Source organism: Hyaena hyaena, unplaced genomic scaffold (genome assembly GCF_003009895.1).
Source record: "Hyaena hyaena isolate Hyena2069 unplaced genomic scaffold, ASM300989v1 scaffold_808, whole genome shotgun sequence".
NCBI lineage: Eukaryota > Metazoa > Chordata > Mammalia > Carnivora > Hyaenidae > Hyaena > Hyaena hyaena.
Genome location: NW_024081437.1, coordinates 162,903 through 301,475, shown reverse-complemented (window position 1 = coordinate 301,475; position 138,573 = coordinate 162,903). Strand labels below are relative to the sequence as shown.

General features: G+C 56.7%; 3 protein-coding genes and 1 long non-coding RNA gene across 10 annotated transcripts; 1 reads left to right on the top strand and 3 right to left on the bottom strand.

Annotated features, from left to right (window-relative positions):
* Positions 1–19,823: 19,823 nt before the first annotated feature.
* CCNQ (cyclin Q) lies at positions 19,824–36,593 on the top strand. 3 transcript variants are annotated; one of them, XM_039219236.1, is made up of 5 exons: positions 19,824–19,975; positions 28,055–28,238; positions 29,915–30,047; positions 32,387–32,614; positions 36,045–36,593. In XM_039219236.1, the coding sequence occupies exons 2-5, from the start codon at positions 28,069–28,071 to the stop codon at positions 36,132–36,134; spliced, it is 621 nt and encodes a 206-aa protein (XP_039075167.1). In that variant the 5' UTR covers positions 19,824–19,975; positions 28,055–28,068; the 3' UTR covers positions 36,135–36,593. The 3 variants fall into 3 exon arrangements, with proteins under 3 accessions (XP_039075167.1, XP_039075166.1, XP_039075165.1); XM_039219235.1 differs by lacking the exon at positions 19,824–19,975 and adding an exon at positions 25,201–25,445 and having other exon boundaries at positions 36,105–36,593; XM_039219234.1 differs by lacking the exon at positions 19,824–19,975 and adding an exon at positions 25,201–25,445.
* LOC120221704 lies at positions 22,881–24,973 on the bottom strand. The gene is made up of 2 exons (XR_005525877.1): positions 24,725–24,973; positions 22,881–24,041 (listed from the first exon to the last, which is right to left on the bottom strand). It is a non-coding gene; the product is annotated as an uncharacterized LOC120221704 (long non-coding RNA).
* A 6,629-nt stretch (positions 36,594–43,222) lies between the features above and the next one.
* Positions 43,223–88,196, bottom strand: ATP2B3 (ATPase plasma membrane Ca2+ transporting 3). Of its 5 annotated transcripts, none has more exons than XM_039219251.1 (21): positions 87,989–88,196; positions 82,839–83,036; positions 82,476–82,733; positions 82,018–82,143; positions 81,242–81,388; positions 78,094–78,135; positions 76,412–76,576; positions 75,835–76,049; positions 74,941–75,183; positions 74,301–74,542; positions 71,308–71,542; positions 68,964–69,143; positions 68,747–68,834; positions 67,980–68,086; positions 66,682–66,873; positions 64,995–65,208; positions 63,592–63,803; positions 62,174–62,281; positions 60,547–60,729; positions 55,405–55,491; positions 43,223–44,177 (listed from the first exon to the last, which is right to left on the bottom strand). In XM_039219251.1, exons 1-21 carry the CDS (start codon positions 88,194–88,196, stop codon positions 43,857–43,859), a joined length of 3,771 nt encoding a protein of 1,256 aa, XP_039075182.1. In that variant the 3' UTR covers positions 43,223–43,856. The 5 variants fall into 5 exon arrangements, with proteins under 5 accessions (XP_039075182.1, XP_039075187.1, XP_039075183.1 ...); XM_039219256.1 differs by lacking the exons at positions 55,405–55,491; positions 78,094–78,135 and adding exons at positions 80,624–80,633; positions 81,030–81,044 and having other exon boundaries at positions 81,252–81,388; XM_039219252.1 differs by lacking the exon at positions 55,405–55,491.
* Positions 88,197–115,410: 27,214 nt separating this feature from the next.
* On the bottom strand, positions 115,411–129,544 carry BGN (biglycan). Its single transcript, XM_039219293.1, has 8 exons — positions 129,405–129,544; positions 119,621–119,872; positions 119,192–119,304; positions 118,623–118,836; positions 117,982–118,092; positions 117,672–117,765; positions 117,448–117,586; positions 115,411–116,105 (listed from the first exon to the last, which is right to left on the bottom strand). Exons 2-8 carry the CDS (start codon positions 119,868–119,870, stop codon positions 115,908–115,910), a joined length of 1,119 nt encoding a protein of 372 aa, XP_039075224.1. The 5' UTR covers positions 119,871–119,872; positions 129,405–129,544; the 3' UTR covers positions 115,411–115,907.
* Between the last annotated feature and the right edge of the window lie 9,029 nt (positions 129,545–138,573).

Below are 138,573 nucleotides of genomic sequence, written 5' to 3'. Positions count from 1 at the left end.
GTCTATTCTTTCAAAATGTTTATTTAGTTTTGAAAGAGAGAGAGACAGAATGTGAGCAGACGAGGGTCAGAGACAGAGGGAGACACAGAATCCGAAGCAAGCTCCAGGCTCTGAGCTGGCTGTCAGCACAGAGCCCAACGCGGGGCTCGAACCCACGAACTGTGAGATCATGACCTGAGCCCGAGTCGGGCACTTAACCCACTGAGCCACCCAGGTGCCCCAGATGTGTGTGTGTGTATGTGTGTGTGTGTTTTTAAAGAAACTGCCAAACTATTTCTTAGAGTGGCTGCCCCATTTTACATGCCCACCAGCAAGGCGTGAGGGATCCATTCTCCACATCCTCACCAGGATTTGCTATTGCTACTATTTTTATTTTAACCGTTCTGATAGATGTGTGGTGATAGTGCATCGAGCTTGTGGTTTGCATTTCCCTGAGGGCTAGTGATATAGAGCACATTTTCATGCCCCTATTTGCCACTCTCATGGCCTCTTTGGTGAAATGGTTTTTGTTTGTTTCTAAGTAGATTGTTTGCCTTTTTGCTGTTGAATTCTGCCCATCCTTTTCATTTATACCTCCCCCCACCCTTTTCCATGGAATATTTTTTAAAAAATGAACTTTACTTTTACAGAAATATTACTAAGATAGTACAGAGAGTTTCTGGGTACTCCTCACCTTTGCTTAATTCAAGTCCAGCCTTTACTCAAATCTCCCCAGTTTTTCTACAAATGTCTTTTTGTTTTTGTTTTTCAAGAAAACAGGACCCCGCATTTCCTTTAGTCTGGAGCATTAAAAAAAAAATTTTTTTTTAATGTTTACTTATTTTTGAGAGAGAGAGAGAGAGAGACAGAGTATGAGCTGGGGAGGAGCAGAGAGAGAGATTGAGACACACAGAATCTGAAGCAGGGTCCAGGCTCTGAGCTGTCAGCACAGAGCCTGACGTGGGGCTCAAACTCACGAACAGCAAGGTCCTGACCTGAGCCAAACTCAGATGCTGAACCGACTGAGCCACCCAGGCGCCTCTGGAACATTTTATTATTTTTTATTTTATTTTATTATTTTCTTAAATTTTTAATGTTTTATTTATTTCTGAGAGAGAGAGACAGCATGAGCAGGGGAGGGTCAGAGAGAGAGAGAGAGAGAGAGAGAGAGACACAGAATCTGAAGCAGTCTCCAGGCTCTGACCTAGCTGTCAGCACAGAGCCCGACATGTGGCCCGAACCCACAAACCGTGAGATCATGACCCAGGCCAAAGTCCGACGCTTAACCGACTGAGCCACCCAGGTGCCCTGAAACATTTTAAAATAAATGCTAAAGGTCATGTCATTTCACACATAAACACTTACCTATGGATTTCTAGCAGACAAGGGCTTCTAAAAACAACTCCACAATGTCATTATCACACCTGACAATTGATATTAAAAATAAGTCCTTAATGTCACCTAATACATGCTTTTCTTGATTGTCTCAAAGATGCCTTTTCATAGTGGTTTGTTCAGATATGAATGTCACCAAGTTCTATACTTACAATGGGGCTGGGGTGCCTGGGTGGTTCAGTCAGTTAAGCTTTCGTCTTCTGCTCAGGTCATGGTTTCACGGTTCGTGGGTTCGACCCCCGCCTCGGGCTCTGCGCTGACAGCATGGACCCTGCTTTGGATCCTCTGTCTCTCTCTCTGCCCCTTCCCTGACCACTCGTGCCTTCTTTCTATTTATTACCCTTTGAGTAATGCTTGGTCCCCTAGCAGCTTCTGGAATGAGCAGTCATTAAGAACGCCTGGACTTCCACATATTGAATATGTGTCTCCTGTTGCCATTACTCTCCCTTTTGATGCTCAGATGGTGCTGCCCGTGGCCTGTGGGAGCTCCTTCAGGGTGGCTTCCAGGTCCCCCTGATGTAGCCTCACTAGTCTGAGGCCTTCCTCACTTCCTGCCACAACAGAGCGTCCCAGGCTCATTCTTGTACGCTTGCTGCCCCACACCTGGGCCACAGCCCTTTTGCACATGGTCCTAGTTCCTGTCAAGGATATTCAGAAAGAGCACACTTGGGCCCTGCTGAGTACAGGCAAGATTCCCTTGGGTTCCTTTTCCCCTTAAGATGTATCCCACTAGGCATGTACAGTTAACATTCCATGTTTTTGAGACACTCAACATACTCTTTTTTTGCACAGCTAATGCCAAAACTGTTACATGGTTATGTTCACGTGTTTCTGTTTGTTTTCGACTCTTAAGGATTGTTGGTTTCCTTTTTGATTTTCTTAATTATAGAAATGTTTTTCATGAACCAATATTTGTATATTTATATCCCCTGATTTCTTACACAAATATGACTACATATTGCACTGTGCCTCGCTTTGGGATGCATCATTACACCCTGGACATGCAGGGACGTTCCAGGGGGTATACAGAGCTCTTCTGTGTCCCTTTACCAGAGCTGAGTCAACTAGGCCTGAGTGATGGACATGACTGGTTTCCAGTCGTTTGTCATTCCTGAGAAGTCCCTACTCCTGACAGGTCTGCAAGAGTCCCTCCCTCCCTCTCTCCTTCATTAGTTCAACACATGCAGAGCGCTGGCCATGTGCCAAACACGGGCCAGGCTCCCGGGATGCGGTGACCATGGTGCCGGCTGCTGGTTGCTTCCATAGCATCTGTTCACCTTTTCTTCTGTGGGCGACGGGTTCTTAGCCAGGCCCATGGCAGCCTGAAGAAATGTCATGCCTCTGAGCCTCCTTTACAGCTACTTGCAGTCGCATGGCTGGCCAGCCGAGGCCAGTGAAATTTAACTGGAAGTCTTGTATAGCCCCGCCTGGGAAACTCCTCTCAGGGATGCTGGTATTCTCTTGTTCACTCTTCCCTCTGTTCTCTGCCTCCTCTTTGTTCTGGTGAGATGGTGGGAGCTCTAGCTGCCATCTTGGATCAAGGCAGGGGAGGCCACACCCAATTAGTGAATTGGAATGATCTGGAAGAACCTTTGAACCCTAATGATTTTGTGGAATCTCTATACTAGACTTGAGCATTTTACCTCTGGATGTCATTAATACACAAGACAAATAAATGTCTTCTTTGACTTTTTTGGCTTTTAAAATTTTTTTAAGTTGATTTACTTATTTTGAGAGAGAGAGAGAGCAAGCGCGAGAGCGAGCGTGGGACCGGGGCATGAAGAGAGGGAGAGAGAGAATCCCAAGTAGGCTCTGCCCTGTCAGCACAGAGCTCAACATGGGGCTTGAACTCACAAACCGTGAGCTGGAGTTGAACACCCAGGTGTCCCTAAACGTCTTCTTTTAAAAAATTATTTATTTATTTATTTATTTTTAAGGAATCTCTACACCAACATGTGGCTTGAACTCCCAACCTTGAGATCAAGAGTCACATGCTTTACCGACTGAGCCAGCCAGTTGCCCTCAAATAAATTTCTTTGCCTAAACCACCATTATAATGAGTTTTTCCTCATGTGTGTACCTAAACCTAATCCTAACAGACAGAGGAAAAAACAAAACAGATGTGGCCTCTGATACTATCTAGCAGGGGACAACCATCTGCTGACACATCGAATAGGTAAGTGTGTAATTATTATTGCAAAGTATCTATGAAAGAATGCTGTCACAAGGCCACCCCTCAACAAAAAGCTAAGACTGAGAGAAAGATTCGTCTTAGGTGAACATATCCAGAATTTTGCAATCAGGGAAAAGAAGGAAGCTGTTCTTATGTCAGCGTGGATGTAAATTTTGTGACATTTCAAAAGGTATGAGTTAATTTGTTTCCTTGAGTATTATAAACTAGATGCTCTGTATGACGATTCTGATGAAAATAACCAAAATTGCTGAATAAAAGATTTAAAAACCATCCTCTTAAATGCACCAATGAGATGGTGAAAAAGTTAGGAATCCCAGAGTCCAAAAATTAAGTCAAGACAGGCACCTAGAGAGGTAAATAGAACACGGAGGCCAACTTTCATCCTGAGGGCATGTGTGGACCCCGGTGACCTTAAGCTTCAGTTTTCATGGCCTCATGGGTTGTGGGGACAGACCACAAAGCCCAAGCCTTGCAAAATAGGAAGCCTTCATCTACCTTCCCCCACTGCGTGAAGGGGGGACATAAAAGGTTATGTCATTGCTGGAAGGGTGAACTCGAGATACTGACCACCACTCCTTTATCCACTAGACCTCAGGCAGAGTGGCTTATTTCCAGACCTGGCGGGAGAGGGAGGAGACTAGATCTGCTTGGCACAGTTGTATTCATAAGCAAGCACCGTGTGGATTTGCAGCTAGAATTAGCATCTCTGGGTAGTCTGTAAACTCCCCAAACAGAGACTTCAGTTTAAAATGGTTCTGGGTTGGGGCGCCTGGGTGGCTTAGTCGGTTGAGCGTCCGACTTTCGCTTAGGTCATGATCTCGCAGTTCGTGGGTTCGAGCCCCGCGTCGGGCTCTGTGCTGACTGCCAGCTCAGAGCCTGGAGCCTGTTTCAATCTGTGACTCCCTCTCTCTCTGACCCTCCCCAGCTCGCGCTGTCTCTCTCTCTCTCCTAGAAATAAATAAAACATTTAAAAAATAAAAATAAAAAAAAATAAAATGGTTCTGGGTTGAAGTGACTCCAAAAAATCACCAGAAGCCCATGCAAATGCTCTTTGAAGGAATCCCCCTTCTATCTAGGTTTCAAGGCATTCCCACTATGAAGTTCTAAGAAATAAAAAATATCCAGTCGGAACCTAAACACACGAGTGAAAAAGGAAACAGAGCCCCCTGAGGGAGTGACAAAGGAATAAAACCCCTAAGACTTCAAATGGTGGGCTTATCAGACACAGAGCATAAAATAAATATGTTTAATATGTTCAGAGAAATACAAGAGGAGATTGAAAACCTAATAAAGGGCAAAACTCTATAAAAATAACGAAAGATATGTGAAAAAAGCATGTAATACTGCTAAAAGTGAAAAATAAAATAACTGAGTGTAAAAATTCAGCGAAGGACTTCCATTCTTGGTCATGAGAAATTAGTTAATTCATGCCTCCCTCCTGATGAAGACAGTTAGAAAATCTGGAAAAACATAAAAATCACCTCCTTGAAGGCATCGCAGAAAAGAAAGAGGATGCAGAATTTCCGGTCCAGGATACAGAGAACGGGAACTGAGGAAGGTGAGGCCAGTGCTTAGAGCTAATTCTCCTCTGGAGCATGTCTGCGGAGTCTAGGACAGGGGGTTGGAGACTACGGGGGACTATCGACGGCTACACGGGGCTAGAAGGACAGGCCTTGGGATCTAGGACATGCCAAGGAAGAACCCTGGCGAATCTTCCTCATTTTCACTGGGACTCTGAAGCTGCTCCCTAGGAGTAAGGTGATCCAGAAATAGAAAGTCTCCTAGGATTGTAGCTAGCTTTTTATCCTCTCGATCCCTGAAACTGGATTAGGATGATCCTAGATTGCTCACAGAAGCCACTTTGTGTTCAGAAGCTTACAAAGCCGAGTGGAATCTTCTCTGGAGGAAGAGAACATCATCCTCACCCTCAAGTTATTGCTGCAAACATATTTTCAATTACAATGCTCAGCAAACAATAAAAATAAGTAGACATATGAAGAGAGAAGGCAATATGAGTGAAAAACAACAGAAATAACAGACAGTAGAAAAAGACCCACAATGGCTCCAGACATTCAAATGATCAAATATAAACTTGAAAATAAGTACTCCCTCTCTCTCTGACCCTCCCTTGCTCACTCTGTCTCTTTCTCTCCTAGAAATAAATAAAAATATATAAAAAAAATAAAATAAGTAAGTACACATTGTGCAAAGATATAAATGACTATATTGATAATTATGGCCAAGGGCTAAAACTATAAGAAAGAGCCATCTGAAAATCTAGAACTAAAAGTGGCTGTAACCAAAATTGAGAAATGACTGCATAGGCATAATAGCAGTGCATGTGCAGCTGAAGACAGTGTCAGTGGACTGGAGGGTAAATCAGAAAAAACTATCCAGAATGAAGCAGGGAGAGATAAAGGGGTGGGAATTTTTTTTTAAAAAGGGAAAGAAACAGAGAGAATACAGTAAAATCTAGCATATGTGTAATTAGAGTCCCAGAAGACAAGGAAAGAAAAAATGGGGCCTAAGCAATATTAAAAGACATAACAGTTGAGAATTTTTAAAATCTCAGATGAATCTCAGATTAAAGAGGGCTTAGAAACTCCATGCAGAATACATGAAGAGAAATGACCAGCTAGGGACATGAGGGTAAAATAACTAAAAACCAAATTATTTAATTGTGAAATATTGAAAGCTTTACACTTGAGATCAGGCACAAGATACGGTTACTGGCTAACACCGGTTCTATTTGGTATTGTACTTGAGTGCCTGGCCAGTGCAGTAAGGCAAGGCAAAAAAAAAAGTCTCAGAAAGAATTTGCAGATGGTATAATAGTTTATGTTAAAAAAAAAACAACCCAAATCTAAAGATAAATTGTTCAAATTATTGAGATAACTTAGCACAGCTTCTGGATACAAAATCAATATATAAAATTAACAGACATAATTTATAAATGAAAAAGATAACATTTATAATACCATAAAATATATGACTGTCTAGGAATAAATATAATAAAAACAGGCATGACCATTATGTAGAAATTTACAATGGTTTGAAAGACAGTGAAGGAAAAATAAAAAAACAATAAAAATGCATGCTATGTCTATGGATTGCAACACATAATTTTCTTTCCTTTTAACTTTCTTAAACATAATTTAAAATTTATAAAAAGCTTACAAGAATAGTAGAAATAAATAGAAAGGAACATCCGCAACCTGGTAAAGGGCATGTATGAAAGACTGATAGATAACATTATACTTAATAGTGAAAGACTGAAAACTTTCTCCCTAAGAACAGGAACAAGACAAAGATGTCTGCTCTTGTCACTTCCAGTTAACATTGTACTAGACATTGTAGCCAGGGAAATTGTGCAAGAAAAAGAAATAAAAGCTATCCAGATTGGAAGGGAAGAAGCAAAACTCTATATATTAAAAGTATGACATGATCTCACATATAGAGAATCCTAAGGGATCCACTAAAAAATGATTAGAACTAATAAATGTTCAACAAATTTGCAGGATATAAGGTCAATGTACAGAATGGCAGGGCTGGTGCAACAGTATATTGTTGGAGGACATTAAAGAGGATCTAAATAAGCAGAGAGACATCCCCTGTTCATGGATCAGATTATTAATATTAAGATAGCAATACTCTCCAAATTGATCTAGATTCAATGCAATGCCGATCAAAATTCTAGCTGGTACTTTTGCAGAAATTGGTAAGTATATCCTAAAATTCACATGGAAATGCAAAGGATGCAGAATAGCCAAAACAATCTTGAAAAATTAGTGTAATAGAATTGAGAGTCCAGAAATAAACCTTGACATTTATGGTCAATTAATTTCTCAACAAGGGCGCCAAGACAATTCAATGGGAGAAAGAATGGTCTTTTCAACAAATGGTGCTGGGACAACTGGATACCCACATGTAAAAGGATGGGGTTGGACCCCTGCCAAACACCACACGTAAAAAGTAACTCTAAATGGATCAGAAACCTAAATGTAAGAGCTTAGATGATAAAACTCTTAGAAGAAAAATAAGTGTAAGTCTTCATGAGCTTGGATCAGGCAATGGTTTCTTAGATATGACACCAAATGCATAAGTGATAAAAGATAAACTAGATAAATCACTGCAAATGATACTATCCACAAAGTGAAAGGACAATCTGCAGAAAGAGGGAGAAGATTTGGGAATCATATATCAGCTATAGGACTTGTATTTGGAATATATAAGGAGCACTTAGAAGTGCACAATAAAGAGATAAATGACCCAATTCTAAAAATGGGCAAAGACTTTGAACAGATATTTCTCCGAAGAAGATATTCAAGTGGCTAATGAGCACATGAAAAGATGCTCAACATCATTAGTCATTAGGGAAATGCAAACCGAAATCATCATGAGATACCACTCCACACCCACTAGAATGGTTGGAGTAAAAAAGACAGACAAAACATAATAGTGAAGATGTAGAGAAATTGAGATTCTCATATGTTGCTGATGGTGCAGCTGCTTTGGAAAAGCTTGGCAGTTTCTCAGCATGTTAAACATAGAGTTTCCACATGACCCATTAATTTCACCCATAGGAATAGTCCCAATAGTAAATTGTATGGCATGTGAATTATATCCCAATACAGCTGCGAAAAAAAGAATATTAGATAGATTTCTTCTATACCCTTCATGCAGATTTCCCAAATGTTGACATTTTAATGTGTTTGTTTTATTCCTGTCTCTGTATATCTACACCCTCATCCCCAATGCTCCCCTACGTCAACATACTTATTTTATGAATCTTTCAAATCAATCGAGACATTATGCTCCTTTACCTCTAAAAACTTCAGTGTGTATTTCTTAAACACAAGAAATATTCTCCTATTGAACCACAGTACAGTAACCAAAGTCAGGAAATTAACATTGTTACAATACTATCGTGTACAGACCTTATTCAGAGTTTGCGAATTGTCCCAGTAATGCCTTTTTTAGAAAAGGAGCACCTCTTTTTAAACATTTATTTTTATTTTTAAATGTACCTCCAAGTTAGCATATAGCGCAATCGTAATTTCAGGAGTAGGATCCAGTGATTCGTCCTCTATGTGTAACACACAATGCTCGCACCAACAAGTGTCCTCCTCCTTGCCCATTTAGCCCATCCCCCCCCCCACAGCCCTTCCAGCAACCCTCAGTTTGTTCTCTGTATTTAAGAGTCTCTTGTGTTTTGTCCCCTTCCCTGTTTTTATATTATTGTTGCTTCCCTTCCCTTATGTTCACCTGTTTTGTATCTTAAATGCCTCATATGCGTGAAGTCACGTGATATTTGTCTTTCTCTGACTGACTAATTTCACTTAGCGTAATACCCTCTAGTTCCATGGCGAGATATCATTCTTTTTGATCACTGAGTAATACTCCATTGTATGTATATATATATATATATATATATATACCACATCTTCTTTATCCGTTCGTCAGTCGATGGACACTTGGATTCTTGCCATACTTTGGCTATTGTTGATAGTGCCGCTACAAAGATTGGAGAGTGCATGTGTCTTTTCGAGCCAGCGCTCCTGTGTCCCTTGGATAAACACCTAGTAGTGCAATTGCTGGGTTATAGGGTAGTTCTATTTTTCATTGTTTGAGGAACCTCCATACTGTTTTCCAGAGCAGCTGCACCAGTTTGCATTTCCGCCAGCTGTGCAAAAGGATTCCCCTTTTTGCACATCCAGAAAAGGAGCACCTCTGATTGTGCATTACATTCAGTTGTCAAATCTCTTTAGTATCTATCTTTAATCTGGAGCGGCTCTTTGGTCTTTGTGTTTTATGACATTGACATTTTTCAAGGGCACAGGGCAGTTATTTTGGAGCGTGACGCTCTGGGTTTGTCTGATGTTTTCTTACCATGAGATTCAGGTTTTGCACTTTCGGTAGGAATGTCAGAGAAGTGATGTATCCTCTGTGCATCAGATCTGGAGGCACACAGTGGGGGTTTGCTCCATTACTGGTGATGGTATCGTTGATCGCTTGGTTAAAGTGATCTCTGCCAGGTTTCTCCATTATCAAGTTGCTATTATTTTCCTTTTGTGGAGAGACTTTTGGAGACTCCTTAAATATCCTTTTCCTCACCAAACTTTCACCTACTACTTTTTAAATCCTTTGATCATTTTTGCTTGAATCAATCATTACTATCATGGTTGCCAAATGGAGATTTTCCAGTTCCATCATTCCTTCTACATTTATTATTTGACTTTCTACTGTGAGGAAGAGCCTCTTTTCTCCCCGTTGAGTTACTTATTTATATCAACGGAGACTCAGATTTCTTACCTTCTGGAAGAACAAGATGTTCTAAGCTCCTCTAGACTTTTCCTATCCCCCATTCCTAGAACTAGTCATTTATCCTAGTTCAGTCTGAATGAGTAATTGTACCTAGAGACATATTGGAAAATCATACACACACACACACACACACACACACACACACACACACACCATAATGTATACATACATACATTTCTTAATGTAGAGGTACATATACATATATGTATGTACACTTCCACACATTTCTATTTATCATCTATCATCATCCATCCATCCATCCATCCATCCATCCATCCATCCATCTTCACGAGTTCATACTGACACCTCCAATTCCAGGTTCTTTCTAGCCTCCTTCCCACTTGGTTACTTGTAACTTCTTTCTCTGTCACTAAGAAAGCTGGCTCCCATCATCCACACTATACGTATGTATTTGTTCAACTTTAGAAGGCTCAGAAAGCAGTCTCAGAATTGTCATCTCATGTCCCTGCATTCTCCAGAGTTCAATATTTGTTTCTTTTTCTTTTTGTCCTTAGCTTGAGGACATACTGTCCAAGGACACCATTGAAAACTTACCTGGGTTAGTTCTTTTCTTCCCCTTCAGGGTGGTCACGATATTGTTTGATGTATGGTTTTTTCCATTTATTTCCATTTGTATTTCACTTTTGGAAAATTCCCTGCAAACTTGTGATTGTATTTATTATAGGTAATTTGACGTTCAGATGCTGTCTGTCTTCTAGTGATGCTGAGGCCATGGGTTTTGTGTAGTTTTATTTGTTCTTTTTTTTTTTTCCCATTGATTTTTGTTTGGAAGCTACGTTGAGAGTTTTGCCATTATCTTGGTTACCCGGAATTCTCGAAAACAATCAATGTTTTGAATATGCCAATTCTCTTCCATTTGATTTATAGATTGAATGCAATTGTAGTCTAAATGCCATTTTTAAATGGAGCTTGACAAAGTGGTTCTTGAACTTATAGGGAAGAGCCAATGGCCAAGAATCGTTAAAACACTCCTAAAGAAGGGGGTGCAGGGACTTGCCTTAGCAGATGCTAAGAATTATTCTAAAGCTACTGCATTTAAGATGATGTCGTGTTGGCAAAACAATGGGCAAATAGACCAAAGGGACAGAACAGAGAATGTGGAAGCGGACAAAGCACGTGTAGAACTCTGTTTGTGACAAAGCTGGGGCAACTGGTTATCCATATGGCACTGATGGATATCCATAGAGTCTGACGACATCGGGTGTCGGCAAGCCTGGGGAGCCACAAGAAAGCTCGGATACTGCAGGTGGGCCTGGGCACCGGTGCGGTCACCTGTCATTCCTCGGCAAAGGGGGAGCGCACGTTTCCTGTGGCACAGGGACTTCCCCCCAGCCCCCTCCCCAGATGTAATTACAAGAGAAACTTGTGCTGGGCATCAGGACGCCTGTTTGTGACATCACAGGAGGCGGAAACAAACCCGCGGTCCATCAGGCTCATGCCAGCTAGCTCATGAAGCTGACGATGGGGCTGAACTGCTAGAGGTTAGGAGTTAGCCCTCCAAGGGAGCAGAATGCTCAGAGGACAAACGGATTCCGGGTCTCGTGGAGCAGCATGGATGAGTGTTGGGAATCTCAAGTTCGGTGGGAAAGCAGGTTGCAGAACAATATAATGAGCATGATTCCATCTACGTCAAGTTCAAGTCAGGTAAAACGAAGCAGTATGTTGCTTGGGATTTTGCCCACAAACGGTGAAACCGGAAAGAAAAGCATGGGGGGGCTGGTAAATGCACAGTTCAGGAAAGAGGTCACCTCTGAAATGGGGGAGTGAAGTGGGGGGACGAGGAGGGACACTCAAGGTCCTTCACAGGTCATGTCACCTGTCTTTTTCCAAGCTGGGTGCTGCCTACACAGACATGCCTGGTATTGTTCTTCATACTCACGCATGTTCTGTACATACGCTTTTGTGTCTTCTCGGTACCTAATAGAAACAATTTTAAACACCGAGAGTTCTGCTGAATGACGTGTGGAGAGGCGCTGTGATCCAGTTGTGGCTGGGAACCTCAGACGTAGCCCTCAGGCTCTGGTGCCTCGGTCGGAACAGGTGCTCTGACCCCAAGTTCTCCGTCAGGCAGCCAGCGCCCGAGGCACTGGTAGGGTGGTGCCCGAGCTTAAAGTGCTGAAGTACTTCCTGCCTCAAATGGTCCTCACCTGCTGACCGCCCCAGCCTCCCCCTCCTGGGGGCCTCCTGCCCCCATCCTGCTTCCGTAAAGAGCACTCCGCCTCTGGACCCCTCAAGCAGCCTCCCCGCCTGGGCCATGGGGTCAAGCGCAAGGAACATTTCTGCTGCCCCCGCTCTGCAGCAAGGCCCAGCACCCCCACTCTTGGAGGAGAGAGGACTCAAGGTTACCTCCGCCCACCGGATCCATTAGCCACCCAGTCCACCCACAGCCAGTTTGCCTAATGACTGGTTGGTCTCATTACCGGGTCACCTCCAAGCCCGAATTTGGAATTCAAATGAAGGAGTTTATTTTCACCTTTAATTCTAACAGTGACTCCAGCGTAATCAGTTCTCTAATGATCAATTTGCCAAATTAAACAAATTAAGCATTTTGAAACCAATTCACTGAAGGCCCTTCTGTCTGCGTGCTGTGTTTCCAAGGACTGCTTCCCAGCCGGGTTAGGGTGTCCCCTCTCCTGGATGCCCTTTTTCTCCTTCTTTCAAAAGCAGCCGTGTCTAGCTGCCCCGGTCAGTCCTTGCACTGGGCATTGCGTCGCCCTGGCTGCGCCCTGGGGCGCCGGGCACACAGCTCTGTCCCAGGAAGGGGCAAGTGGGACAGCCAGTTACTGCCCTGGGCTGCATGCTATGTCGCAGTACATCAAATTCACGAAGAAAATGGGACTGGGAAACACAAAGTGTAAAAAATATATTAATAAAACATGCTTGTGCTGAGAACAAAACAACCGTAGAAAAAGACCTTTATACCAAAAGGCAAAAAAGTCCTTGAAGTATTTCCAGAAACGGACAAACATGCCGGGTGTCGTCCTGGCTTCTCATGGCCTCTGGACCCCACGACTCTGCTGTCACTGGCCCTTGACCCCGGACAGGTCACACCAGCCTCCTCCTCTGTAAAATGGGGCAAGAACAGTGTGTCCTTCGGAGGAGTAGGCGAGTTAATCCATTCAGTGTTTGCTGTGGCGCGGCCTGCAGATCCATGTTAACTACTGGAGAAACAGATTAGAGCAAGCTGCCCTCAGAGGAATCCTTTGTGTTCCTCCTTTGTTGTTTTTTTTAATCCTTAAAATGCCGAAAAGTTGGGAGAAAATTAAGGCGCAGATGTACGAGCAGGCCCAGTTGGATGCTGCTGCGGCCGGGGGGCAGGGTAGAGGCCCTCTACCCCCCCGCCCCCCCCCCCCCTTAGCTTCCCGTGCAGCCTGCTTCCTCCCTGTTCTGGTCCCTCCCTCAGCCTGGAGAACTCCATCCAGACTTCTAGATCTTTCTCCTCTACCCTCCCCTGAAAGCCTTCCTTGAGCCCTCACTCCCCGTGAGCCTCCACCAACTTTGGGGAGGCAAAGTCTCCTTTCCTGTCCTTCCCACAGAAGCTATTAATGGTTTAATCTGGGGAGCGGTGGCCCCCAGCCTAATGAGGAGGTGACTCAAAGAGGTGTCACTTGGGGACAAGGACCCCTTGCTCTCTTGGAACACCTGCTCTGGGCTGCCTTCCGAGGGGGGAGGGAAGTACCGGCAGCACGTTCTAGGCTGGGCTTGTGGACTTGGGACTCGTGAGTGGGTACCTGCGTCTGCCCGCTGGGCTTTCTGGAGGCAGGAGGCTTGCCCGAGGAGCTGCCCGGTGGGGCCAGGAGGGACTGGGGTTGTGTGCTGGGAAGGCAAGGCTGAGACGCCCATACCCCAGCTCCCCTCTACCTTGGGGGCAGGCAGCCTGGGGCCACAGGGCTGAGATCGGGGCGCTGCCCAGGCCGCTGTCCTTGCAGAGGGCCCTCACCTGGGGGGTGGGCTGTGCACATAGCTGGGGCCCAAAGAGGGAAGGGCTCGCTGGCCCTAAAGTGTCCTTAGCAAAGAGGGGGCTGAGCCCACCCTGGGAAAAGGGTGACGCCCTTGGCAGAAGCCACAGACAAAGATGGGGCACCCTCCCCCCTTCGACCTTGGGCTGGTGGCACAAGACAAGGCCTGCCTGCCTCAGCTGGGGGGGGGGGAGGGGGGTGTTGGGAAGGGAGGGGAAGTGAGAGCACCCTTTCTCTATTCCAGTCCATTCCAGTCCTGGCGCTGGGGAGGGGGAGTTTCGAATGGGATGTGAATCTGGGCTGAATTTTAATCACGCAAAAGAGTCAGAAAAGTTAATGGTCGGGGTGAGGGAGTTGGGGTCGGGAGGCGCCAGAACACACCTGACTAGCATAAACAAACCGTATCCTGAGTTATGCCAGCAGGAAAGGTCTGGAATGGTAGGTGGGGCCCCGGGAAGGGCCAGAGGGGCTGCAGGCCCAGGTGTGATCCCTGTTTCCGGGCTCCTCACCCTGCCCCCTCCAGACGGGGCCAGCCGTGGGCTGCTGGCGGAGCAGCACTGGAGCGCGCAGGGCAAGGGGCCTCTCCCGGAAGGCAGCCAGGAGGGGGGTCTGGGGGTGGTAGGGCAGCACCCCAAAGAGCTTTCTCCTTTCCGAAGGCCAAGCCAGGTTGACTTGCAGCCCCAGAGACATTTGTCATGGGGGGGGACACTCGCTGTGGACACAAAATCACTGGGCTGTGGCGTCAAGACAAAGAGTAGGGCAGAGGTGAGAGGGTCCCTGTAGGTTTGGGGATCAGAGGGGCTCACCCCCCGGGGGGTGCAGGCCTACAGGGCATCCCTGGGCCCCTGGAGAATAGACCCGGTTCACCAGGGGAGCTGCAGCCCATAGGGCCCCCTGACTCTGACCTACTAGCAGTTTCCTAAGGCTCAGTTGTGCTGTGCAGCCTGGGGACCCCTCAAGACCTTCCTCTGTGGGTGGCATGGCCCTCTTGCTATGTTTCTCTGGCCAGAGAGAAGATGGGTTCCCCTGTCCCGAGAACCCATGCTGTGCCCAAGCCAGCTGCACATTCTGCCCCAGCATTGTGTTAGCTTTAACATTTGTGTGTGTGTGTGTGCGCGTGTGTGTGTGTTTCCTGTGTAGTCTCTCTTCGAGGCCTCCTGATCTGTGTGCTCAAGGCGTCTGTAATGCCCTGACATTTACTCTCCGACCGGAGGATCTCTGGGACCAGGTTTTTTTTTCCCCACCCGTCTCTCTTTTGGCCACTGTCAGCTGCACACCCAGGCGGCACCGCATCCCATTGCAGGAAATGGCTTCCACCAAGCTGGCTGCCTGGTAGCTGAGTGGAAACCATGGCAACAGGAAGCTGGGAGGATCTTCCCCTCACCCCGAAGAAAGGGCAGCCTATTTCTGGGACCTGAGCCCAGTTATTCACTAGTTCTGTATTTTGCCGTGAATTTCAATTCTGGAGAGCTGGCATTGAGCGTGCTGGGCCCGAGTCTGACGGGGCAGGAGAAGTGACACGCTCCCCTTCTTTCTCCGAAGGAAACTCAACTGGTGGCCCCAACCTTCTAGGCCATTTGTGCTGCCACAACACTCAATCTCTACCCCGGATTAGATCCCTTCTTCAAGCGGAACAGCGCAAGATTGGTGCTTTGTGGGTGACTCGGGTGGGACGGAAACCCACCGGGCTCCCGCTCACTGACTTCTCTCTATTCTAAGAGCCTGCTTTCTGGTTTTCAGCAAAGAGGACCCTCTGAGCCACCTGGCAGTGGGGAGGAGGCTCTGACTGGTAGGGGGAGTGAGTAGAATTCCTTCAACCCAGAGACGAGCGCGCCTTCCACGAGTGTGCACAAGTGCGCGCGCGTGCGCTCACACGCACACACGCCAGCTGTGCGGCTTTTGGTGTAGGCTACTCTGCCCCCTAGTGGTAGGCTGTAGCCGGCACACTAGGCTCAGACAGGCAGGCTGCCACCTGGACCCCCTGGGATTCCTTCCAGCCTTGACTTAGGGGAGGGGTCTTTGGAGATGAAGATTCTCCAAAGCTGGGTCCACGGAGAAAATCGCAGGCTAGGCTTGGGGCGGGAGAGGGTGAGGAGAGCATGCCGGGAGGGAATCACAGCTGGACCCTGCCCAGCCATTCTCCCCTCGGCCCACTCTTCTTGGGTGACTTCAGTCCCTCTCACGTCTGCCCAGGCCTTTCCCCTTGGGGTGCCCCAAACTGGGAACAACTCCTTGATGCTCCCCTACCTCCTCCCCAACACCCAACTCTTCACCCATTCTGGGGGGTTTATATCCCAAATAGCATTCATTTATTCATTCATTTTTAACCTTTTAAAATTTATTTATTTTTCATTTCAATATAGTTGTCACACAATGTGACATTGGTTTCAGGTGTACAGTATAGTGAGCGATTCAACATCTCCATGTGTTATGCCATGCTCACCACAAGTGTAGCTACCATCGGTCACCATACAACTAAACAGCTTTTAAATAATCCACTCCTGGTAAGCATCACTGCGGACCTCGTGACCTTTGCCCTCTGATGTCATGCCCGTGAATATGTTACATTGCTTGGGCAAGGGGGCTTTGCAGATGTAATTAAGGCTACTAACCAGCTGACCCGGATATAGGAATGTTAGGCTAGATTATAGGCTGGGTCCAACATTGTCACAGGAGCCCTGACAAGCGGAATGTTTCCAGCTGAGACCAGATCTAAGAAAGATTCAGAGATAATGAGAAGAATTCCAGTGCAGCCATGTGTCAAGGAAATGGTGACCTCAGTCCTATGGCCTCAAGGAACTAGATTCTGCCAAAGATCTGAAGTACTTAGAAGCAGAATTTTCAAGAGCCTGCAGATAAGAGCCCAGCCCATCTGACATCTTTGTTTCGTTTTTGTTTTGAAATTACAGGAAATTCCAAAGACAGTAGAGGGACGTGTTCCCCTCCATGCTGACATCTTACAGAATGATAGTGCAATAGCAAGCCTGCTAGCTTCACACAGTGAACCATGAGATCAAGCGCTGTCTTGGAGCCTGCTTGGGATTCTCTCTCTCCCTCTCTCTCTCTGCCCCTTCCCTGCCCACAAACAATTCTCTCTCTCTCTCTCTCAAAATAAATAAACATTTAAAAAAGCATACAATTCAATGCTTTTTAGAATATTCATCACTATCACCAGATTGGTCCGCAACCATCACCACTATCTCATTCCAAAACATTTTCATGCCCCAAAAAGAAAGCCCATACCCACTAATTACTCACTCCTTTCCCTAGCACCTGGCAACCATGAATCTCTCTGTCTCTATGGATTGGTCTGTTATGACCTTTCATATAAATGGAATCATACAGATACGATCTTTTGAGTTTGGCTTCTTTGACTTTGTATAACGTTTCCAAAGCTCATCCGCATTGTAACATCTATTAATATTTCGTTCCTTTTTATGACCAAATAATATTCCATTGTATGGAGAGACCACACTTTCTTTATCCATTCATCTGTTGGGTTGTTTTCGCTTTTTAGCGATCATGAATAAATCTGCTATAAGCATTCATGTATAAGATTTTGTGTGGCCATATGCTTTCATTTCTCTTGGGTATATACTTAGGAGTGAAATTGCTGTGCCATATGATAACTCTATATTTAACTTTTTGAGGAAATGCCAAACTTTTCCATGGTGGCTGCACCACTTTACATTCCCACCGGCAATGTGTGAGGGTTCCAATTTCTCCACATCCTTGACTTTTGTTATTATGTCTTTTTAGTGCTAGCTACCTCTGCGGGCAGGAAGTAGTATTTCGTGGTTTAGATTTGCATCTTTTCATAAACTCATGGCACGTTGTATATGGTCTTCAGAGAAATATCCATTCAGATCTGCTGCCCCCTTTTAATTGCGTTATTTGTGTTTTTATTATTGAGTTGTAATGGTTCTTTATATATTCTAGATACAAGTCACTTATCAGCTATATGATTTGCAGATAACTTCTTCCATTTTGTGGATTGTCTTTTCACTTTCTCGGCAGTGTCCTTTGTATCACAGAAGTGTTTGATTTTTTTTCTCCTGTCCCCCTCCAACCCAGTCTCAGAACAGAACTGTTTAATTTGGATGAAGCCCAATTTATCTTTTTTTTTTTTTTTTGTTGTTGCTTGTATTATTGGTATCACAGCTAAGAAACCATTGCCTCATCCAAGGTCACAAAGATTTATGCTTATGTTTTTTATAGTTTTTAAACTATAAAAGAGTTTTATAGTTTTATACTTTTGACTCTTACATTTAGGTTTATGATGCATTTTCAGTTAATTTTTGTATATGGTGTGAGATAGGGGGGATCCAACATCATTCTTTGGCATGCAGCTGTCTAGTTGCCCCAGCACCATTTGTTGAAGAGATTATTCTTTCTCCACTGAATGGCTTGTCACTCTTGTCAAAAATCAGTTGACTCTAGTTGTATGGGTTTCTTTCTGGGCTCTCAATTAGATTCCATTGATCTATATGCCTGTCTTTTGTGCCAGTATTACACAGTCTTGATTCCTGTAGTTTATTTATTTATTTATTTATTTATTTATTTATTTATTTATTTTTTAAGTAGACTTCATGCTCAACATGGAACCCAACGAGGGGCTTGAACTCATGACCCTGAGATCATGACCTGAGCCAAAATCAAGAGCCAGACGCTTAACTGACTGAGTTACCCAGGTACCCCAACACACTTACTGATTTTAAAACTTACCATAAAGCTATAGGTATCAAGGGGCACACCTCGGTGGCTCAGTCAGTTAAGTGTCTGACTCGATCTTGGCTCAGGCTTTGATTTCAGGGTTTGTGAGATTGAGCCCCATGTCAGGGTCTGTGCTGATGGTGCAGGGCCTGCTTGGGATTCTCTCTCTCCCTCTCTCTCTGCCCCCACCGTCATCAAAAATAAATAAATAAATAAATAAATATTTAAAATCAGTAAGTGTGAATCCTCCAAATTTGTTCCTTTTAAAGACTGTTTTAGCTATTCTGGGTCCTTTGGGTTCCCATATAAATTTTAGGACCGGCTTGTCAATTCTGCAAAAAAAAAAAAAAGCAGCTGGAATTTTGATACGGATAGTATTGAATTTGTAGATCAATTTGGAAAGTACTGCCATTTTAACAATAGGTCTTTTGACCCATGGACATGAGGTATCTTTTTTATTTATTTGATGCCATTGTAAATAGAACTGTTAATTTCATTCCAGATTGGTTGTTGATAATGTACAGAAATACAGTTGGTTGGTATATATTGATTTAGAATTTTGCAATTTTGCTGAACTTGTTTATTCACTCTAATAGGTTGGTTTTTGTTTGTTTGTTTGGTTTTTGTGGATTCCTTCAGATTTCCTCTATACAAGATTGTATCATTTGTGAATAGAGAGTTTTACCTTTCCCTTTTCAGTCCAGATGCACTATTACCATTTCCTTCGCTTGACTTCTCCCTAACATTGTAACTCTTCTGAAAGTTGCCTCCATATCAGTAGACAGATGATTTCCGCAGCTATTTTTTCATTTAGCGATTTAGACCTTCTCTATTGACTGCCTGCCATGAGGGTTTGACTTCCTTTCCCATTAAACAAATAGCAGAGACACAAAGTGTGGACCCAAGGCAACGGACTCAGGCGTGCTCGGAGCGGCCCTGCCCAATGGATGGGCCTGGGCTCCCAAACCGACTTGGCTGGTCATCGGCTCCCTTCACACATTCCCTTCCACAGGAACCAGAACAAACACTGGACCGCCTCTAGCCGACCAAAGGTGGCTTCCTGTTTCAGAGTGGCATGTTCATTAACTAGGCTCATCCAATCAGATTCTCCCTCTGGACTTTGAGCCTGGAGACAGGGTTCGTCAAATGATGGTGTACACGTGAGTGAAAATCTGGGTTGTTCTGGTCCCATGGCCAAAGATATGGGAGTGAGGAAGCCAGAGGGAGAGTGAGGAGGGCAGTGGTTCTGGCCCCCAGCACAGGAAAGGCTTGCTGGGCAGTGACCCTGAGAGGGTCTGGCGGCTACACTGAGAGGGCTACAGTAAGGGGCACGGGCATAATGACACAGTCAGTACACGGGACAGAGGCGCTGGCCAGGATGGCAAAACTGGTAAGGACTTCACTTTCCAACCTCAATGGGGGACATTTGGCATAACAAGGAAAGTGCTGCGCCAGGAGCTCAAAGCCCTACCTCTGGAATGGCATCCGTGTGCTGGGTGACCTTGAGAAACCACCTGACCTTGGACCTGATTTCTTCATTTGCACTCTTTTCATCTGTTCTGCTTCTAAAGGACCTGGGATGAATTATGCCTCCTCATACTTCTGGAGGCCAGACATGCGAAATAAAGGTGTCTGCCAGGGCTGTGCTCTCTCTGGAGGCACTAGGAGGGGATCCTTCCGTGTCTCCCGGCTTCTGGTGGTTCCAGGCATCCCTTGACTTGTGGCCACATTGCTCTGGTCCCTGTCTCTGTTTTCAAGTGGCCTATGGGTTGAGGAGATCACCCATGAGATGGACTTGGGTCAAGATGTCCTGTCAACTTTCACTCTGGCTGGTGGGCCTCGGGTATGCAGCATTAGAGGCAGGAGTGTACCACTAGCACCCCGAGACCTGGGTGATCCCCCACCTCCAACAATCCGCTCCAGCTTTCCTCACTAAGGGGCCTCGCGTATCAGAGTCTTGTGTGTCAGAATAGATACCGTTAGCCCCATTTCTGGGCTTTGAGGGTATGTGTTCCACCTCTGGGTCCCCCCTGCACTTCCCTGAACTCCCTGTCCTCTCCAGGGTCCCCGGGCCTTCCTGTAGCCCAGTGTCACACCCTCACCGCAGCTGCCATAGTGCTTGTCCCCGTGGCTTCTCAGCTTCTGCTTGCAGGGGTCTGTGAGTTCACTTGTCCACACAGAGCCTTAGCTCTTTGAAGAATTCCCTGGCTACCTGAACCCCTTGCGGTCCGTCGATCAGCACTGCTTTGCCCTCTGATTCTCTTTGCTGGCCAGTCTTCTGGCTCTTCTTTCTGAAACCCCTTCTCCCCGTGGGAGGATTTCGTCCTTGATGGCAGTTATCCACGGTAATGTTTTTACACAACAGCTTTATTGAGATATAATTCACATATCATAAAATTCACCCATTTAAACTGTACGATTGCAATGGTTTTTAGTATATCCACAGAGCTGTGCCATCATCACCACAATCTAATTCCGGAACGTGTTGATCACTTCCCCGAAGAAGCCCTGCCCCTATTGACAGTTACTTCAGGTGCCCCCACCCCCCACCCCCAGCCCCTGGCACCCACTGATGTACTTTTTGTCTCTGGATTTGTAGCAGCTATTTGTACGTATCTACTGCTGGAGTGGGTTTTCTAACCCTCACGCCAGGTCTCCCCACTTCTGGGGGCCAACCTGGTAGTAGATTAACCAAGAGCTGTAATCCTCCCAGTTTCCCCACTTGTAAGGAAACTTCCACCTTCTTTGGTAAAACTGAACCCTGACCTGCCAGGTAAATAGAGCTGTGTCCAGGCAGCCAGTATGGCTTTGCAGGCTCAGAGGAGGGAGGGTCCTGACCAGGCTTTGGTTTTACAAAGGTTGCTTTGTGTGGAGCACGTGAGCTGGGGGAGGAGGGCAAGGCTACTGAAGGGAGACCCTGTCTGCTTCGTCCCAGCACCAGGCGTGAGCCTGGCTCATGCAGGCGCTCAGTCAATGGGGGAGGGAGGCAGGGAGCCAGGAGAGTGGGGGCAGGAAGGAGTGCGTCATGGTCACTCTTGAGAAACAGGATTGACCGCCCCCCCCCCATTTGGTTTGGACATGGAGACGATGGCCCCACACCCACCAAGAGGTTATGAAAAGATTCCTTACTGACACATGAGGCTTTCTGGGAGAGCAGGGCAGGTCCCCAAGCTGGTCCGAAGATGACCTGAGAGGGCACGGGAAGGAGACCGTGGGCTTCTCTGTCGTGGTTGGAGCTAGAGCAGGGGCGGGGGGTCCTGGGTGTGCTTCCCACCCCCCTGTGATGCCAAGGAAGGGAGCACTCGGGCTTTGACATCCACTTGCCCCCATGTGTTGCTGGGAGGAGGCAGCCAGGAAGTGGCGCATGACCTCGGTGGGCCTAGGGTCTGAATGTGTCCCTCCTGCCAAACTCACACAGTGAACCCCGATGGTATCAGGAGCAGGGGCCGCCTCATTAGGTCACGAGGGCAGAGCCTCATGAATGGAATCAGTACCCTTATAAAAGAAACCCCAGGGAGGTGGTTTGCCCCTTCCACCACGTGAGGACACGGTGAGAGCTTGGCTTTCTGCAACCCGGAAGAGGCTCCTCGCCAGAACCCGACTGTCCTGGCACACACTGGTCTTGGACTTCCAGCCTCCAGAAATTTGAGAAAGAGACCAGCCACCTCGTCTGTGGCATTTTGCTATAGTAGCCCAAACGGGCTAAGAGAAAGATGGTGTGGGAGGGGGACAGTCTCACGCAGCAGGGCTGGATGCAGGGGGCCACGGGCAGAGCAGGCCGGAGGCCGTGGAGTCCAGGGACACTCATGGCTTCAGAGTTGCAGGGCTGAGAAGGGCAGTAGGGAAGAGGGCCGTGGATGCCCGAGGTGGACCCGGAGGAAGGCGGCTGGACTCGCTGACCGTGAGAGATTGGAGGCCCAGGGGGTGTCGGTGGAGAGGGGCGGACGTGGGGAAGAAGGGGTGACAGCGGAGTGAGGTTCTCAGGTTGCAAGAAGGTTCCAAGGACAAGTGACAGGACTGGACTTGGATGGGGCTGCTCTCCAGCCGACCACTCCCAGGGTGAAGACCACTGGGGAGGAGGTGGGCAGGGTCAGCACTTTGGAAATCATCCCTTGTGTTTGATGAAGACCACCCAGGCTTTCCAGCAGCCTTGCCTGGGCACGGCCTCTCCTCTGTACCCCGGATGCCTCCCTCCCTTCTCTGCCTCGTTCTTTGAGCTTCAGCCTGAGCCCTCCCTCCCTCATTAGGAGATAGCGCCATTGTGAGGAGGCTGCTGTGGCTGACTCAGCCTCTGATACGATTGTACACCTTACCTTTATTGGCCACCTTCTCTGTACAGGGTCTGCAGATAATCCCCGGGGCAAGGTCAGGGGATGGGTGGGTGGTGAGGGGGTGGGAAGCCACGTTTGGGAGTGGTGACAGGTGACATGGAAGGGAGGGCCGGCAAAGTGGGTGTGGCTTGATGGTGGGAGAGGAATCGCCGCCTGGAGGTTTGCTGGCTCCAACTGGTGGCTAGTGAATTATTCATTTGTCAACCACTGTGTCCAGGCTGCCTGCCAGGAGGGTGCCCCGTGACCCAGGGTTTTAAAAATTAATGTGTTCATTGAGTCATTCCCTTGACTCACATTCACAGGCACCTATTACTTGCTGAGCGGAGACTCTTCACGCCACAAAAGGCCCAGGGGAAAGGAGGAGTTCAAGCCGTGCTGTTTAACTGACAAACACGGGGGTGGGGGTGGGGATGAGGAGGTGACCGGCAGGCATTGGGCCTGGGGCCAGAGGGCAGAGTGATATGATTTGGGTGTGTGCGGGTGTATGCACAGTGCAGCCTTGCGCATAAGGGGGCTGCCCGGGAGGTGCCTGATTCGTGGGCATGATTGTATGTGAGTGTGGGGGGGGCGTGCGTGGTATGCCCTTTTAGGCTGGTGTTCTGTGTGCTCTGGGCTTCAGCCTTGGGTGGGGGACAGTCAGCTGTGACACAGTGCTCAAGGCATGACAGGGGCTAGCTGCACAGGGGGCTTGGGGCCCCGAGTCCCCCACCCACATGCACACGGGCCCACGCACACAAACACACCGCACACACAGGTACGCAGTCCGGAGGGCCTGCGCAGTGCCTCTGATGGAGCTGGGGAGCAGCGTGTGCAGCAGGAGTGCCTTCCCTTGGAGAGCATTTTTGAAGACCCTTAGGTGGGAGACGATGGCAAAAATGGTGAGAGCCAAGACTGGTAGCGTGTCAGGCGAAAACCTTGGGTGTCTCCTGAGTTGAAGGCGTCCTGGGAGATGTTAGGGAGGGCAGAGTCTGTTCAGGCTTACATTCTAGGAAGGTCACTCTGGCTGGTGGCTGGTGCTGTGGACTGAGTAGTAGCCCTCTAAGACGTGCATGTGTTTGATCCCTGGAACCTGCGATGAAGTGAAGGTTGTCAAGCGGAGAGCATCCTGGATTTCCTCAGTGGGCCCTAAATGCAAAGACACGTGTCATTATAAGAAACAGGAGAGACACAGAGACACACGGAGGAGTAGAAGGCCATGTGAGAACAGAGGCAGAGACTGAAGTGATGTGGCCACGAGCCAAGGGACACCTCGGGACACCAGCAGCTGGAAGAGGCAAGGAAAGATTTGTCACCTAGAGCCTGCTGACACCTTGATGTCACACTTGATGTCACACCAGAGCTGCTGGAGGATGAGTTCCTGTTTTTTTAAGTCCCTTACTTTGGGGTCATTTGTGAAACAACCCCAGCTGGTGTGGAGAGAAGACTGGGGGGAACTGAGGAAGGAGACAGGGCTGTCCCGGGTGCGTGAGGACGCGGGACATCAGAACTGTTGGAAGGGTCCAGTCACCCTGGCAGAAGAGCTTGGGAGCAGTGGCTTTTTCCTCTCAAAGTTCTCAAGTCTCTCAAATCATAGCAACTACCAGGCTGTGCCAGAATGACCCGGGGGGACTGAGTTGTTAGCTAGGGAGTCCCTTTGGTGCTCTATATGCCCGATGCATGATTTCCTGCCTGTGGAAGGCACATTCATTCATTTGGTAAGCTCCTAATGTGTGCCAGGCTGGGAAGGTAAGCCCAAGCCAGGTCTCTAAGCCTGTCGGGGGACATTGGTAAAGCTGATTTCAGCTTTTACCACACGGACACCGACTCACACGCTTTCTTCCGGTCGGAGCCGCCGACGTCCCAGCGAAAGCTAGCGGTAAGCACCCTTCGCCCAGGGGTTGGCAGACGCCATCAGCTTGCCCTGTCCTAAGCCACGCTAGGCCAGCAACCTGGAAGGAGACCTTAGAGGGACCGTAGGGACCGGCAGCAAGGATGCCTCTGGGTGCTCGTGACCTCGCCAAGTAGCCCAGCGGGTCCCGGCTGCACGGGTACTAGGCGTGCGGCTCCCAGGGGCGGGACACTCACCTCCCAGGGGCGGGGCGTCAGCTCTCTAGGGCGAGTCACGTAGTGTTCGGGTGACAGGGCGGGCACAAGCCAGCCTCCGGGCCGACTCGGCCTGTGCGCAGGCGCCCGCGCCTGCGCGCGTCCCGGCGGTCATTTCCCCCCCAACCGTCCCCGCCTCCGGGAGGGGGGACTGCTGGGGGACGGGCGGGTGCGGACCGGGGCGGAGCGGGCGGGGCGGGCGAGGGCCCGGGCGGGGCGGACGGGACGGGGTGGCCGCGCGGGCCGCGAGGACCCCCGGACCCGGCCGCCACGCGCGTGGGCCCCTTCTCCTTCTGGCTGGGGGGTCTGGGGCCGTGGGGCGGGGCCTCATGGAGGCCGTTGGCCCCGACAGTTGCGGAGCAGGAGACAAGGCGCGGGGTGCCGAAGGGCGGCCGGCACCCGAGGCCAGGGTGCACTTCCGAGTGACGCGGTTCATCATGGAGGCAGGTAACCGCGGCTGGGAAGCGGGCTGGCGTTCCGGGAACCCGCCTCTCGGAGAAGGGGACGCGCAGGACGCGGGGCTGGCGCGGCCGGCCTGGGGGGAAGAGGCCCGGCACAGGGGTATAGGCCCCGGCTTGCATCCGCGCCCTGCGTGCCAGGCTTTGAGCTGCAAGGCGGCCACGGTCACGGCCGTCTGCCGGACGGACGCGCAGGCGCAAAGAGAGGACGTGGAGAGGGGCTGGCCCCGGCTAGGAGGTGGCCGAGTCGGGGTGCCCGCGGCTGGGTGGCCTACCGTGTCTTCAGCCCTGTCTGCCCGCGCTTGGAGGCTTTCCGCGCGGCTGCTGGTGAGGCTCCTGACGAGCCTTGTTGGCGACGTCCCGTCACACCGGCGACCCAGGGTGCCGCTCGCGTGTTGAGCCCCGCCAGAGTGTCCACACGGCTCTTGGGCGCCGTTGCTCCTAAGCCGAGACAATGAAGTGAATGAGGCTCCTGTAGAAACATTGTTTCTCGGTCGGGCAACTTGCTCGGCTGGCAAACACTTGATTTCCGATCTTTGTTACTTGGTGTGCGCTCTGGGGGAAACAGGTTTGGGCGAGTCTGCTATCAAGTCAAGGTCAGCAGAGCCTGGGAAATGATGCAGGACAGCTAAGCCCAATGATTTTTACATTTAATTTCGAGGAAGAGTCGCACAATGTATAAAGAAGGATGGCAGTGACTGCTCATATGCTGCTGTGCCTCTGCTGGGAGGGTCCACGTGAACCGGGGAAGCCAAGCTCCCCTTTGAGGATTTGCTACATAAAACAAGATTTGGAGGGGGGAGCTTGGGTGGCTCAGTCGGTTAAGACCCCGACTGCAGCTCTGGTCATGATCACACAGTCCATGAGTTCGAGCCCCGTGTCTGGCTCTGTGCCGACAGCTCAGAGCCTGGAGCCTGCTTCGGATTCTGTGTCTCCCTCTCTCTCTGCCTCCCCCCCTCCCCACTCTCAAAAATAAATATTAAAAAATTTAAAAAATACAAGACTTGGAGGTTCATGTGCGGCTCTACCACCTTATCCGACGTCTCTCGGAGCAAGGGCTCCCATGCAAGAACTGTCTATGTAACAGGAAATTCAAATTTTGAAATGTTAAGAGCTCTTATAGGTACCACTCTCCAAGGACTTCTATATACAATGTATACAAGCCCTAGCCCTCTGTGTGAGGCTAACTACTGGTCCTCCATAGATGTCCCCAGCCTAATCCCCAGAACCTGTGACTCATATCTCATGGAGCAAAGGAGATTTGGAGGTGGAATTAAGCATCTTGATATGGGGGAACTATCCTAGATTATTCACTAGGCCCAAGATAATCACATCCATCACATCCTTAAAGTCACAGGTAAAAGTGACAGGCCGAGTCGGCCATGTAATGATGGGAGCGTAGTTAGAAGATGCTGCAGCTGGCTTTGAACATGGAAGGGGCCGCAAGCAAAGATTGCAGACACCTCTAGAAGCTGGAAAGGGCAAGGAAACATTCTCCCCTGGAGGCTCTAGAAGGAACCCACCCTGCGGACACCTTGAATTTAGTCCCCTTAAGACTCATTACAGACTTCTGACCACAAGAATTGTGAGAGAAACAATGTGTGCTGTTTGAAGCCACTTTGCAGTAATTTGCTACGGTAGCCCCGGAAACTCCTACACCTTAGATGATATTGAACGTGGTCTTAAGGATTGTTGGTTGTACTCCCCTTCTTTCATAAGTCTATTGGATGTCACTTCACCTTCTCTTGTTAACCGTGGTCATTGTGAATTTATATGGGTTCTGGGCCCCAGTGCAGTGATTTCCTTAGGAGCCCTCCAGAGGTGGGGTGGGGGATGGACTTTAACACCCAGATCAAACCAGCACGTGTTCCGGATTTTGAGTTCTCTTCCCTTTTCAGTGTGTCAGTGTTCTTCCCCAGTGCCTGTCTGTAGTCATAGGTGCTGCTATTTTTCCCTGTTCTGCCTGCAGTTGCCTTTGACTGTCACCCTGCTGGCTTTTCGCCTTTTTAAGCTTTCAGAGAAGGAAACCAGGGCTGAGTATAATCTTTAGTTGCAATATTGGGACTTTGTGGTATCTGTTTGATGCTCAGAGGCCTTTTTCACCTGCTGTCATCTTGGCCGGAGTTTGTTGTTGTTGTTGTTAGGTGAGCGGTGGGGGTGGGGGTGGGGGGGACCTCTAGTTAAATGCTTGCTAAGGTAGAAACAGACACACGGCAGGGCGTGATCCCGTCCGTGACCTTGTGCAGAAGCTGATAGGCCCAGTGCTAAGTGAGGGCTAGTCTGAGCCGTAGCGTGGGTGTCCTTGGGGTGTGCTGGTGGTAGGGGTGGAGGTGTGTAATCAGTGGGGCCACTGAGGGGATACTGCATGACAGCACCACCCCTTATTAGCCCATTGGAATCTGAGAAGCATGGCTCAGAACCCCTCAGGCCAAGGACCCAGTGAAAGACCCAGCAGCCACAGCCAGCTAGGCTCACGGGCCTTGGCTTGTCTGAGCAGGGGGTGTACAGCCTCCGGGCCCAACCCCGCGCCTCCACACACACTTCAGCAGAGGGTGGGCACTGGATTCAGGTCCTCTCCTGCGTGCTTTCTCTTGGTAGGTGTCAAGCTAGGGATGCAGTCCATTGCCATTGCCACTGCTTGTACCATTTACCATAAGTTCTTCTGCGAGATCAACCTGGACGCCTACGACCCCTACTTGGTTGCCATGTCTTCCCTTTACTTGGCCGGCAAAGTGGAGGAACAGCACCTGCGCACTCGTGACATCATCAACGTGTCCAACAGGTAATGGCTTCCAGGCCCACGCATTCGAGAGGACTCACTGGTGTCTACCCAGATGGCCCTCCAGGTGTCAGCTGTCGAGCTCAACACGAAGCACCACGGCGGTCTCGAACCGGGGCAAGAAGCACTAGCTGCAGAAGCAGGAATGAGCCTGGTGTTGGGAAGCCATGGGGGTCAGTAGGAGAGAAAGTGAGGCCAGATTAAGGGACGTCTCAAAGACCACAAAGAGTGCAGAGGACTTGGGGAAGGGGGCGGTGTCTCGGTGTCATGGACCGAGGGACATGGCTAGAGCACAGAGATCTTGGAGAGCTGTGTCAGAGAAGGTTCCTCTGGAATTGGGACAGGACGGATCAAACCAGTTGTGTCCTGTGGGACGTGCAGGGGAGGGCGTGGACTGAGTTCGGCCATTATTTTACTTAGGTGGTGTGAGAAACTGAGTCAGAGTTGCTAGTCCTATTGAGGAAGGACATGGGGATCCAGCCAGCTAGGCCGCACTGAGACCCAGGGGGCCCGGGGGGGAAGCAATTTATGGAGAGTTACTCACTAGCAGTATGGCATAACCTTTCTAGAAACTAATGATTAGGAAAGAAAACTGTTTTGTGCTGCTTCTCTTTTAATAAGCAGGGGACAGAAAAAGCGCTCCTTACCCCCTAAGCATGACAGGCTCACAGCGTGCTGCTCAAGACTAACAGGACAACAGGAGAGGGAACCAAGGGAGGGCCGCTCGAGTCTACCTGTAATTGCCAGGCCCCCAGCAGGGGGTCTGGCAGAGGGGAAATTGTGTGGATCGCTAATTAGACATGGCACCCGGGCGGGGGGGGGGGGTTCTGTGGGGAGGTTGGACAATGAATGAGGAGCTAGGAAGGCTGAGTCATTGGCACAGAGTTTTGATCACTTGGGCTTGAATCCTACGTCTTGGTGATTATGAGTGGGTGGGAGTATCGTGGATGTATATGGTGTAAATAAAGGACAGTAGGTTCTGGAAGAAAGGAAAGACAATCTGGGAAACATACAGCTGAAATACATTTGTTCTTCTGCATAAAACACCCCCATGATATATTTAAACACCTTCCCTGGGCCCAGAGTAAGAGCCCTGGGCCTTGCCACTCCAGGTGGTAAAGGCCGTTCCTGATGCCAGGCTGACTGTAACGGGAAGTGGTCGGTCCAGTGCTCTAGAGCTTCTGGTTCCTCTGAAGCAGCTGTAAAGAGCCCCTCTTTACACTGGACGTCTTCCCGAGTGGTATGGTACAGCTGGTCAGGGCTAAAGCCAGAAGCTGGCCGCTTTTGTCTGCTGGTTACTGTTTTCATACTATACCCTAGACACGCGAATGAAGGATGACTTATAAAAATATAAGTAGGAGGGGCACCCGGGTGGCTCAGTCAGTTAAGTGTCCGACTTCGGCTCAGGTCATAATCTCACAGTCCATGAGTTCAAGCCCCGCATCGGGCTCTGCTGACAGCTAGCTCAGAGCCGGGAGCCTGCTTCGGATTCTGTGTCTCCCTCTCTCTCTGTCCCTCCTCTGCTCGAGTTCAGTGATTCTCTTGAAACAAAGACGCAAGGAAACATAAGTAGGATGGGCCGAAGAACACTGCCGTTTGGATCCGGATGTCACGTGACTCGAGGGGCTCCTCATGGAAAGTTCCCTGGCTGCCGTAAACATTGCTGTCTCTCCGTGCAGGTACTTTCACCCTGGCAGTGAACCCTTGGAGCTGGACTCCCGCTTCTGGGCGCTGCGGGACAGTATAGTGCAGTGTGAGCTCCTCATGCTGAGAGTCCTGCGCTTCCACGTCTCCTTCCAGCACCCGCACAAGGTACATGCTGGGGGACTGGCAACTGTGTCTGGAGGCACGAGTGGATTTTCCTTTTTTATCCTGGAAGCGCACCCACCGAACCCTCCGGAACATGTCGGGTGTGTGAGGCAGAGCAGAACTACAGCTGAGCCCCGGGGCCCCCGGCTGCACGTGGTGACCGGCTTGGTGGCCTCTCTCGTTCTGCTTTCTGAGTTTTCTCAGGCAGTTCTCATTTCAGCGACTGCCTTTCTGCCTGCTCGGCCAAGGCCACGACCCGGGATCCGTGTGATTCTCTGACGCCCTTACAGATCCCGTGACCCACATAGATGGTGTGCTCAGTGAGCCACGGGGAAATGGGGCTGCTTTTGTGATCTCCCTGAGTCCCTGGCCCCGAGACGTGCTGCTGCACCGCTCAGCTCACATCCTGCTCAGCTGTGCTTAGAAAGCCACAAGACAAGCTGAGTCACAAAGCTAAGTAGCACGCTTTTAACTGCCGGAACACCAAGGCCCACCAGGACTGTGTGAAACCGCTGGTACTTTGGGGCCCAGGCGCCCATGTGGGCAGCTTGGAAGGGCGGCCTTCAGGGACACATGTGGGGTAGTGGGGGGTTGGGACAAGGGTGTCGTGACATGGGTCACGAATGGGATTTTGCTTTTTTTCTAATTGACATCTTTATTGGGGCACCTGGGTGGCTCGGTCGGTTAAGCCCCCGCCTCCGGCTCAGGTCATGATCTCACAGTTTGTGAGTTGGGCTCCGTGCTGACAGCTCAGAGCCTGGAGCCTGCTTTGGATTCTGTGTCTCCCTCTCTCTGTCTCTCCCCTGCTCACGCTCTGTCTCTCTCTCAAAAATAAATATATATTAAAAAAAATTTAAAAAACTAACTGAAATTTTTATTGAGGTAATTGTAGATTTGCAAGCAGTCGGAGGAAGTAACACAGAGATCCTATTTCAGATGGAGACTCAAGTGTCTCAGATGCCCACTGTCCCCACAAGGACACATTGTAATGCTCCAGCTCACTTGTCACTCGTCCTGCATGGTGCTGCACACTTCCTTCCCGTGCCCGCCTTCATCTGTCCACCACCGCAGTTACAATACCAACAACCCCATCGCCCCCAGGGGTTCTAATAATCCCCCCCCCGCCCCCCTTCCAGCCCGCCTTTCCAATCCCGGCGAGCCCTGGTGGACGTTTTGAAACAGTCGTGCTTTCAGTTGGTGGCATGATGCAGAGGAAAGGCAGGAGCCGCTTGGGCTCTGCGGGGGGCCAGTCGTGGCACCACATCTGAGTATGAACGGCACCGGCCAAGGGGGTTGTCGGGGAGGGGAGCGGCCTTCACCTTCCGTTGGGCCGGGCCGGGCTGTAAGGCAGCAGAGGAGCCCCCCGTCCCATGGCGTGCGGGAGCCCCACGCCTGTGTGTTCACGCCTGTGGAGCAGGCTCCTCGGCGTGTTTGCAGATCTGGGCGGTTCAAGCAGAGCAGCTGTCTTCCCAGAGCAAGAGCTGACAGGCCGCTGAGCTGACGAGTCATTGAGAGTTTACAGCCAAGGGCAGCGCTGCTGGCAAACGCCGTCGCCAGCTTTAGTCCTGTCTGCGGGCAGCCCCCGGCCTCGGGCTGGGCACCCAGGCGGGTGCGATGTTCTGACCAGAAGACAAGGATGCTATTTCTGGCGCTTCCATTGAGTTGGGCAGGGAGATATGCCGAATGGCCTCTGACGCTGACTGCAGCGGGGCCCTGTGATGGAGACGGACTTTGGGAGGGGTGGTCATCAAGAGTGGCCCAGGCGGCTTCCAGGAGCTGGGCCGGGAGTTGACAGTGAGTGGGCACACGGGGACTGGGTCAGTGGGGAGAGATGATTGCAGGCAGAGGGAGCAGTAAATGCCAAGGCCGCAAGGGAAGCCTGCTTGGCCTGTTCAGACATGGTAGGGGGTGGGGCAGGGCAGGGCGGGCAGGGCTTGGGGCCAGTGGAAGATACTGGGGCTTTTTCCTTTTTTCTTTTCTTTTCTTTTATTTTTCTTTTTTTATTTTTAAGTAGGCTTCACGCCCGGCGTGGAGCCCAACAGGGCGCTTGAACTCACAACCCTGAGGTCAAGACCCAAGCTGAGATCAAGAGTCGGATGCTCAACTGACTGAGCCACCCAGGCGCCCCCAATGGGGCTTTTTCCTACGTGACACAGGGAGCTGTTGGAGGGCTTGAGCAGAGAGATGACTGGATCCAATTTGTGTTTTATGTACATCGAGACGCCTTAGGGGGAGAGTGGCTGGCTGGCGGGCGGAGGGGCCACGGCGCCTCCCAGCGAGGAGCCACGTATCTAGGGACCAGAGCCCCAAAGGCCAATCGGCTGACTGGTGTGTCTTTGCAGTACCTGCTCCACTACCTGGTTTCCCTCAAGAACTGGCTGAATCGTTACAGCTGGCAGCGGACCCCCATTTCCGTCACTGCCTGGGCCCTGCTGCGGGACAGCTACCACGGGGGGCTGTGCCTCCGCTTCCGGGCTCAGCACATAGCCGTGGCAGTGCTCCACCTGGCCCTGCAGGCCTATGGGGTCGAGGTGCCCGCCGAGGCCGAGGCCGAGAAGCCGTGGTGGCAGGTGAGGTGACTGCTGACAATGCCGGCGTGCTCCCCTTTCCTTTGCCTGAGGGCTTTCCGGAGTCCTGGTACCTGGGTGTCTGTGTTTCTCTGTAGTAATGACCCGCGGAGCACACACGGGCTGCTGAGGAATATTGAAGCTTGAACGTAGCCTGTCACGACAGCCTAAGGCAGGTGCTCTCCCCGCTCCCCCCCCAACCCCCCCCACTGTGGACACTTGGGCCTGGATCACTCTCTGTGGCGGCGCCGTCGTGTGCCACCTGAAGGTACCATGAGCATCCCCTGCCTCAGTCATGGTGACCAGAAATGTGTCCGGATAGTACCGGGTGTCCCGGGGTGGGGTAGCCCCCACTTGAGAGCCACTTTGTTCAACCAAGCACTTTTATTGGATTGAGTGGGAGCCTGCCATGGATCAGGGCTTACTATACTTGGATTCATGTCAGAAGGAGTTACGGGGGTCCCCTAAAGAGATGAGTTGATGATATGTAGGTAGATAGATGACAGATGGGCAGAGGGGCGGGTGGCTGGCCAGAGGGTGGATAAGAAGCCTGATGGCGGGAAGATCCGCTGGCCTCCCCGAGACTTTCCCCAGGTCATCCCAACCGTTTCCCGCAGCGGGATGAGGAGACCATTTGCGGTTTTTCCTTTCCCATACTTGAGCTTTGCTGCTCCTTTGCCGTAACACCTCAGTGCCTGGCCCTGTCCCCTGTGAGTCCTCAGTGCCTGGCCCTGTCCCTGTGAGTCCTCAGTGCCTGGTCCCATCCCCTGTGAGTTCTCTGCAAGCAGTGTTTTCGGGGACTGAAGCTTTTGTCCCCTGCAAAACCCCCAGTGGCCAGAAATCTTCTAAAATGTGTCATCTGTTTCCTGAACAGAGGGTGCCGCCAGGTGCCTTCCCGCGTGCCCCTGGTGCCCCTCCCTTCTACCACTCCTGCCTCAGATGGTGCCTGTCCTTTCCTGACGCTCCTCCCCAGCCTGCGGGCCCTCCCCAGAGACCCAGCTTTCCCTGCTTTTTGTTCTATTGTCCTTTATTGTCTGTGGAACCACCCCCCCACCCCACAAGCCGATCGCACTGTAAGTGGCCGAAGGGCAGGGATCTTGTCTGCTTTCTCCGCCGCCCTATGTCCGGTGCCTTAGACTCGGCACATAGTAGGTGCTCGTGCGTTCTTGAACACATGTCTGTAGTCCTGGTCTGAGGCGGCCGCGCTTCTCTGGCAGCACGGGGTTGAAGGGGCCTCTGCGTACACAGCAAGTATTGCTCCATGCTGGGGCTTCTCGGGGACTTCCAGATCATGTGACCGTGGTGTCCCTGCTCTCTTGGCATTGTGTGGTAGCAGAAGCGGCCGCCAGTTCCTGGCCCTGCTCACTGAGGGCACTTGGTGGGCACGGCAGCCCCCGCCTCTTGGCTGCTTGGACCTGCGACGCCATCGCTTGTTTCCCACTGTCTTGCTCGCCTCTCTGTGTGTCTTCCTTTCTTCTCACTTGCTTCTGAACTTCACTGGGCGCCACCTCACCGCCTCTCGCTCCCATCTATGACCCTCACCAGAGAAAAGTGCCAGGAAAGGGTAGGCTGGACGACCCCTGTTCACTTGGCTGTTTACCTTGTTTGGGTGGCTCTGGGCCACACGTGCCAGGAGCCTCCGAAGCTGCCCTTTGGGCTCGTGACATGCAAGGACCGGTTGCCTAACGATAAGCAGCCCTGCATGATGCCCCTGCCTGCCCGGCCCTGGGGCCCTGACCTCTGAGCTGGGAAGCACCTCTCTTCTTTGCGGGCTTGCCACCACCCTGGAGTAACCGCCTGTCCGTGCTCACTTGTCTCCTGGGGGCCGGGGCTTTGCCTTACTGGCCGGGACACTTGCTCGAGCCTGACGTGCTTCCGCCCCAGCAGCCTGCCTGCTCTGGAGTGTGACAGTGCTGAGGCGGGCCTTCGTGGCAAGCTGTGCCGGGCCGGGGCGCTGACTCTCGAGCCGTAGCGTGTTGTAGCAGGTGTTAGAGTCTCTGTCCTTGCTACGGCTGAACACTACACCCCGGGGTGGACCGAGCACATGGTGTCTGTGTGTTCCTCCGTGGATGGACGCTGGGACTGCTGCCAGCTTCTGGCCTGGGATGACTTTTTAACAGTCTTTCTTGGCTTGGGGTCCCCAGGAACACACAGGTGGTGACCGTGGCGAGCAAGCCCAAGCCCATATTTCTGAAGCATTAATTTTCTCCCCAGAGTCTGGGGTGACATGGCCAGTATTCCTGAGCCAGGGCTTAGGGGATTTTCAGGTCACTGTTTCCTGCCTGCGGTTGTAGCTTGTGGAGGGTCGTAGCTTCCTTTGGGGACTGTGCAGGGGGTGGACTCAGGTGTCATTTTTGCCCTGGCTTGGCCCGAAGTCTTATCCTCCTGGCACTTTGGTTCCCCAGGCAGCAACCGCTGGGACCGAGGTGGGCCACAGCATCAAACCAAGACCTCCTTGTTTTGCGTTTTACTTGCCATGTCATCAGGGGTCCCTGAGAGCACCTTCAGGCTCGATGCTTCACCAGGACGGCCCCGGAACTCGGCAGAGCCGTCACACTCGTGGTTATGGCTGATATGGCTAATGACAGTGAGAGGATACAGGCTGGAATGAGCGGGGACAGAAGGGGCACAGGGCAGGCTCCGGGAGAGGCCAGGAGTGAGCTTCCAGGTCCCCGGCCAGCGGGGTCGTGGGGCGGTGTGGTCTGTGTCACAGTGACGCGTGACCGTGCGCGCCGGGATGGGGCGGGGGGTGCCGCCGCCGGGGAAGCTTCCCTGAGCGCTGGTGTCCGGGGACTTGAGTGGGGGTCGGTCCTGTGGGCCCGGGGCTCCCGCCTGGCTGACCTCACATCCTCAGTCTCTGCCCCCCGGACGTGAAGCCGGGGCCCCACCAGCAATCACGCTGTCAGCGCAGACGCCCGGCAGGGACCTTGGCCTCAGGGAAACTGAGACCTTGTCATCAGGCAGGACGTGCCAGGGGCCTAGAGGTCCTTTCCCAGGGGCTGGGCAAGGGCCAGAACTTCCTTGGGAACATGCAGGGCCACCCCTGAGCTGCACAGTCCTCTTGGTTTGGGCCCCAGGCCCCTGGAAGAGTTTGACAAGCTCTCCCGCACGGTGTTCTCCAGGGGCCAGCCCACGGTGGAGCGGGCGCTGCTAACTTCTGAAAATGGACTCCTGGCCCAGCTCGGGCAGCAACTGCCAGTCCTACCTGGGCTGGATGATCACCAAGGCCTCTTCCATCTGGAATGTTCTCTGTTTTGTGATCAACCCTGGCAGGCTGGAAGTAAACTGGCTTTGCAGAGAGCCACCATTATTTGTGATAGCCAAGTCCCTGTGCTTTCTCCCCTGTGCGGTGCGATTCCGCGCTTACTAGAGGTTGTGCCTTGTTTCACGCAGAGGGAGTCTAATCAGAACCTGTTTTCCTTCTCCTTTCTAGGTGTTTAGTGACGACCTTACCAAGCCAATCATTGATAACATTGTGTCTGATCTCATTCAGATTTATACCATGGACACAGAGATCCCCTAAGGCCCTGGTCCAGGCCTGCCCAAAGAGAAGCCCGGGATGCTCGGCCGCCTGGGGACAGCACCACCACATCGCTGTGACAGCTGGTCCCCAGAGGACCAGCCGGGAGGACTGGTTTTGTGCTTCTGGAGACAGGCTGGTGAAGGCGATGACATGCTGCCACTTTGATTCTCATGCTTTGACTGTCCCTAGCAGCTGTGGTCCAGACGGTGACGGGAGCCGTACGTCCTGCGGGCAGGCCGGGGCGGGCCAGGGGAAGGGCCCGCAAGGCGTCCCTGTCTGCTTTTGTCCTGTGAGAGGGCACCAACTGCACTTGAGCTGTGACGACATCATTGGAAGAAAAATCAAAGAACAGATGAAACTGCACCCTTGGGATTTTTTAAAAGCCAGATTTATAGAAAGTATGAATGTGTAACATAGATGGAATTATATTTTGTGTAATAAAAGATGATACAAATCAAATGAGACATCCCGTCTTTGCTCTTCGACCTGTGCTGCTCTGGGCTTTTGATGGGTGCCATCCAACCTCAGTTTCCCCTAAAATGCTCTCTCCAGGCAGAACTGCCCCTCGTGCTCCTGTGGTGTTCTTGGGGCAGGGGTGTGCATCGCTTTCTGATGGCGTGATGGCCAGCGTGTGCTCATGTCATGGTGGCGGCCCCTGAAGGAGTCCACGTGTCCTCACTCCTCCACTGGGACATTCGCAGAGCTTGGCAGTCGTCCTGCTCAGCGAGTGAGCATTACTTTTGGAAAGGAAGATTAAGGAGTAGCATTTGGGTTCAGAAATCCCAGATCTGACCAAACTGTAACTAGGAAGTAGTTAATGCTTGTGTTTTTGTTTTTTTCTTTTTAATGTCAAGTCAACGACTCTACACGGAGAGTCTAGAAGAACTGCTTTTGGGTGTGTTAGAGAAACAGAGCCATCTAGGTGGTTCTCCCGTGGGAATCCCCATTGGGCTCGATACACATTGGTGGGGCTGTCTTCAATACATGATGGCGTGGGGGTCAGGGGACTGTCCTAGGTGCCTCCCTGCCTTTGGGAGGGAAGTTGTCGCCAGCGGAACATGGGCTCTGGATACTGGCTGCCGTGCCCTCCGACGCCCACAGGTGTGGGAGCTGGCCGGAATGCCAGGGGGCACCCAGGGGGCTTCAGAGCGCCTGTCACACACCTGTGTCACACTGGTGACGAGTCAGGCAGCGGGGTTTGCTTAAATTTACTAAGCTGCTGTGTTATTTGTCACCTAGCTCACCTGGGAGCTCTCTGGGACACGGTGCCCAGGCTCAGGGCATGGGGCTGGGGCTCTGAGCATGGAGGGGTGGTGAGGGGCCAGCCGGCAGGCGTCTGTGAGCAGCTTTTGCTCTCAGTGGTCCTCTCTGTCTTCTGCTATTGAAAAAGTCCCTTGTCTCTCTCAAGCCCTTCCTCCCTGCAGGCTGGGCCCAGGCACCACCCCCTGTACCCCAGTCTTGCCTGTCCCGCATTGACAGGGCACTGCCCTTGGCCAGCACTTACTCTTGATTTGAATAGAACTAGGTGATGGATGTTTCACTTGCAGTTTCTGTCTTCTCTCCCCTGACAAGATCACAGGCTCCTAGAGAAGCTTCCATTTCTTTGGAACTTTTTGGATCTCAAGGTTTAGCCTCCACCAAGGCAGCTGCACCCCCCCCCCATCCCCCGATGTGAGGTCATTTTCTCAGCTCTTAGGAAACAGAACCCCCTGCTCTGGATGGGAGGGCTAGGTGGAGGGCACGGTAAAAGCCTCTAGAGCTCTCTCTATCTGTACCTGTTCCAGCCTGTTTCCTTCCCACCCCAAGCCCAGGACTCAACAGAAAGAAGGGAGGATAGTTGGATCCAGCTCTCTCGGGATGTTTGAGTGAAAATCCCAAGCCCCGGCGGAGAGCTGCTGTGCCGGACAGGGAAGACTGTGGCTCCGTGGCTCTGGTCTGCGGCTAATGGTGGGCTCTCTGGACTAGTTGTAGCTCTAGGTTTCCTTTTACGATGCCTGCATAGCCGGCAAGTTCCCTTCCGTGGGACTCCGTTTCCCACTTTGTAAGTTGAGCAGGTTGGCCCAAATGATCTGTGGTTGCTGCTTGCTATTTTAAAATTCCTTGGCCCACCTGTGTGCCCACCACGCCGCCCCGGCACTTGCTGGCTTGTGTGTTGGCCTCCGGGCTTGTGCTGTTCATGCTCCTCACGCAGCGCGGGTCTATGTTTTTCCGATGAAGGAGAGGGATTGGTCAGCAATAAGGGATTGGAGTAAGATTTTCTAGAACCGAAAGCTTCCAAGAGCTTTTCAGTCTAGAGCATACCTTTTTTATTTTAAGCCCAATGGAGAACTCAAACTCAGGACCCTGAGATCAAGACCCGAGCTGACATCAAGTCAGACAGACGCTTCACTGACTGAGCCCCCACAGGCGCCCCGCAGAGCTTGTCTTAATTACTGTACCGTGATAAATGGCCGAGCCTTGCTTGGCCTGTCAAGCCAGTGGGAGGAAGGGGACAATCCAGGTCCTGTGAGGGACTCAGCCTATCTCTTCCTTTCCAGCTGTGGTGGACTGAATGGTGTCCCTCAAGGGATGTGTTTCCGTCCTAACCCCTGGAATGTGGGGATGGGTCCTTATTTGGAAATAGGGACTTTGTCGGTGTCAGATGAGATCCTGCAGGAGTAGGGTGGGCCTGAATCCAATGTGACTGGTATCCTTATACGAAGCGGAGAACAGGGGCGCCTGGGAGGCTCTGTCGGTTAAGCATCCGACTTCAGCTCAGGTCATGATCTCGCAGTTCGTGGGTTCGAGGTCCGCGTTGGGCTCTATGCTGACAGCCAGCTCAGAGCCTGGAGCCTGTTTCAGATTCTGTGTCTCCCTCTCTCTCTGACCCTCCCCTGCTCATGCTCGCTCTCTCTCTTTCTCTCTCTCAGAAAGAAATAAAACATTAAAAAATTAAAAAAAAAAAAAGAAGTGGAGAATAGATACAGTGACAGACATGCAGGGAGAAAGCTATGTGACAGCAGAGACTGCAGTGACATGTCTACTGGCCAAGGAAAGCCATGGACTGCCAGCGACACCAGAAGCTGGAAGAGATGAGGACGGATCTGCCTCCTAGAACCTTCTGAGGGACAACCATCACCTTACTTTCTGACCTCTGGCCTCCAGAGCTGTGGGGGGGATAAACGTCTTGTTTATTGTTATTTTAGCGCCTCTTGCCAGCCACCTGGTGTGTGGTTCTTTGTTACAGCGGCCCAGTCCACTCACACTGGGTCTTCCGCAGGCTCCCAGGATGCACCTCTGCTCCCAGGGTGCCACTGGGTGGGGAAACTCTGGCCGCTTTGTAAAGGGATGGGTGATGTAGCGCTTCCTTGTCTCAACTCATCTGGCTAATTACCAACTCTTTCCCACGGGAACCCGGGCCATATTTGATAGCAGGAGTGGAAAAGAGGCTCTGCAGAGAGAAACGAACGGTGTTGGGGCAAGTGCAACATGTCTCCATAAGGTGCCGGTTCTTTCGATACGGCACTTGGCCCAAGCTAGATGTACTTAGCCTTATGGCTCAAGATGGACTCACACGTTGATGAAGCAAGGGCACTTTGCTATTTGGTTTTCTGCTGTTTTCTGCTGTTTGTCTTTTTGCCTTTTTTAGAAGTATGGCCTCTGGTGGTTGGGAGGGAACTTAGAAGGCATGTTTCTTCTTTCTTGGCAGCTTCCCTGGAACATGCCCCCGCTGGCAATGCCAAGTTTAAAAGGGTGATGTGTGGAGTGGAGCAATAGAAACACAAGGAAAGGCGATGTGGGTAGTCTGGGCTCTGTCACCGTGTCGTTTGCAAATTTGGGACTAGAGCTGCCTTTGTGGCTCTCCTGACAGAGCAGAGGGGTGGGTCATGGAGCAGAGATGTCCCCCCAACAGGTGTTCAAAGACACCTAGTGAGCAAAGGAACGGATGTGGGAATGACCCACGGAGCAAGGGAAGGAGTAAAATAATGAGTTTTCTTTCCATGGCTTTAGATTAAACAGGGAGTGTGTGATTGGAACCCTTGTGTACTTCTGGGGGGGGCGGGCTATAAAATGGTGCAGCCACTATGGAGAACACTTTGGTGGTTCCTCAAAGAATTAAACATAGCATTACCATGTGACCCAACAATCCCACTTCTGGGTGTAGCCCCAAGAGGATTGAAAGCAGAGACTCAAACAGATATTTGCACACCTGTGTTCACAGCAGCACGATTCACAGCAGCCGAGAGGTTAAACAACTCAAGTGTCTGTTGACGGATGAATGGATAAAGAGAATGTGGTCTATGCATCCAATGGAATGTTATTTGGCCTCAGAAAGGAAGGGAATTCTGACACAGGCTACAACATGCATGAGCCTTGGGGACACTGTGCTGAGTGAAATCAGGCAGTTATACACAGAAACTGTATGATTCCAGTTCTGTGAGTTCCTTAGAGTAGCCCTAAGATTCATGGAGATGTGAACTCAGATTCAGAGTCAGAAAGGAGGGTGGGCAGCAGGGGCTGGGGGTGCGGGGTGGGGAATTAGTGTCTCATGGGAAGAAATTCCAGTTTGGGGAGAGGAAAATGCGCTGGGGATGGGTGGTGGGATGATCGCACAGCACTGTGAAAGTATTCCATGTCACTGAAATGTGTGCCTAAAAATGGTTAGGACGGTAACTTGCATATCATATATATTTTGCCATCATAAAAAGAAAAAGAGGGAGTCTGCATGTGTGCTCAACTCTCACACTTTGGTTGGCTTTCCCAGCCCTCACCTTCCTTTGAGGATGCTGGCCTGGGCTCTGCACGTTCAGGCGAGGCTCCTCGAGGTCACGACAGTCAGAGGGCCACCACGCAGACCTCCTCCACGAGTGCGTCGGACCCCCCAGGGCAGGCGAGCCCTTTCTTCCTCCCGTCAGGATTGGGAAGGGGGCTGCACACCCAGGGGGAGCTCTGCCTCCCCTGGGGCTCATCCCGGCCTGGCGAAGTGGAGGAAGACACCCCCTTTTCATTCCGAAAGAGAATTCACCAAAAGCTAATAAATTATACACGTTACCCAGACTGGGACTGTAGGAGCCTTTCATTTTTTTTTTTTTTTAATACACAGAACTTTTGGACTATTCTTTAAATTAGGAAATTCAACTACAGACTTTAAATTATTATGCATCTTGTCTTCCTCGTTAAGATAATTTTTGTTCATCTTTATAACAGGCAGATAAAAATGTAAAACGTATTTAAGAACTGAACACAGTTGACCAAGCCATTCCGTATAATACGCTTTATAGAGAGGGGCTTCCTGATGTGACAGGTCCCCCGGCCTGAAGACTGTACAGAAAGCAGAGCAACAATCCGAGGTCACGGCGCCCCTTTTCCGAACCCCACACCCGGAAAAGGCAACCTAGGGACTAAACAATCGACACGTACAGTAGGCAACTTTGTACAGCAGCAGTGAGGGTTTTTTGAAATCTATATTGACCATTAGTTCCACTGATGTGTCTATAACAGAGAATGAAAAGAAGCCTGTGAGCAGAGTGTTGTAGCTTATCTTCTTCAATTGAAATATTTCCAATTTTATTTCTAGTTTAAGAACACATAGACCCTCAACAAATTGAGTTGCCCTTTTTGTTGTTGTTTAAACAAGGACATTAGGGAACAATTTACAAATGGGTAACATTCTCAATGTGCCCTTTGGAATAAAGGGATGGCTTTAAGTTATCTGTAGCTGGCATTTTAAGTGGGATTTTCTTTTCTAACTGAAATTCCTTTGCCCAAGATTTGACTACCCCCACTCAGGGGTGACGTGGCGTTCCTGTTAGCAGTGGGAACTGAGCATGTTTTGGATGTCAAGCTGGGTGTTCACAGATGCAGGTGCAGTCGAGACGACTCCCCTGCCAGTGGGTGTAGGACAGGGCACATGATGCGAGCCGGCCTTGCCGCCCGTCCACACCTGCAGTTCCCATTCCTTCCCGCATCTCTCAGCTCGAGTATGGCCCTCAGCAGCTCAGCCCCAAGCCCAAGTGACAGGCACGCGTACCTGAACTGCCTCTCTGCAAGATGAGAGACGCATGAAATCGAAAGGTAAAGGGACCTCTGCTTTTTCTGCACTTCCCTCCGTGGTCAGTGTGCATTCAGGGGAAACTGAGGCTTGGCACGAGGTGTGCCATCACTGCAAGGAGAGGCTCCCGAGGGAACCGTCTGGGGAGCCCAGGCCCAGCTCTCCCACCTGCAGACGGGTGCTCAGCCGGCATGGCAAAGCTGGCCTCCTCAGCCTTCCCCGCTTGTGAGAGAGAGCCCCAAGTGTGATCGGTGAGACAGCCCCAAGTGTGATCGGCGAGACAGCAACGAGGTGTCATTGCTCCCAGGGTGTTTGCTCTTGCATCTGCTTCCCGCACGTCACCGTAGGTGGCTGCAGATGCATAATCCATGCCTTTGCGGGTCATAGTTGTCCTTGAATGTCCTTGATCTGGATCGGAAGACTTGACAGACACCTCAGCACAACTTCCTGGTTGTGGTTATATCTTCGGTTGTGATGGTACCTCTTCGTCTGCCACTTTCTGCCTGACTCTTGATGCTGTCCCCAGCCCCCACCTCTGGCCCTGGCTCTCCTGGGGCTGCTCCAGGAATTCTGGGTTCTCCCAAGGCATCAGCGAGGCAGGGGATGGTGTTTCATGCTGTTGAAGTTGGGGTGCGGACAAAGAAAGCTCACCAGCCAGAATCCAGGACTTGGAGTTGAAATGAAAGGAAGCTGAAAGCAAAATTCCCCTTTCCACCCACTGGAAGGGATAATCTCATCCTGGAGAGTATCTCATCAATACTTTGGTATTTTCCTTTTAAATAAAAAATTCCATTGAAAGGGTTTTCCCCCCTTTCTATAGGCAGGGGTCTCAAAGTGCAAATGTTCCCATTATAACCGCTCCAGCGTCATGTCTCTGTCCCCGACCTTCCCAGGAATCCCAACAGCAACATCCGCGGGAACTGTGAGGGGAGGAAGGTCTGGGATGGAGAACGGAGGCTGGGCAGAAAGTGGGGGGCAGCGGGGGGGGGGAAGGGGGGCAAGCAACCAAAAAGATATTCTTGCAGTCTAGTTCCCTGAAAAAAAAAAACAACCCGCCACAATAAATAATGAGATTTCAAAATGAAAACAGCCGATAAGAGGAATGGAAATATCATGCTGATAAATAGCTCCTTATTCTTTAAATATGCATCTGGTCATATAGGTACGTATATGCGTATACGCACGCTCATATCTATGCACGCACGCACACGTACGGACTGCACATGTGTCCTGGGGAAGCGGCGCTTGGTGGTGGTGCAGGTACATCCGCAGGCAGGCGGCTGCCCGCGTTGGGCTGTCCGGGCGGGGCGTCCTTCCCGGGCCTGTGAAGCAGCGCTCTTTTTGAATGAACCGATTGATCCAATTGCTCTCCAGCGGGTGCTGCGCAGCTCCCACTGGACCGCAACCGGCCCCTGCCCCGCCGCACAGCCCAAACAGCGAACATCTGGTAGAATCGTAGTGTTCGTTTAAAAAAATGCTCCGATAGAAAAAAGGGAAACCCAGCTCTTGTCACTCTCTAGTTTCTCCCTGTGACTCTTCAGTCCCGGGTAAGAAGCGTTGGATGGATCAGCTTCTCACAAGCGCCGTCCGAGCACCATCTTCAGCAGCCTTGGCCGTGCTCTCCTTGCAGGCCTGCGCCATCCCGCCCGAGTGCGCGTGCGTGCGGTGTGCGCGTGCTGAGAGCAGGTCCCCTAGAGGGACGTCTCCACGCTGTGGAGCGGGCTCCCAGGTCTGGAAGAAAACACTGACGAGGTAGCTGACTTGGTGCCGTGCGTGGTCAGGTAGATGCCGCTGTCTATGGCGTTGTTGTTCTGGTTGGGGGACGGGGGCGGGGGGGCCCGCAGGCGCTCCTCGTTCTCGTCCACGTCCGTGTCATCGATGAGTGGGATGTTGTGGGTGTAGTCATTGATCAGAAACTCGGGCGTCGCCATGAAGTTATGGATGGAGGTCTTGGATTCCGGTTTCTCCAGGCCTTCATAGAGCGAGCTACGGAACGCTTTCACCACCCGGATCTGGAGCGGGAGGTGCAAGGACAGGGGCCCAAGGTGGGAGCAGGAAGAGAGGGAAGGTGAAAAGACGGAAAGAAAGGAGGAGGGGAGGAAGGAAGGAGTGGAGGAAGGAGGGAATGAGGCAGGGAACGAAGGAAGGAAGTAAGGAGGGAGGGAACAAAGGAAGGAAAGAAGGAAGGAAGGAAGGAAGGGAAGGAAGGGAGGAAGGAAGGGAGGAAGGAAGGGAGGGAGGAAGGGAGGGAGGGAGGGAACAAAGGAAAGAAGGAATGAAGGAGGGAAGGAAGGAAGGATAGAGGGAACAAAGGAAGGAAAGAAGGAAGGAAGGAGGGAAGGAAGGAAGGAAGGAAGGAGGGAAGGGAGGGAGGGAACAAAGGAAAGAAGGAATGAAGGAGGGAAGGAAGGAAGTATAGAGGGAACAAAGGAAGGAAAGAAGGAAGGAAGGAGGGAGAGAAGGAAGGAAGGAAGGAAGGAGGGAGAGAAGGAGGGAAGGAGGGAGGGAAGGAGGGAAGGAAGGAAGGAAGGAAGGAAGGAAGGAAGGAAGGAAGGAAGGAGGGAGAGAAGGAGGGAAGGAGGGAGGGAAGGAAGGGAGACAGTCAATGGCTGGGTAATGCTGGCAAGTTCCACCCACACCAGGAGCACAAGGTCACCGCTGACACATGGTCATCCATTGGGACAACTGGGGCAGCTCTGCGGGGTTGCGGGAAGGGGTCAGGTTTGGGTCTAGGCCTCATCAGCTGACCCGTATGCAGGACAAAGTGCAGTAGCTTTCGCTACACTGACCTATGCAGTAGTTTGGAACTCAAGAGTGATAAATGCATGGGACTCTTAGCTTTAGCCGCCCTTTCCCAGCTCCGGGAGGGGGACGGACTGCTTAGGGAGCCCCCGGGCCCTCTGACAAATCTGAATTCCAACTTGGTAGAACAAAAACATGATTCAAAAAAGGGAGAATGGTACAGAGTGGACTCTGCACTTTCTCTTCCCAGGAAGTTCTCAAGAGCTTTCTGGGAAGAGAAAGTCCCCAGCCTGTGGCCACGTTGCCAGCTTTCCTCGAACGGGTCTCCCTCCCTGGCTTCTCTATGGATCTCTTCTCTGTCCTGCCAGCTCTGGTGTCTGTTCCCAGCAGCAACCGCGCCAGGACCCGTGTGGCCATCAGTTTTCCTGCTGCTAAATGCAGTGGCCTCTTCCGTATCTCCATCTTATTTGACCTCTCACGGCCGCCCGACACAGCTGACTGCCCCTCTCTCTGGAAAGCCCTCCTGCTTTCCCGGCCGCTGCTACCGCATGGCCCTCCCCCTACCTCCCTGACTGCTCTGACCCTGTCTCCTCCACTCCCCCTTCCCCCGTCCTGTGGTGCCCGAGAGCCCATCCCGGCGCGGGCCCTCCTCTCTGTTCATCCACCCAGGCCCACCTCCTCGCCCGGGACTCATCTGGCTACAGTCAGAGACTGGGGCCCAGGCCTCTCCTCAGAGCTCCAGGCCTGACAGCTTGCTGCTCCCCCACCCGCAGGCATCCGAGAGACAAAATGGCCCCGCTTGTGATCTGCACCCGCCAAGCCTCTCCTGCTTGGACGCTCTGACCCACCAAGATGGTTCCTCAAGCCTCCCTACAACGCTCCAGGCCTGCGTCTGGTGCGTCTGGTTGGGTTGTCGGTTCCCTCCTAGGAGTCTTCTGGCTGCGTGTCTCCTGCCCTCCGAGGAGGCACTTCACAGGCTGGCGCTGCTTGCGGCCTGTGCTCGCCTCCTCCCCTCTTCACCTTCCAAGCCAGTAACTTGTAGTCACTGGAATCCGCCATGTTCTGCCTCCACTCGGCCTCTTCTACGTCCTGTTCCTGGCTGCTCCTCTGGCATTTGCAGACCTCAGATCAGCATAACTCTCCACAGCGAAGGCGGCCCCCGATGCCCCAATCCTCGGCTACGGTGGCCCTCGGCCCCAGCTGGGCTCAGGCACCTCCCACAGGATCGTGCTCCCGAATTACCCCTCGTCTCTTCAGTCCCACCTGCACTTAGATGCGTGCTCAAACGTCGTCAGGTTTATGAGCCACAGAGCTGTTGCCTCTCTTTGTTCCCTCCCTGGACCCCCCCTCCCCCAGGCTCCATCTTGGTTCTAGAAGCCAGAGTGGACCTCTGCTGGGTGGAGGGAAGGCCTCTGCAGGGCCCCGCACAAGCCAACTGGCCTTGTGCTGAGATGGAGAGCCGGCTCCCTATGGCAACCTGTGGCCCAAGGGCTAACACTGCCCTCGGTTTGCTTTCACAAATAAAATTTTCCTGGCTCACAACCATGCCCATTCATTTCTGCATGGGTTGTGGCCGTCTTCAACATTGTAGGGCAGAGCTGGGGAGTTGTCACAGAGACCTGGCTTGCAAGGCTAAAAATAACTACTCTCGGGTCCTTTATAGAAGTTTGCTGCCCCCTAGTTTAGACCATGAACCACACCGCTGACAATGAGTCTCTCAACCCTCCAGCGTCTGGAACGCAGGACTATCACTGCACAACGCAGGACTGGTGCACATGCACAACTGAAATCAACTTAAACCAGTTGAACCTCAGTCACTTCAGGGCAAAAATAATTAGCCAAAAAGCTCCATAAAATTGGAATTTTCTAACTCCAAATCTTAAGTCTGGGTAGGATTTTCTTTGAATTTGGTGAAGTCACAGCTTCTGGATGACAGATGTCCAACTCTTTGCACTCAGTTCCTTAATTCCCCCAGATGGGCTTCTGAGAAAGGGGTAACACGGAAATTGAGGTGATCATCATTTGACATTTCTGATGAAAACAACTAGATTTCACTTTTCGGAGTCACTGCAGATGTGGCCTCATTATTTGGGCCTTTCCAGAACTGGGGGAGAGCTACTGGGACATTTGTTGTGGCGGCTACATGGTGGCAGTGGCGGAGAAAGGAGAGTAAGCTGGATCCCACTGCCCTTGACCCTGGGGGCCTTTGTGCTAAATTTCCCAGTAAGGAGCTGATGGCCTGCACGACACCCTTTCCTCTAGCTGAGCTGTCGCCTCACTTGGATCTGGATCACGTGATCAGGCCAGAGCCCTGCTGACACCCTTCTCAGGTCTCCCTGCACTTTAATGACTGTCCCGTCACTAGCCTTGTCTGTCACCTATCAACAGAGCACGGCACAGAGCAGTCACACAGTCACCAACTGGGAGTGCCAGGGCCTCTCGCGCAAGCGCACGGTGGGGACTCCTGGGGCTCCCGTCTGGCCTTCCCACAGGCCCCACTTCCCCGCCGGTATTGGTGTTACGATGGGGTGTTTTTAGGCCACCCAGCACGGAAGAGCACAGTCACTTCCCGGGACACTGGTTGGGTGAGTGCCGGCAGTTTCGAAGAGAGGCCTGCCCTAGAGACCCGAGCTCACACACGGGAGCCTGACAACGTCCCCACAGCCCAGTTCGGGATGTCCCAGCAGAAGAGTGACCAAGGCTGAGCGGAAACAACACCCTTCCCCTCAGGCCTCTTCCAGCTACTCTCCCAACCTGGGACCGTCCTAGCGGCCCAGGATGGGGTCCTTCAGGTCACCTCTCCATCTCTACCGCTCCCAAGGGGATCTTGCCACCCTCAAGACTGTCACTGCCACCGACAAGGCACACACTGCGGTGACACCACATCCACACTTTGTAGCACCCGTGCCTATGTCTGCAGCCAGCATGCACCCCTTCCCAGCCGAGGGCTCTATCAGCTTGAAGGAGGCTCGGGAGGACCCGTGGCCTCGGCCCTGTCAGCCCGGGTCTTCCGGGTGTCGTGCAGGGCTCCCGCCAAGCACAGAGGCACCTTGCCCCCTGACCCCAGTGTCACACATCAGCACGCCCCAAGGGCCCTAGTCCTCCAGCCTCTTCACGATGGAGGCCCCTCTACCTCCACTGCTGTCGCCGTATCTGCAGGGCCCTGGAGGCCCCTTGGGACTCACAACCCCCAAGGGCAGAGACCCTGGCTGCCTGGTCTGCTGATGTCTCCCTGGCTCTTGCCTTTGTGCCGATATCCCTGCGGTGCCTTGCAGCCTCCATCATCTCTGACTGTCGAGTGGGGCCCTGCCCGCCCCAGCCTAGCTGCTGTGGGGACCCCGAACATCCCAGCAGGTGAAGGAGCTGCTCTGGTTCCACTCTGTGCAGTGCGGGGATTCACGGAACTGAACCCCCCAAAACTCCATTTTGCTGTAGGTTAATTTGAAAGGAAAAGACACGAAAGCACTTTCCAGTTACCTTGACTCCTAGGGTTACAGCCAAGGTGTCTGGGAAGGCTGAGGAGGATCAGGTCGGGCTGGGGCTGCAGGGCTCTCCCGGTAGCTTCCTGTCTCACCCCAACCGAGACCGCCATGCCCCCCCCCCCCCCCCCCCCGCCCCCATTTCCTGTCGTCGGAGAGGCAGCTGTGCTTCTTCGTGCACTGCCCGGGGGCCCCACCCTGGCCCCGGCACCCCCCCCAGGATGTTGCCTGCCCCCTTGCCTAGCCTACTCATTTGTCTTCTCTTAAAAGAGACCCTCTCTGGGCACTGCAGTCCCCTGTACATGCTGGCCCTGCTCCCCAGGGACCTCCCCGGCTGGGCACTCAGTGCTCCCCGTGCCACAGCCCTGCTTTCTGGATGGACACGGGTCTGCAGCGTCTCCGTCCTCCCTCAGTCCCCACACATCTGGGGGCCCCAGGGCTCATTTTTGGACCTTTTCTCTTCTTCATCTCCACCCACACATTTCCTAGGTGTTTGAATCTGCCGTGGCCTCAAGTAACATCTGTCTTCCAATGTGTGCCACGCCCCCACCTCCAGACTCAGGACTCCGGCTGCTACTTTAGCTTCACCCCTGTCCCATGCCTCCTCCCTGGTCTTCTCGCTACTGCCCTTGATCTCTCTAGCCTATTCTCGGTATGGCAGCCCAAGAAATCTTTTCAAATAAAAGCCAGCACAACTCACATCGTCCACTGGTCTAAAGCCTTCAGTAGCCCGAGTCCTGCCAAGTCAAGGCCTGCCTCAGGCCGTTTCCTTGCTCATCCTTCTTTTCAGTCTCCAGCCTCAGCTTCTTGGCTCTTCTTGGAAGAATACCGGCACACCCTTGCCTCGGGGCCTGTGCACCCGCGCGCACGCTCTTCTCTTCTCGGAGCCTCAAGGCTCCCCCTCACTTCCTTTCTTGCTGATGGGCTCAAGCAGCCCATCTCCCTCAGCAACCCTGAATGGCTCGCCTTCCACTGCCACCTATTATTCTCTCCTCCGTCCCCTTTCCACAGCCCCCTGAAGACAGGGCTCCATCTGATTCACAGACCTCCCCGGCTCCCAACACCCAGCACGGTGCCTACACCCAGCAAGGGCCCAGTGAGTGGGCGGCTGCTGCAAGGCCTCTCCAGAGCCATTACACCTGGCCTTTCCCCTGCCCCTGCTGCCAGACTGTCCCATGCTGGCTTTTCCTCCTAATTCAGAACTCGGCTCACACATCCACCCTTCTAGAAGCTGTGCCGGACACTTCGCATAAGCTTACTTCTCTGTTTGTTCCTTGCTGTCTCCCGCTCGCCCCCACACGTAAGCACTGGCCTGCCTTCACCTGAACCCTGGGCCCCGTTAGTGGGGACAGGGTGGGCGGTGGTCCAAACTCCCAGCACCACGCCAGCCACATGGAGCCAAAGCAGGAGGGATACTTATGTCAGACTCTGCAACAGCGCTGTGCTACTGATGGATGCTTGGGGTGAGCAGAGGGGCTGAAGGTCAAGGCTGAAGGTGGGTGAAAGTGGATGGACTCCGCTTTTGTTTTGACCTTCAATCACGGAAGTTTGCAATGCAGGTGGTGATGGGGGTAGAGTAAGGATGTGAAAACAGGGAGGGGAGGGAAGGACTGAGGGAACACCCACCTCATTAAAGAAATGCAAAAAGGGAATGAAAAGAAAAGAAGAGAAGGGAAAAATAAAAGCAAAAGCTCCAGAACAATGATGACAACAGTAACAACAGAAACTGTGTTCCACAGCCTTCTGGCCTTTTCTCCCCTGTGCTGAGGGACACCAGCAGGCCCTGGATGGGGAGGTCCTCTCCGCCCGCCACTTCCGTGTCTCGCTGCTGCTTCCGCAAAGCCTCCTCCTTCCCTCCCCCCTGCCCACCGCATGCTTGATGGGCGTGGCTGTCTCTGTACCAGCCACTAATCCAGAACTTTCTGTGGGAGGGAGGGGACTTGCTGCTCTCCCGGCATTCAGGCTTTGGGTTTACAGCAAATTCTGAACATAGCAGCTGGGGAGAGCCAGGGAAACTCCTTTCCCGGAGCTTTGGGGTTCCCAGGTCCCAAGCCATCCCTGTAGGCACGAGGGTGAATTGTGCCTGGAAAGTGACACAAAGGGGGGGGGGGCGACATGCCCACGGCTAAAGAGGAAGGTTCCCTCTCCTCACCAAGGGATTAGGCAATGTGAAAATGCAAACTCCAGAGCCGGCCCTTGCACGGACGGATTGAACTCCAAACCAAAGACAGGGCTTTGGGTACGTTGGCGAGTCAGAATTGCTAGCGGCTGGCAACTTTCGCGAACCTGCCTCCCATCCTGTGTGCACGCATCCGCGCCCAGGACCGGCAGAGTCCAGATTCACACCGCTGATGTCCACATGCCGCGACACTCAACTAACCTGGGCACAATGAGTCCCATGCCTTGCGGGGGGTGGGCCCTGCCTCTCAGCTGCAGGGCCTCAAAGAAGTCTCCTGAGCTCCCGGGGCCCTCCTTCCCGGCCATGGGAGTCATCCTGGAGGTGCCTACAGGGGAGGGCCTAAAAGTAGGGGTCCTGGGGTCTGCCTTCGGCTGCGAGCTGCCATGTACTTTAGGGACTGCCTGGAAGGTCCTTCCCGGGGGTAGGGCCCATGGTTGCAGGAAGGGCTCGGGCGGGACAGGGCGACACGGTCCGTAGTGTGGAAACAACGCTGTCAGATGGCTGGGAAGAAATACCACTACACTGGTCCCAGAAACCCAAGGGGAGAGACTTGGCTTAAAATGAACGGGTTTCCTGAGAAAGGAGCAAACTCCAGCAGATGAGACTGCTTTCGCTTTGCAGGGCTCCTTCCTCTATGGGGCTGGCTTAACTCTGGGCGCTGCTGCCCTCCCCGTGTGTGATGAGCTTGGTGCCTCAGGCCTCAGAAGGGTGTGTCCAAGGAAACCGTGGGGGCTTACCTGGCATTGCCATTGCCAAGTTGGATGCAAGGCTTTCATGTTGCAAAAGGCAATTAAACTAAAGCAACTGCTATGATCTCTTTCTGCCACAGTTCATCTGAACTAGAGCCCTGAGGGAGCTCTTCAGGCCACGTGTGACCAAACTCACTGCCTGCCTCCGCGCTTTTTGCCCAGCTGGGTCAGGAGCCGTGTCATGAGGCCCAGTGCTGCTGTGGGCAAGGCGGGGGGGGGGGGCGCGGAGGCGCGGGCTGGGCTCGGGTGCCTGATGAGATGGGGGAGCCATTGGGGACACCATGGAAACTTTGGAAAGTGGAGCTTTCCATGGAGCCTTGGGAAGTGTGGCTGCGGAGGGAGGGCAGGGGTGTGTCTATGTGTCTCTGCTCACACTTGCAGTCAGCTGTCCGGCACCCAGCTTGCTGCTCAGTAGTAAATGCGGGTGAACCCCATATACCATCTGGGGCCAGGGCTGTGAACCCTCACGTGCAGCCAGGGGAGTGACGCATTAGTGTGTGAGCGTGTGACTCGGGAGGAGCCGGGGTGGCTGGCGTCCCAGTGGGGGATAGGACTTCCCTCCCTGTTGGTTTCCATAAGACTGAAAGCGGTTATTAACAAATGCGCTCTCTGGAGTCGCTCACAAGGGCTGGCCTCCAGGCCGCAGCTGAGGTCCTGTCAAATGAGGTGGCGGCCATGGGGGACAGGTGCCACACCCCAGGTTGAGAATGAAATGGCCGAGTGAGCAGGGAGGGGGCAGTCCGGACCACCCTGGAGCTCGGAGGTCATTGTGTGTCGCTCAGGGAGCGGGGCTGGGTGTGGGAAGCCTGGGAGGGGGAGTCAGAGGTTGGCTAGAAGGTTGAGTGGGTGCGGGTGGAGGTGTGCTGAGCCCCAAGGGTCTCTGCATCTCTAACCCTCCCTGGTCACCCTTCTAGGGGCTCTCCTTTCCTTTTGGCTCCAGAGACAGTCTCTGGCCACCTCTTGGATTGGTGCCATGTGCCGGGACTCGTGTTGGTGAGCATTGTCACCTATCACTGTGGCCCTCGGGCTCCTTGTACACACCCTGCCCTGGGCCTTCCGCCCGGAGAGCCTCGGGTTCTCAGTGGAGTGTTGTCAGACCAGAGGCCTTGGTGTGCCCGAGACACTTGCTCCAGCCTGTGGATGAGGGCTGGACTGGCCGGGTGGTGGGTGAAGGGGAGAGGAGATCTCCTGTCAGAGCTCGGGCTCTCCTTGGGAAAACCCCGTGGCCTGTGACCCCTGCACCTTCTACAATGCGAGGCTAGGGGCTCCGCTGTGGTCTGGGCCCTGCCTTCCTTCTGGGAGCTTCCAAGAGACGGTGAGGGCCTGTGTTTGGTCATTTTTTTCACTGCGGCCACCAGGCCTTCCCCTGATTTGTACAATGAGGGTGCTGGGCTTAATGATTTCTCTAGATCCTCACAGAGTTCCAAACCAATCTGCCACACAGAGATGACGGCAGGAAATGGTGTTGGATGGCGGCTTCCAGAAGAAGGCACGTCCCCTGGTGTTGCCTGGTCCTCCAGCCAGCATCTTCCTCCACAGTGGGGTCCTTTCTGAGGTGCTGCTGCCCAATTGGGATGAGCCTTCTGGGCTGGCCCGTGTGGGCTGGGACACTGGGATCCCCTTGCTATCACACCAGCACCCTCCTTGGGCGGGACGTGCTCAGCTCTCCCTGCGGCCCCGTTACCTGTTCCTCACCAAGCAGCATGTGGTGTGGAAAGGACAGTGGCTCCCCCTTTTATTTCGGCCAGGCACTAGTTAGATCCCCCTGGAGTAGCTGGTGGCCAGTGGGAGGGCTGGTGTCTCTCACACGGTTCTTACCCGGACTGCTGGGCTCCCAGAACGGGGAAGACAGGGGTGATAGACGGCTGCAGAAGGAAGGAAGGTGCTAGGAAGAGGAGAGACAGAAGCTACCGCCAGGGAGGAAGCCCAAGGAGTCCGGAGGGAGCCAAGAGACGGCAGGCCTCGCCAGGGTCCCGGAGGGGAGGCCCAGGCTGGCCCCGGAGTGGAACAAGGCCGTAGGCGTGGAGAAGGCCTGAGGGGCGTGAGGAGTGGGGGCTGTGTCAGCTGCCTCTTCCACCTCAAGTCAACAGACAGATGGACAGACAGACAGACAGACAGACAGAGAGGAAGCGCAGAGAGAGATGGCAAAGAAACATGTGGAAAAAGTCAAGGGAGAGGGAGGGACAGGGGCAGGTCAGTATGTGCCCCTTCGGCACACCCACACCACCTCTTGTCCCTTCATTTCCAGGAAGGAATGTGCCCCTGTCTCAGGCGCACCCTGGCTGGCACGCCCCCGGGGGGCTGTGTACCGTTTCTGTCCTCAGTTGACAGTACTGAGCCCCCTGAAGACTTGTCTGGGTGGGCCTGGAGCTTTCCAGCCTTGTCTCTGATGGCTGTTGGCCAATATCTGTGGCCCGGGTGGGGGGCCCAGGGAGTGTGCAAGGGAGCTGGAGGTGTGTGTGGACTGTGGTTTGAGGGGGGAGGTGTGTGCACGCGCGTACATGCTGTCTCCGAAGGGGACAGTGTGGTCCAGCGGGGACTGGTGCGGCCCACATCCCTTCCTTAAAGGGCAGAGTGGCCTGAAACGACAGTGTGAACAAGAGGAGGGATGCCCCCCCACTGGGGACCTCTCACCAGTTCCTAAAAAAAGAAAGAAAGAAAGAAAGAAAGAAAGAAAGAAAGAAAGAAAGAAAGAAAGAAAAAAAGAAAAAAAAGGGGAAGAAAATACAAAAAGAAAAAAAAAAAAAGAAAAGACAAAAGGAAAAAGGGAAAGAGAAGAAATCAAGCAAAAAGAAAATCCCAGAGTCTGGTGAGGGAAAAAGGTATGGTTAACAGCTCCCGTCTGTGGGGAAGTGATGTGTTCACGTAGGTGAGAATTGCCAGGTTTCACTGGAAGGAAAGGAAAGAGGTAGCATCGAACCATCTCAGCAGGGGCTCTGGGCTCATACTGGAAGGTTTACTGCTTGGATTTTGAAATGTCGAGTTTGTTACAGAAGCAGGTGGCCGTGGGAGGGAGCAGGGAGCCCACAACGTTCCCTGCGTTCTCTCTCATTAGGGAACCGTGGGGCGGTGGGGTCTAAGAGCTTTCCCTTTGTCTTTGTAAAACGAGGTGAGCAAACACAGAGGTTTCTACCTCTTTACGACAGTCCCTGGGTTCTCTTTAAAATATGACTAACATGGTGGGAGGTTTCCACTGGAACATGTAGGAAGGAATCTATGTCCCAGCTTCTTGGAGGAAGGAGGAGAGAGAATATGGACCAGATCATGTTAAGACCTTCCAATCCTGACGCCTGTTTGGAAAGAGCAAAGGTGCTTTGGGAACAAATGGAAATGTGGCAGAGCGCAGGCTGGGGGTGTGAGGAGGACTCCTGTTTGAGGAGCACCTCAGACACCTCTACTCCCGCTGGCTCAGAGCAGAGGCCTACAGGGCAGGTAGCACCTGAGGACACGTGACAGCGGTCCCCTGAAGCCCACATCGCGTCTACTGCCTTTGGCAACCACCTCCAGGAGAGTTCTGGAAGCTGTCAGTTCAGTCCCAAGTAGGTGGGCCAGATTATTGCGTTGCGAACGATGCCAGGAAGGCACTCGCCCTCCCCTCCAGCCCCGCAAGGCAGCCCTGAGCCCGCATGCCTCCCTTTTGCGGCCCCACAGAGCACTGACTGAGGCCCCATCCTGCCACCAGACACCACGAGAAGCGGCCCAAGTTCGTGAAGAACTATTGGCAGATGCGGACAAGTTCAAGAAAAGGAAACCAATGACAGAAGGAATGAAAACCAAACAACCAAACAAAGAAAAGAACAGAAGGTCCGGCAGTGCCATGGGTTCAGTACATTTCATAAGAGGCCATGGCTCTGGAGAGGCACACCGTCTGGGCGGGAAGGACTGGACAGGGCAGTGAAGAAAGAGCGGAAAAGCCACGGTGAGCAGAGGATGCAAGACTGGAAAAGAGAGAAGGAAGAGTCGGGGAGGCTTTTTCTCCCCCAGAGATGCCATTTATGAGAGAAAAGGGGACTCAAGACTCACTCCCAGCGGCACTGGTGGGATTGGCAGCAGAGAGAATTACGTGAGTAGGGGTAGAAAGATTGGTTACGTCATGGAGCTGGCTGAGGACTGAAGACCGCCGGCGCACAGCACCCTGAAATGAACCGCTTCTCTTGAAGGTACTCACTACCTCCATCTGTGGGAGAGAAAATGAGATAAAGTTTGGCTTGCACTGCTGTCCCGGCTACCGCACGGGGGTGGGGTTGGGTGAGGACAGGGGCCACGCTGGGTGCACACTGTGACGGGAGGCGTCATCTAGGCCGCCCCGCGCCCTTGGAGCTGACAGTGCTTCTGACAGGGTCGTGGTCATGGCTGGGGCCGGCCTCCGTGTCATCCACCAAGAGAGGGTTTGCTGAGCAAATGATTAGCACTCAGAAGACCGGGAGGGCGGGGGACGAGCCATCGAGCCGTCGGGGGCGCACTGCGAGCGCTGCTGAAAGAGCCATTTGCATCCACCATGCGCTCTTTGCGAGCCGCTTGCTAACAAATACCTGTGTCTGGCAGTACTTTGCTCCCATTAGGACAAGGCTCCCTGTGGCAGTGCTCAGACGGCGTGGGGACAGGGGCCTTCGCTGGCCTGCGCTGGCCTGCCCTGCCCTGCCCCGAGCCGCAGCCTCATCAGAGTGATTGAGGCCAGTGCCCCTGTGGGAAGCCTCAGTGATTTAAAATGCAAAAGCTTTTGCTTTCCTTTGTCAGACTCCTTTCTACAGAGCCACAGGGCTGGTAGGAGGGACAGCAAAGAGACTGGGGGGGTCCCGGGAGCAAAGACGGCTTTTATTTGCCCCTCTCCCCTGAAGCTTCCTGGGCGTCAAAAGGGACATGGGTCTACAGGAAATGACAACCAGGGGGTGAACTCACTAAGAGTCCTAGGGTCTTCTGACTTCCTGACCCCGTCTTTGATGGCACGTGGGTCTGGGGGTGACTCAGACCTCAGACCTGTGGCTGAGTGGCTGCACTGAATGTTTCCGCACGGGGACACCATGTGCCTACGTGCTGGGAGGGCCCCAACATGGCACACCTTGGGTTGCCTCTTTGGGAAGGCCGGGTGTGTGTGTGTGTGTGTGTGTGTGTGCGTGCATGCAAATCTTTGGCTTTAGAAGGTGGACCTGCTTTCTGCAAAGTGCCATACAGTTCACTGGAGCGGCAAAGCAAATGTACAGTTCTGGAGCCTGGAGCCCATTGGCTGCCTACTCTGGGCCCAGAGCAGGCCGCCGTGTGCCACACCCAAGTCCCGTGGTGGCTTTGTGGTGGCTGCTAGGCTCAGCAGGGAGTCTGACATGGGGCCAGGCCTCTTGGAAGAAGGCAGCTTGAGGCTCACACTTCCCTCAGCCCAACACACGTGAAGATGTGCATCATTTCAAGCCCTCCAGGCACGGAGGAAAAGACTTTTGTCCTGTACTCTGCCGCCGAGCTCCCTCCTCCCCAACACACCGCACTCGTGAGCGGGGCGACCTCACTGCCAGGGCCGAGACCCATGCGTCATGCACACTAAGTGGCCACAGGGGGCTGGCACAGTGTCTAGCGTGCCCCAATACCCTGAAGGAAGATGGCCCGTGACATGACGCACTCTTACTGCAGCCAGGGCGACAGGGCGAGGGAAAGATGCTTTTCCTGCCTCTGATTGGACCCTTCTCCTCATGGTGTCCCGATGGGATGACAGTATCAATCAAAATACCTAAAATTTGCCCCCTGCCCCCCAAAACCCAGTTACTGCTGAAGCTTCGCGTTGGTTTATAATGGAATGTGAAATGGACCGCATCATGGATGCTTCGAAAAGCTCCATGTTCTGGCTTTCAAGGACTCTTTTTGATTCCAGAATGACCCCCCAACTGGTGCAGTAATATGTTAGTATGGAATGACGGTGAGAGCAGGTAGCAGGTTACAAAATGCCTTCACTCAGCTGCATACAAAGCTGTGCCAGCCTCCAAACCCCGCAACGCTATTGTTTGCAAAATCCAGAAATCTAGGGCCAGCCACCTAGAGCGTGTTCCCTTGGCTTGGGATGTACCTACAAGCTGGGGCACTTTATTTCTGTTTTTCAAGCAGGTATTTTGAATCAAAAAGAACAGATGCTTTTATAAAGTTAACTAAAGTAGCCTATCAGCTCAGCATTCTTGAGGAGGGTGGTAAATTTGATGTGACAAAGTGACAATTCTGTGGGGGAGTGAGTGGCTCTCTGGAGAGGACTATGCTAGGGGATGGAAGGTGGGGTGGGAGACTGTCACTGGGTGACATTGGGCACGTCCCTTCTCTCTGGGCCCCCTTTCATCATGTTTGAAGTAGGGGCCTCACTGGTCAGTGTCTACACGGGCCGTGACTCCCAGACTCTGACTGAGGAGGCCGGCTCTACTGGCCAGGCAGCGGTGGCAGGCCTCAGAGCCCACAGGCGCACAATGACACAGACACACCTGGCCAGGCACCACTGAGCCTTCCCCCCCCCTCCCCCCGCCCCGCCCCCAATGCCTCAGATCGAGCAGGGGCTGTCTCAGCTGCTAGAAACACGGCCACCACCTCGGGCTCACCAGTAGAAGTGAGCGGGCTGACCAGGGAAGGGCTGGCCAGAGCGCTGCTGCACACCCCCACCGTGTCGGGCTCAAGCTAGCTCCGGGTTCTGCAGCGCACTTGGGCGCAAAGAGGAATGAGCCACAGACCTGGACTCCTGCTTCTCCACTGGAGAAGCCCCTTGTATCCCTGGGGAGCTCCTTAAATTGGACTTATTTGGGGCCCCCTCACCCAGCCCTACAATATCCCCAGCCCTGCGGGCAGCCCAGGACTCTGCAGCTTTGGAAAGTTCCCTCTAGAGCATTCTGCTCCTCACTGATCCCAGTGCCCTGGGCACGTGAGGGGCTATGAAGGCGGGAGAGGGTGGCGGTCTCTGGGCTGCTGCAGGATGGGGGGGGCCCCGAGGGAGCACAGTGACGGCTGGGGAGGCCTGGAAGCACAGTGAGTGCACATCTGGAAAAGCAGAAGGGGTTACAGGGACATGGGGTGTGTAGGGTGACGCCAAGAGGCAGGGGCCTGAAGGCCATAGTCAGGACTCTGAACTTGACCCTTAAGACAAGAAGAGAGGCTACACGGGCCATGTGGTGGAGGGGGCATTGGAGGGGCTAGCTGAACAAAGGTGGGAGGAGCACTCGGGAGGCTGAGAGCTTATGGCTGGAGCTGAGGCTGGGGCCTGGGGAGGAAAGAAGTGGAGGGCCCTGAGGCTGAGCCCTGTGAGACTTCTGGGGACTATATGGGAATAGCGGGCAAGCTGTGTGTATTGGGAGCATCAGGCCGGGGGCAGGGTAGACCGGCTGCCGGGGGGGGGGGGGGGGGGGGGGGGGGGGGGGGGGGGGGGGGGGGGGGGGGGGGAGGGGGGAGGGGGGCGGGGCTTTGGGTGAGGTGCGTGAAAGATTCTTTGGGATGAGCTTGTAGTGATGTGTACAGGCTGGAGGCAGACACCGGGGACAGGTGTGGTCTGAAGCCATGCCCCAGGCCCAGGCTCCCCTCCGACCCCCACAACCCCTGCAGGAATGCAGAGAAGGGCGGGGCTAAGTGTATGGTAGTATGTTAGTGTCCTTCCCATTGGTGGGACCCCCAGGAGGAGAAGCTATTGGAACTATGTCAGGGGCAGGGGGGCTGGGGGTCCTGGACAGAACATGGAGAAAGGTCAGAGGCAGGGCTTTGGGAAGCACAGGAGGGGCAGAGAGTGACAGGTGTCACTGGGGTGCAGGGAGTCAGTGGGCAGTCAGTGGCTAGGCCGGGAGGATGGGGGGCAGGAGTGGCTGGATTGGGGACGTGCATTCAAGGGGGGCAGAGCTGAGCTGATGGGCCATGCTGATGCACCGGCTGTGTGGGGAAACGGGAAGAGCATCTGGGACGGCTCTGGGGCTCTGACTCGCTTGGTGGAGGTGACAAAGCCATCTGCCGGGAGCTGAGGGGTTGGAAGGACATCGGCTCATGGACTGTGGTCTGTGCCAAGCCCACTGTGGACACCTTGGATGAGGTATGGCACTCTGGGGGTTTCTGGTTGGGCAGAGGAGGAGATGGGGAGTGACCAGCACCGGGTCGTCGCCTGAAGGCTGAAAGGGAAGGAGCAGGTAGTGGGGAATTGGCCAAGAAGAGCCAGTATCCACAGGGCTGAAGGAGAGGCTGAAGTTGAGGGTGGCCAAGGTCTGGGGGTGAGCTCTCATGCTCTCTTCCTTCCTTCCCTGCCAGCTCCAGGGCCCCCAGGTCTGTGCAGGCCACAGCAGGCTGGGACCAAGGTCTCAGAGGGAAGTGGGGGTGCCAGGCAAGCGAGCATGAGGAGCAGACAGTGAAACGCAGGGACAGCAAGCTGCCACAGGGAGGGCGCTGGGAAGAAGCCTTGATGCCGGACGGAGGGCCAGCCCAATTCTGGGCACTCTAGGTCGCACAGACCTTGGTGAGAACTGCGTCTGGGACACTGAGGGCAGAGGCCAGGCTGCAGTGCGATCACAAGTGAGTGTGAGGAAAGATGCAGGAGGGAGTACGGAACATTCTGGCAAGAAGGCTAGCTGGGAAGGGGTTGGTCTGGCAGATGAGTCTCATGAAGCCTCGAAAGCGCCCATGGCTGAGCGGTCATTGTGACTACTTGACTTCATGGAGGCCTTGGGCCCCACCAGTTCTCAGACTTAGAGATTGAGACAAAGAGAAAGGACCAAGTCGGGGGCCAGAATCGGCTTCCATAGAATTCACGATATAACCCAATGCACGGTGAGCTCACCAAAGACTCTTTGTAATGGGCATCTATCTCCTCCCAAGAATGTCACCTCCCTGTCACCAGGCTGCTTCCGGCGAATAAGGCAAGGCCTAGCGGCCATGCAGATAGCGGGTGGCCTGCGCACCGTCCCCCCCCCAAAGAGACAACCACTGATCACAACACACATCTTCAGCTGGCACCTGCAGCCAGCACGGGGGGTGGGGGCGGGGAGCCGCCTGGGCTCTGACGGAAGTGTCACCGATGGGCCATGTCAGCCCCATGACAGCCGGCAGGCACACCCGGGGATGGCCGTTGCGACGGTGGCAAGGCCCAAGGGTTTCCCTGGTGATGTGGGGCTCATCTCGCTCACTCTGAGGCCTTGCAGCTCAGTGGTGGAGCATTTGGCTGCATCTCACTGTCCGCCTCGTGCTTGCTCGCCACCCACTCAAGGTGGGAGAGCCAGAGTAGCTGGGCGGCGCGGCGGCTTACCTGCGTCTGAATCCGATTGAGGCCCCGGAACCAGAGGATCTGGCCTCTGCGGAGCTCCCGCTCGGCATGGTCGATCTCTTCCTCCCCCTCGGCCAGCTCCTCGTCGGTCATCTCATCCTTGCCGGGCCCGTGCCCTGCTTCCTTCAGGCACTTGAGCTGGCTGGTGGGGATAGTGGCAATGACCTGGGGGAGGGGGGTAGAGGTGAAGGGTAGCAGGCACAGTAGCTGTCAGAGTGTGGCCGGTCCTTTCGGGGTAGGAGGTCTGCTGGGGCTGGGAAGGGACCCAGACCTCCCACCTCCCTCTGACGCAGGCTGCAGCTGGTGTCTACGACCTTGCACTCTAGCATCATGCACTATTGTTTCCTAAATGCCTGTTCCCTGTGGGCCGATCGGGGGATGGGACATCTTTTCCTGGTCCCCAAGGTTACATGCTTGGTGCCAAGTGCCCCTTTCCTCTGACCAGGAACGGTCCCTGGGGAGCAGGGCGTGGAGGCTGTGGGGGCGAGGGAGCGTTTTCCAGCGGGGGGAGGTCTTGCCTTGGCTCCCTGCTCCTGAGAGGGGACCTCTTAGGCCTCTGTCACATCCTGCCTGATGAGAGGGTCTCAGTTTCCCTGAGGGCCCTGCTGGGCCGTCTATGCTGACAGCGTGATTCCTGATGGGGCCCCGGCTTCACATCTTGGGGGCAGAGACTGAGGGTGTGAGGTCAGCTATGCGGGAGCCCCGGGCCCATAGGACTGACCCCCATTAAAGTCCCTAGGCCCCAGTGCTCAGGGAAGCTTCTCCTGAGGCGGTGCCGCCCAGCCCACTGTGTGCATCGTCACGTGTCATTGTGACGGGACAAACCACACACTGCCTCATGACCCTGCTGGCCAGGGACCTGGAAGCTCACTCCCGGTCTCTCCCAGACCCTGCCCTCCATACCCTTGATCTCGGACTTCCAGCTTCCAGAAATGTGAGAGGACAACGCTTGCTATTTAAGCCCCCCAGGCTGTGGCACTTTGTGGCCCGAGGTGACTAAGACATAGGGCAAAGTGGATCCTGCACCAATATTTTAGAACTGCAGAGCGATGCTTTCAGAAGCCTCTTGTGTGCCTGTGGCGTGGGCTGTTGCTTCCTAACATAATCATTGGGTGCCGTAAGTCTCCCTCTGTGCATGTCTTTAACTGTCAAGGGCTTCAGGTATCTAACTTGTGCGTTCCAGCATCTCAAAATATTTCTTCATTTTCCTCGACACTTTCTTTTGTCTCTTGGAGGATTTCACAGGGTGTTGTTTAGTTTTCACATCCGTGAGCATTTTCCAAGCCACCCATTATTAGGGGGCGATTTGGGGCTTTTATCACGGAAAGGGGCATTCTGGGGGATTTTGCTGGGGCTTTGTGACATCCCAGCCATGGCCCTTTGCCTTCTCTCCACTGACACTGCAGCCTGTGGCCTTGTGCCTGAGCTGTGGCATGGCCCAGGCCCGAGCCCTGCTGTGCGGTGCTGCCCACCCTGAACACACGAATGCTTTCCTAAGCATGGGCTCTGAGGAGCCACTCTCCCCCCGGCATTGTGTCCGGTGCTGGTGCTCTTGTAGACAAAACAGGGAAGGGTTGGGGCTGGGAAGGGTGACGAGGCAGACACTCACCTGTCCCCAGACCAGCTCCCCAACGCCAACGAACAGGCACCAGAGCCACTGCTCCGTGGACAGGGGGCAGCAGCTGAAGGGCTTTCCGCCGAACTGGACGATGACGATCTGCAGGAGTGGGGTGGGAGGGAGGCAGGTGTGCTGGCAGGCCCCGGCCAGGTGCGGCGACTGCTGCCCCCTCCTCTGGCCCTCAGGGCCCACTCTGCCCTCTAGGCCACCCCAGTCAGAGAGAAAACGGGCGTTGCATCCCCCAGGCAGATGGGCCTCTGGCCATGGCCCAGCTGATTAGCCACATTTCCAGCTTCTGTAAACGTGATGCTTTACCATGGGCCCCTCATGCGTGTGCTGGACATGCCTCGTTCCGGGTGCCCCAGTGACATGCCCAACCAGCCTTGCCTGGGGCTCCTGCTGCCTAACTGGCCCTTCCTAGGGAAGAGCCCTCCTTTTTGGGGTGAGCTTTTTTTTTAAATTTTTTTAAAAAAATTTATTTCTGTGAGAGAGAGAGACAGCATGAGCAGGGGAGGGTCAGAGAGAGGGAGACACAGAATCTGAAACAGGCTCCAGGCTCTGAGCTGTCAGCACAGAGCCTGATGCGGGGCTCAAACCCATGAACTGTGAGACCATGACCTGAGCTGAAGTCAGACGCTCAACTGACTGAGTCCCCCAGGCGCCCCTGGGGTGAGCTTTTAAAATACAGACCGAGCCATCCAGAGCCCACACCACAACCAGCTCAGTTACTGTGCTATCCTTTCTGCCCTAATTACCCAGGCCACGGCCCAGACAACCAGACGCAGCGCTATGCCCCCCAGAACCCTGAAATTAGTCATACTCGTGAGTCCTCAGCCTCATCACCCAACTGCAGTTTCTCCCCCAGACTCCACAGCAAAGGCTCCCTGCTCTCCCTCTGTCCCCAGCCGCCCAGGCGCTTCCCCAGCTGGTCCCCTCATGGGGTGGCAGGCCCCCTCCTTTGAGCAAACGATCCTGGCCTGTTGTCCTCACTCTATCTATGTTTGAATGCTCAGACTCCTGAACATTCACTGACCAGCCTGTCCACAGCACGGAGGCAGGCAGAGGTTGCTTGGTCAGCACTGGGGATAGAAAGCATTCCAAAGGAAACTTCTAGAGCTATGATAGTCCCCCAGCAAGGAACTGAGCACTGGAAATGAGTGGCAGACCCAGAGGGAGCTATGAGGAGGCTTGTGCTGAGGAAGGCCCTGGAAGGCTGGCTGGAAGCCAGCAGGTGAATGTTCTGCAGATGAGCACAGAGGGCATGGGGTCACCAGGCATGGCAACGGGGGCTGGGAAAGCAGGAGGGGCGGAACTGGTTCCGGTTCTGTGAATGGGGATGGGGAGGCCAGCAGCGGGCGTGGTCCCCTGCTCCCCTGTCTCCTGCCAGAGTGCAGAGGCCCCCCCGCTACCTGAATTGCAAAGGTGCCCAGGACGATGGTGCAGAAGATGGGGTTGCTGAAGATGCCGTGGAAGACGTTTCGCTCGCCGTGAATCTTGCGGGCATTGATCTCGTTGAAAAGCTGCATCATGACGAAGGTGTTAAAGATGATGGTGTAGTGCTCTGATGGTGGAGAGTGCAGGGGTGCGTTCCTCCCACTGTCGATGTCAAAGAAGAGCTCCCCTGCAAGCCAAGGGGCACGTGAGGGCGGCGGAAGCCCGAGTGGATGCAGCTCCCAGTCAGTGTCGCCTGAGGAGTGCTGGGGGTCTGTGGTGGGGCCACGGGCAGCCCCAACCCTGTGGTGACAAGGACTTGGAGGGAAAGTAACGGGTCTCACTCCACAACGTGAGCTCACCCCTGGAACAGAGGTCTGGCACGGAAACCTCGGGTCATGACTGAAGAAGACAAAATGTGCACACTGGGTTGACTGGGGCTGGGCGGGGGAGGAATCGCGGGCCACGGGGTGTGCTGGACCCTTCTGCCCTGTCCCCAAGACCGGGCAGCTAGGCGTAGGCCCTCAGGCAGGCCGTGAGAGGCTTCTGCTCCCAAGAAATCAGAGAGAGGACCCCCCGATAGTGACATTTGTGGTCCCCACACACTGTCCCTCCTGCCTCTGCCCCGCGCCCGGGGGGGGGGGGGGCAGTGTTGGTGACTCGTACAGCGCTCTGACATAAGGCAGAGACGCCACAAGCAGATAAAGCAACAACACCACCCCTGATCCAAATAAAGGAAACTGCTAAATGGAGCCGGAGCCAAGCTGGTTCTAAATGCCCAAGAAGGGTCAAGGCCAGCTCAGCTGCTATGGGCCACGTGCACTTGCCTGCTCTCCCTGCCCCCCACCGCCCACCACAGCTGCCTTCTCTTAATGCCCCTTTCTTCTTACTTCCTGACACGTACTCCTCTCCCCTCCTCTTCCTTCTCTCTCCCTCTCCCCCTCCCTTCTTCCACCTCCTTCTTCTTCCTCCTCCCTCTCCTTCCTCCTTCTCTCCCCCTTCTCCTTCCTTCTTTCCTCTGCCCCTCCATCCTCTTCTCTGCCTTCCCTTCTCTGCCTCACCTCTACTGTCTCTCCCTTGCCTACCCCTCCTCTTCCCTCCCCCCGCCCGTCCCTCCACCTCTTTTTCCTGGTCCCCCTCTTCCCATAGACTCCGGCCCAGTGCTCTGTCCACTGTCGCCTGGAGAAATGGTCATGGGGTGAGTGAATGGATGGGTGGCACCCCCGTGGGGCCTGCACAGAGAGGGGCAGTGGGGAGGTGAGGGTGGAGGGGTCCGCACTGGAAATTTGGTTCATAGGTGCTCATCTGTCCCTTCCACTGGCAAACAGGGTCTGAAGCTGCACGGCTGGCGGCGGTGCAGGGCGCCCCAGGGCCAACCTACCGACGAACAGCAGTGTGAAGATGATGGTGAGCTGGTAGACCGCGTGGCCCAGGATGTTCTTCATCATGGTGCGGGAGATCAGGGGCTTGTCCCGGCCGTATGGTTTCCGTAGCAGCAGTGACTCAGTGGGTGGCTCTGTCGCCAGGGCCAGAGAGGCAAATGTGTCCATGATCAAATTCACCCACAGCATTTGCACGGCTTTGAGAGGAGAGTCCTGTGGAGAGGAGGCAGTCGCCCTAACACGGGGCCACTCCAGGGGGAAGAAGCTCAGCATGGGAGCAACCTCACGGGGATTCACCGCAGTGAAATGTGGCAGATCTGACCTTCCCATCAAAATGTAACCTCTCCATCCCTGTGGTAAGGTTAGCAGCGAGTTTTTGAGGGCTTTTGGATTCCTGCTCTGGAAATGTTGCAAGCCTCCCTTTTCTCACCTGGTGGCAGCGATCTAGAAGGTGTGGTCCAAACTGACAGCCCGTGTGTTAGCCCAGACCGTGAGGAAAGGGCTTGACTGATGGGTACTCTCCCGACCTCCCACACCCAAGGGCAGGAAGACGCAGGAACTCCACACTGCACTTTCCTTCTCCTCGCTTCCAGGTTGGTTAAAAACCAGCCTCACAGAAGGCAGACACTAAGGGCCATGTACTGTGTGATTCCATTGCTATGAAACTTCCAGAACTGAGAGATCCATAGAGACAAAAAGCGGATGGGTGGGTGTCAGGAGCTGGGGGCAGGGTGAGTGGGCGATGACTGCTTCATGGGCACAGAGGTGACAAGAAGGTTGTAGAACGAGATGGAGGTGGTGGTTGGACAACATTGCTAACGCACCAAAGGCCACTGAATTGTGCACTTTCAGATGGCTACTGTGGTGCAGTTTGTGTTATGTGGGTTTTATGTCAATTAAAGAAACTTTCAGAGGGAGACAAGTTCTGGACACTCACTACTGGGGACAATGAGACTGCTGGAAGGCTAAATACGGGGTTCCCATCGCAGCCCGCACCTCCAGTCCTCGCTCCGCACCTGAGACAAATGAAGACGTAGGGCCACACCAAGACTCATATGCGCATGCTCGCGGCAGCATCAGTCACACTCCCCAAAAGGTGACAGTGCCCCAGATGCCCGCTGATGGAGGAAGGGACAAATGAAACGTGCTCTCTCCATACAACTATTTTGCCATCAAAAGGAACGAAGTACCGATACTGGCTATAACACGGAGGGACCCTGGAAACATCATGCTGACTGAAAAGGTGCCAGACATGAAAGACCACATGTTATTTGACTCCCTTTATATGAAATGTCCAGAATAGGCAAGTCTGTGAAGACAGAAAGCAGATGCATGGTTGCCAGGGAATGGAGGAAGGGGTGGGGAGTGTGTGCTAACAGGCATGGGATCTTCTCAGGGGTGACGAAAATGTTCTGAAACTAGACGTAGGCAGTGGTCGCACACAGTGTGTGTGTACGGAATGCCACTGAACTGTGTACTCTCAAATGATGAAGTTTTTGGTATGTGACTTTTACATACACATAAAAAAAAATCTGCCACAAAGAAAACACCTGGCCCCCACAACTCCCGGGAGTGGGGCTTCTGGGGCCTGCTCTCCACACTGGGGCCCAGGTGCAGGAGGCAGACGGGGCCTGGGAAACCAGCTGCCTCTTGCAGTCCCCGTGCCTCCCGGTCCCCAGTGCCCACCTGAGTAATGCAGGCCCCCGTGAAGGCCACGATCACAGCCACCACGTTGACCGTCAGCTGGAACTGCAGAAACTTGGAGATGCTGTCGTAGACGTTCCGGCCCCACATGACCGCCTTGACGATGCTGGTGAAGTTGTCATCGGTCAGGATGATGTCTGAGGCCTCCTTGGCCACATCAGTCCCTGCAATGCCCTGGGGGGCACACACACAGTGTCCACGGGCTCCTTCCCCAGCCCCCTTGACCACCCAGCCCACCCGGGCTTACTGTCTGGCTTCCCTTCCACATGAGGCTCCCCGCCAGCTGCCAACACATCTTGGTTCATCCTGTGCGACTTGGTACTACGAGTGGGCAGGTTGTCCCATGCCTGGTAAGGGCCTTTGCTCATAAGCAGAGAGGGTGTTGCTGCCATGGCCACCACCATGGCCTCATGCGCGAGGCCCTGCTGCCACCATGGGACCACCAAGCAGTCTTCTGTCCAGTCTTACCATGCCAGAGCCGCCTGCTATATAAGGGGCTCCCGAGTCCTGGGTGGGGATGCCGTCGGCAGAGCAGGGACACGTCCTGCCGGCCCGCGCAGGTGTCTGCTGCTCACAGCCCCTGATGCAGGGACAGCTGCACACCCTGTCCGCCACCCTGAGGCCAGGTCCTGTGCAGCTCAGCTTGGCTCTCACAGTGCCTTGGGGCTGTGGCTTGGTGCCCTTCTAGGACCTGGGCTCTGAGAAGGAGTGGCCTGTGCCCCTGGTGTCTGCCCTCAGTGGGCCACCCTGAATGCGACAGGGTGAAGGGGCTCCTTCATGGTAGGTGGGGAAAGGGGCTTGCTCGGTTTGTGCCTTCAGTGACGAAGCTCGCTGCAGAATGCCATGGTGCCAGGGCCAGCCACCCGGGCAGTGGGGTCAGGGTTTTATAGAAATACTGAGCTCCGTACAAGCAGCCAGAGAGAAACACAGAGGAAAAGCTCATTTGGGGACTCCAGTCATCACCCCTGGAGCTGAGGTTCGCTGAGATGGCACTGGCGGTGGCCGAGACAGGTGCACAGCTGACAGGCCCCACCCCCCCACCCCTCAGGCCCCACTGTCACCTTGGGCATCCCCACACCAAATGCCTTTAAACAACTCACACGTGTGTCCTGTGACCAGATGAGCCCATGGAGGCCCACGTGGCTAGGATGTGACATACAGACTTCAGCACTCGGCAACCTGCGTAACGCCAGCCCCCACCTTTCTGCACAAAGCCAACGTCCTTGGAGGCACAAGGCCCTGCCTGGTGCGGTGAGCCAGGCCGGCACTGGGTGGCTTACCATGGCAAAGCCCACATCTGCCTTTTTGAGGGCTGGCCCGTCGTTGGTGCCGTCCCCGGTCACGGCCACCACCTGCCGCTGTTCGCCGGTGCTGCTGTCAATGATCCCTGGAATGCAGAGTGGGTTCCTGTCTGGGGGCTGTGCAGGGGACTGGTTGACTCAGGACACCCTTCGGGATTGTGACTGTGCCAACCAGCCCCAATCCCCTGCCCTTTTGTTGCCTTTAGGGTCGAGTTCTTGTACCTTGACCGGCAGCTTTGCTCCCCTCCTCCTGTCCTAGCTCATCCCCCAGTGAAATGATACAGGCTGGTGTGACTGGGTGGGAGGCAGGTGGTGAAGTTGCCATTGGTCAACTATGAAGGGTCAGAGGTCAAGCACTCTGTGACCTGGAGAAATGTCTCCCTCTCCTGGGCCTCAGTTTCCCTATCTGTTACAACGTGAGGCCATTCTCTAGTGGTGTCTTCCACTCATGCTATCAGCCAGAGAAGCAGAGGAGTGAGCCCTGACATGGCAGCCCTTTGAGGGCATCACCATCATTATCCCCATTTTCCTGATGAGGAAACTGAAGTTCAGCGAGGGCTTGTCCAGCAGCAACACCGCAACACGTGTACAGCCCAGGACCCCACTTCCTCAGCAGGCCCTGGAGCTTGGCTTTGGGAGCCCGGGGGAAGAGCACACATGGGGCTGATGGCCACACCCAGCCTGCGTCATGGCAGCTCAGGAAGGGGCACGGACAGGGGTGAGCAGGAGTGAGCGAGCTCCATTACCTTTGACCAGAGTATGCTTGTCAGTGGGAGATGACCGGGCGAGGACCCTCAGCTTGGGCCACACCTTGTCCAGACGCTCCTGTTCTATCTGGGAGGGGGAAGCACACAGATGCTGCAGAGCCTGAAGGCGGGGAGGGGGCGGGTACCGAGCAGACGTGGGGGGAGACACAGCCAGAACCCCGGACTGAGGAGGGAGGTCAGCAGAGCCAGAAACTACCTCGCCTTTCTCATTGCGGATCCGTCGGTTGAACTCCTTCCCCTCCAGGCACAAGAAGTCCTCCCCGGGCTGGATGATGCCGCACTTGGCCGCGATAGCCCGGGCCGTGTTGATGTTGTCCCCAGTCACCATGCGGACTGTGATGCCAGCACGCTGGCATTTGCGGATAGCCTCAGGAACCTGGAAGACATGAAAGAGATGGGTGCGGTCACTGAGGCAAGACTCATCTGTGTCTGGGCTGTGTCTTCTCCTCCGTCCAGATCGGAGGACACTCCTCCAAACGTGGTCTCCACGAAGGGCATCTGTGGGGGAAGATGGCCTGTCTGCTCTATCGCCCTGTCTGCGGCGCGCAGGGTCCCCCCATTCCCTCAGCACAATCCCCCCCCACCCCCCGACCCCAGGTGCCTCCTTCATTATGCTGGGCCTCAGGACCAGCGACGACTTGGGCCCAGGCCCCAACACAAGTAAAGCTGGGAGAAGTCACTGGAAAGGTGACCATAGAAATCACCCAGCTGACCAGGCTGGCTGGCAGGGTGGTGTATCGCTCAGCTCTGGAAGAATGAGAAAGGAACCTCTGTCCCCAGCTACGCTGCCAGATGGCAAGGCCAAGGGCAGGCCTGTTGCTTTGGGGCCCTGACTCAGGGCAGGCTCCTGGCCATCAGCTGGCTTGTGGCCAAACTCTGGACACTTCTCACTGTCCTCCCCCCAAACTCCGCCCCTTTTTACAGTATAGAACCAGAGGCATCTCCAGCCATAAGTTTTACATGATAAGGTACTTTCACTACTTGCAACAAGTAGACGCGTAGTTGAGGTAGAAGGTGGGGGGCAGGCCGGTTATGGGGGTATAGAAATGGGTGTGGCCAGGGTCCTGGGAGTCCAGGGGCATTGCCCTCCCGGGTCTGTGAGGTGTTCTGACACCTGTCAGCCCATGAACAGCACTGAACACCAGCCAGGGGCCTGCGGCCATACAGGGGTAGGGGTGGGGTGGTGAACAGCTCCATTCAGAAGGGGGAGGCCATCAGGTCTATGTGAGGTCAATGCAGCTTGACGATTCGGCTCTGCTGTGTGGACACAGGCTTACTCATCTGGGCCTCAGTTTCTCCCTGGCCTGATGAAGGGCAAGTCCCAGGCCCTGTGGCTTCAGCGGTGGCCCTGTCACCCAGAGCAGCATCTACTCCTGCTCTCCCAGGCTGCTGCTTCCCCTGTGCACCTTAGCGAGACCTGCTCCTCTGGCTGGAAGTCTCTCCCCTCCTCTCTGCTGCCATCTGCTTCCGCTCAGGCCAGCTTCCAGGGCCCCCTCTCTGCACAGAGAGGCCCCGGTGTCCTCAGGGTGTGGGGTACACTGTTGCTGGTCACTGTGTAGATGTAGCAAGCATCGGCTTTGGAATCCCAGTCTTAGGTACCTGGTCCAGTATGTCAGTGAACACCCGTCTCCTGAAGGAGGGTCCAGAAGCCTCTCCTCCGTCGTCTCAGCACCGCTAAGGGCAGCCCCCACACGTACATGTTTTCAGGCTAATCAGCAGGATCACAGTGGCCCTGCTTCTGACCTGAGATGGGTGCCACTGGAGAGGCCCTGGGAGGAGACAGAGGGTCCCTCCCTGCCTCCGGCAGCCTGCACCCCTGTGGCGGCGCTCTCCCTGTGGGGCCCAGTGGGCTATAGCTGCCACGGGCGCCTGCCCCCGGCCCAGCCCTGTCTCAAGGATCTCCCGTCTTTACCGACCGGTGACACTCCCCTTTGCTTCTTTGCTCTACAGCCTGTTTGGCTTCTGCCAAGTTTCTCTGGTCCCTCTTCAGAAAAGCTCTTGGTAAAGCTGTCTACACACGCTGGCTCCTTGCCTGGCCCCTTCCTTCAAGTCTCTTTGCAGGCTCCTCCCACCTCTGTGCCAGCTGTACACTCATCCTCTGACATCACTCATATAAACGTGCTTCTGGGATCTCTCTCCGGCTAGGGCCTTCTGCTCGGAGTGCTCCACTCCTGCAGCCACCTGCCCACTTGACAGCCAAACCTGTGACCGGGGACTGCCCTCTGTCCCCCAAACCTGTGTCCCCTCAGACTCCCTGCCCAGTGCCATCTCTGAACCAGAGCCCTGGGAGCTGTGCCTGACTCTCCCCTGTCCCTTGCCACTCCCTCCAGTCCGTCAGTCCTGCGGGGAGGTCTGACCTGGAGGACCCCGAGGCCCTGCCCTCGCCCACCTTTCCTATCCTTTCTGGAGTCCAGCAGGAAGTAGTGTGATAGCGGGGAAGGCATGACAAGGGGGCCGTGCCACAGAGGCCACACGCGAAGAAGGGCTGCCCCTCTACCCATCCGATGACCTGGGCTGTTCACAGAGAAGAGAGTGGCTACCTCGGGCCGCACAGGGTCCTCGATGCCCACGACGGCTATGCAGGTGAGGTCACCCACGACCTCGTTCTCATTGTCCCAGTCGGGTTCCTGAGCTGCAGAAAAGTCCCGGTAGGCAATACATATGGTGCGGAGGCCATCGCAAGCCATGGGCTCAATGATCTTCTTCACCATGTCATCCCGGTCCCGAGGGCGAAAACCGCGCAGTTCCCCGTTGCTGTTCAAGATGTTGGTGCACCTGGGGCGGGGACAGAACGACAGGCATTGGTGCCAATGAAGCGAGGGGAGCCGGAGCAATGGAGAGTCTCGGCAGGCATTGGTCTGAGCCTTCCGTTCAGCATGGCAGAGAGGCTTGTACGAGGAGGGAGGCATTCTGCTTCTCTGGGGCCTAACGGGGTACCCTCCCCTCTCCTCTGAGAACCTCAGAATGTGACCTGATTTGGAAATACGGTTGTTGCGAAGTTAAGATGAGGTCATACTGGTTTAGAGTGGGCCCTTAATCCAATGACTGGTGTCCTTATCAAAAGAGAAGAGGGCACACGGAGACGCAGGTGCACACAAAGACTGCTGGCCATTTCCACAAGCTGGAAGAGACAAGGAAGGGTCCTTTTCTGGAAGCTTCGAAAGGAGCATGGCCCTGCCCACACCTTGATTTTGAACTTCTGGTCTCCAGAACTGTGAGAAAACAGATTTCTGTGTGTTTAAGCCATCAGGTTCATGGTCCTCTGTTCTGGAAGCCCCGGGAGCTAGGAACTCATAGACTGGTTTAGGTGAGGAGACCCTAGGGTGCAGGGCTCACCCCAGCTCCTCACGGGGTCTTTGGGACTTGGGGTACCTTGCACTTGCCCCGCTAGGCTTTAGGGCAAGAGTGTGGAGCATTGGCAAAAATGCAACACCGTGGAGTGTGGCCATGAGAATGAAGCAGCAGTGCTGTAAGTGCTGGTGACCCCTGGGGTGGGGGCACCAGCATGGTTCAAGTGCAGAAGAAGAAGAAGCAAAGGATCCAAGGACCCCAGAGGCACGCATGGCACAGGGGCGAATGCGAGTCCTGGACAGACTGATGGAGGAGGAAAGAAGGGCCTGGCAGGGACTCTGGCCTTGTGGAGTCACTCAAGTAACTCTCACAACATTCCCAGGAGGTAAAGATTTCTGTCGTCTCCACATAGGGGAAACTGAGGCTGTGCCAGGACAATGACTGGATGTTTACACGGCCAGCAAATGGCAGAGCCAGGAGTGGAGCCTGGCACCCAACTATAGTAGCTGGCAGAGGAGAAGGAAGCTCAGAAAGAGAGCTGGGGCCTTCAAACCCCGCCACCGTACCTCTTGGGATGCAGCAGGAGAGCTTCCGGGGGGAGGTGGCCTCTGCACCCGGGCAGTATGTGCCTGGGGCAGAGTCTTGGGGGAGAACATTCGTGTCTTAGAAGATGGCCCTGGAGAAAGTGAGGAGCGAGGTGGGCAGGGCAGGGTGGGGGGGTGGCTTGGGGAGTGGGGCACTGGGAGGCGGAGCTCCATGCTTCCCCCAGTCAGTTTTTATAACAGCTTTATTGAGATACAATTCACACACCATATAATGTATCCATTTAAAATGTGCAATTCAGGGGCGCCTAGGTGGCTCAGTCGGTTGAGTGACTTCAGCTCCGGTCATGATTTAACAGTTCATGGGTTAGAGCCCCACATTGGGCTCACTGCTGTTAGCATGGAGCCTGCTTCAGATCCCCTGTCCCCCTCTCTCTCTCTGCCCCTCCTTAGCTCATGTGCACTCTCTCTCTGTCTCTCAAAAATAAATACACATTAGGGAAAAAAGAATATTAAAAAAATCCTTCCTCCTGGGTGCCTGGATGTCTCACTTAAGTGTCCGACTTCGACTCAGGTCAGGATCTCGGTTTGTGGGTTCGAGCCCTGCATCAGGTTCTCTGCTGTCAGCATAGAGCCTGCTTGTGATCCTCTGCTTCCCTTTCTTTCTGCCCCACCCCCACATGTGCGTGCTCTCTCTCTCTCTCTCTCTCTCAAATAAACCCTACACAACTGACACAAGAAATAAAGAGATAAACCAGATTTCATCATGTAAAAACACATGTGAATCCAAGGATGAATGAAGACAGTGAAAAGGCATTTGCAAATCAGGTATCTGCTAAAGATCTAGTATCCAGAATATATCGAGAACCCTTCCAGGTCAACAACAGAACCATGAATAATTCAAATCAAAGATGAGCAAAGGACTTGAATGGCTCTTTCTCCCAAGAAGACACAAATGGCCTGAAATTTGGCCATTTCAGGGTCGACATCCCTAGTCATCAGGGAAATGCAAACCAAGCCCCCGTGGGGTCCCAGCTCATAATGTGGGAAACAGTTTGGTGGTTCCTCAGAAAGTTAACCTGTGTCACCGCGGGACGCAGCCTTCCGCTCCCAGGAATGCGCCCAAGAGAACTGAGAGTATATATCCCAACAAACAGCCGTACATCCATGTTCACGGCAGCGAGGCTCACAGTAGCCAAAAGGCAGAAACCAGCTGGGTGCCTGCCAAAGGCCGAATGGATAAGGAAAATGTGGTCTATCTGCACAATGGACTAGAGCCCAGCCAGCAGAAGGAACGAAGCACCCATCTCCACTACAACACGGATGAACCTTGACAGTGTTGTGCTCTGTAGAGGCAGCCTGACACACAAGGCCATACATTGTATGATTCCGTTTAGTTTATGTCAAATGGCCATGACTGGCAAATCCATAGAGAAAGGACATGAATGGCTGTCAGGGGCTGGTTGGGGGCGGGGGATGGGAGTGACTGTTTACGGGGACAGGGTTGCCTTTCGGGGGAGATGACTTAAACGCTCTGTTAATGTGCTACACCGGGAATATACTTGCCGCCACTCCGCTGTAGGTTTTAGCGCGATTACGATGGTCAATTTCATGCTATGTCTATTTTACCGTGAGAGTAAACTCAGAAGCCTGGTACTCTGCAGCCCCCAGCCCTTGGCTGCCTCTCGTTGCCCGCTCACTTTTTCAGCAGGATCTCCGAGGCGCCCTTGCTGAAGAGGCGGAAGCCGCCATCAGGCATGCGGATGACCGTGCTCATGGACTTGCGGACCGAGTTGAAGGTGTACACTTTGTAAAGTTTGTCTTCTGGAATCTGCTCCCGCACAGGCTGGAAGTCCCGCTTCAGGTCCAGGACAAAGCCCAGCAGAGCACACTCCGTCTTGTTGCCCACTTGGCGTGGGAGAGCGCCTTCCTTCTCTGGAGGCTACAAGGCAAGGAGAACCAGCGTGGCACTGGGTGCCCGAGTCCGCCCTCCTTGCTGCCCCCAGGACCCTAGCCTGGCTGTGGCCACCATGTCTTTAGGGTATGGTGGCATGGAGCCGAGGAGGGCCTCCACGTGGAGCAGACGGGCAGGCTTGCCAGCATTTACCAGGCTCGGAAGGGGTTTCCAAACCCTGCACGTCCTGCCTAGCAGCCAGGACAAGAGCCCAGAGATGAGATGGAGGGCAGTCAGCACCCCCAGAGACCACCGTAGCTCTGGCCAAAGGTTCTTAAGACAGTCCAGAGAGGCCCTGGTGGCCGCTGACGTCGCAGTCTCCTGCCCGGCCCCCTTCCCTCACCCCACCCCTACTTGGCCCCGCCTGCCGCCCGCTCCCTGCTCACTAGTATTTTGGTGGTGTAGGCACTGTTGATGGAGATGGCGTCGACCAGGAGGTCGAGGATCTTGGGGGTCAGGGTGCTGGGGGCTGGAACCTCTTTGTAGTGGGTGTCCCCGAGGTAGGACTGGACCACGGTCATACGGTTGGTGGTGAGCGTGCCCGTCTTGTCTGAGCAGATGGCTGTGGCATTGCCCATGGTCTCACAGGCATCCAGGTGGCGGACCAGGTTGTTGTCCCTCATCATTTTCTGTGAAGGGCATAGACGGGGGCTTGGGTAGCCAGCTGTCCTTGGAAAGGATGGCCCGTGGGGTGGGGGAGCAGGAGGTCATCAGCCCGTTATGCGTGACTCTGCTCTGCCCAGCCAGCTTTCCATGCGGCACTAACAGCCCAGGGGGCCTCAGTCGGCTGGCATGTACCCTCACCGCCGGGCACGGCTAGGAGCGACGGCAGAGCGGGAGAACTCGCGGGAGACAGGCCAGGCGGTCGACTCTGGGCGCTCCTTCTCCCCAGGGCTCACCTGGGGCCTCCCTGCTGCCCCAGACAACCCCCCCGGCCACAGCCCCCGCTCAGCCCATCCACTGTCTCTGTGCTTGCCCCGCCTGACAGAGTCTCTGCCATGCTTCACCCACGGTCTCTCAGTGTTCTCGGCGTCACCAGATAACCTTTCCCCCTGCACCCGCTTCCGCAAGGGACAGCAACGTCCTCAGCTTCCTGCCATCATCCTGCAGATGCTAGGTCTATCCCACCGCCTGACTGCTGTCCGGCTCATCCCAGCCACCCCACTCTCCCCCCTCCTCCCAGACTGACCCCAGGTTGCTTAATGGCTTGGAACTCCAGTTTCTGGGTCTGCTTCCTGGTATCAAGGCATTCTCACGCGTACTGTGTTTAGTATTATTACCTTGACAGAGTAGGCTAAGGAGATGGTGACAGCAAGAGGCAGGCCCTCCGGGACGGCCACAACCAGTACAGTGACACCAATGATGAAGAACTTCACAAAGTACTGCACGTAGACGGGTGTGCACTCCGCCAGCCACACTCGGCCGTCCACGACGAAGGTCTCGATCACAAAGTAGAGGACCAGGATGATGACGGTGATGGCAGACATCACCAGCCCTGCCCAGCCACGGAAGCCATGGGGGGGGGGGTGCAGGAAGGGGAGGTGGCCAGGGTGATGGAGGGAGAGAGCAAGAGTGAAGGAGTGGTAAGGGAGGCTGCAGACAGTGCCAGGTCCAGCTAAGTCGGGGGAGGCACTCGGTCTCCAGCCTTGTGGAGGCTTGGAAGCCATGTTTTTGGAACGGGGGGCTGGACTGGCCCCTGCCAGCCACGGCCGGCCCCTAGCGGGTCCCCTCCCTGCCGGGCACCCACCACCTGGAACCTCCGTTTCCCGTTTGCTCTCCACTAGCCCGGCCTCAGGCCCGGGAGCCCAGTGGCCTCGCCCCTCGGTGGCCCCTGGACCACCCGTCGGCTGGCCCTACCTGCTTTCCCGATCTGCACGGCCAGTTTGGTGAGCTTGCCCTGCAGCACGGACTTCTCCTTCTTGGGCACGCTGGCTTTCTTCTTCTCTCGTTCCTCCGTCTCCCCCCCCTCTGCACTCTTCAGGGGCTGCATTTCCATGGCAACTGCCCCATCCTGCTTCTTAGCTGTGCACAGAGGAACCCCACAGCCAAACTCAGGGCCCAGGCAACAGCGGCCAGGGGCTCTCCCAGGGAAAGACATAGCACACCATACGAGAGGAAACGGGGCTCAGGGGGTTTCTCTGACTTCGGAGTGTCACCTAGCCCAGGGGCTCTCCCCTCTCCCGTCTCCCTGGCTGCCCCGGCCCTCCCAGGGTGGTCAGTGCAGACACGGTCCTCCCAGGGCTTCTCAGGGGAAAGGAGGACAGACACAAGCACGAGCAACTTGGGCACACAGACAGGACGGCCCCTAACGCCCCGAGTCTCGATACCTGACAGCAGAGGTCTGGGGCCCAGGGAACGTTCCAGAACCTTGAGCTGACTCACTGGCCCACTGGTGTCCAGGCCACCCTCCCCACCCCCCGGGGAGGCCTAGGAGCCCCTGCATTCATATCCCCTGCTCCCCGCTTCGGCTGTCTATTCTCCCACCAGCCTCTCGAGCGGATGCCTTGGCTTCCATCAGAGCCCCAGCTCACCGTGTGCACCCTCCTCAGCGCACTCTCTGGCTGCAGGCGGCTCCTGCCAGAACGGGCCACATGGGCAGGCCTCACACCTCTCCCTCCTCACGGGGCCTTCGCCACTCGCCTCTAGCTGCCTCTTCGCCTTCTGTGTGGGACAGGTGGCGTCCTCATGGCTCCCTCACTGGGCCCTGCTCTCTTCCTACTGCCCTTGACGTGATGATGGTGTACCCCTCACCCCGCCTCTGTCACTCTCACCTCACACACCCCGAAGCCGGCCAACTGCACCCCATGTAATCTTGTCTGTCCCCCACCTGGAGGGGGCGCCCGACCCTGCCACTCATCCTTCTCTGTCCCCACTTAGGTCCCCACACAACGGGGTTCTTGGTGCTCCTGATGCCACCCTGTATGCCTCCTCCTACCTCACTGTGTCAGCTGCTCCTTATTGCTTCCGGTCTTTCCACCTGTGCTTTCTCCCCTCAGCTGCCTGACCCACCAATGGCTGCTTCTGTGCGCGAGGCCTCAGTGATACTCCATGGCCCCCCCCAGCTGGGCCACCCTAGCCTTGCACCCCGCTGACTGACACTCCCTGCCCCAGTCTGGGACCCTAGCCATCAGGCTGTCCCCCTGACCCCGTCTTGGTCCCTGGGCCCCAAAGTGCACTGGAGTCTTGCCCCTGAGTCCATTTCTCCGCACTCTGGCCTTCTTGCACCGACCAGGCATTGGGGCTGAGAGGAGAAGCGTGGGCACCAGACGGCCACCTGGTCACCCTGCCTCAAAGGTCCAGCAGAAAGGCAGCTGGACCGTGAAACCCACAGGCCTGATGTGGTCTTGGGTGAGTCACCCCCTCTGAGCCTCAGTTTCCTCACAGGTGATCTTTGCATACTTCTGGCAGGGTCTGCACAGCACCCCCCCCCCGCCCCACTCACCTGGTCTTTGGGTGCTGCTCCTGCAACTGAGGCGGGTGGCCCCCCACCCTGTGCCACACCCTCCACCACCCCACCCTGAGCACAGGGTGCACATTACCTTTGGTCTGGCTACTCTCCAGCGCCCCATCCTGCTGCTTGCCTACAACGGAACAGGAATGACAGACACGAAGGCTTCAGAACACCCAGGTGGCCCTGGCACATGCACACAGGACAGTGGCACACACACAGTGGGGCCAGGGAGCACGGTGCAAAGGGGCGGGGAGGAGGGCTCTGATGCCCTCTCTCCACCTCTCAGCACCCGGGAGCCACACTCTGGGATTCCCAGCCGGGGCCCCGGGCCTCCAGTGAACTCCCCAAGCCAGCCCTAGATGGACCCTCCCTGGGTCATGTGCGCCCAGCAGCGGGGGGGGGAGGTCTCTGAAAAGTCTACCGCCACAGGGAGTGAGAGCTGCCGGGTGCCTGGTCCCAGGTCCCCACAGAGCGGCATGAGCTGTTTGCCTAGGTGGTCCCTAACCCCTCGTGGCCTAGCGGTCAGCTTTCTGTGCAGCTAAGCCAGCAGTTAGCTCTGCAGAGTGCTTTGGAGGGACAGAGGAGGGAGACTCTAGGAACCTGCTGGCTTTGGATGCCCACATGGGTGCTGGGCACCCAACACCGGAGGGTGCGACGGTACATGGAATGGACTGGGCCTCAGCTGGACCTGTGTTTTGGGGGGAGTCATTCGTGAATGTGCTCTGCAACGTCAGAGCCTGCAGCTTGGTGTTGGGGACCTCAGCAGTGACCGGCTCCCAAGATCAAGGTAAATGGTGCTGACAGTGAGGCCAACGCTGTGCTCAGGGTCAAGCTCTGTACCCAGCTCCTCGGGCTTCATCTTCCCCAGGGCATCATGGTGGGGCATGGGTTCAAAGAGCTCTCTTAGGGGCCACACAAGTGCGAGCCCGGGGTCTGGAAATGACTGGCCTGCGACAGGAGGGGTTTGTTTGTGTGCTGACTTACCAGCCAGCACCCAATAACTCATGTCACTGGGGATCCAGGAGCACAGACAGGGTGCCAGGTGGCTCCAGGCAGTGGGGTCTAGTCTGGGGGTGGCAGGGAGGAGGGGGAGGCCCCCTCCCGGCTGGGTGGTATGTAGGTTGTCCCTCTGTGAGAGTGGGGAGGTTCAGAGGTGAAGGAGACTTTTGGGGGGAGAGGAGACACCTGTAGACAACACGGTGACAATGCAGCACAATGAGGAGCTCTGGGGCTGTGGTGCACCCAGAGAAGGGACAGACCCAGAGGACCTGGGCTTCAGAAGGGGCCAGGAAGGCCTCTGGAGGATGGAGGGACATGTGGGATCAGCACTACAGGAAGAGGAAAACAGAAGCCGAGGAGGGGGCGGAAGGGAAGGAGGGCACCTCAAGTAGAAGGGTGACCAGGAGTCAAGGCCAAAAGGCAAGAAACAGGTTGAAGGGCGGCAGGTGGCCTGGCAGCATGGGGCTGATAGCCGGGGTTGAGACGCAACATGAGTAGGGACGGGGGCCAGGGTGGGGCACTGGCTTGGCCACGGCAGCAGCCGGGCCTTGGGCTCACAGCTTGGCAGGGCCTGGAGCCTGGCCAGCTCTGCTCCTCTCCAGGGCTCCCTCAGGGTTCACCTCCTCCAGGAAGCCGGCTGGTGGAGGTGGCCCCTCTGACTCTTCAGTAGCTCAGCCTAGGGCAGCTGAAGTAGAGTGAGGGGCAGAGAAGCTAGAGCCGGGGAGGGGCCTGGGGGGACTGGCGGGGTTTTGTCCAGGTCAAAGAGGAGGGGCCCAAAACCAAGTCCTGAAGACCACCAACATTTCAGGGACCAGAGCTGGAGGGGGCGCGTCTGGGAAGGAGGGGGGAAGGGCACCGTGGCAACCAGCCATCACAGTGTTGATGGACGATCACCGGACCAAGTCAGCTAGGCTTCCCTGGAGAGAGGCGTGGGCACTCCAGCCCATCTGGATGAGGCCCAGGGCCCACCTGCCCACCCGCTCGCCTGCCTGTGGACCCCAGGGTGTTCACTGTGGACACAAACCGTGCTGAGCCCTGCAGGAAGACGAGGCTTGGTTCGGCAAAGGTAGGTGAGGGTCTGCTAGTGCTGGTTGGCTGCTGGGAGACAGGGCCCATGGGAGCTTCTAGGCCATAGCAGCTCGGCCATCTCCTCTCTCACTGCCTCTAGGAGCAGGGTAGTCTAGGGTTGGGGGCACTAGCACATCCTTCCTTATGCCAACCTGTCCCCTTGTTGCTTGTTTTCCCGGTCTCAGGGCCCGGACCGCCTGAGGTAGGGCTGGTGACTGGCACCCCTCTGCCTCACTGCCCCTAGGGGCCCTGGCTACAGGCTCTCAGCACACGCTCTCTCCACATGTGCGCAGTTTCTTTGTACTTCTAGTGGACCTCAGTGAATTCTCTCAGAGGTGCACATCTAGAAAATTCTGCTCCTCATCTGGTTTGACTGCAGGAGCAGCCTGAGGGAAGACCCAGGTTAGAGCAAGGCGAGTCGTGACCTGGTGCAGGCCTGGATCAAAGAACTCAACAGGGTCCTGACTGGTGGGATTGGGACTCTGGGAGGGGGTTTGTGCTGAGGACCGTTCTGTGGCTTTGTCAGCCCTGTTCTGAGGACTGGAGGAGACCCTGGCCACGCTTGGGGCTTAGAGCAGTGGCGAGAGGAGGCAGCGGGATGGCTGTGCACCAGGGAGCTGGACTCTCAGAAGACATCTGTCCCTTGACACTGTTTTTCCCAGGGCCCCCACCCCTTCCCAGCTTCCTCTGGCCCTGGACATCCTCTGGGGAGTCCGGTACATTCTGCTTGGGAGCCCTTTACCTCTGGCTTTATGACTCACATTTCCCTGGGTGCCATGTGGGCAGGACCCTCAGCACCTTACCACAGGGGTTCAGCACACCCAAGGGTGGGCACAGGGTCCCCGATAGCACTCTCCCAGGCCAAGGTGGCTGGTGTCTGTCCGTTGTCCGTCCAACCCCATTCCTCCCCAGGCAGGGCAGTCCCCCCACACTGCCCGAGGGAAGCTGTGGTTACACAGAACTGGGGGCCCCCTGACCTGCTGCCTCTGGGGCGAAGACCCCAGAAGCGGGTCCGCAAAAGGAATCAGAAGAGAGGGTATGGCCTCCCACCCCTCAGGGCTGGCTCTCCCTGCAGCAGGAGCTGGAGTGGGAATTAGGCTAGCGGAGGATGAAAGAAGAAAGCACGGGCTGCATAGAAAGAGACCCAGCCCCTCACTGGTGCTGGGAACTGGAGGTCACCGGTTCCTTACCTTTCTTCTCCTTCTTCTCCTCTTCCTCTCCACCAGCTCCAAGCAAAGTAAAGATGATTCCTGTCTGGGAGTTGACACCAACAGCAGTCACCACCATTCTTCCAGAACCTTCCATGACATGGGTACCTGGGAACACAGAGGGACCAAGACAGATGTGCAGTGCTTGAGGGAGGCATGGCTGAACACCTACAAGTCCCCCCAGGAATACCAGAAGCATGAAGTTGGTGTTTGGAGGCCCCTGGAGGCTATGTCAACCCTAAGCCTAGAATGGAGCCTCATTCCTGGCTTGGAGGGGACCTGGAGGCCCCCACAAGAGCAGCTGTGTGCCCAGAAGCACAAGGGGAGGTCTTCACAGGGTCCACCCGGGGCCTCCAGCCTCTGTCCTGTTTCACACTGCATTTGCCACTGGGATAAATACTAGGCTAAGCCAAAACCTTCTGGAAAGGGAACATTGCCCCCTCCCCTCCAACTGGCTCTTCTTAAGTGTCTGGGTTGAGGAGGAGCACAGCACTGTGCTGGCCCAGAGCCAATCCCCACCTCTAGGAGCTTCCCTCAGGGTATCAGGGGCCCTTTGGGGGTGGAGGGGGGCAAACCCTCAGACTCCCCAGCCAGAAGGGCTACTCAGGAGCCCCATGATCGAGGGGGTGACTGGGCCAAATGGCTTCCAAGGGTCTTTGGAGCTGAATTGGTCCAGAGGGCAGCGCCAGCCTGCATTCTGGCCTCCCCACAGCTTGGCCAGTGCCCCAAGGCCTCACCTGAGAGCAGCATGGGGTCTTTGTCCGCTGATTTGCGCACGTGGTCCGACTCGCCCGTCAGGGAGCTCTCATCGATCTTGAGGTCATTGCCTTGGATGAGCACGCCATCAGCAGGCAGCAGGTCTCCTAAGGCCAGCCAGGCAGCCAGAACCACATGCTGTGGGTCCAGGTAGTCTTCCACCCTGCCGCCTCCCACCTGCCCCAGGAGGGGTCTCGAACCTACGGTGTGGGGCCTTCTCCCTTCAGCTTCAAGCTCATCCTTTCTGGAGAAGATCTGTACCTCCAGCCCTGTCATCCAGCCCTCAAATCTCCCCCCATCAAAGCCTGCCTCCTGGCGCTTCGTCTCCAGCCTGAGCTCCCCCGGCCCACTGCTGCCCCTGCACACTCTCCCCCCCCCCCCCCCCGCAGGTGAAGGCCCATGTAATCCTGGGGGTAAAGCCTGTGCCCGAAGCACTCACCATACTTGACCTGTGCGATGTCCCCCACCACCAGTGCGGCCACCGGAACCTGCAGCAGCTGGCCATCCCGGATCACTGAGAACCTCTGCTCCTGCTCGATGCGGCTCTGCAGGCCCCGGAACTGCCTCTCCTTGCTCCAGTCATTGAAGGCCGTGACCAGCACCACACAGGTGACCGACAACAGGATGGCGGCTCCCTCGATCCAGCCTGCCTCGGCCTCCCCTTCATCTTCGGCCCCGGCCGACACATTCCCACATGCTGCACTCGAGGACGGCAGGGAAGGGTGGGGTGGCAGGAGAGTCACGCTGTTGCCCCTCGGTCAGGTCCCAGTCCCTCCCTCCTGCCGGGTCCTCCCCTGCTCACCCTCGCTCTCCTCTCCAGGTGGTGCATAGAATGAAAGGCCCAGGGAGACGATGGCGGCTACCTCCAGGATGATTAGGGTCACATCCTGCAGGGCCTCCCACACCAGCTGCAGGAAGGTCTTGGGCTGCTTGGGAGGGATGAAGTTCTGCCCATAGATCTGCCTGCGCTTCTCCAAGTCATTGGCATTGTTGGCCAGGCCTGTGTGGTGCAGGGGTGGAGGGCAGGGACACAGAGGAAGAAGATGGGAAAGGCCAACCGCACGAGGCCCTGCCCCTTTCTCCCCTGCTCGCCCAGAGTGCCTGTCTTGCTCTCTCCTGAAAGCCCCTGGAAAGTGGGAACTGCTCCGGCCTGGCACCCCGAGCCTTTCTGCAAACCCCGAGGACATGTATGTGGGCTCTGGCATGCGATCACATGACACACATGCATGAGGAACGGCTGGGTCATCCTCCTGATATGCTCAGGGAGGTCTCTGGGCTACACTGGGTCCCCTCAGAGGGCAGACGGGAAGGACGGTGATAACAGCCAACCTGGGGGGTGGGCAGAGGGGACGCAGCTGGGCCAGGGATGGCCAAGTGTCACCTGGAGACAGGAGAAGAGAACAGCCAAGACTTTCCCAGGAGTGCAGGGCTTGGTACAAGACTGGGGTGGAGGGCACAGGAGTGGCAGCCCGCTCTCAGCCGGGCCCAGGGTAGTTGATCTCCTGTGGGCTGTGAGTGGGCCAAGGTGCTCATACAATGCCTCCAAGGTCCAGAGGAGGAAACTGAGGCCAGGGAGGGAAAGGGCCCTGCGCCTATGAGTCTGAGCTCTTGCCAGCAGCCCGGGGCTCCTTTGCTGCCCTGCGCACCTGACCCCTAGGTCAGGATGACGCGAACATCACAGATGCTAAGCCATCAACAGGGGGACATGGCCAAACTGTGTGCGCAGGACACAGAGCCTTTGTCATCTGACGAGACCTGGAAGACAGTCGGCTCTAGCGGCCCAAATACGTTGTCAGTTTTGCCCATACTTTTGAGCATGGGCGTGGCAGCGTGGCACTGTGGCACCGAGGAGGTACGTGGTGCCCCCAGCCCTGAACTCTCATGGCCATCATCTGGAGACAGCTGCCTCCTTCCTAATGCTCTCCCTAGACCCCCCTGCAGTGCCAACCTCGAGCTCTGGGCTGGGGGTCGCCGTGAAGGGCAGGGATGGGATGTGGACTCCCTGCCTTGCCCACGCCCCCACCCACTGCCTCCTCTGGGGCTGCACACATGGCAGTTCGTGAACGTCTCTAAGGCTAATGGGATTGTCAGTGATTCATGCTGATGCCACAGTGTCCCCAGGCCACCAGGCAGAGGACAAGGAGAGTGAAAGGGCAAGAAGCCAGTCTCAGTGGGGACCCCTTGTGGCCAGAGCTGATGAAACATGGTGAAGGAAGGCGGAGAGGCTGAGGGGCCTGACCCACACTTCTAGAGCCCTAGAAGGTCCCCTCCACATCCCAGGCACTCTAGTGTGTTGGGGCTGGGATGAAGGGGTCAGAATTCACATCCACCAAGGGGCGAGCTCTGGCATTCAGAAGCTGGGCCCTTACCTTACTTCTCATTCTTGGGACAATCCACTTCCAACCCAGGCCTGCGCCAAGCCCTCTGGGTCTCTGCCTCTACAGCATGAGTCCCCTCAGGCCCATGCCTGAAGCTACCAGAAGTCTCCATGTGGAAATGACATCCAGGCCACCTCCTCCCAAGGCCAGACATCCACTTGGCCACCTTCCCCTGAGGCAGGCAGACGGGATGCAGTCCGCTGGCCCCGCCCTCATCCCTCAGGATGCTGTTTCCTTCTAGGCCTGTCCCCCAAGTGGTCAGCTCCACACTGACACCTGGTGGACAGACACTGGATCGCAGCTCCCAGTCATGAGGAGTTGCAACTCCCTTGGCTCCTGATGGGGGGCAGGGAACCACCAGCAGGGTAGATGGGGAGGGGCTCCCCAGCCTATGGCGGTGATCTCAGCTGGCTCGGGAAGGCACATAGGACCTGGCCCCCAGGCGACTTGGTAACAAGGAAGTGTTAAGTGGGGTGCAGAAGGAGTTGGGAGGAAGGAAGGTGGGTGTCCACTAGGCAGCGAAATAGGGCTTCTGGGGAGGGGCAGGGTGGGGCCCCCCAGAGGCTGAAGGCCTGACAAGGGCGAAAGCCCACAGCCGGCGCAGCCTGGGCACATGCCCGCACCTAGCGGAGCTGGGGCTGCCCCTGCCCTTCTCCCCAGGCCTCATGGTGCCTGGGTCCTGCCGGGGGCTCGAGTCTCTGAAGGCTGCACTTTTCCACCTGGGTGTCTGGGAGAAGCTCAGGACCTCAGCTCCTAGGGGCCGGGGTCCTAGCCGAGGGCTTGTGACCCACTCCTAACTGAGGCCTGTGTCTTTAAGCTGCAGGAGATGAAAAGTGAGGTCAGTACTAGGGAGGTGCTTGAACCCCCGTTCTCCCAGGTACCCAGAATTTCCACTGTGCCTGCCTTGAGGAAGGGCACTGATCTGGAGACCCTCAGGAGAGAGTCCATGGGCCCCGCCCCTGTGCCACCATAAGTCTGCCTCCTGCCTGCCTCACCCCACACACCAGCTCGTCCCCAAGGGAAGCCAGGCTCTTGGGGCCCCTCCCCAGGAGTGAGCTGCCTCCATTCCTCCCTTCCCACTGTCAGCCTGTGCCTTGGCCTTGGGTTGCCCTTGATACTCTAGCAATGCTTCTCTCTCCCTTGCCCTACACCAGCCCAAGACCGTGGCCTTTCTGTTGGGCTTGGGGGTCCCAACAGCTGCTCAGGTACTCATGTGGGGGCCAGAAGGTTGCTTCAAGCATGTGCCCGGTCAGCGGGCCCCCAACAGCGGCCCAGGTCCAGGTGCTGGGGCAGGGGCAGACAGGTTGGCATGGACACAGATGAGCGCCCTGCCCAGAGCAGAGGCCAGATGCCATCAGAATTGGATTAGGACCACATTGTGCAGCCCTTGGACAACCCGCCTTCTCCTTTCCATGACTGCTGGTAAAGGCCAGACAGGGGAAGGGCTGGGGCCCAGGTCCCCCTGGTGGGCTTACCACTGAGCTTGGCCCAAGACTCGGGTTCCCTGGTTTCTGGAATCCTCTTGGAGAGCTACAAAGCCTGAGCCCATTGATGTGCTTATTGCCGGGAACAAACAAAATCTCCCCCACCCCCCAGTACACCATGCACCTCCCCACATTCCCCACCCTTCCGAAAGCACCCACCTGCCAGCACACCTTGCCAGGGGATTGATGCGGGGCCCAGGGTGCGGCTAAGCCAGCCCCTCCCAAAGCTCAGGCCACTGTATCCGGGCAGGCGTGGGGACGTCTGGGTGAGCACTCCGGGGCCAGGTCGGCAGGTGTGCTGGGGGCCAGGGCCCCTGGGCTTGGAGTGGGGAGGGGTAGTCCTTGCACTGCTCATTCTTCAGGTTGCGAGTCGGGCCTGGCCGGCTCCCTCTGTTGCAGCCTGGACACCCACCTGGGCCCTTGCCCTTCTCCATGCCCGCCCCTCCACAGGCACCGGGCAAGCTCCAGAGCTGCTGTGGCAGAATCAGGCAGGTTCCCAGGGGCCTTGACATTTTAAATATTTAACAAGGCCTGACAGGCAGAGGAAAGAGCTGCCAGCTGAAGCCCATCTGCTTCCTTTTATCTGGAAGAGGCCAGAGCCCTTGTAGCTAAATGGCCCTCCACCCCAGCCTCCCCCCAACCCCAAATCCTGGGGGGGGGGGCAAGGAGGAGGGGAGGAGAGAGAGATCCCTCTGGCCCCGAGCCAAGCCATCTGCCCTGATAACACAACACACCAGGCTGGGGCCCTTTAGAGCACAAAACAAGAGAGACCCAGGTGGCCCTGGGAAGGCCACTTCGGCTTGGAGTTCCTGACCTGGTTGGGTGGGCACCCTCTCACCCGGCCCTTGGACCCATCTCCTCCTGGGTGGCCCTTGTCTATCCCCAGCTCCAGCCTGTATGCCGTCCACAGACAGCTGGGGCCAGGGAGCAGCAGACAAAGGTGACGGCCAGAGCCTGGGTAGATGAAGGTGTGACAGCTGAGACAGGAGCTGACGCGATCAATCAGCGCTGGCTGAGAACAGGCCTGGCACTGGGTTGGGACAGCCCTAGCAGCCCTGCCAGGGAGGTGCCGGCTAGGCCAGAAAACACTCCAACTCCCGGAATCTGGGGCCAAGCCTGGCTCCTGGTGGCCCCCACCTCCCAGCAGACCCAGCAGGCAGGAATGGGTAAGGCTGGTGCAGGGTAGGGCACAGTTTTGCCTGCAGTGCAGGGGGAAAGGGCTACAGGGCAGAGGCAGGGACCCAAGATGGCGGTCAGGCCTCTACCTCTAGAACCTTCTAGATAAACGTTCCTCAGCCTTCCTAAAGGCTCCGGGCAGCAGATCTCCTCAGATCTGTACTGCCTGAGGCTCACACCTCTTTGGCAGGTGAGAATTCTACTGCCGAACCACCCATGCACCAGGCTTGCTTCTTTGCTTCTTTGGGGAAGCCTGTGGCCAGTGGCACCTCCACCCAGCACTCTGCTCCCCCTTTCCAGAGAGAGAGCCCCCTGCAACCCAAGGCCTCAGAGGGCCTGCACCCTCGTATTGCTGTGCCCCTTAACTGGACACAGGGCTGGGCACAAGGCCTGGAACACACAGGCAGGGGCCCAGCCTTCCTCCTCCTCTGGGCATGGGAGGCTGTCTGATGTGTTGCCCAGAAGAGCTTCTGGGCTTTCAGTTTGGGGCCCAGCCCGTGTGTGCATGCTGACACCGTGCTATCTTCTTCCTTCCCCTTCTCTGTTGCTCGATTTCTATTTAATCTAAAGACGCGAGAGCAAGGAGCTACTGATTATGGAGGGGGTCAGGCCACAGCTCCCGGAGGACCCCAGGTTACCCGAGAGGATGACCCCCCCTCACCCCCCTACAGGGCATCTCCTGCTTGGCGGTGGCGGTGGGTGGGGGATGGCTACCTGGGGAGGGCACAGGCAGGGTCACCAGTGCCTCTAGCAGGCTGGGGCAGTAGCACTGCCCAGCCCTTGGCCAGGCCTGCCCCGGGGGTACGGGACATCATCAGGATGCCCCTTGAAGACTGGGGGGAGTGTCGGGGGCCTGTGACCCTACGTCCCTGGCACACTCGCGGCCTGCACTGGGGCTCTGCTGGGAGCCTTACCCTCTGTGGGCGAGGTCTTCAGCCTCCTGCAAAGCCCACTGACGTCCCCGTAGGCTTCCTGGACCTTCTGCAGCGCCTCAGCCCCTCGGAGCTCCATGAGGGAACGCAACTCGGCCAGCGTGCACCCAAAGCCGCCTGCATGGGGGGCCTCCCGCTGCTGCTGGGGCTTGGGGTGAAACTCGATGGAACTGTTGGCCATGTCGCCCATCCTGCCTGTCGTGCCGGGAAAACAGGGTGCCCGACCTCTTCACAGGTGCAGCCTCAGCTAGGGGCAGGCACCCGAGGTCCCAGTGCCTGGGTGAGGTGCGGTGGAGGGAGCTGCAGCGGGGCAGTGGCTGAGCACGGACACCTGGGGAGAGGTGAGAAGAAGCCAGGGGCGAAGTTGAGACAAAACTGAGGTCCACTCTTCCAGAACGTTCTCCGCAAATCTGCACTCAGTCTGAGCCATGACTTGCTGATTGCAAAATTTACCTCCTAGGCTCGGTCAGTGGCCCTCACGCCCTGGCTGGCCCAGCTGCCAGGCCGTCCCCTGGTCCTGCCCAGCCCGAGTACCCGAGGCAGGAGGACTTGACTAGGTGGGGGAGGAGGAAGCGTTAGGGTCTCCTGGAAGGGGCCTGCTGCCGCGAGCAGCACCCCGGCTGTGATACGGAGGCTCTAACTGCCTCCCAAATCCATCCGGGAACCCACACTGAAGCAGGGCTGATGTATTGGGGTTGGTTAGTGGCATGGGAGGGAGGGTTATCGGTGCGGCAATTCTCTCACGTCTGTGCCCCACCTTGGGTGCAACCCTGTCCACTCTGTCACGATCCCTGCTGTCGCCTGATCACTGCGCGCCCAGTGTGGTGGGCGTGCTATAAATGCCCTGCGGCGGCGGCGGCGGCGGCGGTGGTCTCCGCAGCTCACGGCTTCAGGCTTGGGGCTGCACGGGGGTCCAGGGAGCAGGACAAGCCATGGACGGGGCCAGCTGGGAGCCAGGTCAAGGCTTAGTGTGCAGGGTGTCTCTGCTGCCCTGAGGGGCTGGGGCAAGGAAGGGGGGTGGCCTGGAGGGAGGGGGCAAGGAGGGAGAGGGAGGGAAGGACGGGGAAGAAGGGGGTAAAGGGAATACAAGGGGAGAAGTGGAGGAGAGGGCACCTAGGAGAAAGTGGACAGCAGCCGCAGGTCACTAGTGACTTCCCCATTGGCCTGCCCACAGCACGGTGCCGTCCGCTCCCCTCCACACCCTTCTGCCCTCCAAGCGATGAATTAAGGAGTGTCCACAGCACACACAGACACATGCTGGGAGCATGAGTGCAAGCATCCCCACAAGGTTAAACTCCCAGGATTAAACTAGTGTCAGTGAACATGGCCTTGGCCGTCACGGTAGCGAAGAGGCCTCCCGACAGCATGGCTCAGTTGGGCCCAATCCTTTGTCTTTGGGGAGGTTGCTGGCTCCGAAGAATCCTCTGGGAAGCAGAACTTGGTTACAAATCCAGGTTCCTGATCTAGAACCGCCCATGGAAATACCACGGCCCAGAGTCTATGGCCTCTGCTCTCAGGAGAGGTCCCAGCTGTTACTAAGAGCCCAGCGGACACCAGCAGCCGGGGGCAGCACAGCCCTCAGGGGACAAGACCAGGGTGTCTGGGAGAAAAGAGCCACTCCCCATGCCTACAGCCCCCAGGGGGCTCAGGGCATGTGGGGGTCTTAGTTCCTCTGGACGCTTGACGTTGCGACATCCAGAAAAGGTGCATATACCTAGGGCAGCCCCACCCATGAGACCTGGGACACAGAGAGGCACTTCAAATAATGCCCATCCAAAATGATCCATGTTTTGTAAGTGTGGGCACCTAAGTGTTAATCCTCTAGACGCTTTCCACATGGAGCAGCCTTCGGTGCCGGAAGATGTGGGAACAAAATGGCAGACACGAGAACGCGCTGTCCTTTCCACTCCCACGCATCTTCCCACTGCCCGTCCTTCCACTTTGTCATCTACTATATGCCTGCACTGGCCATCCGTGCTGGGGACACAGAGGTGACAGCACTGAGTGCGTTCTTGTGCTCTCTGGCTTGGAGATGAGTTGTCAGCAGGTGACAGAGTGATGGACAAAATGGTTTGTGCTGGGGGTGGGGGCGGGGAAGGCCTCGTGGCAGGGGCACATTGGTGAGAAGACCAGAACGAGGGGGAGGAGTGAGCCTGACGCTGCGGAGAAGGTAACGGGCCAGGCAGGGGGCAGCGGCGGCAGATCCCATGGGGCCACAAAGGACGTGGGCCATCACCAAGCAGGAGGCTGCTGGGTGACGACAGGCCGGAAGGGCAGGAGCCGGGGGATGAGGGAGGGGCTGCAGTCAGTCGGTAGGTCATTCTGCACGTGAGGGTAAGGGCGGAGGCAACGCAGGTGACCCTGGGCTCCGGGGCTGTGTGGGGCAGCGGGGCACCCAGAGCCTCACGCAAGCGAAGCTTTCATTTCTATGGCGCGTGAGGCTCCTCCTGGGGTGCTCCGTGACTGTAGGGGGGGGCCCTCGGGATCACTGTCCTGTTCCCCAGCTCGGGAAACACGCTTGGCCAGATCAAGCGGGAGACCTGCCTATCCCGACCCCAGGCCGTCGCAGGAGCCAGCGGAGGCAGCGCTGGCAACTTTGACCTCTCTAGATGGCCTTGGGTACTGGCCCACCCCTGCCTTTGCCCTTCCGGATTCCATCCTCAGTCCAGACTGTTGCTCAGTGCCCCTGCTGGGTACCCCTTCTCCCCTCTTTTCCCGGACCCCGAGTGCCACTACCACGCCTCTGCCTTCTCAGATACGGGGCGACTTGGGTGAAACTCGCGGCATTGGACCCTGTGGCCCCAGCTCCCTGGCCTGTTGGCCGCTGGCCAGCAGGGACGGGGCGGGTTCGCGCGCGGAGACACAGAGCCCTCCGTGGGTAGGTCCTAGCACACTGGGCTGCTGAAAGAAGACCAGGCAACGGGCTGTAGGAGTCCCTGAGGTGGGTGGTGGGGAGTCCGCTGCCCCTGCGCACAGCACCGTGCCCCGTCAGCTCTGCCACGTAGGCGCGTCCCCCCAGGCTGAGGGCCTGTGGGCTCTGACGCCCCTGCCACGCAGGCCACCGGCACCCCAGACCGGGCACCTAGGTCCGGGAGGCTGCCCACGCGCCTGCGTGGCCCCCACTGAGCTGCCTCAGGGCGCAACGGGGGCTCTTTCTAAAAGGGAAGTCACAGGAATGGTTTTGTTCCTTTGGAACCCTTTAATCTTTCTGGCATCTAGACCCTTTTGGAGAAGGCTCAGCTAGAAGGCGCTCAGCCCCACCTGTACGGCACCGGAGGGCTCCTAGGGGGACAGAGTGAATGGTCCATAGCTGGGTGGGCTCTGAGGCAGATGCTGGGAGACGGCGGCTCGTGCGGGTGGGGGTGGGGGCCACACCTTCACACACCGGCTCCTCCCCCCCCACCCCCCCCCTCCGGCACAGGCCTCCCCCACCCACTCCCTGCAAACAGGGTTCACGGAAGGTGAGCTCCATCTTCGCCTCCTGCTCCCTACTCTGCTCCCAAGCGTGGCCCTGCCCTCAGTTGAGCAACAGCCGTGGCCCAGACAGTCACACAGGGTCCTTGAGCTGCTCCTAATTGGTGTGCTGTCATCACTGCGGCCTCCTGTGCCTGTGGTGACTCATGGTAAGGTTGCCGGGCAGGGAGGCGAGGCCTGCCCTTCTGTGGGACGCGCAGCACTCCCGCCCTCACCACCGCCTCTAAGCTGGCCCTGCCGCTCCCCTGCACTTCAGTGTCCCCTGGCACCCTGCCTGCAGCCGGGGCCCGCTCCCTCTCCCTCACCCCTCTCCGAGCAGGCCCCATGTCGCTGTCTACCACCTCACATGTTTCCCTCGAGCGAGGCAGCCTATCACCACCCGGCCCTGGGTCACCACTCTCCCTGGTTCAGGTGCTGCCCCTCTCTGTCTCCCAGCTGTACTGGCCTCTAGAAAGCCACACACCCGGCTTCAATACCCCCCCCTGCTCCCATCGAGCCAAAAGCCGGCTCCTCTCCTGCCCCCGCCTGTGCCCCACACCCCGTTACCCGCGTCACCGCTCACCTGGCCACGCGGCAGGCAGAGCCTTGCCGGCTCCAAGTACTCCATATGCGCCCTGCCCCGCACAGCCTGCTGTCCCCTCTCCACCTGATGACCTCTGACGAATTTGAGTGGCAATTCAAGTGGAACATTCTCCAGAAAGTCTGTGCCAGAATTGATCGCTGCTGAGTCTATAATCCGCCGATTGTTCCTATTGCTCTCTGCTTGGCATGGCAGCAGCCTGCGCGCGCTTCTCTCTTGCTCTCAGGGGTGAAAGCTTTTTGAGATGTGTGGTTATGGAGTTGGCAGGAAGTCCATTGAATGGTCAGCCCTGGCTGGGGACGGGGACCCGGAGGAGAGGGCGAACAGGGGCCTGACTGGCCAAAGACCAGGGAGTCTGTCTGGCGGGGAAGTGGATCGCCTTCGTGGAGAGCATGAGAGTGGGCGCAGGGATGTGGGGCAGGGACGCCATGACCCCCAGCAGGCCACTCTCAGTGTGCCTGGGGCCTCCACACAGCTCTAGAGAGCCCCTCAAGTCAAACACCGTGCTGGTGCTAACCTTCCTTAGTCTTCATTAACTCTATAGGTCAGACAGGAGCCATCAGTTAAATCAGTCTGTCTTGAGTGACTGTTGACTGCTGTGGAGAGCAAATGGCATATACTCTTGCTTTCTCTGGGTTTTCTGTGAGCTTGGGCAATCGCCTCCCTCATTCTTAATAAGGACAGCAGCCATCACTGAAATGGCCAAGAACAGAAGTGACCAGGCCTATCAGTTCTGCAGGCCTGACAGAGGCTTTTCGGCCTGGGCTAGCTGCCTAGAACAGTTTGTAGGCACTAAAAGTGCAGGAAATGTACCATTTTGGTAGTTTTTCATCTTCCAGACCTTAATTGCCTTAATTGAATTGCAAACCTTCACAGGGACGGACTCACACCTTCCGATATTTGCTCCGTCGTGGCAGCAGTTGGCCGGCACGGCGCAATGGCGAGAGTAGAGATCTGTAGTGGGTCCCCTTGCTCTGTGACTTTCAACAGGCTGCTCCCTCAGGGTGTTGCCAGAGCACTGCGGGAGACCGCCCAAGTTCAGACCTGTCACCCAGCTGTGTTTGCAGCCTTCCCTCCAGTGTGGCCTGATGCCTCCGGTCCGTGGGCCCACTGACTCACGTCCACCCAACCAGAAACCCAGGGCTCCTCGTACCCTCTGTGCCTGCCCTTCCCGGCCACTTCTAATCAGGTTTTAGGGGATCTCCCACCACCTCTGGCTTAATCTGTCTGAATCCCCCATTTCGCTTCCTCGACCTCCTCCCCTCAGGCCCTGGGCAGCTGACCACCCTCCAGGAAGGTAGGAGCTTCCTGAATGAGGTGGGAGCACCTCTGTTCCCAAGCTCACTTCTCTCAGGACCCTACTCCAGATGCTCTCCTCATTGTACCTCATAAACAAGGGGCAAGGATACATCTCTCCATTTCACAGATGCAGAAACTGAGGCTCAGAAGAGTCAATGATCCCAAACCTCTTCGATCTGCCTTCCATGTTTCTCAGGAGACTCATGACACCTGAAGCAGCTCAGCCCCTTGGCGGTTGCTCCGGGGCGCCCGGTCCCACGCTCTACAAGCCTGCCTACTCCATGTGGGCTGCCTGCCGTCACCTTCGCAGAGGGGACAAGGAACAGAGGGTGAAAGCCTACAAGTCAGAGGTCGCACTCAATTGTGGGCTGCAGCCACTAGGCGTCATCTCCAGTCTGTGCTTCCTGTGTGTGTCTGAGCGGGCACGTGTCCCTGGGCTCATGAGGGGGCATTTGCTGCCAGGTACTGCTCCCCATCCCCACCCCAGGATGGACGGAGCCTGGCCGCAAGCACCAACTAGAAGCCAGGAAGTCCCAGGTCCCTGCATCACTCCCAAGTCACTGTGCCCTCAGCCCTGCGGTCAGTAAACTAGGGACAAGAACAGTCCCCCGTGCTTGCCCGAGGCAAGAAAGGAGCAGAATCCAGCACAGCCAGGTCCTGTCTGAGGCAGGGTCAGAGGGCAAAAGATGTGGGCCCGAGGGCCCACCCAGGCACATGCCCTCCACCACCTCCCTCCTTGACACACACTGGCCGTTGGCATCTCGCGACAGACCCACCGCCAGGAGGACCTACGGCTCAGCAGTGTGACTCACTGTGGGGATTCCTTTAGAAAAGTGTCCCCTCCTCTCTCTGCCTCCAGGCACTTGGAACTCAGGCCAGGCCATAGAAACCCAGAGAAGAAGGGCCCAAGACCCCAGATACTGGCCCAGGCCTCCCTCACACCTGCAGATGTGGGGTGTGGCCAGCTGAGAGCACGTGGGGAGTGGGCGCAGGGGCCCTCCAGAAACCCCTCCGGCAGTGCCCTGCCCTCTCCTGGGCCTGGTTTTCATCCCAGGCAGGTGAACACGTGGCCGGACAGCCCTTTAACCCTTGACTTCTCATGCCACCCCCGCCTTTGCCGGGCTCTCTCCCGACTGGCCGGCCTCTGTCCCTCCCCTCTGCTGGACACACCTTGGCTTGCCACCTGGCAGCGGAAAAGAGGGCTCCAGGACGAGGCCTGCATTCAGCTGGGGAGGGAGGGAGCAGGCTTGGAGGGGGGAGCTGAGGCAGAGAACAGCCTCATTAATATTTCAGAGGCGCCGTCACTGCAGCTCCTGGGCCCTCACAGCTCTACCACTTGTGCTAGTGGAAGGAGGAGGATGGGAAGAAAGAAGGAAATAAAACAGAGAAAACAGATTTAAAGGGACCGTCCCCCCTCCATTCCTTCCTCCCCCTTGTTCCTGGTACAATCTGTGCACATGCCAAGCAGCCTCACAGGGAACAGCTTTGGGCAGAAACAATAACAGCAGAAAAGGGCCAGCCACTCCATGGCATCCTCTCCCCAAACTGACGCACATGGCCGTCCACAGGCACGTCTGCCCCTGCAGGGCCGCCCCTAAAGAGGGACTGCTGTGCGGCAGCCGGGCCACTAGGGCCACCTCAGGGACCCACTGGGGGCTGCCAGCAGGGGCAAAAGGTGTTTCCCATCCAGCGCCTGGTCCAGACTCAAAGGACTGTCTGAGACCAGCAGAAAGACAGATAGATGCACAGACTCCAAGCACTGCTGATTATAGCCTGGCGAAGGAGGGTTCTGGAACCCAGAGAAACACAAGTCTGGATTCCTGGAGGCGGCAGGGACCCGGGGTTTACCTGACTCAGCCCCTGCCTATGGGTGGGTGAACATCTATAGTACCCCTTGCTCACTGATGGCACAGTGCTTTAATCTAGAGCAGTGCATGCCAGACCCGGAGGGCCCCCTTTCCATCAGGGGGGTTAAAAACGCACAGTCCCAGCCGCAGCTCCATACTCAAAAGGGGGTGGCACTGGGACTCCGTAAAGCCCTCTGCCTGGGGATCCCAGGCCTCAGCCCCACAGTTGCCTGCCTTCAGGCGCTCCCGGGAGCATCCAGAATTGCCCAGTGAAAACAAGCCCCAACAGCCAACGTGAAGCGGTGCACCTGCTACGGAAAACAGTAGAGCAGCCCCTCAAAAACGTTACACGCACAATTACCACACCTGGGCCTAAAAGAGCTGGAAGCAGGGTCTCTAAGAGATTGGCACACCCGTGTTCGATGCAGCAGGATTCCCAGCATGTACAAGCAACTCCAAGGACCCATCGAGGGACGAATGGATCAGCAAAATGTGGTCTGTGCACCAAATGCAATGTTATTCAGCCTTGAAAGGGAAGGAGGGGCAGACAGACACCAGCTACAACGTGGACGAGCCTCGGACACACCGCTGAGTGAAAGAAGCCAGACACGAAAGGACAGACACCGGCGGATTCCATGCCTACGTGGTGCCGGGAGGAGTCCGATTCATAGAGACAGGAGGCAGGATGGTGGGGCGGGGCTGGGGGAGGGGAGGCAGAGGGAGAGTTCGTGTCCAATGCGGACAGAGTGTCACTTTGGGGAGATGGAAAAGTTCTGGCGATGGACGGTGGGGAGAGCTGCACAGCAAAGTAAATATACTTAGTGCCACGGAGCTATGCGCTTAACAATAGTGGACACGGTAAAAATTTTTTTTTTAATTTTTTTTAATGTTTTATTTATTTCTAGGAGAGAGAGAGAGAGACAGCGTGAGCAGGGGAGGGTCAGAGAGAGAGGGAGTCACAGACTGAAACAGGCTCCAGGCTCTGAGCTGGCAGTCAGCACAGAGCCCGACGCGGGGCTCGAACCCACGAACCGCGAGATCATGACCTAAGCGAAAGTCGGACGCCTAACCGACTAAGCCACCCAGGCGCCCCTGGACACGGTAAATTTGATGTTACGAGTATTTCACCACAATTGAAAACCCAGACGGGTCTTGCCACCCCTCTCGCACTGTGTCCTGGGATTGCAGGAATCCACCTGCCTTGACTGGCGGTGAGCCCATGACTCTGCCTTTTCCGTGGCAGAAACCCAGAGGAGCTGGGGAGCTGGGCTTCCTGGGGGCCATTGCCTCCGCCCTTGCCCTTCTGCCTGGGGGAAGTGTGCCTGTGCTCCCTACGTGTCCCCCACATGCTAGCATGCATTTCCTCAGAGGTGCTGACCCCACCCTGCCCTCAGAGGGCACCAGAAGGGATGGACTCCTGGTCTGCATTCTGTTGTCCTCAAGGGACACTTGGGGAAGGCCTGGACTCCTGGTCTGCATTCCGTTGGCTTTAGGAAGTGCTACGGACCCCCAGGAGGTTGTGGCAGAGACTTGCTACACATTCCCTGATTTCTGTTCCTCTTTTCCAACGTCATATTTTAATTTTTAACCAGGCATCTTGTCACCCAGGAAGATGACTACATTCCAACTCCAGCACAGCTACACATGACCATGTGACTCTGTCTTGGCCAATGGGATTCAAGTAAAAGGGACAGGGCCACACCTTACTCTTGGACTACATTTGGGACAGCACATGAGACAAATGGGGGATAGAGCCGACTTCAGGGTTGTGTCCCTAAAGGGAAGGAACGTCGCGATGTGCCTGCTTCCCCCATGTCTTCCCGAAGTCTCCATGACCTGACAAAGGCCCACACTTCCATGTGCTCCCTGGGACATTTGATGACCTGGAGCCGGCTCCCTTTCACCTGTCCTAGCCGAAGCCGAAGCCAGAGCCGTGAGAGTACTGAAGAGAGACAGAGCGGCAGTCTGGTCACAGGCAATGCCAAGCACCTGGGCTGTGTGAAACACTCCTCTCCACGCTTTACGCATTTGCTCGGTGCTACAAGCCTCTAAGCCTCTAAGTGATTATCTCCACATTACAGCTGAGGCTGCTGAGGCACAGAGAGGTTGCAGAGCTCGCTGAAGGTCACACAGCCAGCAAGGAGCAGAGGCCAATGTAAACTCAAGTGGTCTGGCTCCAGAGAATTCTACATTGCTCCTCTGCCAAGTGACTGCCCAGGAAACCCCAGGAAAGCAATGAACACATGATTAAAGCCAATTAAAGGAGTTCAACAAAGTGGCTAGACAGGCAATGTGTCCCCATAAACCTCAGGGCTTGGGAGTGCAGTGCAGCCTGGCCGTATGAGTCAGCCTAAGTCCCTCAACCTCTCTGGGTGTCCATTTTTCAATCTGGGAAATGGATCACTGCTCCTCCTGGCTGAGGACAGGGTGCCACCATGCCCACGTACCTAACAAGGTCACCAGGGTGCCTTCATTCCTGGAGGGTTTCTTGGTGCCCCTCAGACCTCCATCAGGGAGCTAAGGAAGGGAATGCCCCTTGTTGAGTCATCCGTCTGCCACACGCACCTGCCCTCCATCTGCCCTGAAACCCTGAGCTCTCTCTGAGCGCGTCTGGACCCCAGGATTCATAGGTCAGAACCAGGCTCCATTAGTGAGGCCAGAACATTCACTTGGTCAGACTGCATGCAATGCTCGGAGGCTTCCTCATTTCTGGGGCCTTCCTCAAGCTGACCAGGGCCACAAATGTCTCCTGGAGAGTGCTAGGCCCTGTGGGGACAGCTGGCTCCACTGGATGCTTCCGGAGGGAAGTCCACACTCCCACTAGGCGGGGGTGGGGGGGTGGGGGGGTGGTTCTCACAGCACCAGGTGCCCCTGGGTCCCAGAAGGAAGTCATGAAACCCTTTCTGGCTGGGGCCTCGAACTGTCGTTGTGGGGGTCACAACTCTATCCTGGGGAAGGCAGTCATTTGTTTCCTGCCAGAGAAGGCGAGAGCTGGAAAAGGAGAGTGCGAGAGAGCAGGAGAGGAGAGCTGATGGGCAGAAAGCATAATGACACTAATTATCCAATTACAGCGGGCTGCTCAGGAGAGAACTGCATTGCAGCAGGGAGCCCGAGCCAGCCGCCCCCTCCCCCCATACTCGTGGTCTGGCACACTCTGGCCCAAGCCCCCCCCTGCTTTCTCCCACGAGCAGCTGGCGGGTAGTGAGGTCCTGGGCCTGTCCCACAGAGGGCAGAGTGTGGCCTGGCCTGTGGCCTCAGGAGTGGCAGGCAGGAGGGGACCCAGAAACACCGTGGCTGCCTCGGGAGCGTGCCTCCAGCCCACAAAGGAGCAGAGAAAGCACATCTGGGGTCTGGGAGGTAGCAGATTCCTGCCCTCTGGGCCTTCATAGAGAACACAGGGACAAGATGAGCAGGGCCCGGTCCCAATCCTCCCCCAAGTCTCCCCAGCTCGGTCCGTGGTACCAGGGCTGACTCGACAAGGATATTGCCAGGAAACATAGGTGTCCCCGTGGGGGCAGGATCCATGCCGACCCCATTGTGGGTCCTGGTGGGGAGAGGATCTGGTTTCTGGGGACAGGCCGAAGCTCTTGGGAACACTCACTGGGTCAAGGTCGGGGGGCCAGGAGGACTGTTAGAGAAGGAGACCCACTTCCGGTAAGGGTGGCCAGTAAGAGTCTGGAAGACCAGGCCCTGGTGGGACACATGTGGGCAAACTCAGGCTCTGCCTTTGTAGGACCCAACTTGGCTGGAGGTTAGGGTCGGATCCAAAAAGCCAACTCAATGTGGAGAAACAGCTGACCACGACCATCACCATTTGGGGAATTTAGATACAGTCATTTGAGCACTTAGGAAACACCTTGGCCTTGGCCATTCCTTTGGGAATGGAGTGGCAAGGGTGCTGGGTGGAGCAGAGAAGACACGTTCAGACTAAAGACAGGAGGTGAGTCTAGCTGGCCTTCTGTGACCCAGACACAGAGAACTGGCACACCGGCTTGACTTCGGATGCCTGCCGCCAAGTACAGTGACGGAGGAGAGGAGGACGGACGGTGCTACCTCAGAGGGTGCCTCGGAAGCTGCGGCCCAGGGAGGGGGGTCTGCGGGGCTTCCACGCTCTGCTCTAGCACCCTTCCTGCCCCCACTCAGTGGCCGGGGTGGGACCGGAAGCTCCCCAAGGGCCTGGCTGCCATCTGAAGCACACAGATGAAGTCCGGCCAGGTCCTGAAAGCCTGCTTCTGGTGGAGCACCAACACGCAAATCCGGAAGCACTTCCTACAAAGTCCTGCGAGGACTCCGCAAAGCTGTCACAGGCCCGGGAGGCGCCCAGCGGGACTGAGGGCTGGTGCGGAGGCAGGGGGACCCCTCTCACGTTGGGACCCCTCGACGGTGACAACGACGCGGGGTCTGAGTCTCCCCCCTGGGCGTACCCCACACCACAGCCCGTCGGCCAAGGAGCCGGGGGCCGCGGGAAGGAGGCAGCAGGTGGGGTGGCGGCCCCCCTGGACTGGCCCGTGCCCCGTGCCCCCGCCTCGGGTCCTGCTGCAGGTGTGGGACCACTCAGGTACGAGCCTTCCTCTGACCGCGGGGGTCGCCCCCCTCACAGGCAGCGCTCGGGACCCCAGCAGCCCGAGGGGCCCCGACTGCCCCGCCCCTGGACCAAGGGCGTCCGCCCCAGGCCGGTGGCCCCAAGCCAAGACGGGAAATTTGGCCCCGAGGTCTTCCAGGAGGAGCAGGGCTGAAGCCCGTTGAGGGGAGGGGTGTCAGGGAAGGTCCCCTGGACCAGGCGTGGCAGGCGGAGGCACGACCGTGGGCCGGGAAGGACGTGCCCGGGGCCGTCCCCATCCTATGCGCCCAGGGATTGTGCAGGGATGGCACGTCCCATGCCGCCATCACGGGATCCCCGCGAACACTTCATCAAGCAGACGGTGCTCGGCTCCCCGCGCCTCGACCCGCGTTCAGGGTTTGCGCCGCCAAAACGGCAGCGTGCAGGGAACCCCAGGATCGGGAAGGTGCAGGGACCCACGGCGTTCCCGGGCCGGTGCGGGGCCGGGAGACAACTTCGTCTGGGGCGAGCCAGAGACGTGAGTCCCAGAGAAAAGCAGAAACACCAGAGCCCTATCATCTTCGTCCCTGGCCGCCAGGGTGGGGGTGGCCCGCAGTGATCCCCACATCTCCCTGTCCCTTCCTGGGTTGCCGGCTTTGCTTTTCTGTTTCTTTTTTTTTTTTTTTTTAATTTTAATGTTTTTTTTTAATATTTTTATTTATTTCTAGGAGAGAGAGAGACAGCGTGAGCAGGGGAGGGTCAGAGAGAGAGGGAGTCACGGACTGAAACAGGCTCCAGGCTCTGACCTGGCAGTCAGCACAGAGCCCGATGCGGGGCTCGAACCCACCAACCGCGAGATCATGACCTAAGCGAAAGTCGGACGCTCAACCGACTAAGCCACCCAGGCGCCCCTTTGCTTTTCAGTTTCTTAATGAGGAGGCTCCGGTGCTCCTGGGGTGTCTGGCCATCTTCAGCTGTGAGCCTTTGCTTCTGATCACACTCTCCTGCCCACACCTGCCTCCCCCTGTGTATATCTGTGAGGAAAATCCACAGTGTCTGTGTAAAGTAAGAGGTTTGTTTTGCTTGAAGATTGCTAAGGTGTGACCTGAAGGTTAGGTATTAAAAGATAAGAGGCATGAGCCCACAGACTGGCCCACAGAATGGGACAGACAACTCTGAAACACACCCTGCTTCACATCAGAATCTGTCTGGACTAAAGAGGCATCACACATCAGCTGGGTGACAAATCATTTGATAAAAGAAATGGGGATGATGGGTTGGCCCTTGGGAAAACAATGTACCTTAGATCCTCACCTCCTATATTCCCCAAGACAGATTTCCTTTGGGTGTAAACAGGGTTTGATCAACTATGGCCCAAGGGCCAAATCTGGCAGCCAAATGTTTTTGTGAATAAAGTTTTATTGGCACACAGCCACGCCCATTCATTTTTGTCCTGTCTGCATTTGGGACCGAGACTGTGTGGCCTGACAAGGGGAAAATATTTACTATCTGACCCTTTGTGGAAAAAAGCTTGTCTATCCCTGAATGAAAGGGTTAAACATCTTAAAAGTGCAACTACACACAGTCACACACACATGCAGGGCAAACCCAGGAATGGATAGCTCTCAGACTTTTGTCAAGGATTTTGTAGGCCCAGAAGCAGGGGAACAAATCACCAAAAAGTGTGGCATAGAAAGTGTTTACCTTGTGCATGAAAAAATTCAAAGGCAAAGAACAAAGAATTTTAAAGATTACTGGCAACAAGTATGCTAAATTGTCAATATCTTTCCTGTGTAAAGTTTATTCAAACCCACAAGGAAAATATGAGATCTCAATAAATAAAGGTGAGGCAAAGACAAATCACTAAAAAAAGAGAGATACAATTAATAAACACGTGGGAAAATGCTCACTCTCATGAACCATTAAAGACATAGATATTGAAGTAGATATTTTGGCCCTGGATGTTTACGCCAGGTTGTTTGATTATAATATCTAAGGCTGGCAAGGCTTTAGCGAGCCAGGCTTTTGGATGTACTGAAGAGCCCTTCTGGAGAACAATTTGGCAGAATGAGCTTCTGTCTGGGCACTCTCTCCTCGGGACAGGTTGAGCGTTACCCACCAAGATGCTCCGCAGAGCCTCAAGTATGACAGCAAAACGGATCTGACTGCCTGGATCTCCACAAATAGCCAAATAATTAAGCGAATTATAATCTCTTGAGAGAATATTATTCAGCCATTAAAAATTGTAATTACAGTCCTGAGGCCCGCCTGGATATATCCTGGGTGCCTGATACGTTGCTGTCGAATGGGCAAATGAGCACAATTCGAGCTCTCTGTTTTTGCAACAAGCACTTGCCGCTTTCAAAATCTTAAAAAAAAAAAATTAAACTATATCCATTTTGAAAAAATTCATTTAGGAAGGGATTATATTAATAAAGAAACTGCTTATGTAAAGTAAAAAATAGATTACACAATTGTGCCCATGGTATAATTACAGTAATGTGAAAATAAATAGCCTATGCGAAGAAAGCGGTGTGGCAATGAGTCCAATAAAATGGAAACACTGGCTTGCATTTTGGCGACGGAACTGAGGGGGGTTCCTGTGTCTTCTACTTCTCTGAGGTTTGTGAATCTTCTATAAAGAGCATGCATGTTAAGAGCATTATTTTTAAATGGAGAAAAATAAATGTTATTTTTTTGAAACCCAAGAACCTCGCCCATCTGTGCAGATCTGCCTGGGCCCTGCCAGCATGTTCCAGGTGAGCGAGCCTGAGCACACGGCAGGAGCCTCATTAGAATGGAGCGGGGCCAGCTCCAGATTTGCCCCACGCTAGTGTGCCAGGGCCTCGTCTGTCGGGGTACCTGGGCAAGCCCTTGGCAATTGTGAACAAGGCCCCCAGACTCTCCGGACACCGCCCTGAGCCTGAGGTGTCCACACCCACTTGGGCCAGTGGGGGACAGGTCGTGGAGTGAGCTCAGGGTCTGGGTGAGGACTGGGGTCTGCCCTGAAGTGGCTCTGAAGCGGTGCTATGTGACAGAACCTTCTGGAATGAAGGAAATGTTCTCTATGTGCACTGTCTGATACAGTAGCCACTGGCCACATGTGGCCACTGAGCACCTGAAATGTGGCTAGTGTGACTGAGAGACTGAATTTTTAATGTTACTTCATTTTAATTAAATTCCACCTGTGGCTAATGGTTACCGCGAGGCTCCAGACACTGCCTCGAGATTGTAGCTGTGGGAAAGAATTTCACATTTGAATAAAAAGGGTTCCGTCTTACTGAGGAACCCACCTGCCGGACCCAAAGCAGGCACAGGACCACTTCAGATAAGGTGCTCCCTAATGACACTGACCGAGCAACCCTCCGCACAACTCTTGATTTCCACACAAGCCTCTGGAAACCTCTTGAGCTCCGGGTCCCCTGCCAGTCCCCGGAGGTGGGGATCAGGAGAAACCTTCAGCTCTCTCTTCCCACCTGGGCCTTGCCACTTCACCCCGCAGCTCTGGCTTCGGTTCAGCTATGTGACCTCGGCCCCTTCCCCTCCCCAACCTTGGGGGTCCAGGACTCCCAGCCTTTACTGCTGGATCTGAGATCCTCTTTGCCTCCAGCTTGGTGATGTGTGGGCTCAGATCCTGCTCCCCAGGCGGTACCACAGGCCACCTTCCAGCACCTCCCACCCAACAGAAGGTGCATAGGCAGGGGAGGGCTCTCCAGCAGGGAGCCACTTGGCCTGGCTTCTGCCAGCTTAGGCGGGGCAGGGAAGAGAGGAGCCGTGAGGGGCCAGAGCCTCGGCCGAAGAAGTGGTCTTCCGGGAAGCGATGGGGGTTGTGGAGGAGATATCTGCACATTCCAGGTCTCTGCCTGCCCTGCCCAGCAAAGAGACAGCCAGAGCCTGGCTCCTGAGCCCATCTCCGAGATGGCACTGGTGAGGCTCCTGGGCAGCACACCATCAGTTAGATGCAAGCATCTGCTTTTGGTGCCATGGCCCAGGTCCCCATCTGTCAGCTGCCATTTACACACACTGAGACTGCTCCTCCATAGAGGTGCCCTGGAAGGGCCATGTGGGCTTAACTTGCTATAAATCCATGGTTTGTCCATGTCTCTCAGTGGGAAGATGGGGGCACAGGTAGCTCAGCTTCTGAGCTGCAGGGGCTTCCTGGGCCTGGAAGTGCCTGCAACAACCAGCTCATGTGTGCGACTGATGGCCTGCCTTCCAATCTTGGTTTTGCCACCTGCTGGCTGCATGACCTTGGGCATGTTGCCTAACCCCTCTGGCCTCAGTCTCCTCATCTGCAAAATGGGGATAGTAACGGCTCTTGCTTCATTGGTTGTTTCAGTGAAGTGAGGGAATGTCTGTGAAGCACTGAGAGAGTGGCGTGAGACGAGTGCCATTATTATTACTGTCGTTACTGGCATTATTTAGCGTGCTAGGAACCTCTGACGGAGACAGCAGCCCTCAGTTTCGCATTGGAAGGGAGTGCCTATGTGCCGACAACCTGATCGGTAAGGAGGAGGAGGAAACTGGGCCCGGCTTTGGGGCTTCAGGGGAGCCCCCGGGGACCCAGGGTGCTCTCATCTCGCCCACCGGGAAGGCAAGGGGCCCCTCTCTTTAGGCTACACTGGGGGAGGGGGAGGGACTGAAGCTGACCCCAGCACCCTTGGCTGCCTTCCTGGGCTGGGAGGAGATGGGATGGGATGGAGAGCACTCACTGACTCAGGCCTGGTCTCTCCCCACTCGCTCACAAATGATTCAGCCTCCAAAGCTCCAGCTCAGAATCCTGAAATGTCAGCGGAGTCTCCAAGACCCACCCTCACCCTCCCCAGGCCTGGAGCAGGGAAGGTACTTGGCCAAGGTCACGAAGACCATCAGGCCCGGAGCTGGCACCAAAATGGAGCTCCTGGCTAGGCCAAGCCACCTCCGAGCAGCCTTCTGTGCCCCTCGGGGCCTGCTGCGGCGTCTCTGCCGCCTGCTGTAGCTCTCTACCCAGAGTGCTCTTAGCCTCGGGGGCTTCCTTCCCCAAGGAATGGCTTTCCTTCTGGCTCTGCGCAAAGCCCCCTCCCACGCCACCCCAGTTCCATCTGCCTGCGTTACCCCCCCACCCGTCCCCCCCACACTTCTGTGCCAGAGCCGCCTGCCCCTTCGCTCAAACCACCTGGCAGCGCTGTGTCCTTGGCCTTCCCTCTCCTCCAAGACAACAGCAGGGACAATTGATGCCCCGGGACCGAAACTGCCCAGCCCCTTCCAATTGGCTCCCTCTCCAGGGGCCAGCTCCACCCTCAGACCCTCTGCCAGGCTGAGGCCTGGGTGGCCCCCCAGCCCTCTTCCCTGTGGGCCAGTTCTGGTACGGGTTCCCAGCTCCCTCCTCAGCAGCCACATGGCCTTGCTTTCCTCGACTGTGAAAGGGGGAGATGCGAATAGTGGCTTGTGTGTGGTGTTGATGGAGAGACTCAGCTGGGGGATGAGTCCAAGAACACGCTTACAATGGTGCTGGGACACATGAGAGGCACTCTGCCCCACCAGGCTGCTGGCAGTGTCCCCAGCCATCCACCCATGCAGTCAATGTAGGGCCAGGTCCCCTCCCCTCTTGAGGCCTCAATTATCCCAACGGAAAAATGGGAACAAAGATCCCAGCCTTGCCTTCCTCACTGGGTGATTCTGCAGATTCAGCGAGGTCAAGGTCGTGAACGTGCCGCACAGAAACCTGTACCGACTCTGAGCCAGGCCTGTGCTGGGCACTCAAGCGGTCCCTGCCTTAAAATGCTCACAGACTACTAAGGGGTGATGGCCGTGGAGAGGGCACAGAGCTAGTGGGCAATGAGGGGGATGTCTTCCAGGCTGGGAGCCAGGGGAGCTTGGGATGGCCAGGGTCAAGGCCGGAGTCGACCCTGTGGCCAGCAGGGACCCACTTTAGGTCTGAGGGTCAGGAATACCGAGTGGCCCCACTCAGCTGTCTGGAGCCGGGGAGTGTCAAGCTCCTAGTTGAGGGCTGCTGGCCCTGTCCTGCCCGGTGAGGGAGGGTTTCCACACCTCCCCTAACCTCTCACCCATCCTCACTCCAAGGCTCCCTACAGATCGGCCCTGGGCCGTGCCTCCACCCTGCCTGCCACCCCTCCTCAGCCAGCCAGCTGCTAAGCCTGCAGGGGCGGCAGAAGGAAAGAGACCAGGTCCTAGAGAGAGAACCTGACTGTCCCTGGTGGAGACCCAGGGTTCCCTCCTCTGGGAAATGCCGTACCAGCCTCCAAATTCCAGAATCCTAAACCTAGAGAACACTGAGGCCCAGTAGGAGAAGCCATCTGGCCAAGGTCACACAGGTGAGGAGGGGGTGGACAGCTGTGGTGGAGAGAGAGAAAAGGAGTTACCTAAATGTGGCCAGGGAGGATTGTTGCTGGCACTGCCCGGACCTCGCAGCGGGGTCTGCGGGGCAGCTGTGTGGGCATGCGGGGGACAGTGTGGGAACGTGTGAGGGTTTCTCGGTGTGTTGGGGGAGGATGACACAGTGTGAGGGCGCGGAGGGGACGAGGTGTCAAGAGACTCCGGGAAGGTGCGTTCGGCGCAGCCTGGCTCTGGCCCAGGCCTGGGCGCCCAGGCTGTGTCTGCCCAGGACCCCGCCCGCAGCCCCCGGCGGCCTTTTTTTCCCCCAAGCGCAGATGCGCGTGCGCGCGGGACGCGGGGCGCGGGGTGCGGGGTGCGGGGCGCGGGGCGCTGCCCGCCGGCCCAGGGTCCCTGGGGTGACGCGCGGCGCCGCAAGGACACGCAGGCCGGACGCGGGGCGCAGGTGCCGTGGGCGGAGACCCGCGTCCCCCCACCTGCCGGCCGCGCCACCTGCCGGGCTGCCCGCCCCGCCCGCCCCTGCCTGCGCGCCCCGGGCACCACTTACCAGGTCCTGGGCACGGCCGGCCGACGCCGCGGCCTCGGCTCCAACGGCTGCTGTCGCTGCAGGCGGGCGCCCGGCGGGCAAAGATCCGCTCCAAGGACGGAAAGGCCCGGGCACAGGGCGGCCTGGCCGGAGGCGCCGGGCGCGACCCTCCGCGGCAGGCTAGGGCTGCGGCCGAGTGCTCCCCACGCTCCGCACCGGCGGCTGCGGGCGACGCGGCGCGCTCGGCTCCAGCCGCAGCTCTGAGCGCGGAGGAGGAGAAGGGAGGAGGGAGCGGGCGCGGGGGGCGGCGCGCCGCGCGGGGGCCGCGGGGCTCCAGAGCCACACTAATGGTGCGCGCCCTTCTGTCCCCTAGGATGCGCCGGGGTGCCTGTCCTTCCTGGCCTGCCAGTCACCCCTGAGGGCGCCGGCGCGTGTGGGGGGGGTTGGGCTTGCCTGGAAACCTGGGGGCCCTGGTACCTGGAGCGCTGGGAAAGAGCGATGAGCACGTGACTGGGGCACGGGCTGCTGCTTCCTCTTAAGACCCCTGCCCTCTGGGTCCTGTCCCTAACAGTCAAGTAGGGCTTGGAGCTGCATTGCTGGGGTTCTTGGGCCCCTGGGGTCTCCCAGGGGGTTAACTCTTGCATGTGATAACTCTTGAAACTGCCCGGTGTCCGGAGTCTGACAACTGAAAGCATTTTTGAGAAGGAGGCTGGAGCTTATGACAGATTCTCAAAGTTGGTGACCCCAAAAGGTTATCACTTAAACACAGTTACACAGGACGCAGAGATACTGCACACAGGTGGACACTCAGAGACAGATGCACAGGGACACAGACATTCCAGACACAAGTGGAGACAGACAAACAGACAACCCCAATACAGAGAAGACCCATGGACACGCAGCAGCCATGCAGGAGCTGGCTGGCCCATGCCACTCCTCTTTGCAGTCCCAGGCTGACCCGTTCCAGGGACAGTGGGTGTCCCCAAACTCAGATGAGGACTTTGCCACCATCTGTGACCACGGGGCAGAGGTGCAAGGGGGGTGACTCGATAGGAAAGAGTAGTGACGGGCCCGCAGTGACATCACCACCCCAGAGCAGGCAGGGCTCAGAGCCCAAGCGTGGGTCAAGTAGAAGACATTCGGACACAGCCACAGATTCTTCCTTGCCTAGGACAAACGGGGCCCCGCCGTGTCCTGTATGCGAGGCCTGGACCGGGCGCTGCAAACACAGCAGGGCCCACAAAACAGGGGGCCGGCAGGCAGAGTGAAGCTGTAGCCCCGTGTCAGGGTGAGGGCCCCTGGGGGAGTATTGACAGGGGGACATGAGACATGGTGCTGGGGGCTCAGGGAAGGTTCTGTGAGGAGGTGCCACTGTGACAGACACCTAAAGGACACAAAGTGTGGGCCCCGGGCCAGGGGACCGTCCCATCTCCCCAGAGTCGGGCCTCCCCACAGGAAGCAGCAGCTCCTATGAAGAGCCCTTGAGTTCTGGCACCTCTGAGTGCAGGCAGAGGTCACGTGCACACTCACACACACTCTCACACATGCTGACATGGACTCACACGCACTCACACACGCTGACATGGACTCACATACACTCACACACACCGACATGGACTCACACACATTCACACATGCCAACATGGACTCACACACACTCACACATAATGACATGGACTCGCACTCACTCACACACGCCGACACGGGCTCACATACACTCACACATGCTGATATGGACTCACACATACTCACACATGCTGATATGGACTCACATACACTCACACACTGACATGGACTCACACACACTTACACTGTCATGGACTCACACACTCACACACACTGACATGGACTCACATACTCTCACACATGCCAACATGGACTCACACATGCCGATATGGACTCACACACACTTTCTCACACACACTGACATGGACTCACACACTCACACATACTGACATGGACTCACACATACTGACATGGACTCACACACGCTCTCTCATACACACTGACATGGACTCACACACTCACTCACATATGCTGACATGGACTCACACACACTTGTTCACACACTGACATGGACTCACACACACACACTCAGATGGACTCACACACTCACACGTGCTGGCATGGACTCACACACACACTGACATGGACTCACACACACTCACACACACCAACATGGACTCACATACGCTCACACATGTCGACATGGACTCACACATACTGACATGGACTCACACACGCTCTCTCATACCCACTGACATGGACTCACATACTCACTCACATATGCTGACATGGACTCACACACACTTGTTCACACTCTGACATGGACTCACACATATTCACTCACACACTGACATGGACTCACACATACTCACATACGCTAATATGGACTCACACCCACTCACACACGCTGACATGGACTCACACACACACACACACACACTGACATGGACTCACACACTACACACTCACAGGTCACTCACACATGGTTGTGCACTCAGCAGCACACACACACTCACACCCCATTACTCACACATAGCTACACACTGTCACTCACACACGTGTACACACTCAGAGTTATTCATGCATATATCTTGTCAGACACATTCACACTTACAGTTATTTACATATATTCGCACTCACACCCACTCTCACCTGTCAGTTATGCACATGGTCACACTCTCAGGCCTGTCCCACAGAATCACACTGTTGTTCACACGTCATGCTCTTATACCCTCACTCTCATGGATGCTTACTGGCTCGTTCACATACATTCCATCATGCTACTTATGCACTTTTCCTGGGTGTCTGCTCTCTGAAAGCTCGCTGGCTGCCCCGTGGGCAGGCTGCGGGGCTGCCCTAGCACAGAAGGTTCAGCTGTTGTAAGCGCTGGCTCCCTTGGCCCCAGGGCAGCCCTGGTGCCCGGCCCGCCTGATGCACCGTGCCCAGAATAGGGAAGATAAAAGCCGAAGCCAGCCTCTGATCACCCGAGTGTCTATCGTGAGCGTGGCGCTGTCCATGGAGCCTTATAGCACGTGACAGCCAGCCATCTCGGGATCGCTCTTCTTGCTGTCCCACGCTCAAAGGGGTACCAGACCCCACCTGGAGCCAATCGTGAACCTGGGCAGGCCTTCCCCCTGGCCAGGAGATGGGTTGCCAGCCCAGCTCCCATGGCATCCACACTAGGAAGTGGAGTCCTGAGTGGTGGGTAGCACCTTCTGAAAGCCTGTGGCCTCCTCTACCCCACATATTCAAGCTGGGTCCCCTCCCCCCCCGGAGTGTGGTGGGCTCCCTGGAGTGTAGCCCAGTGGCACGTCCTTCTTTCCCAGGCCCGAGGCCCCAGGCTCTAGAGCCAGAGGAGATGGGGCAGGCTGCTGATCCAGCCTTCCTTGGCGGCCCTTACAGGAGCCTCCCTTGGGCAAGGGGTATGCTCCAGCTGATAGGAAACATTCAGTTATGGGTCAGCCTCTTAGCAGACAGGTGTCGGCAGTTATGGGGCGATAGTGGGGAAGAAATGGATGCTGAAATGGGGAGGGGAGAGCCTTACCTGTGCAGGACTGGGAGGGGCTGAGGAGAAGAGCTAAGACTCCCTTGGGACTGTGTCACTGCCTTCCTTCAGAGACCAGGGGACATATTGATCGTTCATTTTACTGATGGCTGCTGCCCACATGGGCACATGAGCCCCATCTTGTGAAGTCCATTCTGCTCCCAGAACTCAGAACTGGTTTCCTTGTTTAGACAGTTACACGGGTCTCCCTCTCCCCGTGCTATGCCTAGGTCACCTGTTTGCTGGGGTTGCCCTTGAACACTGAAGGGGAAGAAACAGGTTGAGGGGAGAAAATCAACAGCAGGGAACACCCAGCACCACCCCTTTGCCTCTTTCCCAGGGGTACTGCCAAGGGGTAGCCTAGGCCAGAGTTGGCTGTGCCACATGCTTTTGTGATGAGGCCCACTGTGGTCAAAGTCAGCTGGCCAAGAGCAAGGTATGTGGCCTTCAGGAGAGCTGAAGGCACTGAGCCACAGCCCCACAGGGTGTCATGAAAATCCCGTCTCTAGCAAATGGCAATCCCGAAATTGCTAATGAGCCAGGAGAGGGCGTGGTCCCCTTTCTGTGGTTCAAAATACTTGGTCCCTAGCCTGTGGCCCTGAGGCCAAGAGAGAAGTCTCAGATCTGGGAGTGAGGGAGCCTGGGTACCAGGGAAATTTTCCCAGTGTCACTGATGGCCTTTATTTGATCATTGGCTAGCCCCTCTTGGCTTCTCCATCCATACAGAGATGGACAGGGAGAGCTTCTCAAGAAAGTTCTTCCCTACATTAGGCCCTGCGTTCTGTACTGAAAATGAGTAGGGGGCCGTCCCAGGGAGGCCAGGGCTGGGGCTGGGCATGTAGGGGGGAATGTGTCTGGCTTAGTGGCACAGCCCTCCTTGCTTCCTCCACCCTCCCCTGGGCTTTTCAGCCCCACACCTCGTACCCACTATGCTCTTGGCCTCTCCTGCCCCCTCAGGAGCCTCAGGCCTTGGTCGGTGCCCCTCACTCTTATATTGTCAATGGATGCCTGTCAGCTGTCGACTCCTGGGACCATCTCAAAAGCACTTTTAGCCCAAGAAACAAAGCCAAGAGCAAGAGGCCCACCCTCAAGCCCATCTCCCTCCAGCCTTCGCACATGCACTGTCCCTCTTCCCACTGGCCACCCCGTTGTCACCTGCCTCCAACGCCTCCCCCCGCCTCCCCCATCTCCTCCACTGCCCGGATGCTTTCTCTCCCAGGTCCTAGGCCACCTGTCACCACACCCCTCCTCCTGGGCCCAGCAGCGGCTGCCCCTCCCCTGCCTGGTTTCTGTCCTGCCATTTTTGGTGTGGCTATCACAGCTGCCTCTGGGGACAGCAATCCCTCAGCCCAGCACTGAAGTGGGGAACTTCTGGCTGGGCCCCAGGGCCCTCTCTTTTCTGACTGCTCACTTTCTCCCTGGCTGATGTCACACTCTTCCTCCCCTACTCCTCCAAGGCCTTGGGGGGCCACCCTCGTGCTGGGGCCTCCCAGGTCAGAGGTCACCTGCAGCCCTGTGCATGTCCTAAGCCCTGGAACCATACTGGGAGCTTATTTGGAAACAGGGACGTTGCGGATGTGATCAAGTTAAGGATCTTGACACGGGGAGATGATTCTGGAGTATCTGGGCAGGTGTCCTCATGAGAGGGAGGCAGACACAGAGCAGAAAGCTGTGTGAAGACAGAGGCAGAGACTGGAGTGGCAGCCACAAGCCAAGGGATGACTGGAGCCACCAGAGGCTGGGAGAGACAGGAAGGGGAGCCTCCCCTAGAGTTTTTGGAGGAAGCACGGCCCTGCCGACACCTTGATTTTGGATTTGTGGCCTCCAGAGCTGGGAGGGAATCGATCTCTGTTCGAAGCCACCCGCTTGTGGTCCTTTGTTACAGCATCCTGGGGAAATTCATACCAGTCCCTAACCTGGCCCCTGAGGAGACCCGCTCCCTGCACACGCCTGCCTGCAGCACCCTCCCTCTGGTCGTCTCGGGTGCTCGGCCTCGGTGGACTGTACCCCAGAGGTTCTGGACAGCTAAGGCTGCCTCTCTCATTCTCAGGAGCGTTCACACCTGGCCACAGATGGGTGGCCTTGTGAGCACAAGCCCTCCTGCCGGCCCTGCCCCAGCCTCTGGGGCTAGCTCAGCCCCCGGGCGCCCCCCCCCCCCGCCCTGGCGGCCTGTGTGCAGCAGCCTCTGGGCCCCGCGGTGCCAGGGCGGCCCTGGGCTCTCTAGGGCTGCAGTGGCTCCAAGCCACCCTGGCGACGGCACCCTGCCCCGCGTGCCCAGAGGGGAAGTGGCCGGAGCCTACGGGGATGGGGCCTGGAGACCACAGGGGGGAGCAGAAGTGAGTGAACACCGCCCCCCAGGTTCTCAAACCAGCCCCTCCAGCCGCCCGTTCAGGCCCTTCAAGGAGGGGGTTGTCCTTCTGAGGTGCCCCACCCCCGTCCCCAGCCGTGGTCTACGGACGGATGCCTGGCTGGCTGCCCCTTCAACAAGCCCTAACTTGTCTAAAACCAAGCAGTGGGTTCGGCTTAGGCTCCAGCTGGGCCCCACCACATCCAGAAGGCACCTGACCTGCGGTAAGTACTTGGAAATGTCCCTCACCCCAGCCCCCTGTCACTGGGTCCACCGCTTGGCAGCCACTTCTTTCACAAGACAGCCCTCCCTGAGAGAGCCGCTCCCGGGACTTTCATTGCCCCGTGTGTACATGTGCAAGTGTGTGTGTGCGTGCACGCGTGTACTCACGTGTGCCTGCCTCGGCTCACTCCCGGGCTTGGGCTTTTCCTCTGAGCTGCACCCCCACCCCCACGGTGCCTGGGGTGCTCTCCCCCTACAGGTTGTGTTCCTTGCGGCCCCTTCCTCTTTCTCCAGGGGCCTCAGACATGGGGGGTCCCACACTCCCACACTTCCATCCTGCCCACCCCCTTCCTGTGGACCCACGTTCAATCTGTCCCCAAGTCCAGGGCTGGAACCCGGCCCCTCCTTCCATCTTTCCTGCTGCTTTTCCGGCGTGGCTGAGGCTTTCTACCCCGGTGCCTCCGAGCCCGGGCAGGCGCTCCCAGCTCAGGGTGCACCACCGCAGCCCTCTGCAGCTTTGCCACCTGGGGCGCCCTGTGACCTCAGCCAGGCGCGAAGCTTCATGAGGAGGGCACTCTGCATGGCCTAACAGTGCATGGGGGCTGGCAGCTGGTGGCTGGCACGGATGGCCTTTGATGTTGCCATGGCTTTGAGTTTTTTTTTTTCTAAATATTTTTAATTATTTCTGAGAGAGAGAGAGAGAGAGAGAGAGAGAGACAGCATGATCAGGGGAGGATCAGAGAGAGAGGGAGACACAGAATCCGAAACAGGCTCCAGGCTTTGAGATAGCTGTCAGCAGAGAGCCCAATGCGGGGCTCAAACCCACGAACCGTGAGATCATGACCTGAGCTGAAGTCGGAGGCTTAACCGACTGAGCCACACAGGTGCCCCTTGAGTTTTAAGTCCAGTCAGTCCCAGCTTTTGTATGATTATCGTCATCCTCCTCCTCCAATAGTTTGCAGCACACTGGACAGCAAGCTCTCATGGGGTGACGTTCCATCACAGGGCCACCACGCTGAGCGGCGCCTCCCATCCCCCAAACTGGAAACTTGGGGACACCGGGCACCCTGGGGCCAGGTCAGGCAGAAGGGCACGCAGCTCTGTGCTCAGAGCCGGCACCTGGTGCCCCTGGGCCCTCTCTCTCCTGGGCTGGCATTCCTCACGGGTCCTGCGTGCTCCGTTTTCATCAGCGGCTTGTGGCTGCCCCCGGGCTCCCACCGCTTCAGCCCTCGTGCAGGACGAATGAAAAGGAGCCGGTCTCTAAGCCTGAAACCGCCTCGGTCTTCTGGGCTTGCCGTCTGAGGGCACATTGCTCCAGGGACTGCCCCTCTCATGCTGCCCTTTCTGGGGCTGTCCTGTATCCCCAGCAAGTAGGTTTCTCAGGCCATGTTCTGGACCTTTCTTGGGAGCCAGGGACAGAATATGGCAACCTGGGCTTGACTCTGCTGGCACACAGTGTATCTGTCCAGAGTCCAGACCAGGCCAGCACAGGTAGCCTCACACAGCTTGCTGCCCTGTCCCCAGGAGGCCCGTCCTGCGTGAGAGTGCGCCCCCTGGTGCCAACTGGGGTGCCGCACACAGCTCTGACAGCAGCCGGGCTCTGACCTCCTTCTGAGCCCCCAAATCTCATTAGGACAGGCGCGCAGGGCCCCTAGGGCTTCCAAGCCCCCCTCTCAGAATAAGGGTCTGGTGCTCTCCAGCTGGCAGGTGCACCCTCAGCCAAAGCTGCATTAGGAACCTAGTAGAGCAGCTGGGGCAATGGAGGAGCCTAGACAGAAGTGGAAAGAGCCTTTCCAGTCTCAGACCTGGAGGTACTGAGGACTCTTCCCTGAGCGCAAGGCTCAGAATGGACATGAACAGGCTGAGCCTGGGAGCCAGCCTCAGTGGCCCATCTTTTCTTTTTTTTAAATTTTTAAATGTTTTATTTAGTTTTGAGAGAGAGAGAGAGAGAGAGAGCAAGCAGGTAAGGGGCAGAGAGAGAGGGAGACACAGAATCCGAAGCAGGCTCCAGGCTCTGAGCTGTCAGCACAGAGCCCGACACGGCGGTCGAACACACGAACCGTGAGATCATGACCTGAGCCGAAGTCCGATGCTTAACCAACTGAACCTCCCAGGCATCCCAGCCGCAGCGGCCCGTCTTGGCTCCCCTTGTCTGCTCAGTCCCCAGTGCCACCCGAGAGCGGCGGCGCACACAGCCATAGTGCACAGTGTTTCTTTAATGGAAAGACAACCATGGACCTCAGAAGCAGCTCCTCTTCAAGCTGGGTGTGATTGCTCGAAATCCCCACCATTCCAGGGGCCAGAAGGTGAAGGGAGGGGAGAACTAGCCATCGTGGGGGGCGGGGAAGGCCAAGGAAAATTGGCTGCTGACTCCAGCGGGATGCTGGGCCCTTTCACCTCCACATGCTGGCCTCCACCAGGACTGTCCAGACTTGGGGGTGGTGTAGAGCCTGGGCAGGGCAGGCTTGGGGGCAGCTGCCCTCTGCCCCCTGGTTTGCCTAGGTAGGGGCTGGGCAGAAGCCCAGCGAGACAGACCCCAGACCCAGCTCAGTGATGTCAGTGAGGACAGGGAGGATGAGACAGACAGATGGAGACAGAGCGAGGGACAGAGAGACAGAGGAACAGACAGGAAGATACTGGTCTAGAGACCGGTAGAGCAAGGAGGCTCGGACAGATGGGCCATGAACTTGTAGAAGGGTGGGGGAAGCATGGAAAGCCAAGGGTAGCAGGCCAGGCTAAGGAGGGTTGGAAGTTGGAAGGAGATGAGAAGAAGGAAGGTGTGCCAGGCAGGTGGGGTGGGCTGTCTCCATCCCTGTTAGCCCCTTCCCACCCCCAGACCCAGGGACTGTCTTCCTTGGACCGGAGCCTTGGGCGATTTGATCTCAGGGTGAATGGGAAGAAAGCTTTATGAGGGTGCCTCTGAGTGGCTATGAGGTGGGGGACAGGGGCAGCTCTGAAGCCAAGACGCTTGTGACGGTGGCTGGGTCTTGTGCCCCATCCGCACGCTTGGGAGCCAGGATGAGGGCGTCAGGAGGCAGCGAGTAGGGGTCCGGGATCAAGGGCGGGGCTGGGTTGGGTGCAGCTGGGCACTGGCTTCTCTCCCTCGCTCTGCCCTTCCCTTCAGGATGTCTGCTGTGCTCCCCAGAGACCCCGCCCAGGCCACCACAGTGGCTGCCGCTGCCTCTACTTTTTGTAGTTGCCAAACTGGATGGCCAGGCGGTCAGTGACGCAGCGGAAAGTGGCTGGCTGCACCTCCCAGTAGGGCACAGGGTTGTTGAAGAGGCTGATGCCGTTGTAGTACGCCCGCTTCACCCCGAAGCCCACAGGGCAGAAGTCGTTGACGCCCACCTTGGTGATGTTGTTGGTGTGCAGATAGACCACCTGAAGGCAGAGGGATGTGGCTCAGGCTCAATGCCAGTGGCCCAGTCACCCCGGACTGCCCTCCGACTCTGTTCCGGCCTGGGTGGGCCAAGTAGAGGGCAGACAACAGACGGCTTGGGCCCTGTCTCCGGGCTGGGTCCTGCCTGGACACCTCATGATTGTGGTTTCATTGCAGTGCCTGCCCTTTGAGGTCCAGGATGTGATTCTTCCATTGTTGGGAAGAGCAAAGTGAGGCTTGGGTATGGTGGTCACATGGGTGTTGGATGGGATTAAGGTGCTGGTATGTGACCAAGGGGCCAGGATGAAGGGCCCAGATGTGGTACGTGGTGGGTGGGAAGTGAGGGGCATGTGAGGGTCAAGGGATGGGACGTGGGTATCGATGAAGGAAAGATGGCACCTTGGGCTCACAGACGGTCCCTGGCCCTCCCTCTGGGCTCCCCAGGCTCCGTGCCTGCCCCTGGGCAGCAGCCTTTCACTCCAGACACCCATGGATATGAGAGGAGAAAGAGCCTGCAGAGGACCTTCTCTTCCATCCAGTCCCCAGGAGTACTTGCTCTTTAGCAGCTCTCAACTTCCTGAAGTCCCTCTCTGGGGAGGGGCAGAGGGAACAGGAGGGAGAGTGGGTAAGGAACCTCATGACGGTGGGGAGGTGCTCAGGCTGCAGCAGCGCCCTCTAGAGGCAGGGAGGACACGGACCGCTAGAGGGCGCGCTTAGCCGGGCATGGGCCTCGCTGTGGCAGCTTCCGGGCTGCTCCGCCCTCCCCCGCCCTCACCGGATGCAGGGCTTGTCTGGACTTTGCTCTGGCTGGACGGCCTGTTGGAAAGGCAGGTCTCTTGGCTAGTGATTGGGGCCGCGGAAGAGACTGGAAGCCAAGCCAGGGACAGGGTCCCTGAAAGAACCCCAGGCAAGACCCTGCACCCCATCGTCAGCCTACTTCTGCCATGAGCTGGACCTGTCTTGCCGCAAATCTGTGCACCTCCAGTGCCCAGACTGTTCCCTGACCTCCCAGGCTCTGCCAGGCCTTTCTGGTGTCCCGCCCACCTCGGTGAAGTGCCGCAATAGCTACCAGGCCGACTCCTGCTCATCCCTCACACCCTCTCTCCACCCATGACCCAGTGGAGCTGTCCCCAGGCGGAGTCCCTGCTTGCATTCCCTACTTCCTCAGCACAAATCATTGGCACTGAGGGAGGGATCCTTGTGACGGCTTCTTTCCAGATGCGGAGGCAGAAGCAGAGAGAGCAGGAGTAGCTGCCCAGACCACACAGCTGGCCAGCCGCACAGCACGGTCCTGTTCCGCTCTGTTTTACAGAACCTGGCATGGGGGCTCCCTTCAGCTCTCACCTGGAGGAGCTTGAGGTCCGGAAGGCCAGAAGGCACCCTGGACAGCTTGTTATTGTCCAAGTGCAGCTCCCGCAGGGTGGGCAGAAAACTTAGGCTCCCGTTCTCGATCATGCGGATCTGGTTGTGGCCCAGGCCCAGCCTGCGAAGGGCAGATGAAATGTACCGAGACACTAGAGGAGAAAAGAGCTGCAGGGCAGGGTACCCGATGTGGACCCTCAGCCCACCTGTACAGCTTGGAGTAGCGGAGCAGATCCTCCAGCTCGATGGCCTGGATTTTGTTGTGGTCCAGATGGAGTTCATTCAGGGTCTCGGGGAGGTCTGCCAGGAAAAGAGGGTGCTCTGAGTTGAATGCAGGAGGGGAGGCCATGTGTGCGGGCTGGGTTTGTAGGTGTGTGGGAGGTAAGATGGGAAGAGAGGGCTACCAAAGCCCTCCCTGAGTTGACTGGTGGCTCCAGATGTCTCCAGATCTCCCCATCTGTGCCCATCTGTGCCCTGGAGGCTGGACAGCATGGGGGAAAAGGTCTGCCTTCCTACCTTTGGGGATGCCGGTGAGCTTGGCCTCAGAGATGCGCAGGTAGTTGAGCTTCAGGCCATCGAAGGCTCCAGGCTCAAAGCCACTGTTCTCCAGGGGGTTCCCGCCCATCTCTAGGAGAGAAGCCCCCACGTCAGCCCTGGCGCCAGAGCTGGGTGGCTGCCCGCACAGTCCCAGGTCCTGGCTTGGGCTGGCCTGATGGGCCCTGCTTCCCCATCTAGCCCTGAAAGCAGCTCCACTAATTTACGGGGTTAATTGCAAACTCCTGGATGTTCAAGACCATTAGCTCCCAAGGGTATTGGCCCAGGCATTGACCTCAGGGGTTAAGTGGAGCAGGAGGAAAAGGAGGGGAGCCAGAGATCAAGGTGCCTGCTCAGCTTCTCTGGCCTGGCCCCCGCTGGTCACTGGCTGGCTGGCTGGCTGCATTAGCCCTTTCCCTTCCCTCTCTCTATGGTCCCCATGTTTCTCTTCATCGTGCCTTGGCGGCTCCGGGGCATGTCTCCAGACAAGTCTCCAGAATGTCCTGTGAGGCCCACCGGGCTTGCCCATGGCACCCAGCCACTCCGGCTGGAAGGGGCCCCTCTCCCTGGGTCTTTCCTGCTGGCCACAGGGTGAGGACCGTCACAGGCTGTGCCACACTCACCAATGCAGTTCATGTTGCGCAGCCCACTAAACACGCCCTTTGGCACCTTGCGGATGCGGTTGTCATGGATTCGGAGCTCCACTAGGGAGCTGGGCAGGTTGGGAGGGATCTCCACCAGGTGGTTCTTGGAGATATAGAGCTTCTGCAGCTTCCGCAGGGGGCTGAAGGCCTTCTCGTGGATCTTGGAGATCTTGTTGTTCACCAGGACGAGAGCCTGGGGCAGGGGGGCGTGGGAAGTGAAGGCACAACCTCCCTCCCCCCCCTCTGCCCTCACCTCTTCCTCCCTCCCTTGCCGCTCGAGCTGGAGCTGGTGATCAGTGGGGCCACCAGTGAGGCCTCGGGGCTGAGCGATTCTGTCCTGTGCTTATGGCTGCTGACATCCACACATGTGACCTGTGACCTGGGGCACTCCCAGCAAGCCCACCTCCAGACTTCTCGCCCCCAGGACTCCATGGGTCCCTAGTCCCCTCATGCCTGACACGTGTGTGTACACACCCATGAACACCCAACTCCTTAGCTGCAGACTGCCCACCTCCTCGAAGACCCCCAAAGGGCCAGGGCAGGCTTACGTAAAGGTGCTGGAGGCCTTTGAAGTCATCCTTGCGGAGCTCGGAGATGTCGTTGTTCTGCAGGTCCAGCAGCGTCGTGTCGGGGGAGATCTCCTTGGGCACAGACTTCAGACCTGGGGGCCGGTGCCGCCGTCACCAGCATGAGCCATAGCCACAGCCCCAGAGTGCCTCAGAGCGCAGGGCCACAGGCGCACAGACACCCACACAAGGCCAAGGCCCTTCTCACCCCGCCCCCCACTCTCTCACAAGCAAACAACTGGACACCGTTCCACGCTGAAAGCAGGAGTCCCGGAGCCTGTGTGGGTCACCCCATCCCTGACCCCACCCTTTCATGCCCATCCCACAGGACAGACACGTGTCTCCTTGGTAGGGCACTGAGGCTGGGCCTGCGCCTTCATGCACCCATCCCACCCCGGGCCCGGGACTGACCCAGGTCGGAGCACTGAACAACCCGCAGGTGGCAGTGGCAGCCAAAAGGACACATGGCGCTGAAGGTGGGCGTGAGGGAGTCCAGGTCCGGGACACCTGAGGTCGTCTCAGCACCTGAAGCCTCCTCATCGTTCAGCATGGGCAGCCCGTCGTCCAGGGTGAAGTCCCAGAAGCCCTTCTGCTCAAACGGCAGGGCATGGCTCAGGGCCAGCAGGGATGCGAGGAGCCACAGGGGCCACATGGTGGGCATGCCTGGGAGGCCAGGGCGAGGAGGGGCTGTCAGGAGGGCCCAGCCAGCACTGGCCCCTGCCCTCTGGGCCCTTTCCTGGCCAACCTCCGGATACCAGCGACTGAGCTTCTGCATGTGTTGGCACCGCGTTTGTCATCCCTCACTGCAGACAGCCAGACCCCAGGGTGGGAGTGGCAGGGAAGGGGGCAGCAGAGGGAGGGGTTGCGGGCAGGTAGGAGGCACCTCCTTCTGCTCTCCTCTGATTCCAGGCAGGGCTGCGGCTTTAAATGGGCAGTGCCTGGCCTTCCCAGTGAGCGAGTGTGCTGCACTAGCCCCTCCCCCGCCGTCTTCCACACACCACTGAGTCAGCTGGCAGCCTGCCCAGGGTGCGGGGGTTCGGTGAGGCTACTGGACAGAGTGGAGGAGGCAGAGAGGGAAGGGCAACCATTTGCCCCCTACAGGCTTTGAAGAATTTGGATTTGAATCTACTACTGTGGCCAGGGCCTACCCCACATGCTCAGGGCAATGTGGGCGCAGTCGGGATTGAGTTAGACCACCGTGAGTCACTTCCTCTCCTGCCTCAGCTCCCCCTCGCAGCACACCCACATTTTTCAAAGAAAGTCAGGAGGCCAAGACGCCAGGCTGGGCACGCTGAGCTGACACCTGGGCTAGCCCCGGAGGCCATGTGGAGAAAGAGAGGAGTGTCCTCCCTGGCGGTGGTGAAATAGCTGAGGTGGAGGCGGGGCGGCCCCCGCCCCCTGCATTGTTCCCCGGGGCCCCAGCACCCTCCCCTGGCCCCCAAGAATTCCCCTGGCTTGGCCTGCAGAGCCCCAGGGCTCCCGCATCTGCTCCTGCCTTCCTTCTGCCTGTGGCCCAGCCCCCTGGAGAGGCCACCAGAGGGGAGCACGCTGCCGCCGGGGTGGCAGGCAGGATCAGGCTTGTCTGAAGGCTCCCCCAGGCCAGGCAGCGGGGTGGGCGTGAGGGGGAAGCTGCCCTCTGCCCGAACCTGCCCCGGGTGCCCATATTTACCTACCTCCTTCCCTCTCCCATCTAGAAGCTCCTGTACAGGAGAAGGCCGGAGCCCCTGCCTCTCCCACCACCCTCACCAATTCCGATTTCCCAGGAATGTCCCAGCCAGGCTCACTGCCCCCATTTGTTAAACAGGCATAAGTGCTTCCCTCGCAGGCTCTGGTGTCTGGGGTTGCCCTGGGCGCATCTGTGGGCAGTGAGCCTGGCTGGGTTCCAGGGGCTTCCTGTAGACCCACATTGGGCCCCACCCCAGCGAGACCCTCCTCACTTCGGGCCCCTTTTGGATGGGGGAGGGGCTGTTAGGGGCTTCAGTGGGTCTGGGTGACCCCTGAGCCTCACTGTTGGCTGCAAATGTGGGAGGAGCCCTTGGGGAGTGGAGGGCTCCGCATACTCTAGGCCAGCACCTGAGTGGCGTGGCCCTGGCTGCCCCTTCCCTGGGCAAGCCGGGCCGGCGTGGGGCTGGGCTGGCGGCTGCAGGCCACCCATGGACTCCTCCCACCAGTGGGCCAGGGGCCACCTCCAGGTCTGGCCACAGCTGCTCTATGTCCCAGGTTTCTATTGACCCCCGTCTCGCCACCCTCTTCCACACTCCTCAGGCAACCCCCAAGTGGGTCGTAGAGTGTGCCTTGGCTCCCACCATCCCCGAGGACAGAGTGGGAGACAATGGCACCACCTTTCTGGCAGCCAGGGCTGCAGTGTGCTTGCAGGCACAGGTCACAGACCCAGAACATGGTTCAGGGCACTCAGCCCGACAGTCAGCCCTGGAGCACCCGCAGCAGGTCCCCACAGCCCTCCTGAGTGCCTGGTCCCCAGCGACAAGCTCAGAGAAGCTGCTTGCCTGTCCCAGGTCACACAGCAGAGTGACGGTCCCCCATGTTGGGGGAGCACCCAGTCCCCCTGGCTCCTTTGAGCCTCAACATCCCACGATCACACCCCAGGTCCTGCTAGCCCAGGCTGGCCGAGCAGGACCCAGGGGAGCCCCCGGAAGGTCACGGAGCTGAGTCGGGAGAAGGCCCTGTGCTTGCCTACCTGGACAGTGTGTCCCGCCTTCTTGCCCTGATTCTGCAGTCTCCGGGACAGAGCAGGGCAGGCCAAGGCCTCGAGTGCCTGCTGCCGCTGCGGGGGGCCCTTGCCCGAGAGCCAGTGGATGCCCGGGGCTGGGAGGAGGGGGAGTGGTAGGAGAGAACAGGAAGGGGAGGATGGAGGCAGGAGAGCAGGATGGAATGGGAGAGAGGGAGGAGACGGCTCCCCTCTTGCCTGGCACCCCTGCCAAAGCCGCTACCTCACAGGGGGGATGAGTCAGGGTTGGAACGCCCAGTGGGAGCCTTGGAAGGTTTGGGATCCACAGTCCACCGGGACAGGTGGGGGTGGTTGGGGTGGTGTGGCCAGGTCCAGGGGAGGCTGCGGGGCGAAGTGGGCAAAAACAGGCCTCTTCTCGCCTGCTGGGGCTGAGAAGGGCTGGGGGGTCTCCACAGGGAGCCTCTGTCCCCGTGGCTGCCTCCATCCAGGGTAGAGGATGGGCAGGCACTGGGAAGGCCCACCGGGGTGGGACTGACCACCCCGGCTCCGAGTGGGCTCATGGGACCTATCCTGGGGGAATGGGGGCTCTAGAGGAGATAAATCAGCTCAAACCAGCCGTGCTTGACGTGGCAGCATCTGGGGGCCACAGAGAGGCTGAGGGAGGGGCCCTTGGCTCCGGCGCAGGCTCACTCCTGGGGGGAGGGGCTGAGGCCAAGGGTTTGGAGGTCCTACAGCAGGGCTCTGTGACAGACGCCGAGAACGAGGCTTGGCCGGTTCTCCCCCACCCACCCTTGGCCGGGCCCAGGCAATGGACAGGCTGGCAGGGTGGGGGCTGGGCAGGCTTCCCAGCAGAGCCTCATTTCCACTCTGGGAGCTGGCATGAGACTCAGTGGGTAGAACTGCATGGGGAGGAGGGGGCTGGCCGGACAATGAACCCGGGGGGGGGTGTCCCCAAGGACTTCAGGGAGAGCCTCGAGTGCCATCAAAGTGTGCTTGGAGCTCACCAGACCCCACCCCTCAGGGCAAAGGAAAGAGATGGTAATGGTGGTGAGGCCTCCAGCCCAGTGCCCACAGGTGTGAGCAAGGGAAAAGGCTGGGCTTCCTGGAGCCTGTGCGGCCAAACCAATAGGGCCTTCCTTGTCTAGCCCTCTGAAAGCCAGCGCAGTCCTCGGAGTGGGATTGCTCCAGGTCAGTGCCAAACAAGACGCATTGGCAGTCTCTGAGAACATGGAGGGGCCGTGCCAGGCATTCAGGCCAGGCCAAGGGCGGCGGGAGCAGGACTTAAGGTCTGGCATGCCCTGTGAGCTTGCTCGCAGATGTGTGGCCCGCGGCTGCCAAGTCGTAGACGCCGGGCACTGTCCCGAGGCCTCAGCCCAGGGTGTCTGGCCCCACCGAGCAACCCGACCTGAACTCCGGCATTCGTGCCACCGTCTCCGTGGCCCTGCCCCATCCCTAGGACTACGTGGATGCGGAGGGCTGAGACGGAGACAGGCTGCACAAGGTACCCTTTCGCCCCGCCCCGCTCTGTCCACCAAAGTCCTCAGGGCCTGGTTTCAACCAACAGGCCAGGGGCAGGGGCACTGTCCAGAGCTGTATCGCACAGGTGGGCGTGGTGCCCAGGCTGACACCCAGATACCCCTCACTGCCCTCCCAGGATCCGGCCTGTCACCCCCCGACAGCATCTAATCTACACTTGGGTGCCAACCATGGGTCTGCCGCAGCCTGCACGTGCGCACGTGTGTGGGGGTGACCACACGTGTGAGCGGCTGGTAGCTGGAGTGGGGAGGAGTGGGTCCTGAGCCCTACCCCACCTACGTCTGTACCCCACCCCATTTGTGGCTGTGCCAGGGCCACCTTGAGCCCTCGCTATTGCCCCCGCATGCCCTCTAGCTATAGGGCAAGCAGCTCCTTCCTGCCATGGCCCCAGCACTGCCGATGGAACTGGACAGACCTGGGTCCTGTGCCCTGTCAGCCTTCAGGTACAGATTCGACCTGGATGTGGGGGTCAGAGGCCCCAAGAAGCCAGCAGGGAGCCAGCCCAGTGGCTGCGGAGCGCTGCTACCACGGAGGTGGTAGGGTGGCTGGTGCTGGCTAGGCTGGACCTCTCTGCCACAGCATTCGGGAGAGCCATCCACCCCTCCCCCACCCTGCCAGGAAACCTCTGGAAAACGGGAGGGTCAAGCTGCTGGCCAGGAGTCAGGCAGCAGATGACCCAGGCCAGCTGGGTATCCCGAGTTTCCTGGCCTTTTCACACCTGAGCTGTGTGTCCTTCCTCCTTCTTCCACTCACAAGGAGTCCTGATCCCCTCCTCACCACATTCTAGAACCTTTGAGGAAGAGGGAGGATGCTATTACCTCCCAGGGGCAGGGTAGGGGACTCACATTATTTCTTAACATAGTCCTCCCAATGGCCAAAAGAAGAAAGCACTGTTTTTACCACTTGAATAGGTAAACTGAGGCTCAGAGTTTGCCCCAAACTCTTGCCCAAGGCTACGCAGTAAGGAAATGGTAGAGCTGGGACTCTACTATCTGTCTGTCTGTCTGTCTGTCTACCTGCCCCTGTGTCTGGCCCCGCTCTTGGTCATTGCAGACTTTGCCACAGGTCCCAAAGCCACAAGACTCTATACTCCCCGTGCTGTGGGGGGAGCTGGACCAGCCTCTGGGGCCCTGGAAAAGATTCCTTGTCAGCTCCCTCACCTGAGCTGGGAGGTGATGCTGTTGGAAAGCCAGGCTCTGCTCTGTGGGTCCTTTGCCCCCTTGCTAGCATCAGGAATACTCTGGCAATATGATGCCGCTCTCTGACCGCCACTATCAGTAGCTCCCACTGTCTGTGGGGCCATGCGCCTCCTCCTTGGCCCCAACACCCCACGAGGCCTATCACAACCTTGCTGTTTCTGCTGGCTTCAGGCCTACAGGGATGTCCCATGGAAAAAGCATCAAGCCCCTTGGCCGCCAGGCCAGGGAGCTTCCCGGAGCATTTTAGGTCCTAGCAGGCACCAGACGCCACGGGGAGATGTTCTCAGCCTGGCTCCCAGAGCATGGCGCCTCACCTGCCTTGCTCCCTGGCTGAGTCAGGCCCTTTCCTTCCTGGGCCCAGGGTTTCCTGCATCCCCTTTCCTGCATTGGGTTCCCTGCTCTCTGCCAGGGGCTCTGTCCCCGGCAGCCCCTCCCAGGGCTCCCCCAGTGCAGGCCTCCCTGCAGCCAGGCGGCCTCTAAGGTCCTGGTGGACCATAATCAAGGGCAGGCAGGGACTCAGACTACATGAAGATGAAAGTCACATTTGCCTTTAGTCTCCTGTGACAAGGCCACCAGAAGCAGCCTTTCTCTGCCCTCTGCCCCTCTCCTTGAAGTCGCACGTCTGTTCCTCAAATTCCCAATCCTGCGGCCACACGGGCCTCTGACTGCCGTGTCTGCCTTGGCCATCTGACCCTCAAGGGGCAGGTGGTGGGAGAGAAACCGGGGTGAGCTTAGAGTCACACGGAGTCCTGCAGGTCAGCCCCAGGCTGGTGTTTGCAGACTTTGGCTTTCCGATGCCATGGACTGAGAGAGCTGGGTGCAAGGAAGGTTGGTAAGACCCCCGCCCCTTAAAACTGAGAGATGTGTTACCACAGGGAGGAGGCAGGTGAGTCATCCCAGTGATGCTGCAAGCCGCCGTGGGAGCTGAGGCTCGTGGGCCCCAGGGGAGAAGGCCTCCTCCGCAGCCGCCCCACCAACTGCCCCAACCCAGAGCAGAGAGGGGGAGGGGGAGCCAAATGGGGTGGGTCTCAGGCAGCTTCCAGGAGCCTGGAGTCCCAGAGGGAGTGGAGGAGGCCCCGGGGGACCCTTGGGCTGCGGCCTCCATGTGAGAGGGATGGATCACAGCCACCCACCCCCTAGACGAAGTGGCCATGAAGGCCCCACCCCCACCCCAGGGGCCACTGGGAAATCGGCTCTGGAAGACGGAAGGGCCTGACCACGGGGCTGGCCAGTTAGCCTTAATGGGCCTCAGGCCCGGGAACGGGGACAGGACTGAGCAGACACCCGCTTCCCCATTCTCCCAGTGCAGCCCCCTCTGCCTGCCGCCTACTGGCTCCTCTAAGGTGGGATTTACGGAAGGAAGGCGTTCTGTGGGTGATCAAGGTGTGAGGCCCGGGGTCTCAGCGGAAGACGACAGGAGGGAGGGGAGGGGCACCGACTGCCCTAGGTGCCAGCTGACAGGAGGAGCCAGAACTGCCAGGACCCTGGCTTCGGCGGGAGCCTTTGCTTACCCTCCTCCCCCACTGCATGGCTCATAGGAGGGCGCCCTGGGAGAGCCACCATCATCCCCAGCCCCTCGGTTTGAGCCGAGCCCTTGTGCCGGTGTGTCCCCTCCCACCCGTGGGGCCAACAGGTGTGGAAGGAGAGAGCTCTGGACAGAGATCAAGCTCTGTCACACTGGGGTGACAGATGAGGAGGGTGAAGTTGGGGAGGGTGTTTTGGGTGGGGGTGAGAAGACCTCTCGTACAATGAGGGGTGTTGGAAGGTGAGTAAGGAAGGTGAGGGAAGGGCCCTAGGGTCATGCAGGACAAATGACCCAGTGGCTCAGCAGATGAGGCCCTGGGGCTGTGGCTGGGACTATCTGCGGGGGGGGGGGGCAGGCGAGGGGGCCCAGTGGTTGTGCCTGGGCCATTGCCTGTGCCTGTGTGCCCCAGGAAAACCCTGTGAGACCTCACTCTCTCATGCCACGGCAGTGTCCCCAGGCAGCTGAGGACAAGTGACTTCTGGAACAGTGCAGACCGCGCAGTGTTTGCGGGGCTTCTCCAGGGAGGGGAAGAGGGACGCCGTCCAGGAAGCAGGGGGTGCTGAGAGATGGGAGGCCCTGTTGGAAAGCTCTGGCTCCTTTTGGGGACTTGGCATGGCAGGGGAAGGGATGCTCTGGGGTCTTTTAAACAACCCCTTTCCTCCTACCCTTCTTCGTTTATGCTCCTCCAATGGGCCAAGGCCACTGGTAGGAATGGGGAGAAATTTGGTCACAGGGGCCGGCATGCCAGGTTTCTGGGCCTCTGAGATAAGCCGGCACGGAGCTGCCGCCAGCCCGTCAGTGCAAAAGCTGGGCTTCAGGCTCCCCATGTACAAAACGGGGACTCCGGTCCCTGTCTCAGGGCAGGGCACAAAAGCGGTGGGATGGTTAATGCTCACTGTGACCTGGGTCCTTGGGGCTTAAAGGCGGGCCTCTGACCGGGTAGGTGGGCCAGGCCCCCCGGGGCACCACTCGGCAGGCAGCAGCTCCTCAGCTCCCAGTCTGCTCTCACTGTCCGACGCGGTACCGTCCTTTCGACACCCCCACAGTCTGGCCCTCAAAGGCTACCCATGTTGTCCCATGGGCCAGACATGGGCAGCTTGCACACGAAGGCGCCTGTGCCCAGGCACCCACTCTCTCAGGGCAGCTGCAGGTCGCCAGGAGGCGCTCACGTGCATGTTCGCAGCTGAGCCTCTGCGCTCTCGCTCCCCGCCGACCTTTGCCCCTGGCTGCAGATCCCCAGGAACCTTCCTTCTTGGCATGGAGGGAGGCCCAAGCATCATTCGCCTGTCTCAGTGTCAATCAGTCCCTGCAGGGTGGGGATTTGGCAGGCCAGGCAGTGGGGGAGGGCACATGCAGGGGCACGCAGAGGAGAGGACTGGCCATATGGGCGGCCAGAGAGGCCCTTAGCAAACACTGTTCCAGAACAGTCTCCCTGGCCTGAGCGAGGGCTACCCTACTGGCTCCAACCCACAACCCTGGCATGGAGTACTCTGGGTCTCATGGTCCACTCAGCAGAACCATCCAGTGCCCGGGCCCCACGCACACCCACGGAGCAGTGAGGGTGGTACTCCCATCCCCCAACCTTCCAGGACACTCGGTGGCACATGCAGAGAGCTCCATTCTCCTTTGCTCTTCTTTTGGGTCACTCGGCAGGCCCCTCAGCATGCCAGCTATCTTGGGAGCTTGCAGGACAGGGGCCAGTGGCCCTGTCGTCTCCGACTCTAATCCCCAGGTGGTGCAGTTGGCCACAGGCCGTCATTATCAATGCCCAAGTGACTTCGAGGCTTCCCTGGGTGGAATGGGTTCAATAACCAGGGTTCGTCAGTCAGGAGCCCTGTGTCCTGGCCCCAGCTTTGCACCTGACTTGCTGTGCAATTGTGGGCAGGTTCCTGCCTGTCTCTGGGATTCAGTTGCGCCCGTTGTACAATGGGTGGAGTGGGAGTGAGACCCGCAGGGACCACTCAGCCCCTCCCAAAGAACTTTGGGGGGCAACGTTGCACTGCGTTTTTGCTTCTGACCTGAGGCTCTCTCTCCATTCCAGGGTTGCCCCATGTACTATTGGGGAGGAGGGTCACTTTTGGGGGACAGGGCAGGTAGTCAGACAGCTCTTGAACCTCACTGCTCCTTAAAAGCACCCGTCCTGGGAAGCACCTGGGGGGCTCGGTCGATTAAGCGTCCAACTTGATTTCGGCTCAGGTCATGATCTCCCGGTTCGTGGCTTTGAGCCCCACGTCAGGCTCCACGGTAATGGTGTAGAGCCTGCTTGGGAGTCAGTGTCTCCCTCTCTCTCTGCCCCTCCCCTGCTCGTGCTATCTCTCCCAATAAGTAAATAAAACATTTTTTTAAAAAAGGCACCCATCCTGGGACAGTGGTGTCCTAGTTTGGAAGTGGGCCTGTGGCCTCACTTCTCCCCAGGGTCCCCAGAAGCCGTGCGAGGCCCCAAGCCAGGCCTGCTCAGGGTAACACAGGCACAGTTGCCTGAGTTTCTCTCTGCCCACAACCCCCGTTCTGAGTCTCAATCCAAGGGGGTTCTGGGGACAGGCGGAACCGAGCCACCCAGGCAGTCCCACCCAGAGCCCCCGTGGCCAGGGCCCTGTGGACCCACGCCTCAGTCAGGAGGAGACAGAGGAGAGGAACTAGCCTGCGGATAGGGGAGAAATATCCGGGCAGGCTGCCTGGGGTGTGCCTGGGAGACCAAGTCTCTGAGCCCACACCGGGGACTGGTCCTGGGCAGCGGGGACTGCTCCCCAGCTCTGAGCCCTCCCACCCCTGTCCCCAGCGAGGAGGCACCAGTGCAGAGGGACTCACAGTGAAGAGAGCCGCTGGCAGAGCTGGGATGCAAGCCACCCCGCCGTGCCTTGAACGATGCTCTGTGGGCAGTCAAGGGGAAGAACCGGGCAGGGAGACAGGGAGGGCAGATGCGGAGTGGAGCTGAGGGACGTCGGAGGGGAGAGGAAACGGAGGGGGGGGAGAACATGCAGACAGGGACAAGAGCTAAGGGGGCCACACGGTGGCGACGAAGGGGTGCGGCCAGGAGTCGCTGGGAGTCCGGGGATCACGGGCACCCTGGGAGTGGGAGAGGGGGGTAAGGGGGCAGCAAGGACAAGGGTGGGGATGTGGATGGGGGGGCGGGGAGCACTTGGAGGATGGTGAGGGCACAGTGGAACCAGGGATGAGACCAGGAGGGCAGCTCAAGGCCAGCGTGGGGACAGTGGAGACAGTGTGGGGCTGGCGTGGGGGCCCTACCTGGGAAGGGCAAGCAGCCGGGCACAGGCTGGCTAGTTGGCAGGCTTGGGTGTCAGGCAGTCAGTGTGTCTGTCCGTCTCCGTCGGGCCCTCCGAGAGCAGCTGCTCACTCCTGGGCAGTTTGTCGAGAGAGGGAGACAGAGGCGGTGGGAGGGAGGCTAAAGGCTGGGCGGGCTGGCCGACAGGGAGGGGACGGCGGGAGGGGGCGGGGAGGGAGGAAAGGAGGGAGGGGGCTGGTGGGGCGGAGAGGGAAGGAGGGAGGGAGGGAAGAAGGGAGGGAGGGGACAGGCCTCCCGGCCCCCCTGGAAGCTTCAAAGGGAGCAATTTTCTTGTAGACGGCTGGGCTAGCTGCACCCCCTCCCCCTCGCAACCCCCCCACCCCCGCCCCGGGCGCATGGGAAAGGGACGCACTCCCACTCACACAAGGACCCTTGGTGTCTCTGGGCAGGCCCAGCCTTAGAGAGTCAAACTTTCCACTGCTCAGATAGGGACACTGAGGCCCAGAGAGGGGCGGGAACTGGCTTGCTGGCACTTGCAGGCAGAGGAAGGCGAGAGGGCAGAAAGCGAAGGGAGACAGCGGGGAGGGGCCTCCGGTTGCTAGTCCAGCGAGTGGCCCCTGGAATTTTGTCCTGAGCCCGCCCAGAACCTCGGGCAGCCTGGGCCTGAACAAGGACATGGTTCTCTGCAATCAGGGAGGCAGCTGCTGTGGATTTGTGGAAGGGCCTGATGCAGGCTCCCGGGTGCTCTGGACATCCCAGCCCCTCACCCCACTGCAGTCCTTTTTCCCTGAAAAGCAGGACTGGTCCTGTCTGTGTGATCTCAAGATGGGACTCGGCTGGGGACTGACAGGAAGGCATCACAGGCTCCGGGGGTCTTCCCTAGCTTTCCCGCCCTGAGCCTCAGACATGCTGAGAGTAGAAAAGTGAGTCATCTTTCTTTGCTCAATCCGTGCGGTCCCCTACAATGCAATGAATGCTCTGTGGGTGGGCACTTCCTCCAGGGTGAGCCCTGTGTTGGCCATTTACAGGGGCGAAGTGGGCCAGCCTGCCAGGCGTCCCAGGAAGAGGTCGTCATCAGCCACAACCCCACGTGATCACTGAGAGCTCAGCTGCTTCCTGAGGGCCGGGACGAGCCCAGCTCCGCCTGTGTGTAGAGCCTAGGGCCTGAGCGTCCGGGGGGGGGGGGGGGGGGGGGGGGGGGGCGGGTCCCATTCCTCCCCTGGCCTGTTGGACCCAGTGTGCCCAGGCCAGAGCCTGAGGAAGACTCCTGCAGGCGCTGCTCCCGGGAGACAAAAGTGAGGGTTTAGATGGAGCTAGAAACCGCGGTGGGGAGCAACGCTGGTCTGCAAAGGAAACCGAGAGGGAGGAAGCTAAAGGCAGGCCACAAGAAGGGACACAATGCCCCACAGATCAGGAGAAAACTGCTTAGAGAGAGGACAAGCCGGACGGAGGCTGCGGGACGCCAGGAAGAGGTTCGTCCAAGGAGAATGGGGAGGAGGTCTGAGGGTCCTGCCTTCCTGCCCAACTGTCTGGGGCCACATGTAGGTGGGATCTAGAAGGTTCTGCCTGGGGGTGTGGCTGGGCCCAGACTTCCTTCCGTGTGCGCTAGCCTGAGTGCAGAGTCCCCAGTCAGGGACCTGAGACACACAGTGGCCTGAGCAGGCTGTGGTGCCCGCCTACAAGAAGCTTCCAGGCTGGGCCATGGAGAAGAGAGACGTGGGACAAACAGGGTCTGGGCTGGGAGCTCTGGCTCCCTCTTGTTCTCGTGGGCGAGGCGGCTGCAAATACTTGGGACCCGGAGACTGGAGAGAGCACATGCCCTAGACAAGGCGAGTCCATTGTCTCCTTGGTTGTTTTTTCCTGTTCATGGGAGACATACTCAAACATCTCTGGCAGTGGAGAGACTATATCATAAAAGATAGCCTCACTCAGCTGCGGCATCCCTAGTCATGGCTGCATGGGAGTAGAAACGTGCCCACAACATGTCTAACACTGTGCTCTGTGAAAGAAGCCAGTCACAAAGGACCACATATTGTACAATTCCACATGAAACATCCAGAATAGGCAAATCTATAGGGTCGGAGAGTCCATTAGAGGTTTCTTGGGGCCCCAGGGGAAAACAGGGGTATACAGAGCCACAGCCAAAGGTGTCAGTTTTCTTTTACAGGGGATGAGAATTTTCTAAAGTTGACTGTAGCGAGGTTGCACACTGAATATACTAAAAATCATTTAACTGTACATTTTAAATAGGTGAATTTTATGGTATGTGACTTATATCTTAATAAAGATGTTTTTTTAAAATGAAAAAAGAAAAAGCCATGTAAGACATGCCCATTGTCCCAGGAGCCTTTAGCTGCATCCAAGGCCCTGCCCGGGCTGGTCCCCGGGCAGCCCTCCACTGCACCCTGCCCTGCTCTGGGGGCTGGTCCCCAGGAGCCATCACTCAGGTCCTCAGCCTCCGGGAGTCCCAGTGGGAACGAAAAGAGCCCCGAATACAGTGGCCCAAGCTGTGCTGGGGAAAGGCCACTCTGGGGGCTCCAGGACTGGGCTCTGAACTCTGTGGCGGAGGGGACAGGGACACTCTTGTTTCTTGCCTCCCCAGAGCCACACGCAGCGCCACAGGCTCAGAAACCCCTCCTGGAGGAGGTGACTTGGAGTAGGCAAGATAAAGAGGAGTGAAGAGAAACACTGGCAGTGGAAGGAATAGCACATACCAAGGTGCAGAGGGTGTGGGGAGCAGGGCGGAGTCTCAGTGTCCCCTGCACAGTGCGCACCCTCGGGTGTCAGCCAGGCACGTTCCTGGCGGGAGCTTGGGGGTGACCTGAGCCGCCAGCCCTGTGCACAGTGCACATCGTGCAGCCCTCTCCTGCACTTGGGGGATGCATCTGGGGCAATATTTCTGTAAATACGGTTCCTGCGCCTGGAAGGCTCTTGTGTCTGTGGTTTGCAGTCTGCAATAAGGCATAACTGCACGCCCGGCCCAAGGCCCACTGAGTCACTCGGCCGGCTTGGCCCTCTAATTTGGGGGCCACTCCCAGACCAGCCAGGCAGCACCTCAGTCCTGCGCCTCCCCCTTCCCCTCCCTCTCCCCAGGCCTCGACTTTCCCTGAAGCACAGGAACAGCTTTGACCCCAGCTGAAGCTGTGCCGGGGACAGTGAGTCCTCGCTGGAGAGCAGCAGCCAGTGGCCTCCTGCCCTCTGGCCTCCCAGTGCTGGGAGGAGGCAGCAGGAGGCAGGGGAGGGCAAGCATGGAGGGCAAGGCGGGAAGGAAGAGCAGGCATTTCCTGAGGCCCCCAGGCTCTGAAGGAGGCCAATGCACAGCTGTCTTAGCTCCACAAGAACACGTGGTGGACAGAGCAGGCCGAGTCATGGGGGCCACGGGGGGTGTAGGAGGCAGACCCTGGCCCCCAACAGCGTGAACCCATGGATGACGAGGGTCCTGTCCCAGCATGCCCCGGACCTCTGGGATCCCAGCAGACAGGCCCCCAAGAGCCCTAGCCCAGACACTTTTCCCAAATGGCTGTGGAGCGCTGGCTGACCCTGCGCTTCAGACGTACTGCTGGGTCCCTGCTCAGAGCAGCGAGCCTTCATCTAGCTGTCCCCACCCACTCTCCAGTTCCCGGCCTGGAGCCCTTGGGTGCAGGGAACGTGCTTGAAGGTAGCAGGGCAGGGGTAGCAGTGGGAGAGAGGAGGACTGGCAAGGGCAGGGGTGCTAAGGTGAGAGCATGTGTAGGCTGAAGGCAGCGGAGGAGAAGGCCGGGCCGGTACGCAGCTGTGGGGGGCTCCTTGGGGTGGGGGGGCAGTGCAAGCCCACTGCCATCCTGTAGGGCTGTGTGCGAAGGACCTGGAGTCGGCGGCAGCCCATCCCCTAACAGCTGGCCTGCAGCTGTTTGTGCCCTGCCTTCAAAGTTAGAGAGGGAGGCCCAGGAAAGAAGCGAGGCACAGAGCAGGCAAGCTTCGAGCCGCCTCTCCCCTTTGGGCACAAAACCCTGCCTCTGGGAGGGCTCCTTGGAAGGCAGAGTCGGGGCCCTTGGAGCCGGCCCAGCAGGTGGGGCTCCCAGGGGCTTGAAAGGGGCCCTAGCAAGGTGACGGCAGCTGAGGGAGCTCCTCCTGAGCTCCAGCCCACCCAGCTGCTGGCCGCAGGAGCCTCTGGGGCCTGGAAGGAACAGCATGGCCCTGAGCTCCAGGAGTCCTCTGCCAGCCCCCCTCTGGGGCATTCCTGGCCTCCCTGCCCTGCAGGGTTTGCTTGGGCCCCTGCTCATCTCTCCCTGTCTCTCCACATCACTCCCTTGTCTGTTCTTCCTGGCTCCTCACTCTTTCCTTAGATCTCCTGTCTGTCTCTCTTTCCCTTCCCTGGGCACCGAGTCAGTCAGGTAGCCTCACTGTTCTCCGCCCCCCAGAGCGCACGTGCTGCTGGACCAGAAGCAAGGATGTGTTCAGAAAAGCGTGATGGTGACCAACTATGACGAGAGCTACAAAGGAAATAGCACAGGCCCAGGTGCTAGCACAGGATGGGGGTGCAGAGAGGGCTTCCTGGGAGGAGGCGGCTCTCCAGAAGCACCCAAGACTACCTTTCAGCCCTTCCCTGGAGTGCCCACACAGGACCCTTGCAAAGCCAGCCCGAAGCAAGTGCTCTCATCCAAGGGAGCCCCCTGATACCCTTGCCTTCGGGACAAATGCCCAGGCAGGGATGTATCACACACGCATATCAAGGTCACTTTTTGAGCAAGTGACCCTGCCCAGGATTCAGCCGAGATCTCAGAGAGGGCCCTCGAGGCTCCTGGGCAGTGCAGGCCCTGAAGGCAAGCCAGCATCTCCAAGTTCACAGCCCTGCATGTGAGTGTTGCTCGCAGCCTGCTGGCTTCATCCAGTCCCAGTCTCCACACCCTCAGTGGCTGGGCAGGGACAGGGTGAGAGCCAGGCCCGTAGTCCCCAGGGGGCAGCCCCTCGCACCTTGAGGGTCCCTAGAGGCTAGAGTTGTAACATTCTGGAGCCCTGAGGTGCCATGCCTAACTGTGCTCAGGGGGACCCTCTGGGTGTAGGGGGCTGGGAACCGTTCCGGATGAGGCTCATGTTAAACAGGCCCAAGAGGGAGCTGAGCTGCCATGGATGGGCCGAGCCTCCACTATCTGGAAGCTTCCCAGCTCTGATAGCCGAGGTGCGGCCAGTGAAAGCTGGCACTCTCTATGCCAGAGCTTTTTTTGACCTGCCCCTGAGGACATAATCACACGGTGGCTCTCTGCCCCAGGCCGTCAGGGCTATAATTTCAGGGCCCGAAGGGGTCTCCATGGGGGCTGGGTCTGTGTCTAGCTATCTTTAGAGAGGCATGGTCTGGGGTGTGGCTAGATGAGGGAAGGTGGACAGGGGGCTGTGCTTCAGGGAGGCATCTGTGGGCTGCCTGTCAAGCCGGTAAGATACAGGGAGGCCGCCATGGTCTTCCGGGAGGGGGGGCGGGGAGGGGGGGCGGGGAGGAGGCCATCACCCAGGCCCCGCCCCTGGATCTTCCTGCTGCCTGCAGGGCTAGGAGGCTTGGGTTGGGGGGCAGGGGTGAAGCACGCACAGGGGATGAGGCTGGGCGGCCAGCATCTGTTGGATGCTCCCTGCGTGGCTGCCGTGGTGGCAACGGGGGCAGGGAGGGAAGGGAGCAGAGGCATGGGGCACACCGTGCTAGGCATATCCTTTGCTCCTTCCTGGGCCTGTTTCTCCTGGGTGTGAACCAAGCTTGCCACCACGGTACCAAGCAGGAGGAAGACTTGGAAGCAGATGTGCTGAAAGCTAAGCAGGGAGCCTGGCAAGGGGTGGGAGGTGGGCCCTCATTTGGGGGCGCTGGGGACAGAAAGGAGCAGGCAGGTGGCAGAAGAATTTGGAAGCCGATGGGCAGGACTCTGGGACTGTGGCTGGGAGGGGTGGGCAGTGGGACATAATCCCTCTGAGGTCCTGGGAAGGAGATGTGGGTCCGGCCCCAAGGGGTACACGTCTGCTCCCTGTCCGTATTCTCCGCCACTTGCACTTGTTGGCCCATGCGTTCCCTTCTGGGTCTGCACTGTCTCCACTGTCCTTCCCCTCAGTCACCTCCACCACCCCAGTATCCCTGTCTCAATCTGAGGGCCGATGAGTGCCTCCCTTCTTGCCACCTGACTGCAGCCACTCGTCAGACACCCGGCGCTTCGGGGTTACGGACCCGGCCACGCGCACCAGCGGACGCCCCCGTAGAGCCAGCGCCTGCCCTGAATAGGAGCGCAGAAACCGTTGCCACGCTGGCGCGAGTGAGTAGAGGATACGGGGTCAGAGATGTGGGTGAAGAAGGCGTGGGCGCAGGATGACAGGTGGACCTGGTCCACTGGTAGGTCTCGGCTACACCGTACTGGCCCCCCCCCCCCCCCCCCCCCCGCTGGGCATGCCGTGCTGCCTGGATCATCTCCCCTCTTGGACTGAAGCCCCTGGCCTCCAGCTGCCGGCACCCCTCCCCCCATGAGAGACTGGTACTCTCTGCTGGGCAGCCTCATGCAAGGATGATGGGCTATATAGACTCTCAGTCCCCTTGCCCCGACTTAGGACTGGCTCAGCCCCACAGCACCTGTGGGGATTGCCTGGACGGTCATCAGTCACGGGCCACCTTCTCCCGGGGCCACTCCTGTTCTTGTCCTCCCCTCCCCCAGGTGGTGGCCCCAAGAGCTTCCCAATAAACTTCCTGTGAGCTAACCCTTGCTTCCTAGGCCTAGTGTATATCTGGGGAGCGCAACGGGACACATCCACTAGAGGTCTGGCTGCACGTGTGCTGCCTTGGGCCCAGCTCTGCTCGGGGAGACCGAGGACAGGCTTCCAGACCTGGGTTCAGCCCACCTGACAGCAGCCCCAGGGGCCAAGCAGCTGCTGGTCCGTAGTGCATTTGCCCCAGTAGCTGCCTGTGGGCTGCCTGCCTCCTGTGTCCCTTGCTTTCCTCTGTCCCTCAAGGCCACATTGCCCTGACAAGCAGGTGGGCCCTGGGGTGTGGCCCTTCTCCCAGGTCCTCTACCCTCACCTGCTCAGGAGAGGTAAGAGCAACAGGAAGGAGAAGCCCACGGGTGATGGGGGGCGCGGGGTCACCTAACTTGAACTTCCTGTGCCTCCCTAGGGCCTGACGTCTGTGACTATGTGGGAGGAGGGGACCGGGGGCTGACCTGAGCAGGAGTGCAGGGGCCAGCCCAGGCAGCTGGCTGGGGAGGAGGGTTCGTGAGAGCTGGGAAAGCCGCAGGCCCACCCTCCCATTGGGCCAGCGCCTCCAGGGCTGCTGACCTCTGACCCAGCCCAAACAGGAAGTGCCATATCTGCGGGCCTGGGCCCGGGAGGAGAAGGAATGTAAAGATGAGTCCAAAGCAAACACTTCCCGAGCTTCCCAGGCCTCTCCCCGCCCCCTGCCTGAGTCTGGCCCTTTCTCTGCTGAGTATTCTAGGGTGGGGGTGGGGATGAGGGTTGGGGGTGGGCGGCTGGCCACGGAATGGGACCCACGTCAGGCTAGCGGTTCATAGGCCCAGGCCCCAGCCATAAGTGGTGGCAGGGCAAGGTCTCTGCACTGGCGGACTTGGTGCTCTTTTCCCTTCACTCCACCCACGTCCAGCAGCACTGAAATCTGGGCCCCGTCCTGCTCCTGCCACATCCTCGAGGCCTGTCACTTGGCTCTCTCTCCGGCCCTCACACCATCATGAGCCCCCCACTCCTTTGTGGCAGGGGTGGTGTCAGCTGTGCTCTTGGCTGGTTGTGCCCCTTCCCAGCCCAACCCCTCACCGCTGCCCCCAGCACCAGGTGTGGTGGCATCATGAGCTGTCAAGGCTGACCTGGTGACGCTACCCTGTTCCCAGTGGTCCCCTCGCACAAGCAGAGGGACGGCCCCAGTGGCTTCGGGGGGCTCTGCAGAGCCCGCGTCCCCACCCAGCACGGCCGTCCTGTCCTGTCCTCAGCGCGTGGCGGGGCCACGCCCTCACAGCTTGCTGGTGTCTGCGTCTGCCTCCCCTACCAGATGGTCAGCATCTCTGGCCAGGGGGCAGTCACCACTGGGTCCCCGGGGCCAGGTCTGGCCTCCCACACACCAAATACTCCCTACCCTTCCCTGGTACCAGGTCTCATAAAGGTACATTTGGGTCCCACATCTTTGGATGCCTGCCCCAGCCTCTATGGGCTTTGGATGAGGCCACGGTGACCCACAGGCTGGCGTGGGAATGTGTATGCACGAGGGATGGGGGGAACCAGGGTGAGGACCCTGGGGTCTGGATTAGGGGGCGAGGGGGATGCAGGGTGTCCTCGGCCTTAGTGGGTGTGAGTGGCTTTAGGACAAGGGGCAGGCACCAGGGGTCTTCACATCAGCCTGCTCTGCCAGCAGAGCCCATCTCTGTGGGTCCACACGTGGGAGAGGGATGCTTCCTGAAGAGAGGTACCAATGCTGTCCTGAACAACTGAGGTGAGCCTGGCCCCCAGATGGCTTGGGGCTGAGCTACCGGGGACTTCAGTAATCTGGCCAGGGCGGGTGTGGCTGGGAAGCCTCTTAGAGAAGCTTCTAGAAGCAGACCATATTAAGTCCCTGCTAATGAAGCAGTGTCCAGGATGCAGGCTGTGGGGGCTCTGTGCACAACAGAGAGCCAGCATGCAAGTGCAGCTTAAGTCCATGAGGGAGACATGGAGGCTGGTGGAGGCTTCTGGGCTTCAATGAAATGCATTTATAATGTTCCAGTCCAAACCAGCGCTGTGCCCTGCTGGGCCATTTACTAAGTGAAGGGGCCTCAGCAGTCCATGGGAAGTGGGGGCATTTGAAGCAGCTGGGTCTTCTAGATCTTTCTCCTAGTAGTGCAAAGATCAAGTGGAGGTAGGCCTGGGTGCACCCTCCCAAACCAGTCCTAAGGATCAGGGGGCTCCTAGGACCCCCTCCCTCCCCCTCCCCCTGCTGGGGCCCAAGGACCATGCTGCGGGAGGCTCGGATGCAGGAGAAGGTGGTGGGTGGGATGCGGCGCTGGTCAATGAGGTTGTTTGCCAGGTTCCTGAAGATGAGGTGGGAGTTCTGAGCTACCTGAGTGTCACAGATGGAATTCAGGGGCATGTGTCTATAGAGTGGGGGTGGCCTGATCAAGCAGAGAGAAGACCCCAGAAAGCGGAGGCAGGTGTCATACAAGAGGAGAGAAACAGAGGGCCCCACGATGAGGG

What these genes read in the sequence shown, in the direction of transcription:
- CCNQ (XM_039219234.1), top strand. Translation starts at nt 25,328, where the DNA reads ATGGAGGCCGTTGGCCCCGACAGTTGCGGAGCAGGAGACAAGGCGCGG. An exon ending in GCGGTTCATCATGGAGGCAG is followed by an intron (nt 25,446 to 28,054) that starts GTAACCGCGGCT and finishes TTCTCTTGGTAG; the next exon opens with GTGTCAAGCTAGGGATGCAG. An exon ending in ATCATCAACGTGTCCAACAG is followed by an intron (nt 28,239 to 29,914) that starts GTAATGGCTTCC and finishes CTCTCCGTGCAG; the next exon opens with GTACTTTCACCCTGGCAGTG.
- ATP2B3 (XM_039219251.1), bottom strand. Translation starts at nt 88,196, where the DNA reads ATGGGCGACATGGCCAACAGTTCCATCGAGTTTCACCCCAAGCCCCAG. An exon ending in CGGGGGCCTGCATTACTCAG is followed by an intron (nt 65,209 to 66,681) that starts GTGGGCACTGGG and finishes TCCTCTCCACAG; the next exon opens with GACTCTCCTCTCAAAGCCGT. An exon ending in GGGAGCTGGTCTGGGGACAG is followed by an intron (nt 60,730 to 62,173) that starts GTGAGTGTCTGC and finishes CCCCTCCCCCAG; the next exon opens with GTCATTGCCACTATCCCCAC.
- BGN (XM_039219293.1), bottom strand. Translation starts at nt 119,870, where the DNA reads ATGCCCACCATGTGGCCCCTGTGGCTCCTCGCATCCCTGCTGGCCCTG. An exon ending in TGTTCAGTGCTCCGACCTGG is followed by an intron (nt 119,305 to 119,620) that starts GTCAGTCCCGGG and finishes ACCGGCCCCCAG; the next exon opens with GTCTGAAGTCTGTGCCCAAG. An exon ending in GCGCAACATGAACTGCATTG is followed by an intron (nt 118,093 to 118,622) that starts GTGAGTGTGGCA and finishes CTTCTCTCCTAG; the next exon opens with AGATGGGCGGGAACCCCCTG.